General features: G+C 46.4%; 25 protein-coding genes across 25 annotated transcripts; 10 read left to right on the top strand and 15 right to left on the bottom strand.

The window, feature by feature from the left end:
- Positions 1-3,598: 3,598 nt before the first annotated feature.
- Positions 3,599-4,357, bottom strand: ColSpa_09845 (polysaccharide monooxygenase Cel61a; the record flags this gene model as incomplete). The annotated part of the gene is made up of 1 exon (XM_049276057.1): positions 3,599-4,357. One exon carries the CDS (start codon positions 4,355-4,357, stop codon positions 3,599-3,601), a length of 759 nt encoding a protein of 252 aa, XP_049132014.1.
- A 1,697-nt stretch (positions 4,358-6,054) lies between these two features.
- On the bottom strand, positions 6,055-7,538 carry ColSpa_09844 (alpha-ketoglutarate-dependent sulfonate dioxygenase; the record flags this gene model as incomplete). Its single annotated transcript, XM_049276056.1, has 7 exons — positions 6,055-6,205; positions 6,261-6,445; positions 6,525-6,729; positions 6,786-6,896; positions 6,956-7,116; positions 7,173-7,247; positions 7,305-7,538. 7 exons carry the CDS (start codon positions 7,536-7,538, stop codon positions 6,055-6,057), a joined length of 1,122 nt encoding a protein of 373 aa, XP_049132013.1.
- Positions 7,539-10,003: 2,465 nt separating this feature from the next.
- Positions 10,004-11,720, top strand: ColSpa_09843 (cytochrome P450 monooxygenase gloP; the record flags this gene model as incomplete). Its single annotated transcript, XM_049276055.1, has 3 exons — positions 10,004-10,225; positions 10,278-11,479; positions 11,546-11,720. The coding sequence occupies 3 exons, from the start codon at positions 10,004-10,006 to the stop codon at positions 11,718-11,720; spliced, it is 1,599 nt and encodes a 532-aa protein (XP_049132012.1).
- Positions 11,721-12,380: 660 nt separating this feature from the next.
- On the bottom strand, positions 12,381-12,623 carry ColSpa_09842 (highly reducing polyketide synthase Dhc3; the record flags this gene model as incomplete). The annotated part of the gene is made up of 1 exon (XM_049276054.1): positions 12,381-12,623. One exon carries the CDS (start codon positions 12,621-12,623, stop codon positions 12,381-12,383), a length of 243 nt encoding a protein of 80 aa, XP_049132011.1.
- A 200-nt stretch (positions 12,624-12,823) lies between these two features.
- On the bottom strand, positions 12,824-13,657 carry ColSpa_09841 (highly reducing polyketide synthase ZEA2; the record flags this gene model as incomplete). The annotated part of the gene is made up of 1 exon (XM_049276053.1): positions 12,824-13,657. The coding sequence occupies one exon, from the start codon at positions 13,655-13,657 to the stop codon at positions 12,824-12,826; it is 834 nt and encodes a 277-aa protein (XP_049132010.1).
- Positions 13,658-14,542: 885 nt separating this feature from the next.
- Positions 14,543-14,932, bottom strand: ColSpa_09840 (reducing polyketide synthase PKS2; the record flags this gene model as incomplete). Its single annotated transcript, XM_049276052.1, has 1 exon — positions 14,543-14,932. One exon carries the CDS (start codon positions 14,930-14,932, stop codon positions 14,543-14,545), a length of 390 nt encoding a protein of 129 aa, XP_049132009.1.
- A 60-nt stretch (positions 14,933-14,992) lies between these two features.
- Positions 14,993-15,214, top strand: ColSpa_09839 (orsellinic acid synthase; the record flags this gene model as incomplete). Its single annotated transcript, XM_049276051.1, has 1 exon — positions 14,993-15,214. One exon carries the CDS (start codon positions 14,993-14,995, stop codon positions 15,212-15,214), a length of 222 nt encoding a protein of 73 aa, XP_049132008.1.
- A 563-nt stretch (positions 15,215-15,777) lies between these two features.
- Positions 15,778-17,034, top strand: ColSpa_09838 (orsellinic acid synthase; the record flags this gene model as incomplete). The annotated part of the gene is made up of 1 exon (XM_049276050.1): positions 15,778-17,034. One exon carries the CDS (start codon positions 15,778-15,780, stop codon positions 17,032-17,034), a length of 1,257 nt encoding a protein of 418 aa, XP_049132007.1.
- A 350-nt stretch (positions 17,035-17,384) lies between these two features.
- ColSpa_09837 (orsellinic acid synthase) lies at positions 17,385-19,523 on the top strand (the record flags this gene model as incomplete). Its single annotated transcript, XM_049276049.1, is given in 2 exon segments — positions 17,385-17,858; positions 17,874-19,523. 2 exon segments carry the CDS (start codon positions 17,385-17,387, stop codon positions 19,521-19,523), a joined length of 2,124 nt encoding a protein of 707 aa, XP_049132006.1.
- Positions 19,524-22,886: 3,363 nt separating this feature from the next.
- On the bottom strand, positions 22,887-23,894 carry ColSpa_09836 (glucan endo-1,3-beta-glucosidase A1; the record flags this gene model as incomplete). The annotated part of the gene is made up of 2 exons (XM_049276048.1): positions 22,887-23,532; positions 23,590-23,894. The coding sequence occupies 2 exons, from the start codon at positions 23,892-23,894 to the stop codon at positions 22,887-22,889; spliced, it is 951 nt and encodes a 316-aa protein (XP_049132005.1).
- A 3,062-nt stretch (positions 23,895-26,956) lies between these two features.
- ColSpa_09835 (dehydrogenase/reductase SDR family protein 7-like) lies at positions 26,957-27,939 on the top strand (the record flags this gene model as incomplete). Its single annotated transcript, XM_049276047.1, has 3 exons — positions 26,957-27,428; positions 27,517-27,605; positions 27,646-27,939. 3 exons carry the CDS (start codon positions 26,957-26,959, stop codon positions 27,937-27,939), a joined length of 855 nt encoding a protein of 284 aa, XP_049132004.1.
- An 11,453-nt stretch (positions 27,940-39,392) lies between these two features.
- ColSpa_09834 (enoyl reductase LovC) lies at positions 39,393-40,569 on the top strand (the record flags this gene model as incomplete). Its single annotated transcript, XM_049276046.1, has 3 exons — positions 39,393-39,897; positions 39,956-40,326; positions 40,381-40,569. 3 exons carry the CDS (start codon positions 39,393-39,395, stop codon positions 40,567-40,569), a joined length of 1,065 nt encoding a protein of 354 aa, XP_049132003.1.
- A 143-nt stretch (positions 40,570-40,712) lies between these two features.
- Positions 40,713-42,485, bottom strand: ColSpa_09833 (reducing polyketide synthase FUB1; the record flags this gene model as incomplete). The annotated part of the gene is made up of 3 exons (XM_049276045.1): positions 40,713-41,576; positions 41,626-41,940; positions 42,009-42,485. 3 exons carry the CDS (start codon positions 42,483-42,485, stop codon positions 40,713-40,715), a joined length of 1,656 nt encoding a protein of 551 aa, XP_049132002.1.
- A 77-nt stretch (positions 42,486-42,562) lies between these two features.
- Positions 42,563-42,763, top strand: ColSpa_09832 (uncharacterized protein; the record flags this gene model as incomplete). The annotated part of the gene is made up of 1 exon (XM_049276044.1): positions 42,563-42,763. One exon carries the CDS (start codon positions 42,563-42,565, stop codon positions 42,761-42,763), a length of 201 nt encoding a protein of 66 aa, XP_049132001.1.
- A 4,422-nt stretch (positions 42,764-47,185) lies between these two features.
- On the top strand, positions 47,186-48,936 carry ColSpa_09831 (putative FAD-linked oxidoreductase; the record flags this gene model as incomplete). The annotated part of the gene is made up of 4 exons (XM_049276043.1): positions 47,186-47,581; positions 47,624-47,987; positions 48,246-48,560; positions 48,680-48,936. 4 exons carry the CDS (start codon positions 47,186-47,188, stop codon positions 48,934-48,936), a joined length of 1,332 nt encoding a protein of 443 aa, XP_049132000.1.
- A 439-nt stretch (positions 48,937-49,375) lies between these two features.
- On the bottom strand, positions 49,376-50,634 carry ColSpa_09830 (uncharacterized protein; the record flags this gene model as incomplete). The annotated part of the gene is made up of 4 exons (XM_049276042.1): positions 49,376-49,708; positions 49,778-50,073; positions 50,422-50,497; positions 50,533-50,634. 4 exons carry the CDS (start codon positions 50,632-50,634, stop codon positions 49,376-49,378), a joined length of 807 nt encoding a protein of 268 aa, XP_049131999.1.
- Positions 50,635-53,180: 2,546 nt separating this feature from the next.
- ColSpa_09829 (thiamine pathway transporter THI73) lies at positions 53,181-55,092 on the top strand (the record flags this gene model as incomplete). The annotated part of the gene is made up of 6 exons (XM_049276041.1): positions 53,181-53,469; positions 53,510-53,611; positions 53,680-54,227; positions 54,311-54,504; positions 54,593-54,704; positions 54,775-55,092. 6 exons carry the CDS (start codon positions 53,181-53,183, stop codon positions 55,090-55,092), a joined length of 1,563 nt encoding a protein of 520 aa, XP_049131998.1.
- Positions 55,093-56,319: 1,227 nt separating this feature from the next.
- ColSpa_09828 (chitotriosidase-1) lies at positions 56,320-61,363 on the bottom strand (the record flags this gene model as incomplete). The annotated part of the gene is given in 7 exon segments (XM_049276040.1): positions 56,320-56,369; positions 56,381-58,193; positions 58,282-60,739; positions 60,782-60,927; positions 60,945-60,986; positions 61,047-61,154; positions 61,193-61,363. 7 exon segments carry the CDS (start codon positions 61,361-61,363, stop codon positions 56,320-56,322), a joined length of 4,788 nt encoding a protein of 1,595 aa, XP_049131997.1.
- Positions 61,364-61,399: 36 nt separating this feature from the next.
- ColSpa_09827 (killer toxin subunits alpha/beta) lies at positions 61,400-62,259 on the bottom strand (the record flags this gene model as incomplete). Its single annotated transcript, XM_049276039.1, has 3 exons — positions 61,400-61,661; positions 61,772-62,040; positions 62,179-62,259. The coding sequence occupies 3 exons, from the start codon at positions 62,257-62,259 to the stop codon at positions 61,400-61,402; spliced, it is 612 nt and encodes a 203-aa protein (XP_049131996.1).
- A 21,753-nt stretch (positions 62,260-84,012) lies between these two features.
- On the top strand, positions 84,013-86,756 carry ColSpa_09826 (lysM domain-containing protein; the record flags this gene model as incomplete). Its single annotated transcript, XM_049276038.1, has 3 exons — positions 84,013-84,445; positions 84,541-84,915; positions 84,982-86,756. The coding sequence occupies 3 exons, from the start codon at positions 84,013-84,015 to the stop codon at positions 86,754-86,756; spliced, it is 2,583 nt and encodes an 860-aa protein (XP_049131995.1).
- Positions 86,757-87,532: 776 nt separating this feature from the next.
- Positions 87,533-89,092, bottom strand: ColSpa_09825 (uncharacterized protein; the record flags this gene model as incomplete). The annotated part of the gene is made up of 1 exon (XM_049276037.1): positions 87,533-89,092. The coding sequence occupies one exon, from the start codon at positions 89,090-89,092 to the stop codon at positions 87,533-87,535; it is 1,560 nt and encodes a 519-aa protein (XP_049131994.1).
- Positions 89,093-91,730: 2,638 nt separating this feature from the next.
- ColSpa_09824 (putative sterigmatocystin biosynthesis peroxidase stcC) lies at positions 91,731-92,900 on the bottom strand (the record flags this gene model as incomplete). Its single annotated transcript, XM_049276036.1, has 3 exons — positions 91,731-91,845; positions 91,904-92,800; positions 92,857-92,900. 3 exons carry the CDS (start codon positions 92,898-92,900, stop codon positions 91,731-91,733), a joined length of 1,056 nt encoding a protein of 351 aa, XP_049131993.1.
- A 1,319-nt stretch (positions 92,901-94,219) lies between these two features.
- ColSpa_09823 (acyltransferase easC) lies at positions 94,220-95,746 on the bottom strand (the record flags this gene model as incomplete). Its single annotated transcript, XM_049276035.1, has 1 exon — positions 94,220-95,746. The coding sequence occupies one exon, from the start codon at positions 95,744-95,746 to the stop codon at positions 94,220-94,222; it is 1,527 nt and encodes a 508-aa protein (XP_049131992.1).
- Positions 95,747-96,057: 311 nt separating this feature from the next.
- Positions 96,058-97,774, bottom strand: ColSpa_09822 (cytochrome P450; the record flags this gene model as incomplete). The annotated part of the gene is made up of 2 exons (XM_049276034.1): positions 96,058-97,567; positions 97,638-97,774. The coding sequence occupies 2 exons, from the start codon at positions 97,772-97,774 to the stop codon at positions 96,058-96,060; spliced, it is 1,647 nt and encodes a 548-aa protein (XP_049131991.1).
- Positions 97,775-100,404: 2,630 nt separating this feature from the next.
- ColSpa_09821 (highly reducing polyketide synthase curS1) lies at positions 100,405-108,023 on the bottom strand (the record flags this gene model as incomplete). The annotated part of the gene is made up of 8 exons (XM_049276033.1): positions 100,405-100,580; positions 100,650-101,337; positions 101,396-105,780; positions 105,833-106,826; positions 106,879-107,241; positions 107,303-107,571; positions 107,633-107,777; positions 107,835-108,023. 8 exons carry the CDS (start codon positions 108,021-108,023, stop codon positions 100,405-100,407), a joined length of 7,209 nt encoding a protein of 2,402 aa, XP_049131990.1.
- Between the last annotated feature and the right edge of the window lie 687 nt (positions 108,024-108,710).

Here is a 108,710-nt window from a genome sequence, read left to right as displayed (position 1 = left end):
GTCATGTCTCGCTCGAGGATGCACGAGGATATCTCCATGTGGCATCTTGTTGCTAGCACCCTTGTGGGCCTCTTGATCGTTCAAGTAACGACGGAGAAAGAAAGAGCTTACTTCTACTACATCCGAATCATCAACCACTAGTTGTTCCATTTCTATACAATGTTGTTGTGGAATAGATGACCTTGTTTAGCTCCAGAGAAAAGAGCAGCTATTTGTTCGTCTTACTCACCTGGGTGATCTCCAAGGGTTAAACCCATCTACTTGGACCAAACTTCATCACATGCTCCTGTTCTTTTGTTTTTTTGGATAGCCCCAGTTATGTGTTAGACATCGAAAGGTGTTGAGGAGTGCAATTTTTGATGGCGACACAAGTTTGTCGAGATTCATGGAGAACTTGGATGTCGTTAGTGTGATTCAGAAATGGGTGAGAAGACCAGAGATAGAGGTCATAATAGGAGCGAGTCAGCTCTCAGTTATTAAATGGGCTTAAATCAGCCTGATCGAGTCCTTAATGAGGGAGCTCTACTAACAGGCTTCCCCCTACAGATAGACTGTACCAAATGAGATTCACTAGCACCATGGGGAATGACCGTTCAGCGGAGCATCCAGCGCCAAGTTTCTTAGTGGTTGCCAATTCGGGGTAGTTATGGTGTGATATGGGTTTCACGGGGCTGCTGGAAGGGTTGATCTTGACGGTTGATGGAAATGCCCGCTGACATAGCAACTGCTGCTGTATATCAGTGGTGATACTGCAAGTAAACGTTGTGATCTTAGCCATAAGGCGACAAGATACTCTTGATAAGACGCATTTGCCAAGGTCGCCAAGCGCTGTCTAGAATGGAATAGGAAGGCGAAAATCTAAATTCAGGGAGGAGAATGCAACATTTCCCCTCAAATACTGAGGGGTCAAGACAACCAGGGCTATTGCATCTGATAAGATCAGTTTTCGTTTCTATGACGCAGTGCTATAGACAGCCAAAGACGATACTGATCACACTTGATGTTAATAAATACAACAGAATCACCGTCAACTCTGAAACGAATCCACTTCTAGACACCTCTATCGCTTCGTTAAGCTTTTTCGACCATGAGACTTTTTGCTCTTATCGCAGTAGTTGCCTCGCTGGTGGCCGCAAGTGCCCCTGTCTCTTAAGATGGTTATCAAGTTCTCCGAATCAAGACCGGTACAAAGATGGCTTCAATTCAGCAAAGATTGAGGTCAATCGAATTCGACGAATGGAACACAGTCGTGAACAAACACATTGATATCGCAATCCCCCCCGACCAGATTGTTTCATTCAAGCAACTCAACCTGGATTATCATGTCATGCACGAAAACCTAGGCAGCTCAATCTCCGCAGAATCTGCTGCGAACAAAGCGTGGAAGAGACAAGTCAACGACCTTTCCTGGTATGATAGCTATCACTCATATGACGATCACAAGGCATACTTTGAAGCTTTACATGGTGCTTTTTCCAACAACTCTGAGCTCGTATCTTCGGGGACCTCATACGAGGGGAGAGATATATTTGGCATTCACCTTTGGGGTGCTGACGGCCCCGGCAAACCAGCCGTGTTGTGGCATGGAACTGTTCATGCTAGGGAATGGATTGTTGCTCCTGTAGGTTACAAGAGAAGAGATATCGTTTTAGCCGTAGCTAATATATATGTGTAGGTCATTGAGTATCTTACCCTTCAGCTAATACAAGGCTATGGCGTCGACAATGCTGTAACCGGTTTTGTGGATAATTATGACTTTTGGGTCTTCCCATTCGTCAACCCTGATGGTGCGTGGATAAAGTTGAAGTTTCAAGAGGAGCCGACTAAAACATACATAGGATTTGTGTATACTCAAACCACTGAAAGATTATGGAGAAAAAATCGCCAACCACCTCCTCGGGCAACCAACTCAACTTGTTATGGAAGGGACATCAACCGAAATTGGCCGTACAAGTGGGACGCTAACCCACTTGGTGCGTCCACCAATCCTTGTTCGCAAACGTATAAAGGCGTTTCGCCAGCAGATACCCCGGAGATACAGGGACTTCACAAGCTGTTAGATCAGCTGCGAGATACCAGCGGCCTCAAGCTCTACATTGATTGGCACAGCTACAGCCAATACTTTCTCGCACCAGTTGGTTACAACTGCACTTACTATATAGACACTTTGGGCCAACACATTGCTTTAGCACAGTACGCTTCGGACGCAATTAGGGAAGTTGAGGGCGTTACATTCACGTATGGTCCAAGTTGCGCGACCTTGTATCCAACGACTGGCGGAAGCTTCGACTATGCCTACGCTATTGGCGAAGCAGATTGGTCCTATCTTATCGAGCTGCGAGACACTGGCGAGTATGGCTTCATTCTGCCACCACAACAGATCAGAGGTAGCGCGACGGAGCAATGGGAAGGCGTTAAAGTAATGCTTAGTCTTCTCGATGAAGTTTTCTTCGATGGAATAGGAGACGCAGCTATATAAAACATTAAAGTTAGCTACGGTTCCGGAGGCTTATTGCTCACGGAGACAAATGTGAACTTTTTGGACTTTTCAAATCCGACCTAATCTTCCTGCTCACAATTGATGCACTTTGAATAAACAAAATCAGAAAGCTAAACTTATAGAGCAATTTCATCTGCATTCCAATCAATAATGGTGTCAGAGGCTGGAGTCGTACAGAGTAATGAGGTCGGCGATGGGCACAGGTAGGGGTGGGTGTTGACTGTTATTCCAATCTGCCTTTTCCCCTAGGTCCGCCGCAGCTGCTCCTTATATGCCCCCCAGGTCCCCCCCCTTAACCAAGCCCAGTTCCCCTGGCTATAACACTAATTCAGCGGCGTTGTGCTATCGCCTTTCTCTAACGTTGGTCTCAGTGGCTAACCTTTGTTGTCGGAGTCTGTGTTGGCCGCGTAGCTAGAATCCCTTTATAATCCCTTGACTATGTGCCGGTGCGGCCCCCAGCTACCCCGCCGACGGCCCCACTAGTGCCGCGCCGGTGCCCCCCCACCCTCTGGGCGCCTGACAAATGGGCTCAGCAACACCTACTTGATGCGCGAAAATGGACAGAACGAAATATTCCAACATTAATGTAGTTCTCAATAACTCCTCTATACTCGTGATTACTTCTACACTCTGCATTATGCATATTCCAATCCTATAATAAATCTGAGCAAGGAAGCTAGGGATCGCCAAAGAGCACATCGCAAGGCTGAGCGCCGATAAAAGTAATATCCACTGTATCTAGTGCTATGAATATTTTGGACCTGTTGACGAAAATATAAATATTTTATCTAGAAAAAGGGCCTAGTAAGGTCTTATAGTATGTAATCGATTCACGTCTGGGGCAATAAGTAATTTTATTATCAATGTGAGAGATACTGAGGCTGTAGTTCACGAGCATATGGTTCTTGCATAGAATTTTCTTCCGGTCTTAGGTAATACTTTCAGGTAACACCTTCTGAGACACTAAATTATCGGATGTTTTCCTTCAGTTCTGCAAGGTCTATGTTCTCAATGAGCAACCGGAATCCGAATGTAAGGCCACCCGATCATTAACCTATGAATTATCTGTCTCAAAATTAACAGAGATCTTTAGGCGTTTCAAACTTCGAACTTACAGAGAGCTGGACCAGGCATCACATAGTTCGGATTGGATTCGTCGTTATAGATATTGAAATGCACACCAGGGTCAGTTGGCGAGTAAAGCTTCTGGCCCACCACACCAGGCGGAGAGGCGGTTCCAGACCCAGTGATCTGGATGCTGATGCATTGGGGGTAAAACTGGGCACCACCGACGTCGTATGCCGAGTGAAGGGCAAGTATCTCATGACGCAGTACGTAATTCCCAGGCTTGATAGACGATGGGATGCGGACAGTCCAATTGCCGTCGTTCGCGATCAGCTGGTCGGCGACCCAGAATCCAGGACTACCACCACCGGCGCCCAGCTGAATACGACCTTCCTCTGCGATCTTGACCCACTGGAGCTTGGTCTTGTCAACGTTGGTACAGACGCCGCCACAGTCGGCTAAATATGCGAAGATCGGACCATGGTGAGAGTCGGGCCACGTGGTCCAGTGCAGTGGGATGTCACTGCCTGCAGGAACGACAGCAGATATCTTTGCGTTTGTAGCGTTTATCTGGCATATGATGTCGGGATGTCCAACATTGTTGCCGTATACGGGTCCAGTATCTGTGTTCCAGCTTGGCCAGGAGATGGTCCCCTGGTCGGGAACCCAGGGGGCGGCAGTAGGGTTGAAACCGACATAAGACTTGCCGTTGATGATCAGTTGATCAATCAAGCCATGAGCTGAGACGGCAGTGGCACCGACAGTCAGGCCGAAAAGATGCTTGAATACCATACTTCTTAATGTTGACCGCAATAATATGTCAGCCAAAAATTGGGTAGGATAATGTTTGAGTTCTAACCGAGAAAGAGATGTATTTATACCCTCAATTCATATTGATCATGACCCAGTTGATCCGTTATAATAGAACCCAAGATAGCCGTGGTCGGAGGTAAGAGGTCCGATATGTCGCATCAGCGCAACATTGTCGGATAATTATACATGGACCTCGGTAGGCTGGTGCGACACTAGTTGTTGCTTGGCTGCGAAGGTCTAGCCTAATACGTCTCGGGGGTCAGTGTTACAATAAAGTGCGGCTAAACGGAATTGCTATGGGATTTCTGCCGTGTCACCACTAATAAGTTCTAATGGCGATGGCACCGTGCTCGGGCTTAGCAAAGGGGGTCATTTTTCCTACATAGCCCAGCATGTAACGTGGAACTGTTGAGGGTTTGAAATGTGAGGTTCGGATCTTTCAATACTGAAATATTGAAGCCAGCCGTCGGATCAAGAAATTGCAGGAATAAACTAAAGGTGGCAAGTTTGGAAATATCAAACAAGGGAAACCGCGAATTACAAGCCAGATAACACGCACTTAATTGCGGACTCCAATACAGAAGTATATCCTGCCATGTATGCGCTCCACACTGCACTCTCTCGGCATCTACTAAGGGTTCCGCTAAAAGATAGCGATAGTTTCATGCAAACTTCGTGAGCTAGCTTCCAAAACTCGTTACCACTCACGGTTTTAGCAAGTTCGATGCAGTCTGCGGTCCGATTGTCGTCTGCATTCAAAGTTGCTTCGCCGAACCATTTCAGCATTCAAGCCAAGGACACAACCGGATATTCTCCACCCGGCGCCTTACATTGGTTTAGACTGATAGGACAGCTCCACGGATTTGCCTTGGTAGATGTACATCAACCAGCAGACTTGAACTATGCTTGGCTTTGACATACTCGCTGTAACGAGCCGCTTGCAGGAACCGGTCGCTGGTGGCTTAACTAGCTTTAATTCAGTCGCAGTGGACGCTGGTATGCTCGTCTTCATGGATGTCACCAATGAACTTTGTCGCCGGTACCCCCGTAGTAGTAACGACGCCTTTGAACATTTGGATTATATTAATATCCATTGCTGAATAGTGCGTGAATCAGCTTGAGCGGTTCCTTCTGCCCAATGATCGCGTTCTTCGTTAATCCAGTAGTTGGCGCGGGTGCTAGCACTGAGGGAGCGTGTGCGACCTTCATCGATGTTGTCTTCAAACAGTTATGGCTCGATGGGCTCTGCAAAGTTGTTTATAAATTTCAGTACTCGGAGCTTCCCCGAGAGTCACACCTTATCACTTTCTTCAGAGATCCGAAATACATTGATAATTAATCAGGACGTCTATGGTCGAACGTTTGAATAGAGATAGAGTTCTAGCAACACTAGATACCCCTTTCGCTAAGTCTCATAGTGGATAGGAGACAATAAAGCAGATTTTCCTTAAGTCCTGAGAGAGAGCAGAGGGACCCTGTCTAACTCAATATACTTGGCAATCGGCTACAAGGCAGAAAAACAACAAGCCTGAAGGCCGACGATGTACCTAGACTGTTGCAAGTTGATTACACAATGGACATTCGGTATTTACGCATAAATAGATGCTTGAGATTTGATGCAATGCAAGAAGCACCGGATGAGGCTAGGCTACTACCTGGTTCAAATCCGAGGACATCTAGTACTCCTTGGGGCTGGCGATTCCCAGAGCACGGCGCCTGCTGGTGGCCTTGGGGTCAAAGAACGGCCTCTCTGCAAGACTGGAAACTCGGGTGCCGTGTCGCTTGCCCTTTCCTTCGTAATCCCATGCCGCGCTGTGCATGGTCACTCTGCTTTGGCGTCAGTTTACAACTCAACGCGCACGTTCTTCAATGCTACACTTACCGGTTGTCCCAAATGGCCGAAGTCCCCGGCGTCCACGTGAAGCGACACTGGATGTCGACGTTGCTTTCGTAAACACTGAACAGGTAGTTCAGGATAGCATCACTCTCGCCCTGGTCAACCCCGACAATGCGCAGCGTCATGGCGCGGTTAACGTACAGTGACTTCCAGCCTGTCACGGGGTGCACCTAATTGGCGAAGTCACTTGTGTCAGTAAAAGTCTGTTGCGCTGACATTGCTGGTGTCACTTCAGCCGGCCGAACTTACTCTGACCATGGGGCGTGTTCGCTCGACGAGCTTAGGTCCGCCTACGGGGTCTTCACGGTCAAGAAACTTGTATGCTGAGCGGTACACGCACTCGCGTCCGTCAATGATCTCGCGGAATGCGGGCGAGAGTTTGTCGTATGCTGCGTAGCCACTGGCCCAGGGCGTATCGCCTCCAACATCGGGAACAGCATCGTTGTGCAGGTGTCTGAGGACAGAGTTAATTGATCAACGCGCGTGAATGGAGACTTCAACTGGGCTTACGTGTAACCCGGCGGCTGGTGCTCGTAAGCCATGTCAGTGTGCCAGCGCTGGGTTCCAAACGGGTTCCGGAAGTAGTAGTCGAACATGGGCATAGTAGCAGTGAAAGCCGGCCTGAAAGTAAATTGAGAATCAGTGAATGCTGGCACCGTTTCGAGAATGAACTTGCGAACCAGACACCAGTCGTGCCGGGAAGGCCGGGGACGTATGCGTCTTGAAGGTTCGCCTCGACTTCTCCAAAGTAGGCACCCAGTTCCAGCTGCTTCTGCGGGCTCAGATCTTGGTCCCGGAAAAAGAAAACACCTCCCTCCGCAATCAAGAGGGCGAGTTCATCCTGTGGAAAGTTAGCTTTTATGCTTGAACTGTTGTGACAATGAGCAGTCGACGTACCCTCTGCTGGTCGGTAAGATCTTTCAACTGCAGGCCGGTGATTTCGGTGCCAATGTGGACGGTCACATCTTTCACCTTTGAACATGTTAGCGCCCTTGAAAAAATGGCAGATAGAATCCTTGTGATACTTACTTCTTTCGCCGCAGAGAAAAGGGCCTTCTTTTCCGGGTCGGCACGGGAAGCAGGGTCAATGTACTCACGATCCTCGCCACGGAGCTTGTAAACGTCCTGGAGGTAGAGAACCTTCTTGGGATGTTCAGGATAAGCTTGAGAAAGGTCAATGCCGGCCGCTTCAAGCCTTTGCCTGGAAAGCTCGGGCAATTCGGGGACGGCTGGTTTCTCAGGTACAATGGTAGCTGGAGACATGGTAATAGATGGGAGGAATATTGGACCAGGACCACGCAGTTCGTGCCAGTAGGTAGTAGGATACGGAACCTTTTATCACAGTACTTCAGTACCCGGTTCTGGCTCTGCAGAAGCTAGAAACTAGAGTATCATTGAGGATGGACCGAAGCTTATCTCTCTGCCGAAAACCCCACCAAAAGACCTGAAGGCCCCCCACCGGACCTCAGGCAACTGATTAGTTCTTTCAGAAACGTGGCTGCGGTAATCTGCTTTGATAGGCTCTGGTTTGGCGTGTTTTCAGCGTGTTTTACACTCGGGGGGTCAAGGTAATTACATCAACTTGAAATGCGCTGGCCAATTGTAGTTTACTTAGGAATGCTTAGACCAGGGCAGCCACAGCGTTTACACAAGACAAACGGGTGTACATACATAAAAGAGTCATTGAGCTAATAGTTTATATGTCGCGCCGTCAAGGCGAATACAAATAATCACTTGCTCGTTCTGATTTGACACTGCAAGTCGCGGAGGATCTTGAGGCAAAGGGATAATATTCAACCATGGCCACCATCAATACCTTAACAATCTTGCTGTCTCCATTTCCAAAAATGCAGCCATTGTGGCAGAATATCTGCGCGAAAACAACATCCCAACGCCTTCGCTTGCAGATGGTCAAGCTCTCGAAACCAATTCTTTCCCGCCAGAGATCCAGGACGCATGTCTTTCGCTGCAAGATGCCTCGCTGGAGCTTCATAAGCTAGTTCAAGGTCCTCGGGCCATTTTGATGAACTTCTCCAGTAACGCCAAGGCCGATGACGCCACCGTCTTCCAATTCGCGCTTCCGCAGAAGATCCCGCTGGACGACTCCAACGGCATCACGTATGCCGAACTTGCGCAGGAGACAGGTCTTGGACAATCCGCCCTGGAAACGATTCTGCGCGCTGCGATCTTGTATCGCGTCTTGCGCGAGCCGAGTCAAGGCCGCATCGCGCATTCGGCGGCGAGTCGTCTGTGGGCAATGGACCCGGTCCTAAACGACGTGCTGGATTTTAAGATCTTGGACAATGGTCTTCGCGTTGGCTTCATCGCGCAGGCCCTGGAGCGCCATCCTAAGGCTGACGAGCCAGCTGACTCGGCGGCAAGCGTCTTGCATGCTACGCTCGAGTGCAAGCAGCAAAGGTCGACGTGGTTTGAGATCCTGGAACGTGAGCCTGCTAGGTCAGGCCGCGCGCGAACTGCCATGAATATGATTGACAAGCGCGATGGCGTGTCATTGAGACACTTGGTGAATGGGTACAACTGGGCTTCGCTGCCCGAGGGCAGTCTGGTTGTTGATCTAGGCGGCGGTCACGGCAATGCTGTGGTGGCGATTGCGAGCAAGTTTCGGCATCTGAAATTCCTCGTGCAGGTAGGTGGCAGGCTGACAGCACATAGAAACTACAAGATGATGCTTCGATGGATAGCTAACATAATAACAGGACCTCCCACAGACAATTGGCACAGCGCCGAAAATCACTAATCTCCCAGTCGAGTTCCTCGCGCATTCCTTCCTCGATCTTCAGCCTACCAAAGGCGCGAAGGTGTATCTCTTCCGATGGGTCTTCCACAACTGGCCGGATAAGTACTGCATTTTAATCTTGCAGACGCTGATACCAGCGCTCGACAATGGTGCGCGGGTGTTAATGATGGATAGCGTGATGCCGCCAGTGGGAGGTGTGCCCCGGGCTCTGGAAAGAGAGAAGAGGTATATGGATCTCGTCATGCTCGCCAATTTTAATGCTAGGGATCGACCAGCTGAGGTTTACGAGAGTCTGTTTGCCAAGGCTGATGAGCGGTTCGAGTTTTTGGGTATCAAGAGCATAGAAGGCAGCGAGTTGTGCCTTATTGAAGCTTCATAGAGGGGTTGAGGGGAAGACGTATTAGCTATTCCAAGGTTCCGTGATGGTTCAGAACAAGTTTTGTTAATCAGATTTTTGAGAGACACATTGAATATGCTCTGAATAACATGTAGTTTAGTCATACTTCTATTCAAAACTAAGATTGAGCAAGTGTACGATTTAAGTACTGGGCGCTAATGCAGTACGCAAATAGACAACTTTTACAGGAATGAGACTAGGCAACTAACAAAAAGGTATCCTGTCTATCAAAAAGACAACTCCAAATCGTGGACAAAAGGGGCATTTTGTTGCCTCTTGTTAAAACAGTTTATTTGATCGAGCTTTTTGCATTATCAACAGATCTCTGGCATGTTATTGAACTGATTTCTTCATTCCCGCACCTACACAGGATAGCCGGCTGCGTGTGCACCGACATAAGATGCCACTACGATGATGCTCGACTTCGCAGTAGGTGAGCACGTGGTCATCGCAGTGGACATGGCTCCTTGAAAAGCTGTAGACTGGAGTTTAGCCCCAATTCCATATTTTGCCGCTAATAAGTAGAGGCTTATGCGCAAGTACGATGCATCCTTCTCTTTCTTTCATTGAGACATGGCCGCCATGGAATCGCCGCTCGTGCTCGAACGCACCCATGCTATCCTCATCACCCTCGCTATCGCAGTCGCTGCGTACCTCCTCGCTACTCCCAAGGCTCGTCCCTTGCCCGACATACCATGGGTCGGTAAATCGTCGAGACTGCCGGGCGCTGACACGTGGGCGACGCTGGCGAGCTTCGTCAACAGACGCAAGTGGTTCGCCGAAGGCTATGAAAAGGTCAGTCTGGCGGTGAAAAGTCAACGTGGGGCTCATTTCTGATCCTGAACAGTACTCACGGCACGGTAAAAGCTTCATCGTGCCCCACCCGCTAGGCGAGAAGCACATCACACTGCCGCCCGAGAAGCTGAGCTGGCTACTCGAGCAACCCGACCACGTGGTCAGCGCAGCCGACTTCCACTACGAGATCCTCGCCGGCCGCTATGCCTGGACCGACGGTAGCATAAACCAGATCCTGTTCCACGAGCATGTGATCCACAAGTACATCGTACGCAGGGATTCGAGACTCCTTGCCGGCATGTGGGACGAGATAGGCACGGCAGTCGACGAGCTGTGGGGGACTTCGCCGGGATGGCATGACATACGCGTACTGGACACCTCATCAGAGATGATACTGCGTGTTGTTAATCGCGCCCTGGTTGGCTTGCCGCTGTGCCGGAACCGCGACTATCTCTCCCATACCAACTCCTTCACCACCAACGTCCTGCTCTGCACTTTCGCCACCCAGCTCGTCCCCCGCTTTCTGCGCGACATTGTCGGTTATGCTGTTGGCGCCCCAAACCACTGGCACTACCGGCGCTGCGCACTCTGGACGCTCCCCGTGATCCGGGAGCGCCTGGGCATGTTTGCGCAAATCGATAACGGCTCCCTCACCGCCGATGGTCTCCCCGAGGACTACATCACCTGGCACATTGAGCTTGCTCGAGCCGAGGGCTGGACCCGCGAACTCGCCCCGGAGTTCATCGCGCGGAGCTTGATGGCACTCGAGTTCGCCGCAACCAAAACCCCCGCCGCGACACTAGCCCGTGTGCTTCTCGATGTGTGTGGTTCCGGGGGACAGAGCGGATACATTGACCGCCTACGAGATGAAGCCGAACAAGTTTTTACCACGCACAACCAGACCTGGTCCAAACAAACGCTGCGCCACATGGCGTTTACTGACTCGGCAATCCGGGAGAGCATGCGACTGACCTCTTTGCTCTTCGCACTGGGGCGCAAGGTGGTGCCAGCGGCTGGTGTGCCCGGGCCAGACAAGGCGTGGGTCGCGCCTCAGGGCTCCTATCTCACCATCAACGCCGCCGACCGCCATCTCGACCCCGCGCTGTATCCGGACCCAACGCGATATGATGCGTTTCGGTTCGCGCGTGTGCACGAGGGGCAGGAGACAACAGAGGATGGGCTGCAAGCTAGGAAGATGGGCATGACTAGCACAAGCAAGGACTTTCTAGCGTTTGGCCATGGGCGGCATGCCTGGTACGTCTCTCTCCATTATTCAGACCGTTGCCGGTGGAGCAGTTCGGTACTAATGGTGACCCACAGTCTCGGTCGCTTTCTTGTCGAGCAGATGCTCAAGATGCTGCTCGCCTACATGCTGATGCATTACGACATTGAGTACTTGCCTGCGCGGCCGCCGAATTTTGTGCTTGGCCCGATTAATGTGCCTCCCCCGAAGGCGACAATCAAGGTTTGTCGGAAGAAGACCGAGGTAGAGTGAGGGACGGGACCGAAGGTGAGTCGGAGGTGGACGAATACAGTACACCCTGCGTCATAGCCATGAATAGGGGTTTCTATGTGCTTAAATGGGTAAGTTGACGGCCTCTCATAGGATTGCGCATCCACGTGCATGCCCGATAGCTGCCATGAACCAAGGAACGATGAACATGTAATTTTTATTTTTATTTGTTGATTTAGCATGACCGAGAGTGTCCGGGTGGGAAAGTGTACTTGGTAGAGAGTATTTGATGTTCACCCGTATCCACATAGTGGACAAAAAAAGCCCGAGACAATTCGGTGCGGTGCCATCCATGGTAGAGGGATGTGTAATTAAGCTTTTTCCCAGCCGCTTACAGCGTACCTGTCAACTCTGCAATGTTACCGGTAAATCCTTCCATTTTAGCAACCTAGGGGTATCCCTGCAGGGTTGTCCTGTTCTTCCCCCACAAAAGCAAAACGTGCGCAAGCGGCTAGAGAGAAGGGGTCGTAGAACCCCTCTATTCTGCAAATTAATTGCCTGCTGCCCATCTCTATCTGATGTGCAAACACGTACATCTAGCGTACTCCATCGTCCATTTATTGCACCAATATCCCCCCCGTAAAATATGTACCCGAAGCCCTCGGGTACACCCGACACCAACAAGCCTCCGACAGACTCACCTCAAACCACTCTCTGCCCCACTCCGCCACTTTCCCAGACGCTATCCACAACCCGCGACAAGGGTACATCAGCCATCAGCTCATCGGCCGATAGCTGGACGCTCAAGGCGCGAAAGAGCCAGCTCTGTACCTCGATGACGGTGAGCGAGTCGGTACCCAGAGCGTGCAGCGCACGCGTCAGAACCACATCAGCGACCGGCATGTGCAAGGTGGTAGCGATGGCCGCGAGGAACGCCGTCGACATCCGGGCCTTTGAATCGGGATCGCAGCGGTCTAGACACGAGAGGGACGGAGCAGTGGGGGTGGGGTCTGCTGCTGCTGTCGAGGTCGGCTGTTTGGGGGCTGTGTCATTACTGAATGCAATGGCCGTGAATTTCGGGCCGTCGAGGAAGAATGGACGAGCGAGACCCGCGGCCGTGGCCGCCCCGGCGGTGGGGAGCCCTGTCATGGGTTGCGTGGTTGCGTGGGGGTTTGTTTGGCCATGGCGGCGTACAGGAGGGCGCACATCTCGTACTCGCGCAAGCCAAAGCCTTGTTCCCAGTCCTTCAGAGCGCCCACGGAGCCGTGCTTCGCGAGGTAACCGACATCGCGCATGATGCCGAGGCCGAGGGCTACTGCGTGGACGCCGCGATTTCGCAGGTCGTGTGCCAGCGGGTCCTGAAAGGCGCACGCGGCGACATAGTTGCCTTGCGTGCGATTGCCGAAGATGGCCGTGAAGGACGAGAGCATGATGAAGAAGGGCTGGTGGCGCGGTTCGATGGCGGCGACCGCGAGGTTGGCGCTGCCTTGGACCTTTGGCCAGAGCACTTCTTGCCATTGCTGGTGGGTCATTTTCTGGAACGATACGTCGCGCAAGACCATGGCGCATTGGATGATGCCCTTGATCGGAGGGTGCACCTGTCGGCATTGCTGGAGTGTGGCTCGAAGAGACCGCATGTCCGAGATGTCGCATTTGTATGCCGAGACGGAAACTTGCCGCTGGCGTAGTTCGGTCATAAGTGCCTCTGCGTCTTGGGATGCCGTGGAAGATCTCGACAAGAAACAAATATGTTGGGCGCCCAGGTCAACCAGGAATGTGGCGATGTTTCGACCCAACCCCCCGAGACCACCAGCTAGCACGTATGTTGCATCAGGCTGGAGTCCATAGTCAGGCTGCTGCGAAGCTGCTGTCCCGCCTATAGGTTGCTGTGGGGGTAAACGCCGCAGGATGTCGTCCAGAGGAGCATCCTCGTTCACGCGAGGCACCGACAGCCTGCCGTGTGATTCCCGAAACTCCATGTCTAGAGTGTTCGAGGCGGCAAGCTGTGCAACGATGTTCCCTAAGTCCGTAATGCGAGTCAAATATGGCGAGGAGACCTGTAGAGAGCGAAACTCAAGACCTGGGGTTTCGTTGCGAAGAGTCTGCGCTAAAGCTGGAACAATACTGCCCGCAGCCGTGTTCAGCGACAGCCATAGGATGGACTTCGAATCCGACACGATTCTCTGAAGAGCGCTGAAGTCTTCAGCAGAGGCGTTGTCGAAGACGGGAGCGTCAAGCTCGACCAACGAAATGCATTTCCGCCCATGCGTGGCATGGCCGACGGCGGGCTACCACGCGGCCAGTTTTACGTCGAAGCCCGATGATTGCAATCGCTGAGTAACCAACCCAGATAGCACTCGGAGAGTCTGAGTAGGTCTTTTGGGGAGAAAAAGAGTAACGTCTTTCGTCTCATCTTCCGATTCTGTTAAAAACTCAGGAGCGGGCTGCCAGTCCAAGGAAAAGCAAATGCGACGAGGCTGGCGGTCGGTCCTGGCCGTTACTTGGGTTCGTTCCGCCACTACTGATTCGATAGCATTGTAAGTATCCTCGTGGCGCCATGGATAAGGCGGTAGATCCACAATCAGCTTAGGCCGACAGCCAGTTTCGTTCAGTTTCGCAATGTTCACTGGCACACCGAGAGCATATAGCTGACCAGCAGCCGCATATGTGGTCGCGGTCGAGTCCTTGCCTCGACTGAGCACGGAGACATACTCCGATAGTCCCGATACGGAGCAGCTGGCAAAAATCCGCTTCAAAGGCGCCTGCATAGTTTGGTGCGGCCCAATCTCCACAAAAATCTTGTCGTCGTGCCTCCCGCTCTCAGTCAGAATTCCTGCTCTTCCTTGGGAAAGGACGTCAATAGGTTAGTGACTGCATCCGGAGAACTTGACCTGGGAGACGAGGTTCTTGATCCAGTACGTTGACCCGAGATCGGTTACGTGAATCTCCTCGCCCGTGACCGCAGAGAACATGGTACGTCCCTGGATACGTTCGCCCAGCACGACTTGCGATATGGCCTTCTGGTAGTTGGTAGCCATGGCTTCCATGTGGCTAGAGTGGTATGCGACGTCCACGCGAAGCCTCTGATTCAATATTCTACGGCTGTGGAGAAGCTCCTCGAGGCGGTCAAGGCTGGCAATGTCCCCGGCAAGGGTGATGTTGGTGGGCGAGTTGATGCACGCAATAACCACCCTGCTCGAGGCATGCTGGCTGGTGAAGGAGTTTGCTTCCGTCTCCGAGAAACTGACAGCCATCATAGATCCTTCTTGCTCCGACTCGAAAGCGCCGCATGAGTATGCAATCTTCCACGCATCATGTTGGGTCAGAGCGCCCAGGCAGTATGCGCCTGCAATCTCGCCGCTGGCACCGCGAGGAACACCAATGCTGGAGCTGCCGGCTCGATTACCTTCCCCTCGAGCGTCGCGCAGGCTGATTTGTACCGCACTCTCTTGCAGAGCAACGGCGTGGGACCAAACGAGATTTCATACGTGGAATGCCACGGCACCGGAACCCAAGGTTTTGTCAACTTGATCTGAACTAAGACAAACGCTAACTATCTACAGCCGGTGATGGGGCCGAAATGCGCGCGATTATCGAAACCTTCAGTCCAAGCCGACCAAGTGACTTCCCACTTCATGTCGGTGCCTTGAAAGCTGCCATAGGTCACGCTGAGGGAGCAGCAGGCGTATCTTCGCTGATCAAGGCCACACTAATGATGCAAAAACGAATCATACCTCCTCAGCCAGGCTGGCCGTTCAAGATAAACCATGAGTTCCCTGATCTGGACGCAGCCCATGTCAAAGTCGCTGACAGGACCGCTCCGCTGCATCCCTCGCGAGACGGCAATGGATTGGCAAAGATCATAGTCAACAGCTTCGACGCTACGGGCGGCAACGTGAGCATGTTGATTGAAGAAGCATGAGAAGTCTTTGACTGGGGGGATCACGACCAGCGTCTTCACCATGTCGTCGTATGCTCCGGCCGGACGCGCTCATCCCTCGAGGCAAATGAGGCGCGGCTGAAGGAGTGTTTGCTCTTGCACCCGAATACGGATCTGGCCAGCCTGGCATACACCACCACAGCGAGGAGAATGCACGAGATGCACCGATCCGCACATGTAGTGCAGTCCCTTCAAGAGCTGCTCAGCAAGCTTGGCACCGATCACAAAGCACCTTTGAAAGATGCTCGTTTGCTGTTTTCCTTCACTGGCCAAGGCTCCATTTACAGGGGAATGGGCGCAGAGCTGTACCACATGTTGCCCTTTCTCCGCTTCACGCTGGACTCGTTCCAGGATTTGTGCGATGCTCAAGGCCTCGACCGCTTCCTCGATTTGATTATCGGTGCGCAGGAAGTGGCTACCGCGACGGCGTGCCAGACGCAACTCTCGCTGGCCGCGCTGGAAGTCGCCATGGTTCATCTGCTCCGCTCGCTTAGGCTGCAACCGACTTTGGTCATGGGACAATCGCTAGGAGAATACGCTGCTCTTTATGCCGCGGGCGTACTCTCCGTCAGCGACATGCTCTATCTCGTACATACACGAGCCTCACTGATCCAGGCGCACTGCACGGCACACGCATACTCGATGCTGGCGGTGAGCATGTCTTATAACGATGCGGCAGACTTTCTACGCAAGTCCAACTGCCCGACGTGCCAGATCGCCTGCATCAACGCGCCAGCTATGACAGTCATCAGCGGCACCAACAACGAGCTCGCTGTTTTGCAGTCCACGGTGCAAATTCGCGACGTCCACGCGTCGCTGCTCAAGGTTCAGTACGGCTTCCACTCGAGTCAGCTCGAGCCTCTTCTTGAGCGCTTCGAGGAGGCGGCGCGTAAAGTGCACTTTAGCGCGCCTCGCGTGCCAGTAGCTTCGACGCTACTCGGTGAAGTTGTGCGCAACGACGGCGTTTTCAACGCCGCGTACCTCCGACGACAGATGCGCGAGCCGGTTGACTTTCTGGGTGCAGTGCGCGCTTGTGAGGCACAGAAATTGCTCCAGGCGAACTCACTAGCTCTTGAGCTTAGCCCCCATCCCATTTGCACAGCGCTTATGGCCAAGTCTTGCTCAAAGAAGGACTTGACTACCTTGAGTAGTCTCCAGCAGGGTCAGGACGGGTGGAAGAGTTTATCGAACTGCCTTGCCGCTCTCCATGTGGCGGGTCTTCCTGTCAATTGGCACCAGTTTCACCGCGACTCCGAGCCCTGCTTGCGGCTTCTGCATTTGCCTGCTTATGCGTTCGATCCCAAGACGTACTGGATGCCGTATAAGACTAGACGTGAGCCACAAGATCCCAGAGAGGCAAACGTAGCATGCAGCGATCGCTTCCGTACGCCTTCTTGCAACGCTTGGACAGCCTGAACTCAGATGATGAGAAAACGGACGCGATGTTCAGTTCGAGCACGACGCATCCCGAGCTGACGACTGCCATTCAAGGACATGTTGTGGGCGGCGAGGTGCTCTGCCCAGCAAGCGTGTTTATGGAAATGGCACACACGGCAGCCTCTTATCTTTTACATATCACAAATAGTGCTAGCGAGGGTTTTCATCTTGAGGTCGCCGATCTGCAGATGACGCACGCCCTTGTGGTCCGCACGAGAGATGAAGAGCACTTGATCCACGTAGAGTGTAGCATGGACAACTGAACGAAGACGGAAATCTCTGTGGCCTTCTCCTCCACAAACCCGACGGGTGCGGTGGCCAACCACGGCATGTGCAAGGTGCGCTTCAGCGCTGAATGTCCATCAAAGGTCCAGCAGTGGGGATTTATGGAGAATCTGATACGCCGACGCGTAGCTAGTCTGACTGGGACGTCCAAGAACGGCCCGACGCACCGTATCTCGCGCAAGCTGTTTTATAAGCTGTTCGAGGCCGAGATCGAGTACGCTGAGCCATACCAGTGCATCGAGGAAGCATATCTGCCGCCTGACTTTCAGGACGCCGTTGCTGCCTGCGTACTGGGCGACAGCGCGGGCAATCAAGGCCAATTCACGTGCAATCCCTTCACCATGGATGGCATCGTGCATCTATCCGGCTTCATTCTCAACGCTAACCCATCCAAGCGTAAGGACGTGATCCACATTTCCAACCGCATCGGCTCCTTTCAACTGTTGGCCCCCATTACCAAAGGCACGTCGTGTATGTGTTATGCCACGTTGCGCGAGCAGTCTGCCAAGGGCGTAACCGTGTGCGACGTATAGGTCTTTGACCAAGATGGGCTAATCGCCCTTTGCTCCGGCATCACGTTCCAGCGCATGACCAAGGACATCTTCTCACTGGTCATTGGGCACGCGGACGTCGGGCTTTCTGGCGGTGCGCCGGTACCAAAGGTCATTGAAGCGCCGCTCCCTAGTCGTGGGCGCAGGCTTCATGACTTTCCTGATCCGTCGCCGCAAAGCACGGTTACACGAACGACATTGCCCGAGGCAGATCACGCCGACACGTTGTTACGCATCGTCGCGACGCGGACGGGCGTTAGCTTGGACGAGCTGGAGCCCGCCACCTGTTTTACTGATGTCGGGGTGGATTCGCAGATGAGCATCGCCATCACGTCAGATCTGCAGAAACAGCCTGGTGTGCAGCTCCCGGCGGCTTTCTTCCTCATGTACACGACCGTGGCAGAGGCCAAGGAGCGGCTAGGAACTGCGGAACCTGCAAAGGTTATCACGCCGTCACCCAAAACAAGTGCTGAGTCGCTGGCTACGAAGCCTAGTTCGGTTTCCAAGGCAATCCGCTGCGAAGCATCGCCATCGACAGAACGACCGAGCAACATTCTGCTCCAAATAGTGGCCAGCGAACTCGGCATGGCTCCGGCTGACTTCGACGATGTGGGAGACTTCGAAGCAGCCGGCGTCGACTCTATGATGAGCATCAAAGTCATGTCGCAATACAAGCAAAGGACGGGTCAGGAGCTACCCGCCTCATTCTTCATGAACCACCCGACAGTAGCAGACGTCGAAGCTGAGTTGGATGGCGGCGTGCGCGGCGCCGATACTAATGACTCTTCCAGTTCCAGCAGCAGCCGCATCATTCTAACGCCCCCAGCGGAAATCACGTCCAACGCAGTCCTGATCCAAGGCAACCCAGACTCCACACAGCGACCCGTTTTCATGATTGCCGACGGCCACGGCTCGGCCGATGCCTTCGTGCACCTAGCGCCTCTCCAAAACAACCAATGCCTCTACGCGCTTGAATCGCCTTTCATCGATGACCCCAATGCCTTTGACATGCCAATCCCCGACCTCGCCAAAGTCTTCATCAAAACCATCCGTCGCCTGCAGCCGTGCGGCCCGTACTTGATCGGCGGGCGCTCCGCTGGGGCAGCATACGCCTACGAAGTCGCATACCAACTAGCCGTGCTCGAGCACGAAACACTTTCGGGCCTTCTGCTCATCGACATGCGGGTCCCGCGCGCCATCCCACAAGCTCACGCTATCAACATGGCATTCGTTACTCGCGCATGGCGCGTCATTGTTGAGCACACGAACGTCCTACTCGACCCGGGTGACCTTGCCCACGCTGCGGTCACCATTAAAGCTCTGCACTCATATACACCGCGTCCGTTCCCGGCGTCGGCGCGCCCTCTTCGCACTGCCATCGTCTGGGCCCGCTGGGATGTCAACGAGAATCCCGACCAGACCCTGCGCGACGCGGCTGTGCAGCGTCCGGCGGCCATGGGCCCGACACTCGGCGAGACGGCGGACCCGGCGTCTGTCAGTGTAGAAGATTTTGAGTCCGAGTTTAAATCCTGGTTTTGGGGTTATCGGACGTCATTTGGCCCGAATGGCTGGGACCGCTTGCTAGGTGGAGAGGTGCTGGTGCACACGGTAGATAGAGGTTCGTTTTTCTGACTCCCTTTTGCACCTGCGTGAATGAAGCGACTGAAATTTTCTCTGTAGACCACTTCTGTATGATGAAACCTCCATATGTGCGCTCGCTGAGCGCTGTTTTGGTCCGTGAGGTTGCTGAAATGGAGAGAATAAAGTAGATGGATTAATATAGTTGCTTTTCAGGGGGTTTTCTTTTTCTAGAGTTGACACGGTGGCAAAGAGCATAATCCATCCTTGCGTTAGTGCCAGTATTTCTTGTTTTGTGGTCAATGTCATTTGTATGCCTCACGTTCGAATGGCCACTTAGTGACGAAGTACGCCCATCATAAGTTTGAAACTCTGACCTATTTATCCCGGGAAACAAAGCTTAACTCGTCAAGTTACTCGGCTAACATATCCAAAGAGCTTGAGCCCAACAAACCCTCAGCAATCCAAGTATAGTATCCAATTTACCGCAACCGATGTAACTAGAATGATCTTTAGTAGTTTCCAAAAAAAAAAAGAGGCCTTCACGAAGAATTTTGGCAAGTTTGAAGCCATACCGTAAATTCTAGACCACTCAACTAAAGCCTTTTGACAATATCAAGGACACTGCCAGCATCTAGTGCTGCAAGGGTAGGAAATATTGATGAACCGTGAATACTGATACTTCTGATGAGGACTCTGGAGATTGTGGACTTTTTATCCGCTCTGGTTGAAGATATTGGAGAAAACCAGAAGATTCCAATTTCAATTTATGGGTTACTTGAGGTGATATTTCCCAGCCCGGGTTCAAAAAGTTGGCCGTACTATATTTCTTCTTCCTCTTGAGACGGGGGGTTGATCATCAACCACGTCATGACACCTAGTCCAACAGCAAAAGAAAGTCCAGCAGCAAGAACACCTCTGGCACTGGTAAATGAAGAATACCAGCTCTGAGATGAATCCGACTGCTCCAAAAGGGCCTCACAATCTTGGGCGATAGGATGCTGCTGCCCCTGCTCCTGGTTGAGACGCTGTTTCGGACTTGGCTGCGGTTCTGGCTCCGGGCCTGGAAAACATGCTCGGCTGGCAGCCATGCAAGCCCCGCGTTTGGCGCGATAGTCCTTGAAAGCTTCAATGAGTATGGGTCTTGAACAAGAACAGTCTTAGCTTTTTGGAAGAAGTGCCTTACCTCCAAGCATTCCATTATATCACCAACAACATGATGGGCCGTTTGTGGTGCAATCCCCTGGGAGATAAGGGAGCCAAATATGTGATTCGGGTGGAGCGAATGAAGGTCAGCGCCTTTCCACAACCAAACAAAGGTTTCGGGTCCATTCTTAAGCTCGACATTGCGGTTCTGAAGGTGCTCGAGAAGCCACTGCCGTACCCTACTAGAAGTGGCAAACTCGTTGGGGACATTTGTTTTGAGAATCTTAAGGTGGAGACTAGATTCGTTCGCCATACTTGTTGTTGTTACGGTGGTTTGATTCGTCTTGCCACATGCAGTACTCTACGTTGAAACGATGGTTACTGTGCACCTGCGATGTGTCTCTGTGGTTGTGTTGCAGGGTGATTGTTTCCTTTGGGCAGATATTGCCAGATGGCGATGTGCCCAAATGCTAGCTTCTAAAGTGGATATTTCAGATTGCTGACGGAATGCAATTTGGCCGAATGGGCGGGATGCCAGATGTATGCGGTGAATAGTTGTTATAATTGACACGTCAAAAGTGGAAGACACCTCACCGCCATGCTTGATTAGCCTCTCACAGCCATTTGCGCCGCGCTCAACTATCCACCCATCCACATTGAACCCTAAGAGAACCCCAGTTCCTTCGCATATGCATCACTACAGGCAGATGTGGCAACAGAACTAAGACAAAATTGTGCGTATTCGTCCATCACGAGGTGAAAGACAAATTCAGCTCATTTAGCGCGAACGATTCTCTTGAAAAATTGCTGCAATGACCATAATTCATAAAGCTCTTCAGCATTCAAATCAACAGGACCGACATATAAACCGACAGTTGCTTAATTGGGATCCAACTCGGTGATTACACTACAAGTCGGACAATGAAGTAGCTCTAAGATAAAAAGAAAATTTGAAAAAAGGGGTATTTCCCCAAACAACAAATAAAGCCTGGAGCATTTGTGTAAGGAGCTGAAGAGGACAATCGAGCAAGATTCCCTAAGATGTGAGACCTGCGGACTGTCAGGCTGATGTGATCCATTGACAAAAGCCTGGCGAGCTGAGGTGAGAGCAAATAATTAATTGCGGGCGAAGTTAAAGATGAGTGGGCTCATGCCGCACGCGAAGTCGTGCTCAGTGATGCCTCGATGCTTCTCAAAATCTGGTAACGCCATGAACGAGTGGTGGTCGATTCCTATTAAGGATCTGAGAAGCAGAGCCCCACTCACGTATGGAGGCGCTCGCAAATGAAACGTCATGTTGGTTTCTTACTCTCTTGCTTTCTCGTTTGTCTGTTGCAACTTCAGAAATAATAAAATCAGGACTTATACTATGCAATAAAACTACCTAAATCGAACCAACCAGCAAACGTTGATATTTTCTGATTTATGGGCTATGAGTAAACACTGAAATTTCCCTCTCCTAGTCCTAAAAAAGGAATGAATATTACTGTTTGTAAATAAGAAGAATCTTTCTCAAATCAGAGTGCTTTAATAAACTGAATAGCTTCACTTAATAACAGAAGATATCATTAGTTGGGCAACAGCTGCTGGAGACTTAATGTTCTTGCAAAAGCTACTGTTAAGACCATTCCCTTGATAAGACGGAATACCACGTTGCTAGAAAGCTACCATCGCTTGCTGTGACTAAAAGTCCCTTAGTGCTTAAGTCTACTGTAGCCCAAAATCTTAAGGCGTTAGCTCCGCTCTTGACAAGACCCAGAAACTGATGCTGCTCGTCGAGAACAGAGGCATCTCAGCCAAAGAGCCGACCACCCCTGTTGCCATTGATACCGTACCCTCTGTTTTGCTTCTTGGCACCCTGTTGTTCAAGCAATGCAATATTATATTTGCCGGTGTCTTGATGTACGTAACGACCGCCGAAATTTCCAATCACCCATGCCCTCTATATCCACGCATTCTTTTTGAACAAGCTCCTACCATCTGTAAGACGACTCCAACCCAAAAGCCACGGACAGGCTGTACTATGAGACTGCTTAGTGCAACTAGTTATATACATTGAGGCTACCCTGAGCCATAGCGAAGTGTTTCCTAAATTCGTATACAACGCAATGCCCCACGTGAGCAGACTAGTCGTTGACCAAGAAATGAATAAGTACAGAAGTAACGGCATGATGGCTGAGGCTTGCGGCCCGTGAGTCTTGAGTATTCTTGACAGAAACCTCATTACTACGCTCCTGCACCGTTGCATGAGTCTATTGCTAATGAAGAGACTTAGTACGTGTTGCCTGGTTGCGTGTGTACCCAGTCATTCTCAAACCTTTGCCAACCACCGTATTCGGGCTCACTCGCCATGAGAAGCTGGTGTACGACCATATCGTAGTATCCATCCTTCGGAGTCTTTCTGCCGCAAACATTGCCTCCCATCGCCACATTCAACAAGATCGTCATATCTCTTATAGGCCGAGTTCCAGGCGGAATATCCGCCTTCATCACTGGTCTTCCGTCAATATACCAGATCATCCTACCCTGGCCGGGTTGTCCACCTGGCTGCACCCATGCCAGGTCGTACCTCACAGGTCGATACTGCATATCAGATATCCTAGTCCCGAGAACACGATGTTTGTCTGCCTCATGATGCTGGCCCCAGTGAAGACACGAGTGATTCTCGCAGTCCCCGTTCCAGGTTTCAGCGATGTCGACTTCACCATCAGTCGGCCATGCAAACGGCTCCTGCGGAAGAAGCCAGAAAGCTGGCCAGATACCATCAGCACAGGGAGACAGAATCACGGCGGTCAAAACTCCCTGATCACGTGCCAGCGTCTGTTTGCTCACCAAACGGGCAGATGTATACTTCTGCTCGGGGTTAGGACAGCTATTGTTGGCAATGGCTCGAAGCACGAGCTTCCCATCCGGAGTGCTGTCCGAAAGCAATCAGCCAAAAGAACTCTGATTCTTGAAGACCTGAAAAACTCACTAGAAGACATTCTGCTGCTTGGCAGTATAATGCTGCAGCTCCTGGTTTCCCCAACCATCCGGCCCATTGCCAATCTTCCCGTCCCAGTCCTGAGTCACGGGCACATCAGGTCTGAACTGAGGTTGCCAGTAGATATGAGCAGGCTGTCCACCCATCAGTTGCTGCTGAGACGGTGGCGAAGCATATTGTTGATACTGCTGCTGGGAGGGCGGGGCTTGAGATTGTTGAGAGGTTTGAGACCCCGGCTCCGCAATCAGCTGCTCAACCTCATTCTTGAGACGTTTCAAGTGATCTTTCCAGCCCATGGTTTTGAGTCGAAAATCGCAACACAGATTGTTGAGATAATTGCGGAAAAAAGTTCTGGTGGTCACAGGAAAATCTCTGTGATCCTGCGTACATCAAGAGAGGGGCTGCTTAATTGATGAGACGATGCCGGCAACCGACTGGGTATGACGTCACCTGATCGGGTGGGTCGGTGGCTGAGCTGAGCTAAATCGCCAAGCGGAATGTTTGGTGTTTGAATTTCTTATCCACACCCAACAACACAACAAGACGTAGTCTGTATGTTAGTGTGCTGAAGTCTAGCTAGAAAAAGTATTCAAGTCTCTCTACAAGGCGATGAGACGGCTAGACACAACCACCTAACTTGTCTCGAGTCATATAATGCTGCGCCACATTCCGAATGTAAGGCTCCTTGACTGATGACATACCCCGCAAGGCGTTGAAGGTAGTGTTGCTAGAAGGCATTGTGTAATTGCCATCAACCATTTTTTATCTAACCTAAATGGGAATACGGTTTGTGGCAATTGTTTTCTTGAGGTTTTCACGGTTGCTATAAACGCCCAATGTAGTTGTCGTTGGCCATTTGCACTGCTCATATCCGCACGGTAACGAGGGCGCACGAGTAGCATTCCATCTAGGCGCAAGGATGGCTGCCTGCACCATGAAGTCGGCTTTCGCAGCGCCGTATAATTGCCCAAATCTATTTCACAGCGAGAGAGGATCATAAATCTGACTTGTTGAGATGCTTGATGTGACGCCTTCCACTTCGGTCGAAATGAACGGCATATGGAACAATGGTCCTGTGAAGGGATCAACAAGTAACGTGGCTAGAACCAGGAGCGAGGCACAGGAAGCCAGCAGTGTTATGCGATTCTGAGAAGGAGGTAGCCAAAAAGCCCCCCACTGGCCACGCGGGGCTTTTTCAAATAGCTAATCTTTTGTTTACCAACGCGGCTTTGTTAATTAAATCTAACGGGATATAGCCACAGATTGCACAGTTACGCCCCTTGAAGAACTCATACAGGGCTCAACAATTACAGATTAGCAGATGCAATATTATAGAAGTGCACCAATCGTTGCTGTAGGACATAGTAAGGCTCGAAAAGCTACTTCAAGATACGGATACTGCGTTTTGCTGACACCACCCACCCTGGTCAAGCAGCACGGCGATCCTACGCCAAATTGATTACCCATAAATCAAAATGTAAAATTTAAAGCTATGAATCAGTTAAACAAGGAGATCTTTGACTCGATGAGTCCTGCAGGTACACAATGCGAACATTACTGTACTAATCCCACCATTAACTGACCTATGTTTACGATGGTACCATTCTTAACAACGGTTCCTTGTAGAACCCGCAGGCTATTCTTAAGCTTTTTCATGTTTCTTTATGTTGGATTAGCTGGCATGATAAAGCCGCAAACAGTCATTAGATTGTTCTGATTAGATAGAAGTATCTTACGGTTTGACATTCAACAGTATTTCTCTATGCTGAGAGAGCGCTAATGCTAGGTGCTTGACACAGTAGTCGTGCGTACTGATGGTCTTTTCAATAGATCTGGGCTTCCAATTATTGAATAACTAAAAACAAGGCTGACACGCCAACCCATTTACTAAAATTGAACAAGTCTCAAGCATATCAGGCCTTTCTAGGAAAAGAAGCGGTCCAGAATGCCAATCAGAGTGGGACACAAAGACAACAGCGCAACTCCCTCGGAGTCACAGACGTTGAAGACTGGTACTTGGCAGAGCCTGATACCGTAAGCGGCGCCAGACCCCTAGCTGTGCTTCTACAGTTTCCGGCTAGTTCCAGCAGCGTGTATTGCCGGGCTCTTTGGTCGAACACGCCAGTGCATTCATTAGCGGCACCGCGTCTGTGACAAAGCCTCTATATTACCAAATTTACCTACCAGCGAGACTCGTTAACAAGGATTACCGATTCGTTACAGGAATCTCCGTAGCATCCTCTTTGGACCGGATGTTGCCGACCCTTCATTTCGGAGCTGACCATGACCAAATTTATGGCTCCAGCAGCTGTCTAACAGTCCGATGTACGCAGTGAAGACACTATTACCGCTGTTTTTCACGGCTAATATCGGCGCCTATGCCATTGAAATCTATCCGACGACAGTAAGCTGCTCTTCTAACGCAATGGCAAAGAAACCGCAATGGCGACGAAACCACAATACCGGTAATTGTGTAAGTTCTTAGGTCCATAAGGTTTGAGCTGCATAAAACGAGGCGGGACAGGCCTGGCTGTGAATGAGATATAGCTTGGGAAGGGGGTGATGGGGCGGGAGAAACAGTTCCTAACAACCCGAAGACGTTCTGAAAGATAGAACACATCGCAGCCAGCACAGAGATTTCATTATATGGTTCGCGCGGCGTAGGCGGAAGCAGGTTTTTGAGTTTTGCATGCTGACCCTCAGACATGGATTCATGTTGGACAGGCCGTACGGCAGAGCTCGGAGTGGGTGGGCACTGTGACTGGAATAAATTTTGAGCATCAGGCCTATTAGATGCGCTGTGAGGCATAAACGGAGAGACGTGGCGTAGTATAGTATTAGGGACGGTCAGGGCGAACATTCTACAAAGGGAGCTTCAATTTATTTTACAGGCCAAGAACTCATCGGAATCATCAAACGCTGTCTAAGTATATGCTAATGTCTATTGACAAGACAGGGCAGCAAGATATCACCAGTCTCATGCGACCATCTGACTTTGGTATACAAGGCGGAACACCCTGATTGCACCTAAATTGAATAAGAGCATTATCTGAAAAGTTTAACCGGGTAAGTTGTGAGAGCTTCGGGAAACCATCGGCCCGATTGGACGGCATATGCATAGCGCGCATATCCCTACAGCGACAGTCGCGAAAATTGCTAACGCTATGCATACCCCCCCACGTACTGATTAGTCATTCATAGTAGATAATGCCACAAGCGTGACGCAATGGGCTGAAGTGGGCCGCGGCTGAGAAATCAAATTGAAGCCTTGGTCTCCCTGGTCGTGACGCTGTGGTCACAATAATAAGTAGAGCGAAGCTCTGGAAACATATTCCGCTGGACGTCAGTTACTTTACCGATGGGGTACTCCGTTATTGGCCTTGCGCTTACGGCGCTGGCCATCTTCCTCGCCAAACGCAACCTTGCAGCTCAATCACGCAGGAGAGACAAGCGCCTCACACACACCAGTGAGCGCGTCCTCATTCTCGGAGCTTCCAGCGGCGTTGGTCGCGCTGTTGCCAAGCGGTATGCATCCCGTGGAGCGCGAGTTTGCGTCGTCGCACGACGAGCCGACGACATCGCCACTCTCTCTGAAGAGTGCGGGGAGAAGTGTATTTGGCACGCAGCTGATTTCAGCCATGTCGATGACCTGATCAGCCTAAGGGCCCGTCTCGAAGAGGAGTGGCAGGGCTTGGATACTCTACACATCTGCGCGGGTGTCTCTGCCCTACAGCCCATCATGGCTCTCACTGGGACCAACTCCTCCGAGGAGGATGCGGATGCAGCGGGGATTCAGAGGGCTGTCGATATTGCGGGACGTGCTGTGAAGGGTAACTTCAATGGACCACTCGCCTCAGCTATCACATTTGTCAGGATTGCTCCCGCTATACATCAGATACATTACTAATAGTGTTGTAGATTCCCATGCTGACGAGGACGTCCGAGTCACCATCAATTCTTCTCGTCTCTTCAGTTGCCGCGGTTATTCCGGCACCGACAAGGGCACTGTACGCAGCAACCAAAGCTTCATCCTTGTTGCTATTCCAGTCTTTGGCCATTGAACACCCTAAGATTGCTTTCGCCTTCATTCTCCCGGCGACTATCGAAGGGAACTTCCGAGCATCCGCGGTGGATTCTGGCACTGTCAGGGAAGATGACCCGAATAAGCACGGACTTAGGATCGACTATGTTGCAGAGAAATGTATTGATTCAGTTGATCGTGGTATTACTGGTAACGTCGTTCTGCCTAAATTTCCGTACGCTATTGCGCAGTATTTATATCTTCTCTGGCCTACTTTCATTGAGGCCCGGGCACGCAAGAAGTACAATTTCAAGGCATAGGGTGCCACCATACATTCGAGAAATCGATATCCTACCGGTCTATCTACTGAGACGGTGATGAGCTAGCGGTTTGGGCGTGCCGTAGAACATCTCCTATGTGTAGGAATACCACGGGATGTTATATCTGTTGTATGGTACCTGACTGCAGAATCATGGCTTTGGCTCAAGCCAGTGTCAACAGTAGGAAGTGAATTAGAAGAAGGGCATAGCATAATAGTATGATGAATGAAATGACTGCTATCATCATATGTTGTTTAAAGAATCAAGGAAAATGGAAAAAATAGCTATTTTGGTACAATTCCCCACGCCTGAAGCTGGCTTCTTAGAGAAGAGACCCGCGGCTGATGGTTGGGTTCCAGAAAATGACACGTCTGCAAATATGCCGAGATTGTTACATAGTGATAAGTCAACGCACCCACTTTTCGCCCACCCATCCTTTTCGCCCACCCTCACTACTGCGGCTTGCCAGATAACACAACTAGTTGAAGCATAACCTTTGAATGGACTGCACGCATAGCAAAGGAGGGATGTCAGATAAGAGTGACAAGTGGTTCTCCCCCCAGACTGCATCAGTGTATTGCTCTTTCAAATGACAGCGGAAGTAATGTAAGTTCTCATCCAGACAACGAGAAATAAATCGGTCTATCAGCGATAAACATGTAAATGCAGCGACAGTTATCCCTTCTTGTGAAAACAGGCCGGTCTATACTACTTTCATCTCAACAGCATTCTAGGCAGTTGAAATGATTGACAAGTCATCAAGTTCCAGAGCCGCCGTGGCTTGCATTAGCGGCTGCCCCTCCGATAAAGAAATTTCTCATCCACACATAGGTACTTAACCACACCAAGGGGCTGTTGGATTAGCGTTAAGGTGCAAGAGATCTCTGCACAACATGTAGAGAAAGCCACTAATAGCTCTATGTGGATCACCTGGCGATAAGATCACTCAAACAATTGGATTGGACTGGGGTCTGCTGCATTGGCCAAGCGAGCCTGCCTGCAGCCTGCCTGTAGCCTGCCTGTAGCCTGCCTATAGCCTGCCTATAGCCCTGCCGTCAGGCAAACAGTAGCAGTCTGCTTTGTACATCTTGTCCTCAAGATGTAGCGGCTTCGTTCAAATATGTACCCTATATGAAGGTCAGCATTGCTGAGCTCACATTGCCCCAATAATGGCGCCGTATCTACCACATTCATACCGCTACGAATCATGTAAATTGGAAGTTACACCACATCCGAGCTAGTTCCAAAAACCTATGCATTTCCACCTGCCATCTATCGCGAAGCGCATTCCTTGTTGCAATATCAGTGTTTCATTAAAGCCTGGCACCGTTTATAGGTCAGAGTATCGTCTAATTTACTGTTATCTAGGAAAGGTGGTGGAGGAAAGACTAGGCATGCTTTAGCCAGTCCATCGTCAGCTACGTCAGATAAATGTAACTGTGGTCTTCGGATAGGAAAAAAGGTGTAGAGCAGCAGGTAGGGATTTGAAGCTACGTACCAGGCCATGAATGCATCTGAGAAACCCGGTTCAGTAATCGAAACGTTCTACTTCTGGCCTCTCTCCTTCAGGCTTGGATAAATTATTCTTGAGTAGGCGTGAGTCATCATCATACAGGCAGCCGAAGCCACGCCACATGGGGTAAGGGTTCACCGCGAGTATTGGAACGGGGCATGGTTTCCTGCTCCCATTGAGGTGGTCTTTGCGATTAGTTTCTTTGGTTTCTAAACTAAGCAGAGTCTGGTCAGGGGTATAGAAACCTCTGCGACACAGAGGGACTTAGATTAGACATACACAATTAACACAGGAGCATCCTTTCTGCCTTTCGTGATGACCAACACCCTGATCACCTCTACACAAGAACGTTGAGAGCCTCTACTTTACCCATCGCATTTCGGCAAAGCCTGATCAAGACATATTTGACCTGATCAGGACAGCTGATTCGCGACAGGCTAAAGGCATCTTGTGTGGCTATAGGGGAGCTTGTGGTTGTTCACCGCACCGCACCGGTTTCTATAGCCCTGATCACCCTGCACGCCTCCGGTGTCAATAATCTAGGTAACTTACTGAGTGGCCAGTACTCACAGACTTGAGTTCTAACCACCTCGGAAAGGTCATCACAGTCGCTCGGGTGGTCATCGAATCCGTGCCCACTAACCACACTGAGCGAATGTGCCCTTGCCGATGCTGTTCCGCAGCCCTGTTGCCTACAATAATTATCACTGCATTGATGAGCAAATCTGACTCTCATACCCACTATACCCTGCCTCCCACTCAATACTTGACACGGGTCGTATTATAGCCAATAAATCTTGGGGGATTGCTTCCTTACTGCGCTCATTGGTTGGGGTTTCGGCGAAGTTGCCCCGGTTATTCCGGTGTTATGTCCTGCCTGAGAGCAAGTTGGTTAGAGCCAGGGGTTATGTTGACGTGGCGCTGCATGCTGCTTCAGAAGTTATCCTCCTAGCCCTGCGCCCTATTAACCTCGTGGATGTGATGTTCCATCACATAAGGCCATGAGTCCTCGAAATCAATCACGGGTATGAGTTGGCGTGCAATTAGGTCTCCTTACCACGATCTTAAAAATGCTAGAAGCTTACTCGCATGCAAGTGAACAGCTTAAAGAAACTGTTTATTGGAAGCGAAGAGAGTTTTCGGGCCCGTTGTTGCCACTCTGGTGCTGTGGGATTGTATGGCATTGCTCTCCTTATCGTTCACGTGCAGATCAGGGCAACACCGCCAACTATCCTTAGGTAAGATTTTGCTATACATAGACAGCATCAGAAGAACGAAGCTGTTTCATATCTCTGCATCTCTTTCTCAAATCAAAACCACACTTCCTCAGCCAATTGATATCCCTTCGCACTTAGCTCCGCTATAACGCGTTCAACAGTCTCTCAACCGTCCATTTTTGGCCTCTTAGTACATTCTCTAATATGCTTTACTGTTCAAGCACTTTCTGATGTACCATCGCTCGATTTATTCCTTAGACGATCAAGTGCGAGAAGTTTGATTTTGTGACTTGTGCAATGTAATAAGCTCAACACTAAAAGTCTCAACGGCGGTGATTGGGACATTTGTCTACGTCGATGGCGGCGAAGTCGCTCAGCTAGATACTGGTAGCAGAGCATCCCGATTTCGCTCATCAAATGGAGGTCAGTGTATCTGGTCGCTGCGAAACAAATTTCTAGGTAAAGATATTCACACGCGATTTCCATAGTCAATTCGACAATATCGATCGATCTCTCTAAATCTTGGTCAAGCGCCCATGTCTCGATGCGAACGATTCCCAAAGACTCCATCGCTTCTCCATCCAGCAGATGTAATAGTATCCGTCTATCTGGCTTTACTGGCTTATTGATCTTTTCACTAGCATCGCCGACCTTGGTCACTTGACTTGTGCAGTATGAAGATTTCTACTTCTAAGAAAACTTAGTGTGCAAATGCAGGTTCTTGGCTGCATGTTCACTTCACTATAAGTCTCCTCCTAGCCATCGGGATTCGAGGAAACAACCGTTTGATATGTCCGCGATGAATGACCATGTTGATTGTGTAATCCCCGTAGTCATCCGAATCAGTGTCTGAGGAGCTGGATTTGTCTGTTATCTGAGTTCTGAAACCCAAATCATTAGTCCTCTGATCCGGCTGTCTCTGGAATTCTCCTTCTGCGTCATTTGCCGCTTCATCTAATTTCAAGAAACCTAACGCACTTCCCATTTTCCCTACAAGAGAAGTAGCTTTTCTCGAACCTGAAGAAGATTTTCCTTCGCGGATGCCCTGGTCATCGAGATCACTAAACACTGCTTTGCTCTCAGAATTTTGAGATAAGAACAGATAAGCATCCACAACTGGAGCGGTGTGCCTGCGCAAGTTTGAGCACTCAGAAGCATTCAGAGTCTTGACCGACACGGCAGAAAGCTTTGGGAAATGATCAACCTGTCTCAACCCCTGTAAAGATCTCCTAAACGTTTCTTCCGACTCCCGAGGCTCGTTTGCTTGGTAATTTAAGGCTTCAGCAGCCCATACCACAGTTCTAACAGGGATCTCTGACTCTGCATGTGAGAGGTCGTCTCTGCCCAGGATAACATGCGCACAGCTTCGAACAGTCCGTTCCAACTTCTTGGGGATCTTTTCTAACCGTAGTCCCTTGATGTGACCAATTCGTTGAAAGACCTCATCAAATGGTTTTCTGGGGTCATCAACCCTCATTAGAGTTATAATGAAAGGCTGTAGTGAAGTGTTGTTGTCTTCAGGCGAGAAGAACACAACAATGGCCTCCCATCCTTCTTTCCCCATCAAGAGATTGCGAATGGGTCTTTGATCATACTCGTCCGGTAAGGTATCCATGCCGATGTTCGCCGTAAGGTGGTACTTGTCGTCGCCGACATTTATGGTCACCCGGCCTTCGTCAGGATGAAACGTCAAGCCACTGCGAACCGACCATGCTTCGACATGAAGATATTTCGAGAGTTGAAGTGCTGAGTTTTGCGGCATGTGATTGGCCAATGGCATAAGTTCGCCATTGTTATGTTCGAACCAAATGTTGACTTCCGGGTCTGGTATCACTACGCTGTCCGGAGTGCCAAAAGGTAGGCTCATAAACTCAATGCCTCCGCCACAAGATGTCCAAGACCAGGTTGGGAAGTCGGAACGCCTTCGAAGACTGTTCTGAGTCGAGTACCATGCTAAGCTGTATCCGAACATCGCTTGTTCTGAAGAGAACACGGCTTTTTTCAAAGGGCCAGGCGTTAAGCCATCTAAAGCGCTCAGACTGCCGGCAAATGGAATGCCCCATACCTGAGAATTGATTTCACAGCTGCCATCGTTGTATGCGCGAAGTGTGGCGGTTATGGCGTTTAGTGCATCGCTGTCGAAGGAAAGATCTCTCTGTGAGTACTGGGTGATATGCTCCCAAACTGAACTGCTGCGAGCGCCAACCTGACGGTTTGGGAACGCGCTCACTTTCAATGGGCTGGTGAGACTCTCACATGACTTGCTTTCTGCACACTTGAATGTAACTTGGTGGGTGCCAAAGATGAGTTGTCTAGCCGAGAACACCCCCTCCTGATACCTGCAGTTACAAAATGTCAGGTTTAGTGGTACAAAAATGAAGATTACATAACTCACGTCCATGCTCTGGTATTCCACTTAACATTCTTTGACTTCTCAGTGTACGGCTCCAGAGCGGAGACTAGAAGATGGTTTCTAACTGTTGCATGAGCCTGTGGTTGCCTTGTTCTCTTCGAGACGCCCGGCAGTCCGAAAGCGGAATCACTTCCGGCGGCTGCAACTATAGTGAACACAGCTTGTTGGTAGATGAGATGCATTTTTGATAAATGGTCGTTAAGAGTTTCATTCTCGTCTTGTTTTATGCAGTATCTTAAGTTGTCAGCATTTAATCCCTCAAATCGCTATTGGGGCCTTCACATACCTATCAGCCCAAAGATAAATCAAGCCCATTTCTTTGACAGCAGTCATTGCATCCAGGATTACTAATGGCGTGCGGGTCAAGCCATTATCACAGGATGGTTGGAAGTCATTTGATTTGTCGAATTCACCCCAAACATAGCTTAACGCCACGTAAGATGCGTCAGATTTAGCTGGCTCAAGACGTCCACTGATGCAGTTGATCAAGCAAAAACCGGCTATATCGATGCCCGCTTTGGTAGGAAGGCACGCATTATGAGCGTCTTGACAGGTTTGCAGGAAAGATCTTAGCAGCTGCCAGTCAGCGTCGGGTTGCACTTGGCGGGCTGGGGCTGGTTTCGATCCGGAGTTGAAGGCTGGATAGATACTCCCCAAATAACATGCAATACTCTTTCCCTCTCTAATTCTCCCGACCTTCAAAGCAATGAAGCCTTTTGCGGCTGTCTGCGTCATAGATGTTGTCGGTGAACGCACCCCTTTTTCTACGACGGCGATAGACTCAGCGCTCCTGGAGTCGGGTTTGAAGAACGTTGTCTCATCGTAAATTCGGGATGGCAAGAGAGTGTCGAGGTAAGGAATCACTGATGAGTGACCAATACCCTCCCACTGGGTACGGCAGACTCGATCTGCAAACAGGTAATATCTGTCGTTCAGTTTCGCTTCGGTGTCGACATTGTCGCTAAGATAACATGTTTCGTGGTACGTTGCAAGCGATCTGTCTGAGAAAGGCATGACAACCGCCCTGGCTAACAGGCGGCATAAAGAACACGTGCTCGATAGCATATCATGAGGAACATCGGCTAGTTTCATGACAACTTGTGGCGTCTCATAGTGCCCTGCAAACATCTTGTCCAGATCAAGACTGCGACACTTTTTGCAGAGAGTCTGGTCCACGGGGAGTTCCATTGTCAGGTCACTGACGATGTGCTGGATAAGAGGATTTGTCAAAGCTTGAGGCGTGTTGCGTTGTGCATTGATCTTCAAGAAAGAGTACTAGTAGTCGTTAAGAGAGGCGGGGTAAATGGACGATGGTGAATAATCTCACCCAGCCAATCAATGCATAGGTCCCACTTAACGGATACATGTTGATTCTATTACCAGCAGTTTACAGGTCTGAGTAGCTCAGCTGTTTTAAGCAAAAGAAAAAATCCTGTTGTTGTTAAACACAGATAATTTATACTTGACTTACAGTCGGTCGCATCAACCACCTTTTCTTGCTTAGCAAGTCTCCCTCTAGGTATCTGGGATTTGGCTAGATCATATATGGCAATAAGGTTGACTGAATCGCGAGTTAGGATCAGGCGTCACTATCAATACATAGGCTGGGACGGGAACCTACCAGCGTAATAGGACGCGTACAAGACAGCAGAGGCATGGCCTGAAAGGCGCACTACTGGGGCGAGGCGAGTAGAATAATCAACCCCCTATGCTATTAGTACGTGCCTCAGACGTCCAGACTGCCGAGAGGGCGGTGTGTGATGTCGGTACGATGCGTGTCCACCGAAGGCACAATTGGGTAAAGGGTCAGCATGAGATTTAGGGGGGCTATACATATCGTTGCGGCAGGTCTGCACCAGAGCGATGGACAAATGAGGATTCTCGGTCAACGGAATCTCGGCCGTAACCGTCTGCCGTGGCCTGCCGCACCATCAATCTCGCACCATCTTTTGCGACCGTCTGCTCGACTCTCGAAGCTGCCGTCTTGGGACCAGAAACGCGCTTTCTCTGCATCTGTTTCCTCGTCCGCTCCAACTTCACATCGGTTACCGTCCTCGGCTAACTCAACCGCCGTGTCCTCTGCGTCAGTTTTTTCGTCCGTTTCCCCTACAATGACTCGGGTACTACCCGCAGTACACGTGGACTCCGAGCATAGTTCAGAGTCTGAGTCATCCGGGATTGTTGTTCCAACTTCCCACCTCCAAACTGGAAGAAACCCTTGGCCACCTTCATGCATGCAGCCGTACATCCACTCCGGCCTGGTCCATGGTTTGATTTCGACGAGTCAAGTTTGCCAGATTGACGCACGCTGTCAGGTGATTAGTTGCAGTGGCGGCTCGCCCCAGTGTTCAAACCCGTCCAACGCAAATCACACTGGATGGTGACCAGGGGGACACAGAAATATTTCCAGCCGGCGAGAAGGCAGTAAAATAGCACAAGGGCCTTTGGTGCCTTCTCTTCCGAGGCTGTAGCAGGGGTACAGTTGCAGTCCTTGCAGCGTGAAAAAGGTGTGGTATCAAGAACTGAAAGTAGTTGGAGGCTGAACGATGCCATTTGCCTGACTCACGCAGCTAAACCGAGGACTCTGCAAACGATATAATAATAGCTAATAACTTTTTGTAGTAATAGTCGTTTTAATGCTAGTTATAATTTGCTCAAATAATATAATATTAGAATAACAGCACCAGCTGGTTATACGGCACGCACAACTCAGGGACACACACCATAGCAGAGGGCACAGACTAGATATTCGGCCCTTGGTCATTCATTGAGAGCATCAAAGTATATTTATGCCGAACTGACTTAGGGACGTATAAGATCACATATCTTATGTACGAAAGCTAAGTCTTGTAGTTAGGAAGATAATCATAGAAATACATCTTAAGTTCACCTTTACATTTAACCCAAGTATAATCGTACTCACAGGTTCTCTCAGGAAGAGAGAATCCATTCAAAAAATTGGTATATCGTGTAATAAGTTACTTTAGACTTTATTATAATATCCTACTATAATGCTGTAAGTATAATAGACACTAGTTATGCTAGAAGCTGTTCAATTTAATGTTTAGTGTAAGATATTGTTCTAGCTCCTTATAAGCGGTCTAGTATAGTTTACTCTGTACAGAAGATTATCACAGTATATATAAATTAATATAGTAGTACCTCTGGCCTATGTTAGATCTTGATATATTAATACGGTACAAATTACCCTATAGCGTGGGACGACTGCTGGTCCATATTGTCAGGCGCCCAGAGGGGGGGGGGGGCACCGGCGCGGCACTAGTGGGGCCGTCGGCGGGGTAGCTGGGGGCCGCACCGGCACATAGTCAAGGGATTATAAAGGGATTCTAGCTACGCGGCCAACACCGACTCCGACAACAAAGGTTAGCCACTGAGACCAACGTTAGAGAAAGGCGATAGCACAACGCCGCTGAATTAGTGTTATAGCCAGGGGAACTGGGCTTGGTTAAGGGGGGGGGCCTGGGGGGCATATAAGGAGCAGCTGCGGCGGACCTAGGGGAAAAGGCAGATTGGAATAACAGTCAACACCCACCCCTACCTGTGCCCATCGCCGACCTCATTATTCTGTACGACTCCAGTCTCTGACACATATCTTACTTCAACCGTGGTCTAAAACAGAAGCATTAGTTATAACCTTGACAGTAATAGCTTATTTGAACTAACACTAAAGTTATAAAAACCTTCCCGTTTAAGTTACGCTAGACTAGACGGCGATGGTTTTAAATTAACGAGCCTCTTGAACAAGGTCGTGAACACCTTGTAACTAGCTTAGGCTACGCTAGAAGCGTAACCCAACGTACCAGCAATGGCTTTATTTCATGGAACCTAATACTAAGGTTCTAAAACCTTGTAGCGTAAGTTACCCTAATCGTTAATAGCTTTAGTCCATGACTTTCAGAAACCTTACGCAAAAGCTTGATGCAACTAGTCTTTCTCCGGCAAAGTAACTACCGACAGAAGCTTGTCCCATTCATTACGTGAATTGGAATTCTTCTTAAGAGGTTTGTTAGTACGCGTTGCCCGGCTAAATGTCTGTTGTTCGATAAATGATCTTTGTTGTTATCCGGAACTCTCTCTTTGTCTTTTTTGTTCCACATCGTCCAGCATGGAAAGGTCCACAAATTTGTTTCAGAAACCTCCGCCCTATGTATTGGCCAGTTATGGATGCTCGCTTGGCGGCTTCCTGCTTGGATCGACACGGGCATCATCAGACCAGCCACTGTCATGGAGTCCTTCAACGAGCCTTTTGGCCATCCGAGCCCAACAGTTCACGGCGTAGTCGTATCATCCATCCTTGCATCGGCCGCCGTCGCTTCATTTTTAGCTGGCCACTTGGCCGGCCGGCTGGGATTGCCATCGGTTCTATGTTATTCGGGATCGGCTGCGCCATAGAGGCGGGTACTGTTCACCTGGGAATGTTTATGGCTGGCCGAGTGGTGGCGGGCATAGGCGAGGGCTTCACGAGCGGAATAATGAATGTGTAAGTGTACTGCTCCCAACGTGGTGTAGGTGCCCGCAATAAGCCTAACTACCACGACTAGATATATTTGCGAAATCTCACCCGCCAAACACCGTGGAGCCCTCACAACGGGTCCTCAACCCCTGATATGTGTTAGGCTCTTGGTAGGCTTTTTCACTTGCTACGGAACTAAGCGCATTGAGTCAGACCTCTCTTGGCAGCTTCTCTTCATCCTTCTCGCCTCTTATTCCGTCACTTTTTCCACAGCTGCCTACTTGCTGTTACCAGCGTCGCTGAGGTGGCTGGCCCATCATGAAAAGCCTACGCATGAAGTGTTAGCAGCTTGGAAGACTCTTGGTATCTATGGCGAGGACCACGAGGATATGGCGGAGCCGTTTGAGAACGCCGAGGCTAAGGCATCATCATCAAATGTTCGTAACTTGACCTTGCTTGGAACATATTTTCTTACTGAGATGTTCTAGCTTCATTCTGCCTAACAATCTCTCATAGTATGCTCCATTGCTCTTTCGTCAGGCCGGTATTGGTTTGAACAGGGACACTTTCCTCGTCTCGGGTATTCTGTCGATTGTCATCTGTGCCGTCAGCATTCCGGGCACCCTCTGGGCTGATAGTTGGGGCCGACGCGCCAACACTATCTTTGGTGGCTTGGGCATGGCCTGGGCCATGTTCATCATCGGTTCACTGTACGCCGCAGATGTCGTGCATGCCACGGGTCCGGCCAGATGGATCGTCATCGTGGTTATCTACATCTTTACCGTCATATACTGCGTCTCGTGGGGTATCGTCTTGAAGATCTACGCGGCCGAGATTCAACCTCAACAAACCCGGGCCAGCACCACGAGCATTGCCCACGGTCCTAACTGGCTGACCAGCTTCACCGTTGCCCTCATCACCCCGATCCTGCTAGCAAGCTCTCGATACGGCGCTTATTTGCTCTTCGGTGGATGTACGCTCCTTACAACGGCTATCTGCTGGTTCTGGATACCCGAGACTAGAGGACGAAAACTGTCGGAGATACAGCGTGAATTCCACGCGAACACATCAAGTGACCTGGAGAGCTCAGGCAAATCCATCAAAAAGACACAACAAACAGCATCTGGAGTTTTTGTACAGGAGGAGACCAAGCAAGAGAAGAACTAGACATAGATGTCATAGACTATTTATATCTCAGGTTAGTATAGATAGTAGCACGTGAGCAATAAATACCTAAACGCCTGTCTTTTCGGACTATGTCCTTCTACATTTGAGATTGTAACGGAAATAATGCTTAGCGGGCAGGGAAGTTGGCCAAGCCCACAAAACCCAGATCAGCTCCAAACGGAAAGGGCAAGGATCAGGATAGATGGTATAAACATTGCAATTTATGTTGCCCTCAGTAACTCTCGGATGCCCTGTCTTCTTGTACGGAAAGGGAAGTAGAGACAGTCAGCCGCCATAAATACTCTCACCCTTTGGCCAAATGATCTGGGAATAACCGCCTCAGGCACTCATTATTCAGTGCTGCTCTGCCACATAGTTCAGCCCAACAAAAAAAATAACCACCTCAGGCACTTATTCAACACACATGTGACATAAAAAGTCGCCCAGTTTCAACCTGTCAATTTTACCATTCTGATTTCAAATCAGTGAGGTCACTTGCCAGCGTGGTGTTGATTAGGGTTCACAACATTCCAACCTGTTTCCTGAGCCCATACCTCGACCCATCCGCCCATCATGCGGACCCTCAGGCTCGTATCCCCCCTCAATCAGCATCCTACAGCATTTATTCCCCGTCTTTTTCCAGTCACGCGACGCGCGTTTCACAACACCATGACTGTTACTGCTCCACAGACCTGCAGGGCTCTCGTCATCAGAGCAAAGGAGGATAAGGAGGCCTTCACTTTGGTCCAAGAGCAGATCCCCGTCCCCAAGCCTCTTCCCCATCAGGCCCTCGTAAAGGTTGCCGTCGCAGCTCAGAACCCCACAGATGTCCTATGCTACGATGGCGGCGTTTTTGGAGATGGGTCTGTGCTGGGGTGCGACTTTGTCGGCACCGTCGTTGCTGTTGGAGCTGAGGTGACCCTGATTCAGGTAGGCGACAAGATCGCCGGGCTGATCTGGGGAGGTGAGATCAAGGGTCAGGGAGCTTACAGCCAGTACACCATCGCCGACGAGAAAATATGCTACAAGATTCCCGACGGACTATCACTTGAGGAGGCTGCCACAGTGCCCTTGACAGCTACAACCGCGTGGCTAGCTCTCTTCAGGTCTGCCAGCCTGGCCATTGATCGAAACAAGGGCTCTGCGATTAACCTACTTGTCTGGGCTGGAAGCAGTAAGTACAACTGCAATGCACATCATCTATGCGAGAAACTAGCTTACATGACCTACAGCCAGTTGCGGCTTGTATGCAATCCAGATTGCAGCCCTCTTTGGCTTCAATGTTGGGACCGTGTGTAGTCCGTCACAGGCGTCACGCCTCCACTCGCTTGGTGCCAATCATGTCTTTAATTATAAGGACCCCGATGTAATCTCCAAGATTAAGCAGTCCATGCCTTCCGTGGATTACATATTCGATACTATTGGTACCGAGAGCTCATCCACCCTTGCCTCCCAGGCCATGAACCCAGCTGGCGGTACTCTCTGCACTGTTAGGCCGTTCAGGGAACACACTGAAGATGTAACTTCCCAAACCAAGGTCACATCACTCCTTGTCTTTACATCATTCTTCAAGGACCATACAATGGGGTCAAACCTTTTGCCTGTAGGCTGCTTTCTCACATTTCTTTACGTATTGCCAGTTACTAATCCGTTATAGGCCTCCGAGGAGGACCACAGACTTGCGTCGGAGTTCTATAGAAAGATCCCTCAGCTTCTACGTCAAGGCAAAATCAAGCCTAACTCCCCACAGCTTATCCAGGGAGGACTGGACGGGATCCAGGAGGGTTTCCAGATGTATAGAGATGGAAAGATTCGTGGGAACAAGGTTGTTTACCGTCTCGAATAACATGTCAAGAATCATACTGGGGCACCAAGCAAGACCTACCAGTGTAACAAGAGAAAAAGAGAATTCCCGAGTAAAGGAGAGAGAAAACCAATTTTCGTTCATTTGATGCAAAAATGACTTGTAAAAGAAAAGAAATACTGCATTTAAACTATCCCAAGGTGCTCCGAGATTATCTTAGTCAATCCTGCAAACGTTGTATTTGTGCCCAAGATGATCTGGATACTGACCTGAACGCCGGATTCCTTGAACAACCAAGACTGGAGCTCGACACCAACCATAGAGTCGAAGCCGTGGCTCGAGACGGAGTTGCTCTCATATTGGAAATCCTCTGCTTGGGCTCCAAGAATTCGCGCTGACCTCTCCATGCTGTGCGACCCGATGGCGAGAAGCGACTCGTCCGCGGAGAGTCCCACAAGCTTGGAAGTGAAGCTCTCAAGTCCTCCACCCCCTCCCGTCTTGCCCATGACTGCGGCAAGAGCTTCCAGCTCCTCCAAGATAGGCCGCATGCGCTCGTCCTTGTACCAGAACGCATCAGACAGATCCAGCCCCTCCTTAACTACGAGCATGGCTGGAGGCTCGAGACTGAGGATCAGCTGAACGTCGCCCAGCTGGACCTCCTTGCCCGACGATGCACCCTGGATGATGGCGGCTTCGAAGCTGCTGAGCATCTCACGCTCGTCTATACCGAAGGGCATCTTGCGCGCCAACGAGTCGGCAATGCTGGTGTTCTCGGCTACCACTCCTACATCCTCGACCGTGGGCAGTGCCAGAGAGCATGCAACACGTCCCTGTCGTCGGCATTGCAGTGCCAGGAAGTCGAGGAAGCTGTTGGCTGCCGCGTAGTTGGCCTGGCCTTGGTTGCTTAGCACAACCGACATACTACTCGTCATGATGAAGAAGTCGAGTGGCATGTCGCCAAGCACTTTATCGAGAACCAGGGCAGCTTTGACCTTGGGTCGCATGACAGTCTGGTAGGCGGAAAAGGTCATCGTCTGGTATAGACCATCCTGCTTTTTGTCAGCTATGCTGCTCATGAATACGGATGGGTTAGCATACCTTAAGGACCATGGCAGCGTGGACGACGCCCTTGATGCTGCCCTGGGCCGATACAGTAGAGACAACATTGGCAACGGCCGTTTCATCGCTTGCGTCGACGCAAAATACATCGACGTTGGCTCCAGATTCTTGGAGATGCTGAACGACATCAGCAGCCTCTAGTTTGGCGGTTCCGGACCTGGATAGGGAGACAAAGTTTCTGCAACCCCTCTCCAGCATCCAGGTAGTCAAGCTATGCCCGAGACCGGCGAGACACCCGATGAGGAGATAGATGCTGTCTCCGGAGAAACGGACAGGCTCAGGAGTAGTAAGTGACTATAAGCATGGTTAGTCGGTCATCTTAGCCATGAAGGTGAAGGTAGATTTATATGGTGGAGACTGACCTTGATCTTGTCCTCTCCGTATTTGAAGCTCAGGACATCGGCACCGGTTTCTGCAATGACACGGCGAGCATTGTCTAGGTCTGACAACTCTTCAACATTCAGAGAATGACTAGCAGGCAACGTAACTCTTTTTACCAGGTCAATGCTGGTCTGAAGGGTGACTTGCAGCAAAGCCTGGTCGACTTTGAAGGCCTCGGACAAATCGCAGACATGAAGGCCCACGCCGCGGGCAAACGGGCGCATGTACAAAGCATAGTCCTTGACAGATAGGTCGTTCAAAACCAACCGGGCGCCCTGAGGCATGGGAAGCCAGAAATCAGTGATGAGGGGGCTCGGAGCGGCGGCGATGACCGTGATGCGGCCTTTGGAAGCTTCGAGCAGCGATTGTGCCCTGAAAGTGTCCTTGTGAACCTGAGCTAACATGAGCAGCGCCGTTATCTGCTGCTGCCTACCGACTCTGAGGCCGCTGCTCCACATGTATCGCTGTGGAAGCAGCTTCAAGGACAGACAGCGAGCGCAACTCTGCAGATATGAGCCACCCCGTGCATCTGAAGATGCCGCCCAAGATAGCCTCCCGCTCATCTGAAGAGGCTCTCGAGGGGTACGATTTCGTCAAGATGAGGCTGGCCGATCTTCAACAGTACAGCAGACGGCTGACCCTTGGAGCTATCCCTGCCCTACCTACCCTCCCTACCCTCCCTACAATCTCTGCAATCTCTACCATCCCTACCACCGTGGTCGATAGTCAGGAGTAAAGCTAGTCTTGTCCATTTCATTAGAGATACCGATATGACTAGTTGTTGAATGGATTCTCTCTTCCTGAGAGAACCCGTGAGTACGATCGTACTCGGGTAAAAGTTAGGGGTGAACCAAAGATGTATTTTCCGTGATTGTCTTCCTAACTACAAGACTTGGTTTTTGTACACAAGATATATGATCTCGTACGTCCCTGAGTCAGTTCGGCATGAATATGCTTTGATCCCCTCAATGGATAACCGAGGGCCGAATATCCAGTCTGTGCCCTCTGCTATGGTGTGTGTCCTTGAGTTGTGCGTGTCGTATAACCAGCTGGTGCTGTCATTCTAACACTAGTATTTAATATAGACTATAAAAGGTTGAAATTCCAAAACAGATTACTATAGAAACTGCAGGATATGTTGTTTCTTAGGATGGTAGATTATATGCAATGGCAAGTCTATACTTTTCCGTAAGTATTCTGATATTCGACATAATAGTGTTAAAGAGTTTGATTTACATGATTGAATTCATTCAGCTATGTTGTTCTCTCAATATCGCCCTCTTGTTGTGTTAATCTAGTTACTTCTGAGTCAACTTGTTCTATATTTCAGACCAGCTTAAAACAGACTCTGTTAATGGCAGGGGCCGTGATGAGTTGAGAAAGCACTATGAGATTCTAGCAACATGTAATGTATGCCCGAACGACATTATCAGGGACGAATTGATTGAGGACAGGACATTGGAGTTGTGCAGTGAAACACACAGAGAGTTTATTTGCTGACTCCTCGAGGCAAGAAAATGCCTGTAGCTCTTTTAAGAAAGCAGATTTACTTTCTCTGGCAATTTGACGCGCCATAGCGCTTGCCCAGTCACGCAGGTTCTTGTAGACAATCAATGACTGCTCAGTCAGACTGCATTTGAGCAGACAACCCGTGGGAGGGGCAGTATGTCGCAATGAAGCAGGTTCTTGACACGAGAGAAGCTTACCCATCCAGAAGCAGACTACGAGTATGGATTGCCTTGGGGATCACCATCCTCCACTCACCGTGAGGTCGAAACCGAAGAGCCCCTCAGATGCTAGCTAGACAACAATAGTCTTTACTTCCGGGTAAGCGGAATAAGAGGGCGAGGAATGAACAGGGACAAGTGAAGTCAAACATGGTAACTTATGACTAACAGAATTCCTGCTCGCGGTCTCCGGCAAGTGGCAATTTGGCAGCTATAACTGCCAGAGAACAGCCTGAGTCTTTTGCCAGAAAAGGTAAACCACGTATCAAGCTAGTTGCAAAGCAATATCGCGTATCCTGGAAACTCCTTTTCGCTTAGAAGCCGGAGTCAGTCCTTGGCCACCAAAACAGGGAACACAAGGAGCTCATCTGTCTGAGAAACTGCCCGCAAACCCGTCGACCTTTGAATCAGGCAATTTGCCTACACGCTTGCATCCAACGGTCCCGTTTGGTATTCTGTGTTCACAACAAGGAAAGCCCAGCGATTGGGACACAAGACTGAGCACCAGTTTCTATTAGAATATCACATGCGGATTGAAGACTAGGACACCATACGATTTAGCAGTCGAAGTGGTTCATGTAGGATGCTACGCAGTTTGGACGCTGACTGGGTTACGTTTTACGACATCTCGTCCCACATCGGTCAACGTACGCAATCCGCCAATCACCAAATCAAGGCCAGGGCTTTGCTGGCTGCGTGAATGCCTCGGGCTATTCTCCCCACAGGCTGTTGTTTTGTTGCTCTGAGCTCATATTCAACAGCCCCGTTGCCCATGGCTCATGGCTCCAGTATCGGCAAGGCTAGACTGTTGACACCCATGCTGTCACTTCTCACTCATCGAGGACCTGATGGATCCATTCCCGAGGGTCGGTCATCAAAGATCTTCGGCAGACACACCCCCTCCCCCCCCCCCCCCCCGGCTTCGGTTTCGGAACTCTACCAGCGCCAATCGAAGAATATTGGCTTGAGCCGTTGGCTGGTTCAAACTTTCTAGCATTTCTTGGGTCAGCAGGCAGTCAAAGCGCAAATTTGGGACCCTTTTCCCCTGGCAATATGCTTGATGAGCGGAGTTTGGCGGAGGCAGGACAACTGTAGCATCGACGCCTGCTGATCTCAGGGCAGCTGCGTTACGTACAAAGGCACAAGGGAAGGGATTCGTGTGTCTGTGATGCCAGTAAGTCGCTCACTTAGCTGCAAGGGACACAGGATGCAGGCGAAGATAACAACTGGCAAAATGTGTTTTATGCATTATGGCTGCGGCCAAATCAAAGAATGGCAGGGGAATTCGCTGGGAGGCGCCGATGCGCAGATTGTCCGCATCTAACCAGCGCCGCACCATCTACTAGATGGCCCGGCCACTCGGTGTTGAGAAAACGGGAGAAGGAGGGCAGACGACAGATACGCCGGGAAGGTGGGGGAGGGGTCGGAGCAATTCAAGCGCGGGTTCGGTCGGATGTTTGCCTGCCAATGCCACCAGTCAGAACCTTGAATGACGAGGCGGTGGTGAGGTTGGTTCAACTTGATAGGGAGGCTGCCGTGACAACCTGCCATCCCGCCATCCCGGGCCAGACCTTCAAACGAGATGCGGCGCACCTCATCCTCTGGTGGAAAGCGCATTGCAGTATCCGCCCGAGGTGCTGCTCTGTTGCTGGACAGTGCTACGCTGGCCGACGACGGTTTCAATCAACGCGTGAAGCGTTACCGGATCGATGGCCCTTTAGGGAAGGGAAGGGGGCGAATTCAAGTCACCGAGTGATACCCTTGTGCGGACTTGCAGCTGGCGAGGTTGTATTCGGCGTGCTGTGCCGCGGTCTTGCATGAGGTAGCCAAGGGTTGTTACTGGGCGAGAAAAAGTCTGATCGACAGGCGATATGACCAACCTGGAGGTGCATGGTCTCTGCCGACAGGTTGATGAGGGAAAATCGGCAGATGGCGGGTTTGTATTGGGCGATAGTGGAAAGTGATGACAGTCTCGTTGGCCAGGCAGTTTCTCTTGAGCCAGCCAGTGAGTGCTCTGGAAAATCTAGACACGTCTGGTGGGACGATCAACGACTACGTAGACTGGCAGAATGGCGAGTCTCTCTAAGAAAGAAAAAGCAACCGTCGCGAGCAAACCAGGGATGTGCCAGACCTATCGAATCTTGACGGCCTGCCGTCAAGTGGCGGCGGTTCTGAGAGACGCGATTGGTGCGCCATACGACTTTTTATAAAGTACACACTTGTAGGGGCCCTAGGTGGATTTACGGCATAATTTCCCTTCGCCTCCACTGCACAGAATGCTTAGCCAGACGAGTCGAGATGGAGGAAGGTCGCTTCTTGGCGGTGTTTCCGGTGGCGTCCGTGGGGGAGTTGTGCTCCGTAAGCAGGGAAGAACGCCGCCATGAAGAAGGTCGTCAAGAACACGACCAACATACCCACTGTGGATCATCGGTTGAATTACACTACGTACGGGGGGGAGGGTATGTACTGCCATTCAGCCTTTTGTACAGAGTACAGAGAACCCCTACATCCCTGGCCGGTTAGAGATTGGGCCGTTCTGGCGAAGGCTAGAATCCCCCTGTCCTTGACCGAGGCTGACGAGGGACTTTGTCCTCGCCCAGCGTTGCTTTCTGTCTAGACAACCCGACGGAAAACGAAATGGAAGCATCCCGGTTAAAGAGTCGAGAACAAGTGCTTTGATGCAGAAAAGAGGCGACATCAAGAGTCTGGCCCAGCCTTGTCCGGACCGAGATGTGGCTGCGGGCGACCACAACCGCAACGCTGAGGCACAGACACTGGAGGCCTCGCTCCCTCCCGCTTCCTCCCGCTTCTCCCTGGGGCCGCTGAGAAAAAAACGCCCGTCGATGGTTCTCTAGGCTCTTTTGTGTGTGTGTGTGTGTGTGTGTGGACGACTTTTAGGCCACAGCGGCCGTGCCCGGCGAGGTCTCTTAGGCGATCCTCCCGCCCCTTGGGTGTAACTGGTTAGGCGACCCTTGCCGGTAGCCCCCGACATCCGCCGATTCTGTCCCCACCCTTCCCTGGATTCCTCCATGGGTCAAGAGAAGTGGGGTTAGTGTTTTTGTCGTTTGAACAAGCACTGGGGGTGGTTCGGTGAGGTCGGGAGCTTGAAGCCCTTGGCCCAGGCGGGGTTCCTTGTGAAGCAATGATACTGTGCATTTCATTGTATTACTACTGTTTCTCATTGGCCTGAAGGGCTTCATTTGCCTGCTTATAGCTCAAGGTTTACTGTTGTCTACGCTGCTGCTCGTCTCATCCAAGAGAAAGGTTCTGTCAAGCAGCAGACACCCCTTCCCCCCCAGCCGGTCCCTCTACACTCATGATCAGATCAACAAGCTGGTCAACGACGGACAAACACATCAGCGGGCAAGTCAGACCAAAGCAACGCCACGGCAGAACAAACCACACCACACCAGATACACCCGGGCCCAGCCATGTCAGACCGAGAAGGGATCCCTCTCCCCGTCATCATTGTCGGCGCCGGCGTGAGCGGCCTGCTGCTGGCCCAGCACCTGCGCAAGACCAACGTGCCCTTCCGCCTGTACGAGCGCGACTTGGACCTCACCACGCGCGGCGTCGGCTGGGGCCTGACGCTGCACTGGTCGCTGCCGGCGCTGCGGTCCCTGCTACCGGAGGACCTCGTCGTGCGGCTGCCGGACGCGTACGTCGACCGCGCCGCCGTCGCGCGGGGTGAGGCCTCGGCGTTCCCCTTCTTCGACCTCAGCACGGGCGAGCTAAGGGGTGCGAGCCCGCGGGAGCCCGAGAACCTGCGGATCAGGGTGACGCGAGAGAGGCTGCGGCGGTTGCTCGCGACGGACGTGGATATTCAGGTATGTCGTCTTTCGTGATTCCTCGTAGTCGTTGTTCCATAGTCCATGGATGTGACGCCCTTATTTTTTGAGACGCTGCACCTCACATCGACCACCGTGCTAAACAGCTCGTACACGCAGTGGGGGAAGAGCTTCGTTAAGTTCGAGGAGAAGCAGGACTCGGTCGTCGTCTCGTTCGATGACGGCTCGTCAGTGACTGGCCGTATGGTCGTGGCATGCGACGGTGGCCCGTCTCGAGTTCGGCGGCAGTTGTTCCCGGACCAGCACGAGAGATACCGGATTCCGGTTCGGGTGCTCGGCCTCAAGGTGCCCCTGTCGCCGGATCAGATGGCGCCGATTCGGAAGCTCGACCCTTTCTTCCTGCAAGGAGCGTCATCTCGCAATGACACGTTTCTCTATCTCAGCAGTGAGTTTTCTTATCCAGTGGTGCATTCATTTCACTTCCTGCTGGGCCTGAAGGGGCCAAAGTTTCTCCCACAGCCAGCCAGGACCGGGGGTGTCGATCATTGTGTGTCCGAACCGGGAGAGTCCTGGACTCAACAACACAATCCCTGTGCCCGGAAAAGTATCGATGCTCGCTGGGGTGTCTCCCCTTGCAAGCAAGTTTGCAGATAGAGCGGAAAAGAAGCAAAACACAACTAATCAAAGCCTCTGCGCGTTGCAGTGCTCGACTCCCCCGGCAACAACGAGGAGAGCACGGGGGACTTCAGCTGCCAGATGTGTATCTCGTGGCCGGACCGCCCGGGGTTCTTGGGTAAGGCAGCGCCGACGGGCTACCCGCAGACGAGCGGCAGCAAAATCGAGTTCATCAGGTCGTTGGCTGAGAGCTGGTCGGAGCCGTTTCGAGGGCTCACGCTCGGCATTCCTGCCGATACGGATGTGAAGCACCTCGACCTATACGACTACGCACCGCCCAAGGGACTGAGGTCCAAGGGCAGGGCGGTGTTGATGGGCGACGCCTTTCATGCCATGGCGATGTGTCAGTGGTTTTCTTTACTGTTGAGAAAGGCTCCAATGTGTCACACCCCTTGGCTGTTCTTCTCTCATACTCACAGAGGGTCGGATGCGTTGACTGGACTGGCTGACGGCTTACGACAGACCGAGGCGAGGGCGCCAACCACGCCATTATCGACGTGCTAGACTTCGCCGAGACGGTGGCGCCCGCGTTGAACGCCGACTTCGCTGAGTTGCGGGCCGCTATAGACGTCTACGAAGACCGCGTCGTCGCCCGCGCCCGGCCCGGCGTGCTGGCCTCGCGGCGAGCCTGCCTAGACGCGCACGACTGGCCCAGGATTAGCCCCGCGAGCCCCCTGCTGAGCAAGCGGGAGATGATGCTTCAATTCGACGAGGAGTAAGGCGATATGAGATAGATTTTTTGTTAATGAAGGCTGAGAGACCTAGCCTGAGACGACCCTTTTTGAGAATGGAGATCGGCACCCTGTTATGGGATCTAGGATATATGGGGTGATTTCCATGACATTGACACATAATTGTACACCCTTGCGCGGTGGAGAGCGATCCACACGAGTCCGTGCTTGTGATGACCGGGTTCCTCTCAGGTTCCTCCACCTTGATCGATGGTATCGCCGTCGTATCTTTGGGCGATCGAAGATTCTGCAACGGGAAGTGATCGCTGTGAAATCTGATCGTTACTTTCAAGACCCTCCGACGCCTTGTCGTCTATCCATCACGTCTAAAAACACTCCCCTTCTAGTATCTTACAACTTTTATCATGTAAAATCTCCAAAGACTCTGCCACTCATGTGATAATATGATGCAGATAAATGTACGCCCTCAAAGGTCAGAGTCCCTTGAATCCCTCTTCTGCGGCCTTGTTATGTCGGACTTGCCCGACTTGGCCTCAGCCCTGTCGTCGACCTGGACGCTGTACGTGACGGACTTTATGATGTTCCCCAGCAGGATGTTCTCCTCGCTGCCGTTGCTGGCCTTGCTGTGGTTGGCCGAGGCGAAGACGCTCTTGTTGTGGTTTATTTCGCTGAGCTTGTAGTGCTCGGGGCCATTGAGGTGGCTGCGGCCGTGCGAGGAACCGCCCGAGTACTTATAGCGGTAGTTCTTGACCTTCTTCATGAAAACGGGCGCCAAGAACGGCAGAGACGAGACGATGTTCTGGCATGGGTCTTATTAGCATGAAGCTTCCCCTTCTTCTTAGAAGAGGGGGGCTGCTGTTGAATTTACCCCAACGTTAAACTTGATGGTCCCCCACATCACCAGTATTGTTGAGTTCTTCTCGCTGTACTGGATGCGGTTGATCTCGAGGTAGCGCAGGATAAAGCATAGCGTCGTAAAGAGGCCAAGCAGGAAGATAGCGATAAGGCTGGCCTTCTTCTGAACGCGGATATTAAGCCGCAGGAGGACCAGGATCAGCAACACTGCTATAACGACGTCAAAAACAATGACGACGACGACGTACGCCGTCAAGGACAGGCTAAGAGGTAGGTACGTGCCGTCCTTAAGCGGGTTCCATCCACGACCTGTCAACAGGCGTGCAGGCAAAGATAAGGGAGAAGCAGCAGGCCAGGTGTGCAAGGAAGATGAGGATAATGGTAACCTAGACGACGCAGCGGTACGTCTTCTGGTCGGTCCCCTTAAGCAGGCGTAGTAAACTAATAAGGAGGGCGATCTTAACGAAGCTAATACCAAGCTGATAGAATGGCCAGCCAGCAAAGTTGATACGGGTTTACGTGACGAGGTTCGCCCTTGGCTGCAGATTGACCGGCAGGCCGAGACCGTATCTCGTTTCTGACAGGGTCAGGGAATCAGAGGCTGCGTTGATGTTGGGAAGGGAGAGAGGGATGGGGGACAACGCGGGTGTAACGCACGGGCGATGGTGAGGCCGGAGTAGATGAGGGCAAAGGCCGTGGACAGCGGGACATCCAGTCGTCGGCGGCTAGGCCTCTGGCCGAGTGGCGGATCCAAAAACGGGAACAGACGACGGCGACGGACAGGAAGGAGAGGACGCAGGCGATGGCGATGATGGTCTGCCACTGCGAGATGGCCTCGACCTCGGGCGTGGCATTGAGGACCCAGCCCATGACGGCGACGGCTGTCTCGTCGGACCAACCCCGCCAATAGTGAAGATCAGGAGGTTGGTACCCGGGTTTTTTTTTCTCCTCTTTATTCTGGCGATGCCGCGTTGTAAGACTGTGGCTTACAGAGAGGAAGAGTGTTACAACCAACACACCCTTTTCCAAGACAGCCGAGCGCGGGGATAACCGAGTTCGTAAGAGCTGGTGTGCTGAAGAATCGAGGAGAGCTACTGGAGAAGGTTGCCGGCTGAGAGAAAATGGAGAGAAAAAGGAGCCTGCAGGAGGAAAGTAATGGGAGTTAGGACTCTAGAAGCGGCAGGGATGGCTGCTTCACGAATGTTGGCAGACCAGGGTGCGGCGTCGAACCGGGAACGCCTCCAAACTTTATCACGTATTGGGGTCTGTCGAACAAGATTATATTATCCAGAGGGTATCGAAGAGTTGATGAGCCCAGGACCGGTTAGACTTGCGACTCCAGGTTGTCTGGGAAGAGAGCTGGCTGGCCGCACGCCGCGTAGTCTCGTTAACCCCCGAGACAGTAGATGAGCAGGCGGGTAACAGAGTTGGGATGCCCTGCCAGTTGGGCCGTCGACCATCTCAAACGCCGCAACGATGGGCCACGTCTGGAGCCCAATTTGAGAGGGCTTGGGGGCTTTGGGAGCCCGGTGCTGGCATGGCCTGGGTAATGTCTTTATGACCCAATAGGAGGGCTCTGGCAAGGGCCCTCGAGGTTCATGATGAAGCCACTCCGAAAGTGTGAATCTTGCCTCTGGGGTCTTTAATCGAAAGAGAGGAGGAGAGAGAAGAGAGAAAGAAGACTCGGCGGAATAAAGGCTCCTGACATGTTGCGTGTTTGGGGATCATCAAGGGCCGTTGCATTGTTCCCCTTTCGTCTCGGCCTGGTTTCTGGACATCTGCGGTCTGCCTGGCCTTCCACAGCCGGGCTTCCATCCTGGCCTTCCACAGTCAGGCTTCCATCCTGCCGTCCGGAGACACATCCGAAAGAGAGGGGGGGGGGGGGGGGGGGGGGGGGGGGGGGTCGCGGTTTGACTATGAGATGACGTCTGACCCATGGCGAAGACGGATACCTGGCGCAAAATTCAACCTTGGGGCAACGGTCTCATGGCAGTTCTTGGCTGGGTATCACTCTTTTTCCCACACTAGACATGCGGGCAGTAAGACGCGGACGAACATAAGCGGCATTACGTTTTTTGGGTTTTTTCCCTCTCTCTGCAGCTTACAAGGGGGAGGGCGGGCCCCACGGCGGATATCTGTCAAAAGGCTCAAAAGTGATAATGTAATTTGTACATGCTCGTGCTGCTGTGCCGCCGTTCTGCCTGTAGGCGTGGAGGCGAGGCAAAACCTTTTCTCCAAAGTGTGTGCATTGCCGTTTGTGTGCGTGTGTGTGTGTGTATGTTATCTTTTAGGTGTGTGCGTATAGAAAAGATATGCGTAAACCATCTGACCTGGGCAAATGAGATTATACTGCTTCCAGGGTAGAGAATAATCAACATCTTGGCACTTTGACGTCGGCTAGACCATCCGTTTCGTCGCCTATCCATTAATAAACGGCCCCCGTTAAACCTCGTTTCTTTGCTCGCATGAATCACACCGCGACAGACAGAGAGAGAAATAGAGAGAGAGAGGGATGGAGGGAGCGGCGAGATGAAAGACTTCATTTGCGTAACTTTGATGTGTCCTCTGGGTTGATGACTCGGACGCTTGAAAATGGGCAGATCTTTGTGAAACTCTGCTTGCCCGCCACCCACTACTCCGAAAGAGCAGGTTGGGCTGGTGAGAAAGACGTACTGCACACCAAAGACGTGCTGGCATTGGCTCTCGATCACGGCGGATATGAATGGGGTATCCGGATTCGATACACTACTGAGATGCAGGCAGGGATCGGGGGACTCCGCCGTACGGCACTAGGGCTGCTTGGTTGCAACTTCGCGGTGTTGGACCCCCCCTCCTCCCGATGGTTATCTTGTACGGCCACGATGGGTTGCATATCGTCGCGTCGAATATGCTGATGCTGACATGACATGGGTACGGTTGTACAAGGACGCCACCAGCAGCACCGGCACCACCAGGGAATCTTGCCCTTTCTCTGCCCCCTTCAAATTGGTCTCATTCTGGCGTTCTGATTCTTCCTGGTGTGTTGCTCCTCCTGGCGGGGTCAATCATCTTTCTCGTTGCATTTTTCCTTCCTTTCAATACTGCCACCAATCCCTTCCATCCCTCTCTCCCACCCTCAAGACCTTCCTCTTTTATTCCTTTTTTTCCATTCGACATCTGCGCAGATCGTAACGAGATCACCATCCCCCTCCTCCCCTCTCCCTCCCCTCTCAACCTTCTTTAGACTTTAGGAGTCCCGCAGCGGAAGCCTGTGCGTGCCTCGTCGATCACAAGGCAGAAAGGACGGAATAGCATTCATTGCTTTTGAGTCTCTCTCCATATCACTGTGTAATACTGGGCCTGGTAATCTCTCCAGACGGCCGTTCTCCGTCCCCAACGTTCAAACCCCGGTGTTCAAGAGAGAAACACCCGCGACCATGTCCACGGACGAAAAGCACCCCAAGGGCGTCGTGAGCTCGGCCTCGTCCGACTCGCACGCGCCGTCCGACACCAACGTCGACGCCGCATGGAAGTTCCTCAACACCCACCGCGATGTCGGCAACGACACGTACTCGGTCGACATTGACGCGCTCCGCCGGAAGATTGACTGGCGCATCGTGCCGCTTATGTTTCTCTGCTACACCATGCAGTTCCTGGACAAGGTCATCCTCAACGTGCGTCTCTGCTCCGTCGTCCTGTTAGACATCTGTCGAGAAGAGGAAAAGAGTTTGCCTATACTGATATGGTGTCCGACAACAGTACGCAGCCGTCATGGGCCTGACAAAGGACCTGAAGCTCGTCGGCAACGAGTTCTCTAATATTGCCACCTTTCTCTTTGTCGGTCTCCTCTGCTTCGAGATCCCTAACAGTGCGTTGTCTTTCCGTCATCCCCTCTTCCGTATCACTGGAACAACCGAACTGACTCCCCACCCCGAGTCTACTTCCTCCAGATGGTCCCCGCGGCCAAGTGGCTCGGCCTTAACGTCGTCCTCTGGGGCATCGCGACGGCGTGCGGCGCCGCGGCCCACAACTACCAGACGCTCCTCGTGTCGCGTGTCTTCCTCGGCATCTTCGAAGCCACCATCGGCCCCTCGCTGATGCTCATCAGCGCGCAGTGGTACACCAAGTCCGAGCAGGCCCCGCGCTTCTCCTTCTGGTACCTTGGCCTCGGCATCGGCCAGATCCTTGGCGGCGCCATCTCGTACGGCTTCCAGCATATCCCGCCTTACGCCGCCCTCGACGGCTGGCGCATTATGTTTGTTGCCCTAGGCTGCGTGACAGTTGCCGTCGGGATTGCCACCCTGCTCTTTGTGCCCGACACGCCCATGGAGGCCACCTGGCTGTCCGACACAGAGAAGGTTGCCCTGCTGCGGCACGTCAGCGTTAACCAAACGGGCATCAAGAGCCGCAAGTTCTGTCCGAGGCAGATCCTTGAGGCTCTGATGGACCCCCAGATGTACCTGATAACCCTGGCCGTCGTTCTCGTGCGTACCGTCCCTCTTTGATGTGTTCCTATGATTGCTATTGTTCCTGTTGCCCCCTCCACCCGGCTGACACCCCCCCAAAGTTTTCCGTGTCCAGCGGCGTCATCACGACGTACTCATCCACCCTTATCCGTAACCTCGGCTATGACCCGAAGCGCGCCGCCCTCATGAACATGCCCTCGGGCGTCGTCAGCATTTTCTTCACCCTCCTCGCCGGCTACGGCATCCGCCGCACATCCAACCGGTGGGCGTGGATTGTCGTCTGCATCATCCCGGCGTGAGTTCCAAGTCACCCGCGATATAAACGGATTTATCCGGCATGGAGGACGAGCTGGAAGCAGCTCACTGACCGATCTCACGTGCAGCATCATCGGCGGCGCTCTCATGTCTTTCCTCCCCGTCAGCAACCGCTCCGGCTGCCTGGCGGGCATCTACCTCGTCAACGCTATCGTCGCGCCCCTGCCCGTCTTTTACGCTGTGAGTGTGAAGGAACCCCTTGAGTTGAAATGCATTGTCTCGAGCATACCATTGACACGTCATCCCCCAGTGGACCGCCGCCAATTTCGGCGGCGCGACGAAGCGCGCCTTCGCCGCGGCCATCGTCTCGGGCTCCTTCTCTCTGGGCAACATCATCGGCCCGCAGACCTTCCAGGCCCAGGACGCGCCCGAGTACCGCCCGGCCAAGATCGCCGTCATGGGCACCCAAGGCGGCTGCGCCCTCGTCACCCTCGCTCTGTACGCCTACTACCGCTTCGAGAACAAGCGGCGCGGCGCCGTACCCCAGTCCGAGGACGCGTACCTGGCGCCCGAGGTCTGGCAGTCCATGACGGACCGGGAGAATAAGTCGTTCCGTTACACGTACTGATGGGGGAACGTGTTTAGGGTTAAAAATTCCCAACCCATGGGGACCCATGGGTACCCAGATGAATGGGTTGGGTGAATGGGTCAACCCATGAAATGGGGTTTTTGGGTTTTGGGTATTTGGGAATTGTTTTTTTGGGTATAGGTATAAAAAATCCCCATACCTAAATGATAAGATAAGAATAGGTTTAGTTATAGGTTGAGAATATTTGCTGTGTTTTCTGCTTATTACGTAATGGATACCTATAATACCTATGTCCAGAAAACAGAAATCCCCATTTAGGTATAGCCCAAAAACCTATACCCATAATCTTGAAAAAAACCCATAACCCATTTCAACCCATAACCCATATGGGCCCCAAAAGAATCCCCATGGGTCGAATGGGTTAGAACCCAAATTGGTACCCATGGAGAATTATAACCCTAAACGTGTTAGTGATGGGTGTGATGCGACGGAACAACCCGACGAACCTATGACCACGGGCTGTTTACTACAGTCTAGACCTCGACCCGTGGTAGGACAAGTTTGCTGTACACTATTTACAACCTGGTGCCGGCCAATGAGACTGGGGCTTTACCAATAATGATGTCCCATGTCCGTAAGCCTCCTTTTTCTGTATCCTTCCTTGTTTTGTGTTTCCGAGTGCAAGCAACGCTTCCGCGTTGCAGCCATTTACTCACCAAGCCGTCCCTCCGCTTTTGTTCAGGCACCAATGCCCATGATCTCTCCTCATCAAGCAAGGCTGGGGAGAGGCTAAACGCTGTTGTCTTCCCAGGTGGCTGACTGCAGACCCTAGCTTGGGTATCGATGGTAGAAAACTTGGCCACGTGATCGGTGCTGTCACCGAACCAATTAGAGTGTAGTCTTGAGCAGAATGATGCAGTGGAAACGCGTAACAAAACGCCCCCGTGTGACCGGGCCTTGTGCTGAGCCTCACAAGCTGTCAAATGCGTGCGGATCTAACATGAAAACGCCAGATAATCACTTGACTCCTGATGAAGTGGACAGTCCTAATCCTTAGCAAATAACGCTTAGGTTTTATAGGGCCTTTTAGCTAGCTATACTATAGCTAGTTATTTTTATAAAAATAAGGCTTAGTTAAATCTTAGAGTAATAATGATGATAATAATAATAACAATGATAATGATGATGATAATGCTGCTGCAAATTCATTCTTATCAGAGCGGGTTCGTCCACGCGGGTAGCCCATTCCATTCCGTTTCAAGGTCTTCAATGGCCTTTATAAAATTCCGATGGTCCTTTTTCTCGTCCGCCACCGCCTGCGTATCACCCGGGGCGTCCTTCCACTTGTCCTTCTCCGCCTGCGTGACCCACGCAGCTTTCATCTTGGGAAGGTAATTGTTAACGAGGCCGTTGGTCTTGGACTGCATGGTGGTGTACTGGCCCTTCATGTAACTGAGCCACTCGGCCTGGAGGTTCTGCTTCGACCATTGCTGGTATCCACCAGCCCGCCGGTTGGCGGGCAGCAGAGTCGTGTCGAGGGCGTCGAGCACCTCGCCGATCCGGTCCGTCTGGGTCTTCATGGTTGTCCTGATGGTCGAGTGGCTCTGATAGATGCGGGAGCCCATTGTGCTGCGCAACTTCTGGAGAATCACACGGGACTTTGTATAGTCGGAAAGGTCCTTGGCCCAGGCGGCCGGGTTCCAAGGGTTTTGGGATCGCCAGGGGTTCGTCTTGGAAGGCGTGTTGATGGCGGACTCGAGTGCGACAAACTCGGACGTCTTGAACGTCCTTGTTGGGAACTGCGCCGCAATGTGCATAACGGGGTTCCAAGCCGTGCCGACGCCGCCAGTCGTATCTTTGCCGGGCCACACGAAAGCGGGGACATCCCACAGCAAGTCGACATATGCACAGAAGGAGACGGTGTCTCCCTGGGCTGCATTCGGCTTCGGGTCGGGCAGCTTGGACTTCTTCTTGTCGAGGTACTGGAAGAACAGGTCGATCATCTGGGCCTCGAGGACGTGCTCGGTGTGATACTCGATGTTGGCGACTCGTGCCGTCAGGGGGTTGCCAAAGTCAAAGTCGCCGCAGTCCGTGGGATTGACCCAGCCCCAATATGGGCCTTTCAGCTGGCCGCCCGAGGGGAAGTCGCCCGAGATGTCGCAATCCCGGCCACAGGCCTTGACCAGCTTCTCACTGGCTCTCTTGTCAAACGTATGCAATGCCTCCTCGCCTCCTGCGTAGTAGCCATGGCTATGACTTCGCTTCTGGTGAGCATGGAAATGTGCGGCGATGGCGTTTTCATCAATGGTGGATGTCGGCGTCAGCTTTTCCTCCCTCTTGTGCTTGGTCGCTACACTCGAGCTGTCGCCCTCGTTGCTCGCTCCCAGGGCAGCGTATGCTCGCTCGCACGTGATGCCTTCTTCGCCGTCTTTAGAAGGGCAGAAGAACTCGCCAACGGGGAGGCTGAACGCTGGGCCATATACACCACCTCTCTTGACGAGAGACGACGTGTGCCCGCCGTAAATGTACCTCGTGCCCAGGCCGGCGCCGTGGCTGTACATGGACTCTACATCGAGGGCCCCCTTGTAAGCACTGGGCTCGGCGGCTTCCGACCTTGACGTGTTCCTGGTCACGTCCTCGCCTTCAGCGCGACCCTCGATGAGGAGGTGGTCGAGACCTCGTCGGAGACTTCTCCTCCTAGAAGGTATCGGGCCCAGGTCGGGACAAGTGCCGCCCTTGATGATAGTCTTCTCCCACTTGTCTGTCAGGTCGACTTCACCACCAGACCAGCCAAACACCTGTGGCGCCGTTGCTCTCGCAAACAAACGAGCGCCGACATCGAGACCGTAGGTAAAGGGGCACGTTCCCGTGGTCGATATGCCCGCTGCGAACTTGGTCGTTAGGCTGACCTCACCCACGACTGAGGCGGCCGCCGGGTCAATCTCCCACTTGTCGACGAAGCGAACGCCAAATTCGGCAGCAGCCGACAGCTTAAAGGTGACATCTCCGGAGGTTGTGACGCCTGCGTAAAATTCGGGCTTTTGGATCCCCGAGAAGTCGCCCGTCCGATCGAGGCTCGGCTTGCTGCTGTCGATGAGCTCGGGCCTATAGGATTCGGTGTCGGGCATGACTTGGCGAACCTAGAAAGAAGCAATGAGTGTGGTTAGCAAGTGTTTTGTTGGTGGGTATCAATAGAAAGAAGAGTTAAACACGGGCTTTGCTACTCACTTCCCACTTGGCAATCTCAAGCTTGGTCTCAATCAAGCCAGCCATGCCGAGGGAGGCGTCGATGCTGCCCTCGACGGTGAGCTGGGGGCCTAGGGTGGCGATTCCGGGAATCTTGAACGAGGCACCGGGGAATGGCAGGTTGAGAATGACCTTCTTTTTCTCGTACGTCACGCGGGCGAGGGCCTCGAGGGTGACTACACCGGTGACCTTACCCTTGTTGTAGAAGGTCAAGTAGCTCTGGTCGAGGTTGAGGGGCAGGGTGAGACTCTCGACAATGAGGGTGAAGCCGAAGCTGGACTCGACCTCGATGTCGAGGACGGCCTGACCGAGCAGGTGGCCGTCGTAATTAACGCCCTCAGCCGATCCGGGGCAGTCCCAGGACTCGTCAAACAACTTTGCCGTGACGCTGTCGTCGTACTTGTGCGTGAACTCGCGCTTGATCTCGGGTTTCACGAGGGCCGCCAGCCATTCGAGGATGCTCTTGCCGAACCACCGCTCGTGCAGGTCTCGCGAGGCAATCTTGTTAAAGTGGAAGTCGCCGCGGAATTCCTCCTCGAGCCAGCGCACCGGGTTGCTGCCGACGTCTTCAAGCGTGCGCTTGGCGTGTCTCTTGCGACCATTGACGTCTCGCTTCCGGCTGACGGACCCGGCGACAATGTTGTTCCAGTAGTCGTCCTGGTTGCTGTAGTCGATGCGCATCTGGGTGTTGCCGAGGTCACGCGGCACACGGTGGAAATCATAGTCGAACGTCAAGTCGTAGACGATAGGCTCGAGGGCGGCGAGGTGGGACAGGTGACGGGGCAGAAGCTTGGCGTGGCCACTGCCAGGGGCCGGTGCCATGCTCTTGGCAACGGCATACTTGCCTGGGCCGCAGCCCTTGGGCATCTGGAGAATGGTTCCCGGGACACCGTGGCCGAGGCCGATCTTGTGGCAGTTGCTGTCCGGGGTGTGGTCGTTGCAGACCATACGGACCGTGTGCTCGCCCTCGGATACCGAGTCGTTGCAGTCAAAGACGTCCCAGTGGGAGCCGTCGCGCTTGTCAAGCGAGACCTGGAGCGCCTCGGGCGAGACAAGGACCACGAACTGGAACGCAGCCTCCTTAGGGTCATCGTCGCCGCCGGCCGACGTGTTGTCCGTCACGAGGGTGAAGTCCGTGTCAGAGCCGCCCTCGGGCGGGTGCTCAAACAGGTTCTTGAGGTCCACGGGCAGGAAAAGGGGCTCGCCGTCCGACTCACAGCAAAAGGTACGGACGCGGTCGTGGAGACCACAGGTCTCGCCTCCGCCAAAGTACGAGTCGGTGATCTGCACCGTCTTCATGTCCGGGCAGTGGCCGTCAAAACAGTTGCCGGGCTTACCGTACCAGGCGCAGTTCTTCCACTTGGGAACCTCCTTTTCAGGGCAGCAGTATAGCTTCTTGGTGTCAAGATCCAGCTCGTCGAGAACCTCAAGTAGGACTATACCCGTAAGGGCCGCGAGCGGGTACACGCGACCGACAACCCTAAGGATGACCTTGGCGACGTCGTCGAGGATGTCGAGGACGGTCCCGGAGAAGGTCAGGGGTAGCTCGCCACTGTGGCACTTTTCGCCGACGCCGCGCCACTTGCAGATGTTCTTCTCGCCCAGGGAGCTCTCACAGCAGTGCGCCATCTGGCCGTCCCAGCAGTCGTGGCCGCCGCCGTACTTGCTCATGTGCGTCATGACCTCGTCGTCCTTGCAGTAGCCGTTGCACCACCTGGTCGCGCCTCCGCGCCAGGTGCACGACTTGGGGTCAGGGGCTCCCGATAAGGGACAGCAGAGAGTGCTCTCCTTGTCCTTGCCGCACTTCTGGTCCGTGATCTTGATCTCGCCCGTCTTGCAGTCTTCAACGCCGCAGCTCGTGACGTAGCACATCTCGTTAGTGCCCGTCCAGTTTTCGTCACCCTTGTCGATCGACTTGAAGTCGCCCAAGGGCTTGGGGTCCAGGACGGCAGCCAGGGCAGACATCTCGGCGTCGTCCTGATCGATGGCCCAGATCAGATAGCCTCCGAGGCCGAGCTTGGCCGCGAGATCTTTCTTCTGCTTGAACGTCTCCTTGTCGTCAAACGACACCCACTGGTCGTTGTTCCAGGTAATGTACTTGACACCGGCCTCCTTGTCGTGGACGGGCTTGATCTTGTTAACTTTGATAACCTCCTGAATCTCGCGGTAACTGAGGATGCCTGATTCGCCACTGCAGGCACCTTTGGTGGCGCCGCCCTTGAAGAGACAGCCGGGCTTGTTGCATGACGGGTCGGCCAGCTGAAAGGCGCGCCCATAGAAGCCGAGACCCATGTTGAGCTTATTGGCCGGCACGTCGTTTCTCCAGAAAAGGTCAAATGCCAGGCTCATCTCTGTTAGGTTGGTGTGACCGTAGATGTAAGATCCAATTGGGTTCTCGCGACCCCAAACTCCGTGGAGACTGTTGGAAAAATCAGCACGGCTTGACAAAAAATTGAGAAGACTCTAGGAAGCAACAACGTACTCGTACGACATGACGTTGACAAAGTCGACATGGTCAATAGCCTTGAGGTCAAAGTGGCGAAGATACCAAAAGCTGGTAGGGGCCGTGAATGAGACAATGTACTTGGTGGGCTGTTTATTGTTCTCGTCGTCGAGTTCCTTCAGAAACTGAGTAAAGTTCTCACCGTCCTCGGGATACCACCGCGGTCATCGGCTCCGGGATATTCCTGTTTGAAGAGAAATGATAAGCAAGCGCGCCAATGGCTAGTTTGATCCCATCAACGTACCCAGTCAAAGTCAACACCATCAAATGCATGTTGCCGAAGGAAGGACATCAGGTGCTTGATGAACTGCGTCCGAGTCTCCTTTGAGCCAACCATGTTGCTGAAGACCTTCTGTAGGGGCCGGGGTCGTTGTGCGTCCACCCACCGACAGCAATGATGGTCTTGAGACCGGGGTTCTTCTTCTTGAGACTGGAGAAGTCCGTGAACAGTTTATCTGGCAGACCGTCCATGCCAATGATGTTGTACTCGTTCGGGGTGATGAAGGCGAAAGAGAAGTACAGATGAGTGAGGGAATTGACGGGAATATCGTCCAGGCCCATATCCTGACACGACGAGTTGTGCCGCCAAGCCTCGTATTATCCAATGACACGGCTGAGCTGGTCAGAAGCCTTGTTCTTGGGGCCTGGCTGGTCGCAGTTGGACTGGCATCCGCCTGTAGCTCCATGGTCTTCCTTTTCGCAGAAGTCGTCTGTCATTCCACAGAAACCCCATTTGCCACAACAGACGTTGAGGGGACACTTCTGACCCGGGACCTTGGCATTTTTACCGCACTCTGCTTTGGCATCGCAGTTGGACCAGCACACCTCATTCGGAGAAATGCCTGAAGTGCCGCAGGCCCTGAAAGAGACAAAGAAAGCTTCATTAGCATTGAGAAAAAAAGCCGAGAAAGCCACTGCTGATGATGACAGAGCATCGGCAAAAGCCTGGGTGTATAAGAGAAGACTTACTCTTCGCCATAGTTGCACTGGCCCGTCTTTTTTGGACAGCAAGCCTTGTTCTTGCAGGGCCGATCAGGACCACAGGTATAGTCTTCGCCACCAACAACCTGTCTACCAAACAAAGAAGATAATTCGGTCTGTCCAATCAACGACACGCCGTTTTTGGTTGAAGCAGGGACGATTTCGGCGCCGTCGCGGGCGTGAAGGTAGCTGTCAGCACTGCAGACTGGCAGATCGTAATCACGGCGGGCCTTGGCGGAGTAATCGAATGGTCTGATCTAGGTCAGTCATGGACTTGGTCAAGGTCAAGAGTTGACAATGGTCAATATCTTTTCACTTTTTACGGATTACCTACGACACAACGGCGCGGCACGCGTTTGGGAGCTCAGGCTGCACCTCGGCACTGCTGGGCCTACTGTGATGACAGCTGAGAGACAGGGAGTAATGAGTGTAGATAGAATCATGTAGCTCCACGAGAGCTGGGACCACGGTCCCATTTTGACTGAAGGGGAGCGTTGGGAGCTCTACCCGACAAAAATATTCAAAAGAATGTGTATCCCAAAAAGGGAAAGGGAGAGAGAGAAAGAGAGGAAAGTGAGTGAAGGGGGGAGAAGGAAAGGAGCAAGTGCAAAGGCAACAAGCAAAGTTTGCTGGCCTTAGTAGTTTAAAGGAAGGGAAAAGCGGCGGAAGAGAGTGTAGATTGAAGAAAGCATGTGGCTCAATCTCCTTCGCTGCATGCTCTAATGGGCCAGCCTGGGCTAGCCTCGTGCGCGACTTTGGTACATTTTGCCTCATGTCGGGCTGTTACCCCTTTTAGACAACATGCTATTGTTAGGCAAGTAGACAAGGCCTTGCCGTCAACCCGCCATCGTGCCTTTTTCTTCTCTCTTTGGCCTCCATCCATATTCCTGAAGGTGATCATGTGGTTGTGGTGCCTTGGCAACTACTGAGAAATACAACCTAGTAGCTCGGCTTGGCATGCTTATTCTTGCCTTTTCCACTCTAAGGCTTGTGAATCGGGGGTCCTTCGGTGTGTAATGTGGTATATCTTCTCAAGGGATTAAAGATTCACCTGCATGTAAGCGGGCAAGAGTCTTGTGATTGGGCGGACTCAATACTCGAACAATGGACCTGCAGACACAGCTGACCCGGTTCGCAGGCAGCAGCTTAAAATCAATATTGTTAGCGGGGCCCTGCACCGGTGAGGGGCAAAAGGAATCGAATCCTGGCAAGCCCTCCGCTGCAGGAACGGGCAAGGCGTACATAAGCTTATCGAAAGGCGCCTCAGTGGGGTAATAGGTAAATTAACAGTGTTAAAATGGTATTTTGTTAGTGTCTCTAATAGCTTAACAGACGTACTCCAAGACTTTGATAGGACTAGAGCTGCCTTAAACTGTAACTCTAGCCCTAAAGTATCCCTAGCTACCATAAAATATGAGCCCTGCTTAACGTTGTATTTTAAAACGTCAAGTTGAATCAATATGCATTTTCGAACTGCCAGAGATATCTTAGACGTGTTACTGGCGCAGGCTGTAGGACTTTCTCTTTTGAGTGTGTTGGTTTTCTGAATGGGTGAGACGCCAGCAGAATACTAAATTGACACCGTTAATTTACCAGCTGTCCTGGACGGGACTGCCCGCGGGCTATTTGTCGGCTACATGGTATAGCCAATAGGAACAGTGGTTATGTCGGCGACATTGTGGAGACCGCCCCTCGTTCCGTGGATAAGCTTCCTGCAACGTGCGTGCCTGGGAGGCTTGGCCCGCATTCCCCCTGCATAGGCTGCAGTTTCCGGTGTACCTAGTAATTACTGGAAAGGGTTCTTGGACGTGGTTTGGTGGTGTAATTAGTCTCTGGTCATGTCAACCCTAGTAGGGGTCACTCCCAGCTGTTGGGGTTGATGCTTCTTTAGGAAGCTCGAGGTTTATTAATTAGCCCTACCTACACCCTCAGAGGCTGATGGTGAACATTTACATGCGGATGTACTCTTTGGTATGAATTTATTCGGGCACTTGTGTCACGTAGACTGTGAACGACAAGTGGTGTTCAATGCCCCTTCACTCTGAGCAATTTCCCTGTTGACTTGGGTAGCAATTCTGACCTTTCAGCCCGTTTGACACTCTTTAGGGCGTGATCGATGACTGCGGTAAGAACTGAAATATGCAATAAGAATTTCAAATATGCAATAACACTAGCTACAAGTACCCTCTGAACTCAAATTATGTCACACTAGGCCTAAAACAGGAGGGTACATCATGATTACAGTTCTAGATTACAGAACCTTACGTTATTACATATTTACCACATACCTCAGCAAAAAGAGACTTTATATAATATAAATTATCAGTTATTCCCCATTTTCTTATACAAATTCTTACCATATTTAAAACTTATATTAACATTACCACAATTATTACTACACTTTAAAAATTACCTCTTTACTACCTATTACTACAATTAATTACTATAAATAATTTATTATAAAATTCAATTATCTTATTATAATAACTATATCTAATACTATTATAATAAAACATTAAGCTAATAAAAATAAAAATAAAAAAAAAGTTATTAATAATAATAATATTATAACTATATACTAAATATATTAAAAGCTTCTTTCTAGTTTAAACCACTATTTCCTACACCTCTTTTACCTTAATAAACAGCAATTTCAAGTATTATTAAAATAGCTTATAAACAATACACCTCTACAACTATCTTAAAACCTCCTTATAAAACAAAAAGTACTTATTTATCTATTTATTTTATTTTATAATAATAATCTTAACTAATAAACTATTACTTACTTTTTTTATATTAATTAATTAACTATATCTCTAATCTAAAATAAAGTTTTATTACACCTTATAAAGCTTTATAAAACATATATTATTTCCTATAAAAAAACTAAAGTCTTAAAAAAAATTAAAAGTAATAAAAAACTAAGTAAATACTTTATTAGTTATATTAAAGTAGTTAATAATACACTTATTAGTACATATATTTCTACTACTACTTAAAAAAAGTAGTATAGTTAAAAGAAAATAGTTTCTTAAAATATCTTTACTACTATTTATTTTAATAATAGCTTTTTATTTATATTTACTAAAGCTAAAAGGTTAATTTATAATACTAATTTAATTAATTTTATAAATATTAAAGGGTTTAAAGTCTTTAAAGGCTAGTATTTCTTAAAAAATACAAAGTTTAATACCTAAAATAATATTATTATTCCTTATTTAAAAACCTATTACTATTTACAAGATTTTAAAAATATAAATAAACTACTAGAAATAGCTTAAAAGTTATATAATCTTTAGTATAATCGTCTTTAAATAATTATTAAGTAAATATTTAGCTACTTAAAACAAAAATAAAAAATAATTACCTCTTTAGCCCTAAAGTATAGCTTAAACATATAAATACAAATTATTTATATAATAATAAGCTTATATAACTTTTTACTTTACTATATTAAAAATAAAAAATATAATAGTAATATAAAAACTTAGCTTAATATAAATAAAGTTAATAAAAAGGCTAATAAGTAATATTTAAGTTAAAGTATAAAATAAATTTATAAAAAGACAACTAAAGTAATATAAAAACAGTAATAAACGCAAAAAAAAATAAGAATTACTATAACTAATTACTATAATTCATACCTTTCCCCTTTAAATATCCTCTACTATCTCTCTAATAAAATCAAAATTATAAGCTTATATAGCCTTACAAGCTATACTAAAAACCTTCTTCTAAAAGGTTAAATATACCTTAATAAGTAACTAAAGCTAAAAATAAAGCAGTAAAACCTCCTATAAAAGCTTAAAAGCCTTTATTATTAAGTAACTAAATCCTATAGTTACCTTTAAGTTAAAAGTAACTTCATTCTACATCTTTACAGAACCAAAAAGAATCTCCTCTTAAAAAAATAAAGTAAAAAAGCCTTAAACCTATATTTATATTAGTAATTTATAGTAATTAGTTATAGTAATTAACCTACCTCTTTAACTAACTACTTAATAGTTAGCTTAAAGTCCTAAGTTAAGTAGTAACATTAAATAATATAAAGAAAACCTTTACTTTATTAACCTATAATAAAACAATATTAAAAAATAAATTACTTAAAAAATAATTAATTAATAAAGTCTATTAGTTATAAAATTTTAATTTTATTTACTTTTTTTTCTAATAAAAACAAAAAACAATTTTTAAAAGCTTATAGTCTCTAAAAATAAAGACTTTCTAATACTTAGTTAAGACTAACCAGAGAAAAGATTCCTTTTTTATAAAGATATCTATAGTAACTAGTAGACTTTAACCAGACTAAAGAAAACCTGTTTTAAAAGCAACTTTAAGGTAAATAGAAGGTTAAACCTTTAGGTAATAGACCTTAGCAAAAAGCTAGTTAAGAGCTATATACTAATAGTTAATTATATAGTAATACTCTTAGTAAATAAAATCCTAGTTTTATTAGTAATTTATAATAATCTTTTATAATAATTACTTACCTCTTCACGTTTAACAATAAGTACTTATATCTCCTACTAAGTATTAATACTTTTAATAAAAAAAGAACTAACCTTAAAGTTATAGTAATCTTTAAGATTAACTAACTTTTCTTCCATTTACTTTTCCAAGCCAAAAAAAAAAATCTCTTCCTAGTCATTATCATTATCATTATTCTAGATAACTTAATTATTATTATTAACCTAGACAAAAGCTTAGCTCCCAAAAAAAGCCCAATAAAGACCAAGTCATACAGTAATAATTCCTAAATAATTACCCTTTACTTACCTATTTTTAAGGTTAAAAATAAATATAAAATAGATAAAAAGAAAGTTATTTACGCTATAATAATAACATTATTAATTACCTTAGCCTCTATATTAGCTTTAACTAAAGCTATACTATTAATATATAGCTAGGACTTCTTAAAAGTAGCTAGCTTATAATTTTTCTAAGTAATAAAGGACTTTTTAGCCCTCTTAAGCTCTTTTATTTCCTCTATCATTTCCTTAACACGCTCATAAGCTTTTTTAGTATACATATTCTCAAAGTAGCTATTATTAGCCTTTTACTTTATACTAGCACTAGAGCCTAATAGGTAGCCTAAAGAAATATTAGTTAAGTTACTATAATTAATTACTATAAACAAATAAATATAAATAAACCTTATAAAAGCTAAAAGAAAAATATCCTTAATAATAAATAAGAAACTAAATAAAAATTAAAATACTTTTAAAATAAATAAAATAATTAGTTTTTTACCTTTAAATTAATTTTTTTTAAAATTATTATTATTATTATTAAAAAAAAAAAATAAAAAAAAAATAAAAAAAAATAAATTAAAAATAATAAATAAAATAACTATAAATCACTTCATTTTTTATACCTTCTTTAACTATTAATTACACTTACTTTACTTATATTCTTTTACCTATTTTCCCTTTTTCTTTTTTTTTAATTTTACTTTTTTTTTTAATAATAATAATAATAATAATAATAACTTCTATAAGTTATTTCTTTCTTTATTCTATTCTTTTTAAAAATTACTAACTATCTAGACTTATTATAATACTAATAGCCTAAGCTTTTTACAAATACCCTTTAAAAAAGGGTATTAAAAAGCCCCTTATAAAAAAGAATAGTACTAAAAAGTCCTTTACTACTAAAGCCTTAGTAAAGAAACCCTTAGCTAAAAAGACTACTAAAAAAACGCCTAAGAAGGTTATAATTATTCCTTTAAAGAAAAGACACTAGAAGGCTAGTAGTAAATACTTACTTAATTACTATAAGTAATTACTATAATTGTTGGAATAACAGCACCAGCTGGTTATATGACACGCACAACTCAGGGACACACATCATGGTAGAGGGCATAGACTGGATATTCGGCTCTTAGTTAACCATTAAGGGGATTAAAAGTATATTTATGCTGAACTAACTTAAGGACATATAAGATCATATATCTCGTATATAAAAGCTAAGTCTTGTAGTTAGGAAGATAATCACAGAAAATACATCTTTAGTTCACCTTAACTTTAACCTAAGTATAATCATATAAATAGGTTCTCTTAAAAAAAGAGAATCTATTTAATACTAATTAGTAGTTACTTAGTAATCTATATAATTACTTTATGTAATTATAGATTAATAAGAGTAAAGAGACAAGACTTAAGCTTTATAGCTAGGCTACTAAGTAGTCTTATACTTTATATAAGGTAAGAAATCCTTAAGAATATCTAAGGGGTTACGCTAGAAAGTCTTTTGTACTAAGAAGCCTTAATCCTACTTATTATTACTTACTAAGCTAAACTAAGTAGATAAGATAAAGATAACTTTTATTTTATTATTATATAAGACAGATTTCTATTATTGTTTACTAAGCTAAACTAAATAAGAATCTTTATTATACTATATATAGAATATAAAATATATACTATAGTACTAAATAAACTAATTTTAATGTTATATAATATAAAATAACTACTAAATATAATATAGCTTTTTAAGAAGATCTAAAAGATAATTATTAAAGCTAATATAATAATATTAATAAATATTTACTAATATATAAAGAAATAAGTATAAAAAGCAAAATCCTACTATATATATAAAAGAAGATTATAAATCCTAGACGCTAAAGAAATCTAGTTAATATTATATAAGCACTATCTAAAGAAGAGATAACTATATATATTATATATATTAACATAGAAATACTTTATTTTAAGTAATTAAAAGAAAACCTAATAATATTACTATATAAAGATTTTAATAAATAGTCTACTTTCTAATAAAAAAAAGTCTATTATATATTTAAAGCAAAGTTTATATAACTTATTAAGCTAAAAGGATTCTAATTACTATTAATAAGAAATGTAAATTAATAGCTAGTTAAATTTATTAAGGAGATTAAGAGAAAGTTTAATAAGTAAGAAGAATAGCTTTCTACTTATATAGCACTTATACTAAGTTATATAATTATAATAACTTAAACACTTATTTAAAACCTTGAATTAACTTTACCTTAGAACACAGCTAAACTAATAATAGAGCTAATTAAGCCTTTATATAATACATAGATAACTTAAACATTAATTATACAAGAATAGTTATAATTAGCTTTAGGAAATATACCTCCTAGAATAAGATTCACATAAAAGGTTAAGAGTTTTCTATAAATCTAAGGTTATATAACACTTTTATATTAAGAAAACAACATCTATAACCTATTACTAAGATAAATAGTCTAAAATAGATTATATAAGCCAACTATAATCTTAATCTTCTAAAAGGAATAGAGAAAAGACAGGAATTATATAAGCAAGCTATATAATATCTTATACAACAAGGCAAAAGTCTTTATTAGTTTTTATTAACGCCTTAGGATCACTAAAGACCAATACTATATAGTATTTCTTAATATCTTAGCTAATTATATAGAAGAGTTTTATTTTTATTATATTAGACTAATAAAGAAATAAAACAAGATATATAATATATTAGAAATACACTTTAATACTAATATTAACCACACTCTCTATTAAACAAATTAGACAAGTCTATCCTTTACATAAATTAAACAAGATAATCTAGATAAGAATCTAATAGACATATTAGAGATACTCTTAGACAAGATACCCCTTATACAGCAAGCACTTAGCCTAGGTTTTCAAAAAGAGATTATGCTTTGTACACAAGTCACCTAAGCGTATAGAGGTGTACTAGAGCTAGAAACTGCTCTAAGTAATCTTAAAGTATATTATATATATAAGTAATTCTTTTCTAGCCTAAGAGTATTACTATAAGTTACTTTAGATAAGAAGTCTATATCGCATAATATTAACTTTATAAATAAAAGATATTTTAATAACAAGAGTTACCTATAACTATTATATAATAGACTATTAAATAACAAAGGATCTTTTTAATAACCTTAGAAAGGTTAACCTTTATTATAACCTAGGTTTAATTATATAATATCTAAAAAAAGATATTTTATATATAAAAAAGAGGGTTATTAGTCTATAAATTATTCAAATAAAGAATATAATTATATAAAAGACTAATACCTTTAAGTATATAGTATACTTAAATAAGAACTATAAAGAGATTTTACCTTATATCTTCTTAACTTTAAAAAAGAAAACCTAGTAGATAAATCATATAATAAGGAGAAAGAATTTATAAGAAATAAAGAAATATTAGCTTTCCTAATATCTTCTTTATTTTTCTATTATATAACAAAAAAGAATATCTTTTTATTACTAAAAACATTAGAAGCTTATTAATTCTTATTATATAATCCTTATATCTTATTATACTAAGAGGAACTATAAGATATAAGAACAATAAAGTTCTCTACTATAAGAAAACCTTAAGTCCTTATATACCTATAAGAAAACCCTTATATAGTAATATCCTAGGAACTAGGATTAGTAAATATATAATTCAAGACAAATAACTTAATTACATTAGTTAATACTATAGAAATAGAGAATTAGCTTAGAAAGGTTATATATTATATCTTTAATACTCCTACTCTATTCCTGTTTTCATTATATAATATAAACAAGTTAAGTACATATTTTAATAACATTAATAACATGATTATATAGCAAAATAGAAAACTTATTCTAGTTATATAAAAATAAGGTTACTTATTCTTTAACCTTAGTTACATAAAGGCCAGCATGTTCTTTACAGAAGAACAACTCCAAAGGCTTCACAAACAATTTAGACATCCTTATACAAACCATCTTTACTACCTCCTAAAAAAGGCTAGGCATTATAATATTAATATTAATATTCTAGAAAAAATCTAGAAGTTTTACTATTATTATTAATTACATAACTTAGCACTAAAAAAGTTTAAGTTTACCCTTAAAGACAAAAGCTACTTTAACTATAAGATAATTATAAATATTATACAACTAAAAAACAAGAATACCTTATACATTATTAACATAAAGACAAGCTTCTAAAGAGCCATCTTCTTAAAGTCCTTATCTACACAAGATACATAAAATACACTTTATAAGTACTAGATTAGTATATATATTAGTCCACTAAATTATATTATATATAACCTAAGTATAAACTTTACATTAATAGAATTTAAGAACTATATTAACATTATAGGTATATTATATAAAGAAATACTAGTAGAAGCCTACTAAGTAATAAGCAAAATAAAAAGAGCTTATGTTCCTCTAAGGTATATATATAATATTTTATATACTAAGCTTAAGTATAACATAGACAAAAAAACCATCCTCTAGATAGCTATAAAGGCATTAAACGACACAGCTAGTCCATATAACATTATACCTACACTACTTATCTTTAGAATATATCTAAGGATTAATAAGAACTTACTTCTGTAACAGCACAACTCCTTTAGCCCGATGGTTGTACGTCACGAGGGCATATAAGCAGTGTTGACAGCAGGGCTTGCACGCGTGCAAGCACTGACGGATCTTTTGGGTCAATTGGGTCAATTGGTTAGGCCGTAGAGTCAAAGGGTCCTTGCGACCGACGTCACTGTCAGCGTCTGTTACAATTGTGCTTGCACGCGTACGGTCAGACTAACAGCTGCTGGACTTGGCATGTGGCAAAGAAAGGCTTGATTGCCGTCACAAGTTCGATTCCCGTAGTTGTCCCTGGCTGTCAAGGCGAGCGCTGGCGAAAGGCGGGGTAGGACTTGTCTCATCGCTAACTCTAACCTTGGGGGTCTGCATTGCCTATGTGTGCCTTGGGGACAAGGCAGCCTAGGAGGGGGTATAGTTGTAACAGCACAACTCCCCTAGCCCGATGGTTGTACGTCACGAGGGCATATAAGCAGTGTTGACAGCAGGGCTTGCACGCGTGCAAGCACTGACGGATCTTTTGGGTCAATTGGGTCAATTGGTTAGGCCGTAGAGTCAAAGGGTCCTTGCGACCGACGTCACTGTCAGCGTCTGTTACAACTTCTATTACCTAAAATTACTTAAAGGGTAAAAATAATCCAAAAAGTAATAAAAATGCTTTAAAGCGTTTATACAAAAGTAGAAATTAATTATATAATTAACACCAGAAATAGCCCTAACCTTTAAAATATACTATTACTACTAATCTAAAGTAAGGTTCTAATATAGAGAAAAAACAAGGGATAGACTAGACTATATAAAGTCTAGGCTATAAAAGGCTATATAGTAATAGTCAAGATAGTTAATAGTCTTATATAGTTTTATATAACACATATCAAACTATACCATTAAGACATAGCATAGTTAGATTTAGATATTATATAACCTATTCCTTAAAAACAGCTAAATAAGAGAAGAAGACTAAAGAAAGGCTAGAGAAGAGCTATATAATAATTACTATATACTAATTAGGTATTTTTATCTTAAAAAAAAAAAGACTATAAAGAGTTAATAAAAAAGTTATAGCTTAATAATATAATTATAATACTAGGTACTTTATACAAAAAGTTAAACTAAATAAAGATAAACAACCTTATTAACTAAAAAGTCTTTACCTTTATACTATATAATCTAAAAGAGTATAACTACCTCTATATCTACAAAACATAAATAGTACAAGAGATTAAGAACTTATTATCTAAGCTATATAAGAAGTTAAGACTTATTATATAAAAGTATAAGGACTAAGAGAAAAAAGAACTCTTAACCTAAGTACCTACTATCTAATAAATAAGCTAAAAGCTTATACTTACAATTAGACCTACCCTTATACAAAACTACAAATACAAAAAGGAAATCAAAGACATAACCCAGGCATATACACAATCAGACAATCATCTAACCAGAACAATTATCATATAACTACCTAAGGAATTAAAAGATAAATACCCTAAGAACACACTTCTCTATATCTTAAAACCACTATATAGCCTAGTAAAGTTAAGCCTATACTAGTATAAAACCTATTCTAAGCATTATAAGAAAGATCTAAAGATAACAAAGTTAATATATAATCTATACTTACTATATACAATAAAAAGACTAGATACCTTTAGGATTACAGCTATATAGACAAACAATACACTTAGCTTTACTACACTTACCTTCTCTTAGAAAGAAGAAGAAGAGCTAAGAAGAAAAGGACTTTATATAAAACCAAAGACTACCTTATTACTTAATAGTAAAATTAACTTTAATAAGGAAAAAATTCAATTACATAATAACTATATTACCTTTACTCAAAAAAGCTAAATAAAGTACCTAAAACTTATTAATCCTAATATATATAATATATATTAGTAGTATATTTCTTAAAAAGCAAAAAGAGTATACCTTATATCTATTTATTAACCAAAGGTATTATATAACCTATTAACTATAGCCTAAACTAAGAAGCCTAATAAAAAAAATATTAAAGCTTTAAATATATAACTTTAGTAATAAATTAATAACCTTACACAAAGTCTTACATATATTCCCCTTGATCTTTATTATACAAAGATATACATCTTTATAGATAGATCATTTACAAACAACTTAGATCTATTATTATAACTAGGATTTATTATTATACTAGCTAAAAAAACAGCTCACATAACAATAAACTTCCAGATCAAAAGAAACATTATACACTAAAGTTTAACAAAGTACAAAAGAGTCACACAAAGCATACTTACAAGCAAGTTATACAGAATAACCACAGGATTTAATAGTAAGATATCCCTTAGTACAACACTTACCAAAATCCTTTATACATTACAACTCCCAAGGATTCCAGTTATCATCTATTTAGACTTACAATCTCTATATAAGTACCTTATATAACTAAGTATAACAAATAAAAAGAGGCTTATAATTAATATTATAAGTCTATATAAGTTATATAAAAAGAAAAAGATCTTAGAAATAAGATAAATTAATAAGAAAAATAACCTTATTAACGCCTTTACTAAGAAATCACTAAACTTAGTACTTAGATAATTAATTATAATAAACATATTAAAGATTTAAATTAAGGTATATATTAAAAGATTAAGAGAAAACACTTAATAATTAATTTATATAACTTTACTACTATATATTATTAACTATCTAAAAACAAAATATAACCTTAAGAAAATATCTAATATACCTAACTACTACTAATTCTAATCTTAATATTAAATTATACCTCTACTATATCTATAACCTTTCTGAATTACTATATTATATAATTTGTCTAATTATTATATAAGATTTTAGAGAAAAAAAGTTATATAATTACTCCTTATTAATAACTATAAGGCTAATAAAAGTACTAAGAAAGCAACTACCCTTACTAATGTTTTTACTAAGCTTGTTGCTAAGTATATAAGGCTTATAAGTATTAATAACGTTAAGAGCCTTATAGTTACTAAGGCCACTATTATCATTATTATCATTATTATTACCTAGGTTATTAGACAAATCAACATCTTAACCACAGTAGGTACAGTAAACGCTATACAACTATTAGATATACTTAGTATAAGCGCTACCCTAAAAGGTAAGAATATAAGTGTACTAGTAGAAACGTAAAGAGTTAGTAGTTATGCATTTATTACCATAAGCAATAGCTACATAACCATAAGACTAAACCAAGACCACAAGAAAATAGCCTTAGCAGTAGATAATACTAGTAATAAACTACTAAACAAAAGTGTTACTAGTAATACAGATCTTAATATTACATGACGGCATATTAATAATAAGACACTCCTTATCCTACAGTTAAGGTTAATATACAAAGACAAAGTAAAAACAAAAGTAATATATATTAATAGCTAGAGCTAATAAAAGAGTATAATTATTAGTGTTACTAGTCAGAAGACAAAGCTAATAACTACTAGACGCATTAGTATATATACTAATATTACTAAAAATCAAACTACTAATAGTAATAAGAGATATAATAGATTAATTGTGTAAGGTGCTACTAATGAATTAGTAAAAGGAAATATATAAGAGGAAATCCTATATATAAGTAGTTATTATTAGAGTTAATTAAAGAAAAAAAAAGATTATTATTAATTAATTATATAAAAAAATAATATATATAAAGAGTAAAAAAGAAAAAAAAAAAGGAAAAAAAAAACAAATAAAAAAGGTTTTAAATACCTAAGGTTACTATATAAAGGAAAAAAGATATATTAATAGTAAAAGCAAAAGTGAAGTTAACAAGAAAAGAAGAAACTTTACTAATATGTAACTTACCTGCTTAACTAGGTAAAAAAAGAATAAATAGTTACTTAGAGTTTTAATATTAGTGATTTATTATATAACATAAGTAGCTTAACCTATAGGGTTATATAATAAGGTTATTAATGTTATAATTAGTATAACCTAATTAAATACTATAAAGAGTTATATAGTTATAAAAAAAAAAGTTGTAAGTATTAGAATAATAGTACTAGCTGGTTATATAACACGCATAACTCAGGGACATATATTATAGTAGAGGGCATAGACTAGATATTTAGCTCTTAGTTAACCATTAAGGAGATCAAAAGTATATTCATGCTAAACTAACTTAGGGATATATAAGATCATATATCTCATATATGAAAGCCAAGTCTTGTAGTTAGGAAGATAATCACAGAAAATACATCTTTGGTTCACCTCAACTTTAACCTAAGTACAATTATACAAACAGGTTCTCTTAGGAAGAGAGAATCCATTCAACAATAATACTAATTTACTTTTAGCTATTACTCTTCATAAAATCTATAAATATTAGAAGTTAACTAACCTTCTAATAACAAAAGTACCCTTTTAACGTCTTTACAAAAATTACACATAATATTTCTTAACAAAATAGTAAGAATAACAGGGGGTTATTTATAATAGTTACAAGAAAAAGTAAAGAAGAATAAAAGTAAACAGAAAAGGTATATATATATTAACTGTTAAGGTTTTATTATATCTTTTTTATACTTATAAAACTGTCTAAGTAGAGAGAATATCTCTTAGTTATATAGAAAGTCCCTTAGATACGTATAGTATCTAAGTGTATATCTAAGCGTATATCTAAGCGCCGAGAGGTACTTATAGTTTCTCGTATATATATATATATACCTATATATACCCATAGATAAGCATAAGCGCCAGCATATATAATGCTTAGAAGTATATGCGTTTATATACAGTAGACTGTATTAGTTTGTAGTAGTTTGCATTAGTATAGTTATATATAGTAATATATACTTTTATAGGTTATTTTTCAAGAAGAATCTAGAAAAAATAACTATATATTTATAGGACTTTTAGTTATAGAGTTATAAAGAGATTTATATATAAGAATTATAAGAATTTTACTTCTTAATTCTTAGTTTTCTCCTTAAGTTATATCTAAGTTATAAATATAACTTACTTTATATTAAAACTTATGAAAACCTTATATAAGAAAAATTATAAGAAAAATAGTTATAGTTATAGTTATAATTAAAAACCTTTAAAGGAAAAAAAAAAAAAAAAAATTTATAAAGGGGAAACCTTAGTATTTAAGCTATATTACTTTCTTTTTAGAAAGTATTTCTTTATTATCTATAGTTTCTTTAAGTAAAAACCCCTTTTTATTAAGATTTATAGTCTTTATAAAGTATTTAAATACTTCTTTATTAACAGATTTAGTAAATATATCTGCTATATTATTCTTTATATAGATATGATATAAAGAGACTTGATTATTATAGACAGCTTATCTAGAAAAGTAATATTTTATATCTATATGTTTAGATTTCTTATGAAGCTCTAGGTTTTCTGTTATACGTTATGCTACCTCATTATCTATTAAAATAATAGGCTTATTTAACGTTATATTTAACCCTAAGTTATTATATATATAGAAAAAAGAGTTATATAGGTATATAAATTCCTTTATAGCTTCACATAAAGCCATATATTTAGCTTCACAAGTAGATAAAGCAATAGTCTTCTATTTTATACTATTCCAGCTTATTATATTATAGTACCCTAAGGTACTTATATATCCAGTAGTAAACATTCTATCGTCTAAGTCTCTAGCCTAATTAGAGTCTAAAAATATAACTAACTATAAATTAATATTATAGTTATATATTAATCCTAGATTAGGACATTTATTTATATATCCCTATATCCTATTAAGCGTAATAAAATGCTCTTTAAATAGGTTACTCATATAATAAGCACATATATTTACTGGATATATTATATCTGGCCTAGTCTTAAGACTTAAGAAAAGTAGAGATCCTATCTCTTGTTAATATTAAGTTATTTCTTCTTTTATTACTTACCCTGTATTTTTCCTAAGCTTAATAGCAAGATTTATAGGCGTATTATAAGGATAAGTATCCTTTTTATTATACTTTTCTAGTATTTTATTTGTATATTTAGTTTAATAAATATATAAAATCTTATTTGTTTTATCTATACATATTTTATTCCCTAAAAACATATATAGAATTCCTAAGTCTTGTATCTATAAATCTTTATTTACATTATTATAGAAATATTCTATATCTTTATTTATAAAAGCTACTATTATTATATCATCTATATAACAAGCTATTATAGCTCTTATATTATTATTATTAGCTATAAAGATACTTTTATTATAAAAAGATTCTTTAAAGCCTAGTTTTATAATTATAGATCTTAACTACTTATACTAAAGTCTAGGGCTCTATTTTAGACCATATAAGGCCTTTTTAAGCTTATAATATAAAGCCTTTTCTGTTATATTATCTATATATTCTAAGGTATTTATTTTATAGTTATAAGAGAAACCTATAAGTAATTTTACTTATATTTCTTTATCTATATTAATATAGCAGAAGGTATTAGAGATATTAAATTACCTAAAAAACCAGCCTAGCTTTATTCCTATTATAAATATAGCTTTATAATTCTTAGGTTTATAGGTAATACTAAAGGTTTCTAAATAATTAATACCTATATATTAATTAAAACCCTGTACTACTCACCTAGCTTTATACCTTAATAAGTTATTATTTATATCCGTTTTTAATTTATATACTTATCTTCCTCCTAAAAGCTTAATTCCTTTAGGTAAAGGAAGTATTATCTAAGTATATATATTATATAAGTTATTAACCTCTAAAACCATTACTTAAATCTATTTATCTCTAGAAGTAGAGATTATAGCCTTTTTATAGGTAGTAGAGTCTTTATCTGTTATTATAGTAAGAATATATATAGCTTTATTAAACCTATTTATCTTATTATTCTAATTATTTATAATAGAAAGTATTGGTTTAATTATAGGGTAGTCTTTTATAGTATATAAAGCGCTTTCTTAGTCTGCTACCTATTTATAGTCTTTAAGCTTATTATTATCCTACTTAGAAATTTCTACTATTATCTTAGATTTATTATTATTATTATAATTATTACAATTATAATTATTACAATTATTACAATTGTAATTATTACAATTGTAATTATTACAATTATTATTATTTGTTATATTATTATTATTTATTGGCTTTATATTTATACCTCTAGGATTCAAGTCTTCCCTTCTACTTTTATAGTTATATAAGGATATCTTATTATTACTACTATTTTCTTTATTATTTATATTTATATTATTATTATTAATAGTAGAAGGTATAAACTGATTTTCTAGAATAACTATATCTCTAGTCTAAAAGGAAGTTTTCTTTTAAAAATCATATACTTTATATATATTATTTTTATAGTTAAGTACTATAGCTTTTATAGCTTTATTATCTAGCTTTTTTATCTTAAGATCCTTATTCTTATAGTAACATATAGATCTAAAAGTTACTATATTATTAATATTAGGCTTTATATTATTACCTATTTTATAAAAGGTCTTATAATTAAGAGCTTTATAAGAGGTTATATTATATAGATCTACTACTATTAAAGCAGCTTCTCCCTATAGATATAAAGGCAAATTTGCCTGTAAAAGCATAGCTCTTATTTTATTAGTTATAGTCTTTATTACTTTTTCTATTATACCGTTAGGCTCATAAGTATAAGGTACTTTTATATTATGATTTATCCCTTTAATTATATAGGTATAATTTATAATATTATTATTAAATTCTAGACCGCTATCTATATTAAAGTCTTTTATCTTATTCTTATTTATATTATTTTTATTTATATATTCTAGAACAGCAGTATTAACTTCTTTTACTTCTTTAGTTCTAAGTAGTTTTATAAATATAAGTCTAGATTTTCTTTCTAAGAAGATAATAAACTATTAATATTTATTATAGGTAGAAGGTAATATAGGTCCATAGAGATCAAAAGAGACTTTTTCCATATATTTATAATCCTTATTATAGTTATCAGAATACTTATTAACTTTAATAGTAAAGTTTACTTTTATATAGGTATTATAAGTATAGTCTTCTTCTATTATATTATTAGTTATATTTGTATTATCTTTAAGTTACATTAAGACTTTTCTATTTATATGTCCTGGTCTATTATACTACTTTTTATAGTTATTAATCTCTTTATTATATATAACCTTCTTATATTTATAAGGTTTTCTTCTTATATTTATAATATTTATATATTCTTTATAGTTATTAAGATCCTTTTTATTTAAAACCTTTATATTTAGGTAATATAAACTGTCTTTTATTTCCCCTTTATAAAAGGTTCTTTTATTATTTATATTTATTAAAGATACCTTTATATCCCAGAAAAGGGAAGCTATCTTAAGTCTTCTTAGTCTATTTTAACTTAAAAGATTAATACCTATTTTAGGCATATAATAACAGTCTTTAAGGATATATATATTATTATTATTAAAAAAAGAAATTACTATATCTCCTTATAAGGAGATTTTCTTTCTTCCTACATCTCCCTAGTTAACATACCTGTTTATATAGGTAATCTTTATAAATAGAGATTTATCACTTATAATATTAACAGTAACAGCAGTATCTAGACAGAACATAATATATTTATTATTCCTAGTTATATATATAGGTTTATTTATATTACCTATTTTATTATTAGTTATAGTTATTATAAAGGAGGTTATATAACTTACATTTTCAAAATCTAAGTCTATCTCACTCTCTTCCTCTTATTAAGGGTTATCTATAACCATATTATCTACAACTATAATATACGCATTTTTTATATCTAATTTATCTGATTCTTCTGAATCTTCTTCCTCTATTATAGCTTTTTTAGCTATTAAGGCCTTTTAGGCCCTATAGAGCTTATTTCTTTTTATATTAGTCCTTTGTTACCTTAAGACTTCTTCCTTAGTATTATCCTTATTTTTCTAGCCTTTAGAGGCCTTAATAGGATATAGAAAGTTATAGTCTTTAACTATATGATTTTTTAACTTACAGTATGTATAGTAAACACTCTTCGTCTTTTTCTAAGGCTTTTTAATTCCTTTTCTAAAAGTAAAAGTATATAATACTATAGAAAAACCTTTTCTTTTTGCTTTATCTATAAGATTTATAAAAAGGGATTTTATAGTATAGGAATTTGTATTCTTTCTAAAGGCTTAAGTTATGTTAATTATAAAACCTTTATAACTATTATCTAAACTATTTAATACTTAAGCTATAATAACTTATTTTAGTAAAGCTATATCTTTAGAAGATAGGTTATCTATAAGCTCTTTTACCTTATTAAGGTATTCTTCTATAGATCTAAAGGATTCTAAAGAGGTATTAAAGAACTTTTTATAATTAAGATATTTGTTAATAAAACCAGTAGGTTTATATAAATCCTTTAGTTTCTTCTAAACCTCATATCCTATTATAAAGTCTTTTATAACCCTTAAAAAGGAATCCTTATAAAATAGCTTTATAAAAGCTAATACTTTTATATTACTCTTTTATTAAGAAGATATAATTAAAGAGGTTATAAGACTAAAGTTAATATCTTTATTAATAAGTAAAGCCTTAAATCTAGTTACCTACACATTATAGTTAAGGCTACTAGAAAGGCGTGGTATATAGATTTTTTCTATAGTATTAATTTAGTTTAAATTTAATTAGAATATAAGGATTTTAGTTGATTTTGGCTGATTAGAGAGAGATATCAGTATTCTGATAGTACCGTTGAATTCGTCTTGAAAAATGGGCCTTAAAAGTAGTTGGGTTGTTATAGTGTTGTTATTAATAGTATAGTGTTGCGTGGTTGCCTTAGGTTGAAGATATATATGGGCCTTCAATTGAAGAAGCTTTCACCAGACGGCAAAGCAGTTAGTCTAGTAGTTTAGCCATCCTCTAGATTAACTAATTAAATTAGCAACTCAATTAGAGCTCTTAGGTTCAATTCCAGCTTAAGGTATACAGTCTTTATTAGATATAGACTAGAAATAACCTTTAACCGGTAAAGTAGGATTATAATTTACCCAGAGCTATAGTAGCATAAAATATAGCGATAGGTGTAGTGCTTACTTAGTAAGCCGGTCCCTCTATTCTGCTGAATATAGACTGCTAGGTATAAAGTGTAGCTACCTTAGAGCTATATTCCTTAAAATTCCCTTAGCTAATATAATACATCCCTTAGTAAAATTAAATTTTTATTATATAAAATAAGGGTATAAGTATAAAGGAAGTTAAAAGTATAAAAAAAAGTAAAGGTATAAAGGTTACCTTCTCTACTAAGCTAGGCTTATAACTAGTAAGAATAACAGGAAGTTATTTATAATAGTTATAAAAAAAAATAAAAAAAAATAAAGGTAAACAGAAAAGGTATATATATATTAACTGTTAAGGTTTTATTATATCTTTTTTATACTTATAAAACTGTCTAAGTAGAAAAAATATCTCTTAGTTATATAGAAAGTCCCTTAAATACATATAGTATCTAAGTGTATATCTAAGCGTATATCTAAGCGCTAAGAGGTACTTATAGTTTCTTATATATATATATATATATACCTATATATGCCTATAGATAAGTATAAGCGCTGATATATGTAATGCTTAGAAGTATATGCGTTTATATGCAGTAGACTACATTAGTTTGTAGTAGTTTGTATTAGTATAGTTATATATAGTAATATATACTTTTATAAGTTATTTTTTAAGAAGAATCTAGAAAAAATAACTATATATTTATAGGACTTTTAGTTATAGAGTTATAAAGAGATTTATATATAAGAATTATAAGAATTTTACTTCTTAATTCTTAGTAAAATAACCTTCACTTTCAAAAAACAACTATTCTCACACTCTAAAAGGCTACTAAGACTTATCTTATAGCTATATTTAAAGGTATATAATTACTATAATTAATTACTATAATAACTAACTTATATCTTTCTAGCTATCTAATTAACTACTATTTATATTAAAAGAGTTACTATTATAAAGAAGAATATAGACTATATTAAGTCTATTCTTTTTACTATAAAACTAATAAACAAAGACTAGTACTATTATCAACCTCCTCCAAAGTCCTTTTAATCTCTTAGACAAGAGCCATCTAGTTCTAGTTCTAGTTTAAATAAAAAAAAAAAAAAAAACTAGCCTAACTACTACACAAAAGCTTACACTTAAGCAGTACCACAAAAGGCTTCAAAAAAAGAACCATAGTCTAATAAGGCTTTAGGAAAAAAACCACAGTTTAATAATTAAAATAGATACTACAGAAAGAAACAAGAATACTACTTAAAAGACATTTCTATAAGTAGACTAATACTAAGGATTACTATAAAAAATTATTACAAATAAAAAGATCTTACTACTAGTACCTAACTTCTTACCTATAAACCTCTATATAATACGCCTTCTTTAACTTATTACTTAGTAATAAATTCTAATACTTTACTCTTAAAACTACTAGTTTCTTTTCCTTTATTATTAATTAATTTAAAACAACTAAATAAACATCATAATTAAAATCTTTTTTAAACCTTATAAGGTCTTCTATTACCTTATTAACCTTAGCTTCTTCTTATAATAGTTACCTTTTTTCTCTTTCCTTTTCTTATAGCTTTAACTCTAATACCTCTTTTTTACTACTAAAATATTTATTCTTAAGCTCTTATATTAATTTACTAATATAAATATTAACTTTAGTAATAATAAGTCTTTTTTTTAGTAATTTACTATTACTAATAAAAATATACTATTACTAGAATTATTTATTAGATTACTAGTTTTATAAAAATATAAAAGTATTAAGAAATAATATAAATAACTATAATAATATATAAAGAGACTAACTTTCTTATATATCCCTTAAGTTATTATTATTATTTTTATTATCTTCCTTATTCTTATTTGCCTTAAAGTTAATCTCCTAGCTATATATAACCTTATTAACTAATAATATAACACTACCCTTCCTAGTGTTTATACCTTATATCTCTTCATATAGATCTAGTAGTCCTAACCCTTTTTTAAAAACCTACTTATACTTTAAGTAAGTAATTAAAAAGTTCTCTCTTACCTTATTACTACAAGAAACCTTTCCACTATCTTTATTAAACATATTACTTAACTTATAAATAATAAATATCTAAATAAAAAACCTCTTTTTCTTACTATTATACTTATTTTTTATCTATTTACTAGTTATAAAACTAATAAACTAGCCCTTAATATTAATTTATACTATAAGATCTTTAAAGACTAGTTTTCTTATAATAACCTTATTAATATTAAGGTTTTTATTACAATATAAATCAAAAAGCTTCTCTATAAAGCAATAAATAAGCTCTAAAGTCTAAATAATATAAGAATATATTAGTATTTATTAACTAAATAAATCTTTAAAAAAAAGATAATATACTACTTAAAAATTCATTATTAACTTTATTATATTCTTTATTATTATCTTTATTATAGACTTTAGTAACGTCTTAAGTAACCTCTTCATTAAGCTATCGCTTCTTTACTAGCTTTCTTCCTAACTAACATAATAGGTCTTTTCGTTTATTAGCAGTAAAAGCTAAGGTAATTAGTTAAATAATAATAGAGCCCTCTATATCAATAAAAAGCCCTTCTTTACTTTACTAATCACTTATTATAAAGGTATAAGTAATTATAGTAATTATTTATAATAATCTAATAAGAAATGATAATATAGATGGAAGTGAGGGGAAATAAAGCTTATTTAGCCTAGAGAAAGGGGAAAGCGGTGAGGATAATATCTCTCTGTAGCCGCCTGTTCCTCCCTGTGTCTGAATAGACACTTACTCTCCCTTCCTCTCCCCCCATCGGATGTCTTAGCCCCATCCACTGTTCACTCTTTTGTCCCCGGTGAGAAAGGTCAAGACCGTTCATCACAATGGTAGTCCTGCGGCGTTGTGTCGCCGGGCTTGGGGCCCTTCTGAGCCTTCTTAGCCCAGTGCTCGCCATCAAGATGCTCTACGACGACAGTCTTCCTGAGGATCTCAATGCGGCATGTTCTGCGGCCCTCATGTCTGACATCGCTTGCGATCCTCTCGTGCCGGCCCTCCGCCATGACTTCTACTACCCTCCTGCAACGCTGACCCGCATGTGTACTGATGGCTGCGCTTCTGCGCGCCAGTCGTGGGAGAGCTCGGTCCGGTCTGGCTGTGGCAACGATATTGTCATTCCTGGCGAATATGACCTTGACGTATCGCCCATTGTGCTCCCGGCCACCCGCCGGTACATCTATAGCTTCACGTGTCTCAAGGAGAACGATGTCTTTTGCGGCCCCGTTGCGGCATTGGCAGCTTTCTTCACCGATCCTGGAGGTGAGTCTCCTGCTCCGCGAATGAACGAGCTTTGACACGATGTGATGGCCAATTTTGGACTTGCTAGCACATTTTTTACTAACAGCTTGCCGCAGTTTCCGTCTTCAACTACATCAACGAACTTCCCGAGGGCGCCGTTAAGCCAGCGGATTGTGACCCGTGTCTCGCAGCCAGAGTGCGCCTGCGATCCGGGTCGCCTTACTTTGACGGCCCCGTCGTGGCCAGCGAGTCCATATACCAGAGCATGACGTCCAGGTGCGGCATCTCTGGCCAGCCCGCCACCACATCCACGATCGACTACTTTACCAGCCAACCAAAGCCCACCGAGTCAGTCTGCGACGGCAACATGTACCAAATCCAGGACGGTGATGATTGCTACAGCATCTCTAAGGCTCAGAGTGTCGGTACAGCCTGGATGCTGTCTGACAACCACCTCGGTGCTTATTGTTCCGAGTTCCCAACTTCGGGTAGTCTGTGCATAACCAATACGTGCAAAACTGTCACGGTGGCAGTTAACACGACCTGTTAAGCAATAGCCGCGTCTGCCAACATCAGCGAGATGCAGCTTCTGGCTTGGAATTCTGTCATCAACCCGGTCTGTTCCAACCTCGACATGATGAATGGCACCACCCTCTGCATCGAACCTCCCGGACCCAAGCTGCCCCCGGCAGTGACAACGGGCATCCCTCCCTCGACGCCTACCACCGCTGCTCCGATCCCCTCCAATACTGCCATTGGATCTGACAAGCCCTGCGGCCGCTGGTACGAGGTCGAGGCTGGCGACTACTGCAACATGCTAACCCTCAAGTTTGCCATTTCGCTTCCAGACTTTTTGTTCTTGAACACTGGCATCAACTCAAACTGCACAAACCTCTTCGCCGCCGAAAGTTACTGTGTGCAGGCTGTCGGGGATATCAACACTTACCCCGGCCGGCCTGGACATGTCTCCTTCACCATTGACCCCAGCGCCACCTTCACCGGCGTCCCCTTCACCATGCTGCCCAACGCCACCATGACTCTGGATCCGAGACCGACCCAGCTCCCGTTGGCCACCGGCGTTCGCGACGACTGCTACTTTTACTTCAAGGGCGACGAGTACCAGTACTCGTCTGACGTGTTCGGCTTCTGGAACAGCAACTGCGAGATTGCAGCGTCCAACTACAACGTCGACTTTGACAGCTTCGTCGCCTGGAACTCGCTTGCGACAAACGTCACGGACTCGGCATGCGTTTTCCAGGTCGGCCTGCAGTACTGCGGCTCCTGGGGTCTGCCACCCACACCGACCACCACCGAGGAGCCTGAGCCCACCGGAACCGGGAACGGGCCCCAGCCGCCAGTAGCCACGCACGACGGCCAGCCGGAAGACTGTAACGGCTGGCACGTCGTGTCCGACAGTGACTCGTGTCGATCCGTCGCCGACAACGTCGGAATTTCTCTCGCGACGTTCCTCGAGTGGAACCCTGCTGTCAGCGTTGACTGTACCGTGAACTTCTGGGTCGGACAGGCGTACTGTACTCACAGGCAAGGCCAAGGGATTAGTATCTCGTCTTCTTCCGCCACGGCCACCAGTAGCGCGGCAACAATGAAGCCGACCCCGCCTGCTCCCACGCACACCGGCCAACCTGCCGACTGTAACAAGTGGGACATCGTGGTAGACGGCGACAGCTGCGGGTCCATGGCCGCGGACAACGGTATTACTGTGGACCAGTTCTACGCTTGGAACCCGGCGGTATCCAAGGACTGCGTGAAAAACCTTTGGCTGGGGCAGGCATACTGTGTCGGCGTATCAGGGGCTGGCTCCGGCGTCACGACAACGAGACCCTCTACCTCCTCCACAACCGCAGCAGCCCCGACCCCTCCCGCGCCGACACACACAGGCCAGCCGTCAGACTGCAACAAGTGGGACGTTGTGGTAGACGGTGACAGCTGCGGGTCCATGGCCGCGGACAACGGTATTACCGTGGACCAGTTCTACGCTTGGAACCCGGCGGTATCTAAGGACTGCGTGACAAACTTTTGGCTGGGTCAGGCATACTGCGTCGGACGATCTAGCGTCGGGGGTAATACCCCTACCACGACGTCGTCGCTGTCAACGACAGCGAAGCTAACTCCTCCCGCGCCGACGCATACCGGCCAGCCGGCCAACTGTAACAAGTGGGATGTCGTCCAAGATGGAGATAGCTGCGGCTCTATGGCGAGTGACAACGGGATATCAGTCGACCACTTTTACAACTGGAACCCGGCTGTGAGCAGGGACTGTGTAACAAACTTCTGGCTTGACCAGGCGTACTGTGTTGGCGTTTCCAGCTAGAAACAACCATCAGGACCTGTCATATGATTTGATTGCTCCGCCGAGATAGGGAATCTATAGTTTCGCGGGGGTTTGGGAGGGGGGAGAAGATACCCTAACATATGTGAGGATGTTGTCTTTAAGGATGTATTTTCCAGGATAGACGTTCTTCAGGCTAAGAAAAGAAAGTAGTGTAAAGTATATTATTTTGTTTTGTAACTGAGGTTGTAAATTCCTCGTCAATTCTCATGGCGCGTGAGGAGACTTGGGGGTGGTTAGCAGTATCAAAAGTGACCAATGCACTAATAACTAGCCTCTTTCTGCTAATTAAATGTACAAACAACAAATTCCTCAGACCCGGACTGGGGAGATGACAATCCCTTTATTAGCAATATCCTCTACCCCCCAATCCTCCGAGAATTTTGACTTGTTGCCCCGCAGACAGCGTGATTATATACCCAGCCATCATACTTCGGTTCCTTCCCTTTCTTCTTGTTGGACTTCCACTAGCAGCAGCAGTTGGAGAGCGTATGGATTGGCCGCTTGGTTGGATAACATGCAATTGTCTGACTTGTATTCTTTTCGCTGCCATCTCCCAACTGATACAATTCATCTTGAGAATCTGCTGAAATGACCCATATGCAAAATTCTTCGGGATGCCTCCTCGATGATGATGAGCATACGTCCCCCCCCCGCTGCTGCGATCGCATATTCAACCGGGCATTTCTAAAAAAGAAAGGTATCAGACCACGTCTTCTCGAATCCCCAACAAAGGATTGGTCTGGTAGCCCGCCCGACTATATGGCCAAAGACTCGCCATTTCCCAGCAAGTCGTGCCCCGAAGTAGGTCTATACTTCTCCCACTCAAGATCGAGCCACTCCTGGCGTCCCAGGCTTTCGAACAGACTCATGACCTCCGCGCTGGGTCTCCAGTCGCCAACCTGCCACTGCACCACCGGCGGTGTTGGTGCCACACCAGCAGCAGCAGCAGCATCGCCGTCTTTCTTCCTCTTCTTCTCATCACCACGCCCGGCAATGAACTTGATACCCCATCTGTGGCCCTTCCTCATCGGCAAACCGTATTCCTCCACTTCTCTGTCGTCTGAAGGGTCCCACCACAGGTACGTGAACATCTCGGCGTCCTCGAGACTCGGCATATTGTCGCGAGTCAGAGATTTGGCAAACGCCGCAAGCAGGGGCTCGATCCGCTCCCTGCAGGGCTCGGTGCGGAACATGTCCAGATCGTAATCGTACTGGTCGTCCGGGTTGTCGCCGTACTCGACGTCGAGATCTATATCCTCGTCCGTGTCGGTTTCGCGGGGGTAGTGTTCTGTGTCTGAGATCTTGTACCCTCCTTGTTCCGAGTCGTGCGGATCCTCACCACCGGGGCCGACAAAGTACCACCGCCCGTCTGGACGGAGGGAATGGAACTCGAGCCGGAATCGCCGCATCTGTGACCACTGCTGGTCGGTTTGTGCCTCGTGACTGGGAAACAAGTCCGGAGTGACGACAGCACGCACGTCGAACAGTCTTAGCTGCGCACCGAGCTTGCACAGGCCGACAGACACGGGGTCCTTATCCGCCGGATGGATCAGGTTCGGCCGGGCTACAGTCTGGTCGTGCTTAGGTCGCGAGAAAAATGGCCAGAAGTGCAGTGCGGCCCTGGTCAGACTCGCGGGAATCCTTTTCCCGCAGAGGTGCTTCTCCTGGTCCATGATGGCGGCGCCGAACTCGTGGCGGGCGTCTCGTAGGGGGCCCTCCCACGGCCAGGTGTAGTGCTCGCGCATCACCCTGCTCGGCATGGAAGAGGGCATGGGCCGCTCCCACAACCAGCGGGCATTCCACTCTTGGACAGCCGGCAGGTGGACAAGGCACTGCAGCGGCACGAGAGGAGACAGAGGGCGTATGTCTGTTGCGTTTTCGGCGCCCGAGCCGTACGCCCTTGACCTGATGGCCAGGCTGCTCACAAAGGGAAGATCGGGCAGTGTCTCGGGGTCGTGCAGTTGCAGGCGACGCGAGTGGTACCTGCGATGGTGGCATGCTGGCTCCTCTGGCTCAAAGTTCTGTGGCTGGATTTCGATCTTGATGCCGATGCTGGCTGGCGGTTCCTCGACCTCGTTATAGGCGGCGGCAATCTGCTTGTAAAAGGCACGGATGCGCACCGACATGTGGGCGCTGATGGCCATGGTCTCCTCGGCCGGTTCATGGCACGGCAGTGGCTTTTCCGCGTATTCGTCGACGAGAAGGAGCGGCAGCGGGAGATCATATTCGGAATTCCCAAACTTTGCCTCGATTGCTGCCTTGACCGTTTCGAAGATCTCACTCTCGAAATCCGGGTCGGTCTCGCGAAGCGGCATGTTAATTGATATAATGTGACGGATCAGTTGGTAGGATCTTTGTTTGGTGAGAGTGCGGGAAGTGGGGGGGGGGAAGTGGAGGGAAGTACCATGCAGGTTTGCTGCGGAAGCGGGAACGGCCATTATATATGCAGAATAACCTACCTACTTGCGGCTTGGCATCATGCAAGACTCACTCGGGGAAGGAAGAGCTATGATACAGATTACGTGACGATAAGGAATGAGCACTGATAAGGAATATGGAATAAGCGGTCGCAGCGGATACTGAGATTGAGCACTCATTCCACTTTGGATGAGCGCTCAGTGGGGGTTAGCAAAACTCGGCAGGAGGCTGGCCTTTGGCGTGCTTTCGAAGAGTTCGGAGAATGTCGTTGTTCCACACCAAGTTGTGGGGTGTCGGATCACCGGCGGCTCTCAACCTATCCACGGTTTTGAATAGGCCTTGCGGTCCCATTCTATGGTGAGCTCACTCCGCTGATCCCGGATAGCGTTGATCTGTCCTGCGATTCGTTCGGCTTGTGAGTCGTTTGCCCCAACGCTCTCTCTTGCAGTTCGATACTCGAAACTCAGCCCCTGGGTATCGGTGCGCCGTTTCCAATCCTCATGATCTTCTTTTCGAGGGTAGATAGGAGCGTCCTCATTCCTCTACAGACCCGAGCGGGCTAAAAGACTGCACAGCCGCTTCTGTTCGTTAAATTAGAGCACCGCAGCAAAAGCAAGCCTTGGGAGATTTTCGCGATGTGAACTGGCTGATAGCTCTCTTGAAATACGGGCGTGGTGTGGAAGACTGTCAGAGGCTAGAGTCGTACAGAGTAACGAGGTCGACGATGGGCACAGGTAGGGGTAGGTTTTGACTGTTATTCCAATCTGCCTTTTCCCCAAGGTCCGCTACAGCTATTCCTTATATGCACCCTGGGTCCCCCCCTCCCCCCTTAACCAAGCCTAGTTCCCTTAGCTATAACGTATATGCATAGTGAGTCGCCCATCAGAGTGAGTCGCCCACGTTCTTATCGTATATAAAAACCCTATTTTACAACTATTTATTAAAAATCCATTTTAAGCTAAAAATACAATAGGATTTCTGTTTTAGTATTTGATAAGCGTTAAATTATAGGAAATAATACTTTAAGAATTTTACTTTTAACCTTATACCTAGATCTCTTATCATGAGAGCTAGATAAGCTAGTTTATGTAAGACTGTAACAGCACAACTCCCTTAGCCAGATGGTTGTACGTCACAAGGGCATATAAGCAGTGTTGACAGCAGGGCTTGTACGCGTGCAAGCACTGACGGATCTTTTGGGTCTTTTGGGTCAATTGGTCATGGTCGCGGAGTCTAAAGGTCCTTGCCACAGAGCATCACTGTCAGCGTTCTGTTACAAAGACACTATTATAAGTAGAGTAAGAATTTCTAAAATATTATTCCTTATAATCTAACTCTTATCGGACACTAGAGCAGAAATTCTGTTGTATATTCAGGTTAAAATGGATTTTTAATAAATAGTTGTAAAATAGGGTTTTTATCTACGATAAGAACGTGGGCGACTCACTCTGATGGGCGACTCACTATGCATGTACGTTAACACTAATCTAATAGCATTATACTATTGCTTTTCTTTAACGGTAATATTAATAGCTAACTTTTATTATTAAAGTCTATGTTAGCTGCTTAGCTAAAATCCCTTAATAATCCCTTGACTATGTGCCAATGCGGCCCCAGCTACCCTGCCGACGACCCCACTAGTGCTGCGCCGGTGCCCCCCCCCCTTCTGGGCGCCTGACAAGATGGAGGATGGACAATCTTGCGGTGCTTATGCATGTGGCCGGCCTACTTGAGAAAACTCGAGAGGACTTGGAACTTGAGGCCGGAGATGCAGCTGGGCGGGCTAGTGGGTTCCCGAGACAGCTTCTCCGTAGACTGGAGGAGTGGAGATAAGGGGAAAGCACAGTTATGCTTTATGTCTTCAAGGGGGTTGCGTGTAGTAGTTCTTGTCACAGGAGAGTAAACACGGGCAGAGGGAGAAGTACCTTTAGTTGGAATATAACAGCTAAAACAACCAACACGTGAAGTACCACAGGCCCAGAGCTCCCGGGTGATCTCCCCGAGAAGAGCCCGGAGGCGGTCGCTAGCCTCTCGAACGGCGTTCGGCCGGATGGCAGACCCTGGCGGGCTCCGCTGTTGCACCGCGATACCATTTCCGTTGCTGAGATTACTAGGGTGTGAGATCAAACACTTTGGTTCAAAAGATCTCTGAGAATATTCCGCCGACATTGGGGGTGAGGGCACCCAGGCGGGTGGACGAGACCCCCTTTTCACTGCCTCTTATTGTATAGAATAAATGCAGGCTATTTTCCTATTTCACAACGGATAAGAACACATTCATTTGGTGCTTGATCGTAGATCAACCCGCTATGGTCTGTTTTGATCACAATTTAAATTACTGGTCATAGACCTGTAATTTTACTCCGGGTCGCCAATGCATCGTACATGCCAGGAAGAAGCTGCTTACAGTTCTTCCATGAGATAAACGTTAGAAACTCCTCGAATTCAGAAGCTCTCTGCCGAATTTTCCCCCTCTAACAGCCATGTCCATGTCTCTGCGCTCTTGGAACAAGCCTTGCGATCGTGAAAGTCTTGTCACTTCTGTCTGAGGCGTACGTGGACTGGCATGCCATCTTTGGGGTGGCCGATCCCGTCTCCAGCGACGTACAAGCGCTGGCCTTTTACCATATCCTTAGGGCCTTTCAACCCCCTGAGAAATGGAAAGCTGTTAGCAGTCTGCACTATACCGGGGTGAAGTACTAACTCACTTATAATCGTCCCATTCGTCCCAGGCTTCCTCGATATCGAACTCACGCAATATAAGAGCTGCAACTAGTTTGATCTCTACCAATGCGACCTCTTGACCGATGCAGTCTCGAGGGCCTCTTGCAAAAGCACGCCAGGTATCTTTGACAGGGTGTAGTCGATCCTCCGCAGATACCAGCCACCTGTCCGGCAAAAACTTGTCCACATCAGGCCACAACGATGGGTCGTGCTGCATACCGGGACCTCCATCCCAGACCAGAAAGCCCTCAGTTGAATTTTGTCTCCCGGAGTCGGGGTCGGTTAAATAGAACCCTGGCTCTCCGCCCCGCATCGTGGAGGCAAGCTGGTATAGCCGTAGCGTCTCCTTAATTACCGCCTGGGTATATCTCAACGAGTTAAGTAACTGTGGAGAGTTGCTCAGAATATCGGCAGCCTTCTCCGCGTCCGGGCCGAGTATCTCGTCATGCTCAGCGCGGACCTTGGCCAAGCTACCCGGGTTGTCCTGGAGAACCTTGAACATAAAGCACAAGGCACTCGCCGTCGTCTCATGGCCGGCAACGAGGAAGGTCTTGAGGTTACTTATGATAGTCTCTATCATGTCTGGGTCTGTGGCTGGGTTTACCGCGCGCGCATCCGCTTCGTCTGAGAGGTGCATTAGAGCAAGGTTTAGAACCGTCTTTTTCTTGGAAGGCTTTAAACCAGACTCGAGGGAGCGCATAATGCTGGGGTAGAGTTGATTGTGGATGATCTCGTTGTTATGGTCGACGGCCTTCTGTTGCCAGGGAAACAGGTAACCAAAGCTGAAAGCTTGTCTAATGCCCATTAAACGTAATTGGTCTGCGAGGGCGATTCTTAGGGGGCCGCCGATAGGGTTTGTTTGCTCATGCAGACGTTCGTCCCTTGAAAGTGTCAGTAATGAAGTCCGCAGCTGAGTTGCGCGATGGTGCCGGCTTACAACACTGCTCGGACGATGATGTCAAAGGTAAGAGCTGTCGTCATGTTACGGAACTGAAACATCGGCCCCCAAGACCCGTTCGGCCCAACCCTTTGACGCAGGTTCCCCGCGAAGACCTTAATCTCTTCTATGAGTTCCGGGACTATCGTAGAGACGTTCCTAGAGCTAAACCCTGGGTTAAAACAGGACCGCCACTTCTTCCACTCATCACCTTGCAGGGTGGCAATATCTTTCCCCTTAGTTAGGGGATTCATGAAGTCTAGTGAAGTCTGATGCTTGTCGAGGTTTTTAGTTTGAGTAAACTGCGCCGCTACTGTATTCTTATAAGCAGCTACGATAGGCGACCTCATGATAGGCCAAAGATCGAGGTAGATCACCGGTGGGCAGTGATCCAAATCTGGAAAGTATCTCTTGTAGTTGTTAATGATCCATGGATGGAAATTGCCAATGTTGATGTCTTTCGGGTACTCTTTGCGGAATTCGAACATGACACCCAAGTGTCCCGTTATCCAGGAGTGCGGTAGCATGGGCTGAGGCTAATTGTTAACCCCTTTGCAGATGAATGTTGGTCGTTCGGTACTCACAATGCCTTGCGCACGCACCTGTCTGAACTTCCTCCTGGTCGTGTATGCTCTCCATATTAATTTAAGAAGAAGCGTGCATGTAACAGCTGCTGTGAGAGTCAATATCAATGGCAACATTGCCGCCGATGTTGATGAGATCATGTAACCCAAGGCTTTTCAATCCTTCGGGGGGAGTTGATTGAGCCAAAGTAGTCGTTGGTGTTCATGAATACAAGGCATGGAGATGCGAGGGCTGTCTAACAGTCCCACGTAAATGTGGCAAAATAGGCGGGCTGCTGTAAATACATGCGTAGACTAAAGAGAACCTAGGCTTAACGGAGAGTCCAAGAAAGGAAGTTTGTTGAAATTTCCCTCCTTGGTCGCGCCGGTGAGCTTAAGCTGAGCTCCGACGGAAATTGGGGCATGGTTCGAGAGTGTTAGTCTACGAGTCAGCAGTTGCGTGCGCTAGGTCAATCAAAGTTGACCCGATAGGCGTTACATGGCAAACCAGTGATTAAGGCGTGAACTGGCGAGGCGGTGTGAGGATGCGACCGTTTTACTGCTTCGAGGTTAAACATTCGCTGTACTGATGAGACCACGTTTGGCTTTGCACAGTTGCTCAATGGGATCCTAGCCCATCCCGTTGTATATGCGGCCGACTTCGACTTTTGGCTCACAAGGAATTTATATTGTGGTCTACCCTAGTAACCTGCAGACAAGAAAGTTAAACAGGACGATGAGGTAGACAGGGGTTGCGCATTACACTGAGAATTATCCATGTGAAACCCCAACAAAAAAAGTCAATGACAACAAAAAGCCGCATATCTCGTAAACTCCTCATCCCCCAAGAGCTGCTCCATTTCATCAGCAAACAAACTAACAAGCAGCTCAATACCGCCGTAGGTCTTCATTGGCAGCACCATGCATAGTCTGAAGTTCGCATTAAACGCATCCATCAACGGCCGTAATGACTCGGGCTTTCCATCATTCTCAAAAATGTCCGCCCCGAAATTGATCTTATCTAGCGGTAACAACAGTACCGACGTAATCATAACATCGAATCCGTCAAGCCGCGTAAAAGCGTGTTTCAACTTTGTATAATCTGGAACTTCGCGCATAAGTGTGAATGCGTCTTTGACCAAATCTGGGTTCACTTTAGCCGCTTGAGCTCTGATGCGAAGAGCGACGTCGCGGAGACTCGTCGCCTCAGCAGCCAGCTCTACCACTGGCATAGGGACTTTGTTCACAATGACCAGGTTCCCCGCGTAAGACGGAGGGAGTAAAGGGTCAAAGTCCGGACGACCATCGACTGGAGACTCGAGATGCGAAACCTCGTCTGGTGGTGTGGCCTGCCCTGCGGCGATGGCGGCCTTGTAACGGGCTTTCATCAGAGCTCTCCAGAAGAGAGAGAGCAAGGCGTCGTTAGCCGACAAGCCTGTTCCGTGTTGTGTCTCCCCAAGAACATCTCTTTTGAGCTTGTTGAAGTTTTCAGGCGAAATGTAAAAGATGCTAGACTCCATCTTCCGATTCTGTGCTAGGGGTTGGGCAGGATCCTCTGTCCCTGCGTCCTCCGCATCCGGGGCTTGAAAGCCGAGGAAGCTCCACGTGTCGCGCAGGATCTCGGAGACGGGCTTAGCAGGCGTTCTGCTCCACAGCCGCTCAAGGAGAGTACGATCGAAACTTTCTAGCGCCAGCCAGCTGCAGACGTCTCCGGCAGGCTGGCTCAAGTTGCGACAGTGCTCCGCCCATGCCCTCATTGTCGTGACCATGCCGGTGGCATCGTTGGCTGAGTGATGGAACCCCGTTGCAAGAAGGCAACCGCCATTGACAAAATTTGCCTGGGCAAGAAAAATATCCACTCCGCCAGATAGATCTGGGACAAATGGTGCAGCCAGAACTAACTCATCGTCGAACGCAGAGAACTCGAATCCGGCGTCCCGGAGATCTTCGAAGTCCGGGAGGACCTGCGAGAGATCTTTGAACACTAGCTGCCGGGGAGAATCGTGCGAACTGCTTGCAGCTGTTCGGTCGTATGAGACAATGATATGCCCCGGCCGCCAGTCGGGCTCGCGTTTATCCCTGAGAAAGATGCGGCCATCCAAAAATGGAAATTGTCGAAGCGTGCCCCGGAGTCCAGCTTCTAGATGAGAAAATGCTCTCTGAAAACTGACACCGGGTTGCAGTGGCAGGTAGATGATGAATTTGATGTATACTCTAGGTGGAATCAGGTCGAAAACGCTCAGCTGAGTTGTAATTGTGTCGGGTGACTTGCAAGCTGGGCCGGTGCTGACCTGGTCTGCGGCTGTGGTGTAGGCGTGAGTTGCCATGGCGAATAATCAGGGCTAGTTTTACACTTCAATCGGTGCATCTACCCGACAAACAGTTGGAAACAGTTTTTGAAAAACTGTGTTTGGGGGCACGACTTAATATGTCACCTGCTCGACGCGAGCAAGCTTCATACATAGAATTGCGCCCGGAACATCCAAAAAGGGAATCTGCAGGCCCCAAACTTAAAATGAGGAGGGAGCATGATGCTTTTGTGAGACTTGTTCAGATAGTGGTTGTGTTGACATCACATTTAAGGCTACGGGTTGCAAAGTAAATCGAAGTCATGGGTAGTTGCGGCGCAATGCCACATCTATTTTGTCGATTTGGAATGTGTCTCCGGCCACCAAGTCCTCTTCATAGCCCGAGCGTAGAAGTTCAATGGCCTGATAACTATAAACTCCGGATCATACACAACAGCCTCAGTAGAAGCGTCTTCAAAATGATATCGGTATACCAGCTTCGCCATGACGCTCTTGACTTCCAGCAACGCTAGGTTGTATCCCACGCAGCCACGCGTTCCTGCAGCGAATGGCGTGTACGACATTTTGTGTCGACTCTTGACGGCATCTGTATCCCATCTATCTGGTTCAAAACGTGAGGGATTTTCCCAATGTGCCGCGTTCTTGTGCAGTGATGGAAAGGTAGGAATGATAACTGAGCCTTTGGGAAGGAAATAACCCCCCGGTAGGACGACATCTTCCCGCGCATTTCTTGCAGTTTGGAAAGACGGATTGTGCATTCTCTGGGTTTCTTTCACAAATTTGTCCAAGAATGGCATCTCGGTCAGTTCGTCATAAGACCACTCTTTCTGCGGCACTGCACCATTGTCCACGAGTTCCTGTAACAGACGTTGCTGGTTGCCAGGGTACTTGACAAGGGCGTAGATCAGCCACGCTAGTAGCGATGATGTGGTGACGAAGCCAGCACCAATCATAATGACGCAGTTGCTGAGCATCAAATCCTCAGGCAATTTGTCTCCATTCTCATTAGTGGCGCGCCGCAGATAATCTGCCACACATGTTGCGCGAAGTGCTGCGTCTTTCATCGGCAAGTCTCCAGAGGTCTTCACAGATTGTTCGATGCCTCTTGCGACACCGCTCCACAGCAGCTCCCTGACGAGGCGAAGTCGCTTTGGCGTGCCGAATGGGAGATAACCGTACCAGCTACCTCTCAACGAAGTTTTCTTCATAAGAGAAAGATATTCGCCCAGCAATCGTATGGTTTCGTGAGGTTTTGAGTCTATCGACTCAAAATGGCCTAGGTCCATACCCAATATCACTTTCCAGATAATTTCACCCGCCATTTTAAAGGTGTAATGATATACGTTGAAAGCCATTTCCTTGTCGTCTAGCTCATCAAACACCTTGTATGATCTGTCGACGCATGCCTGCAAGATCGGTGTATAGTGTCGCACTCCTTTAGGCGTTAAGCTGGGAGGGATAAACTTATGTGCTAGCTTGAACGCTGGAGCATCGCTGTCGCAGGTAAATAGTGCCTCGTTGTTTCGCATATAGTACAGCGGATGGCTAGGGTCTGATGTGGTCTTAGTGAAGAATTGCCCTTCACGCAAGACTTCTCGAGACACGTCTGGGTCATTGGTGAGGTAGATCGTTGTGCCCATGTTCACCGTCTTGATGACTGAGCCGTAGCGCTCCAAAAGGCGGTCATAGTTTCCCAGAGGATCGGGATACAGCTCGTACCGGTTACCGACGTACGGGAGAGGCTCCGGCCCGGCTGGTTCGCGGACGATCTCACCATTGACTCTGATCTGAACAGGGACATCGCATTTTTCAATCTCACCAAGACATGTAAGAACGCTCCTACGATTGTAGAAAGAAATTGCTGGAGTCGATATGAGCCACATTCACACATGACAGAAGCTTCGCTCACTGACAATTAGAATCGGAAACGGAAAAGACTTTGGCAATTCCGGCTTTGAGCTCTTGCATGCTCTTGATGCTTGGGAGAGTGAGTGTCTGGCATCGCTCGAGAGAGCCATGGCCGATGGTGAACTGTTGTTGGAACATATCGCTGCTCGACAGAGAGTTGAGCCTTGGTTGGTGATGCAGGTTGAACGATGACGATGGGTTTGTTGATGGACCCAATTTGCCTTTGTTCAACATAACTTAGCCGACTGATCGTGTATATCATGATGATTCTTGTTTCCCCGACCAAAGCAGGGCCGAAGTACGACTCGCTCACTCCCTACCCAACTTTGGACATGCCCCAGTTGCGCTTTTCTCGGAGAAGTCCAAAAGCGCATAGCTGGGAGACCGAATCGGGATGTCCCGCTTGGACCGGTCCGTGCAATTGCCGTGTTGGGCCGGTCCGTACTCCACTTTTCGGCTGCGTTCTCACAACCGATGATGTCTGGGCTATCCTGGGTTAAATGACGACGAGTACCAAAGCCGAGAGAAAGATTGTTTCGTCAAAAACAAATGGAAGCGCCGTACAGGACACGGAAACAAGTTTTCATGCAGAGTAGTACATTCATGCTATCATAGTTGCGGCCACTATGAAGATCTATACCCCAGCACAACTAGAAAAACATCATGACGTGAGTGATCTATGGGTTTCAATTCGTGGAAAAGGTAGGTGTCGACATCGGTCATATAAATCAACATTAACTTTACATAGTCTATGACGTGACTAGCTATGTGGATGATCATCCAGGCGGCATAGAAGTGTTGAAAGACGTCGCGGGTTCTGATGGCACCGAGAGCTTCGAGTATGTAGGGCATTCTGAGGATGCCTGGAATACATTGCATAGGTTTCAAGTCGGTATTTTAGAGGGATATGTAAGTAAACAAGACCTATCATACATCATGTTCAATCTTTTTACTAACCCGGAGCAAAGAGGGATGATGAGGGCCAGGACAAATTGACCCAAGCCTGGGATACTTACCGCTCTCAGGTCAAAAGAACAGGATCTCATCGTCTTGGTTCAAGCGCCCTTGTTTTGGGCATATCTTTGCTTGGGATTGGTTTTCTGTTCAAAAAGCTCCTTCAAACCAATGCTGCTTCCGAAGAGACGGTCGTCGGACAAAGGTTTTTTGATTCGGATTGGTCGGGTATGTTACCTTTTTGGATGGGAGTTTTGATCGCTTCTGTTCTAAGCATGAGCGGGTATCTTTATTTGTATGCGCAGTTCACGAAGACGTTGGAGTACTACGGTGAAGTTTGGGATTATCCTTCATACTTCAGCTGTAAAATGAATAGGCCGAACGTCTGATATTGGAACTGTCTTGATTTTGAAGAAGAGAGCTCACATCAGTGAGTTATCCATTAGTCTGACTCGTTCACATAGAAGGACCTACATGATAGTTTGCCCATGAACTTAAAGCCTGCCATCTCTCCTCGTATATAAGTACGAAAGCCTCCCCGTTCAAGATTGCCAGATCAGAAGGTTAACCGAATACTCGTCATCAAAATGCACACTTACTTCCTTGGGCTTAGTCTGGTAGGCTACGACTCCCTTTGGGGACGCATGATCCGCAGCGGCGTAGCGGGAGCAGTAGGAATTGTCAAGCGGACAGGCACATTCCCAAATGGAGACCTCCTTCGAACCAACTTCACCGGCATGTACGTTTTCGATCAATTTCTCATTCCGGCCGTTATATTTTACAACAATATTCTCAGCAATGGTTCATCAGCAGACCGCATGCTGCTCGTGAGTCTTTTCACTACTATGCAGACCATGTCCCATTGCATGTTGGTGCTCGGATGGAGACGGGGTAAAAGACCATGGTGGGCTTCGTGGTAAAAATACATGTCCTATCTCTAACAGAGATCAACGCTGATGAATGGTAGGGAGTATTTATTTTGGGGCACATTCAATCAGGCCTGGGGCGCGGCGGCTGTGTATCCTCTTTGGTGTTTCACTCATGCCCAGCGACTTCTAAACGTTGGCCAGAAGACAGATGAGGAGGAAGATGTTGGTTCGACTGAGGGTAGGGAGGCTCTCTCAATACTCGCGACGTCGTTCCTGGGTGCAATCACTCCCGCAATCATACTCTATCCGGCATTCAATCCAAGTTGTACCACCCATCAGAGACAGGGGCTGATCGCATTCTACCGCTTCGCTCCACTCATACAAGCCTTGGCGCATCCCCTTTTTATTTGGATTTACGGAAAGATTCCTCAATCCAGGATTCGAAACCGCGGGTCAGCCAAGCCAAAAGCGTACGTTGCGGCGTCACTAGTTTTCTCGGGTATGACGGCAGCCATAGGACACGGTTGGGCTCTGTTTTGTTCAGGGAAGGGTGGTGTCCGTCGAATATTTTTGCCGGCTGAAGGTCTCGACGTGCGTAGTCCGATGGCCATTGCTGATGGGGCGCGTGACTTTCTGCAGATGGATATTTTCGTCATCACGGCAGCCTTGGTTCCTTTTGCCGACCTCGTTTTCAGGTCGTCTCGCCTTTTCAAACGACTACGCAAGCGTAGCACTTGGCTTGCAACGGGATTGGACTCATTCATCTTAAGGATAGGTGCCCTCACGCTTGCCAGTAGCATCATCTCACCTGGCGCGGTGATGGCGTTTTCTCTTGCAGGAAGAGTATATTATTGAAAGTCCCTCTAGTATGAATAGCTTCGCACAAAGTAGTGTCAGACACAATCAGAAGAGCTGTCGCAAACCGGTTCCTGCTCGGCTCCTTGATCATTGGCCCTCACCCCCGCCCCTGTCGACAACATGCCTAGTAAGCTTGCTTTTCTTGGCGATTTCTGACGCAAGTTTTGACAAAGGTGATGGACTCAGTAATTCAAACACAGACATGTCGCTCTGCAAGTCCCGGAAAATATGATTGCGAAGTTCGACAGCTTTGAGCGAGTCGACTGATCAGAGTCAGTAAGAAGTGACGCACAAACATGAGCCAAGTGAGAACAGTATAGAGAGAGACGTACCTCCAAAATCGTAAAACGATTTCTCAGCATCGACATCGTCAGGCGCAACATCCATCGCTTGGGCAGCGTAGGTCTTGAGGACTTGTTCGAAGACGAGCACTGCATCAGCGAAAGTCTGTGCCTGTGCAATTCTCTCTGCAGCTGGTGGCTGATGCGCAGTAATGCCTGACACCGAAGACGAATCGTGATTTACTCGATGGTTAAATTTGCCGTCTCTAGTCCAGGACACCGCTGAAGGTCCACATGGCATGGAGCTGCCTAGTCCAAGTACGATTTGTGGTTCGATGGGTTGACCATCGGCGGTGCGGCCTCGCATGGCTGCCCTTATCACAACGTCCAATTCTTTTTGAGTTGTCTGTAAGCCATCCCATCGATGCTCGTACATCTGAAGATACGCCTCCATGTCGAAATCTCCGGTGAAGTGGGCCGAGTCAGTGACTAGTCCAACGTCGATTGCAGTAGCTGCGAGATCTTGACTTTGACGGTAGTGTGCGAAGGCGTCCTCAAAAGTGTTTCCGGCGCTGTAGTTCGACTGCGCTGCATTACCAATGACACAGGTTATGGATGAAAGCAGAATAAAAAAGTCGACATTCGTAGGCATGAAGTTATGTAGATTCATTGTTCCCTGAATCTTGGGCTTAGTTGTCTTTTGCCATTGATCGTAAGTCATGTTTTCGAAGATAGCATCCTGCAAGCCGCAATGTTAGTATACTCAACTGAAAGCTGCAGAAACCCGGTGGCCCTACCTCCAGCACCATTGCACATTGAACAACGCCTTTGATGTTTCTTCCTTGGTCTACCAATCCTTGAACTGCACACTCGACTTGTGATGCGTTTGAAATATCGCACTTGAACGCATCCACTTCCAGCCCACGTTCACGAAAGGAGTCCAAGTCTCTCAGATTCTTCTCGCCCCCCGATCGAGACAGAAAAACGACGTGACCGGCACCATGCCGGAACATCATTTCCGCAATTCGCAATCCCAAGGCACCAAGGCCACCAGCGAGTACATACGTTGCTTCTGAGTCTAGTTGAAGTTCAGCTGGCCGAGAAGGACGAATCAGAACACTCGAATCGTAGTCAAACCGAAGAATGAGTTCACGAGCGCTATTTTTCGACCTTGGATTGCTCAGTTCCGAGACGGCGGCGACCTCACATGGTGTAATTGGCATAATTCTCCCATTCTCAACCATATCGAATGCTTCATGGAATAGGCGCTTTGCCAGGGCAGGCTTGGCTTGGAACAATCGGGATGGGTCCGCCCTGAGGACGGTGACGTTCCGATTGATGTCGGTTCTTGTGAGCCCTGGATTGAAATATCCGCGAAAATCGACGAAGACACCAAACTCTGACAAGCACTCAAAAGCTGCCGAGGAGGAGGTTTTGCCGCAACAAAGAACCACATCCGCTCCTAGCCCATTCGTATGCTGCATAATAGCTGTGCGGCAATCGCTCGAGATGTATTCAAAGACTCTGTCCTCACAAAGCCGTAGTTTCTGGCAGATTTCCTGTTTACTTGAAGAGCCACTGGGGACGGCGTAAACCTCTGCGCCAACCAGAGTCGCGAGTTGGACAGCTACCTGGCCGATAGGTGAATCCACTCCATGAATGATAACCATCTGGCCGCATTCTACCCTTGCCACCTCGAGCAACGCATATTGGGCTGCGACCAGTGCAGGAATTGTTGACAATGCTTCCTGGTAACCGAGTTCTTGAGGAAGCTGTCGAACAAAAGACTCGTGAACTTGAACTCTGGTTCGGCAAGGGCCGGACTGTAACGTCATCACACGCTGGCCAGCCTGAAAGTTCACGACTTCACGTGAAGTTGCTGCAACAACTCCAACAGCAGAAGTAGATATCATGCCTTTAGGCTGTCCACCTGAATCTTCCGCTGCATCAATTTTCAAGGCCGCATATTCCACTTCGACTTGGATTTCTTGCTTGCGCAGCGGTGCACATCCTTCATGGTTCTCAATCCAGACGAAGCAGCCGTTGTCTTGCACCAGTGCGTGGGGATCCGCCCTGCGCAAGGCTCCCTTGATCGGTTTGAGGTTTTCACCGCTGGGGGCAAGGTCTGTATCGATGCCCTTGTCTTCGACAAACCTGGGCACATAGATAGTTCCATTCATCTCAGCGTATTCTAGCTCCATTAACTGTGAGGCGCTCTGCGTGGAAGAAAGCCAAATGTCCATGATCACATTGACAGTTGACTCTGACCCCAAGTCAATTTCCCTGCTCAGATCAAGGTGGGGCAGTGTAATCTGCGAATACTCAGTGCGCATAACGCGCAAAAGCCCTTGAGATGGTGCGAACTGCAGGCCACCGTCCCAGTTCCGCATGAGACCGCCTCTCGTGATCCAAAGTAGATGCTTGACCCTGGATACGAGATGTTTGAATCGAGTAAACTCTTCTTCAGTCCATCCAGAGACAAATGGCGACTCAGCCTCGAGTAGTGATATGACATAGCCGCCTTGGAGCTGATCGACGTCATCCAGAGTTGTTAGATGAGGCTGACACCCAAGCATTCGTAAGTTGTCAAGTAGCTTCTTTACTAATGCCAATGACTGCTTAGACGGCTGAATTGGTTGAATGATGTAAACGTCTTCAGGCATTTTCAAGTTGTCGGTTGCCGTTCGCTTGTGAGCCAGAAGGAGTGTTTCTCGGGTTCCCTGCTGTCTCTCGTTTGCCCATGTGATCAATCCAGACGATGCAAGGACTTCTTGGACTTTACGCTCTTCCTCTGGAGAGACTAGAGACAGCCCAAGTACCCCCAAGTGACCATTTGAGCGAGTAAGTTCACACAGATGAGAAAGAGCTGAAAAGTCTCTCATTGTGTGGCCAGAGGCGTCCAAAATCAGGACCAAATCAAAAGTCTGCCCGGAAAATGGCAATTTCTTGTCATGTATGTGCCACATCTTGATGCCCACAGAAAGCCGAGAGTTCAATAGTAATGACTCAGTCAATTCCCTGACTTCTTCCGTCGCCGCAACGAGTGAAACTTGGAAGGGACTTTTATCTTCGCTGTCCTTGGTAGATTCGAAAAGGAGCAGCAAGTTTTGCAACATTTGTTGTGAGATTTTTGTTGCATCGGTGACTACAATGAGAGCTTCGTAATTCCGCAGCTTGTGATATAATATTTCCAAAAACGGAAACAATACGCTCAAGATAGCCGTCTCTCGGAAAGCCTCCTGAACCCAACGCTCTGTGTTCGATCTCAGTAGAGTCTCAGTTGCGCGGATGAACTCAAAATCTTCCTTCCACTGAATTTTGGCGGAGACTTTGCTTGCCGTTCCCTCGTTGGTGGACGGCGAGTCTTGCAAGGAGGTCACTTGCCTCAATGCGAAGTTTCGAACTACCAATTTAGGACTGTTCCAGGCTTCGTCTGAAACGACCAAGTCTCCAGCAGTCTCGCGGCCATTGATGCGCAAGCGCTTGGCAAACCCGGTGTAGACACTACCCTCACCCTGCGGCAAGTCTGTAGAGATGTACATTTGTTCAAGTGTGTAAGGCACCGCCGCCTCTTTTAGCGGCTTACCGTCAGAGAATGCGATGAAAAGGAGATGGAAAATGGCGTCCATGGTAGCTGGGTGAATGAGATGAGGGTACTCAAAGTTGGAAGGCATTGATGATTTGGTGTCTGGGATGCGGACTGAGCCATAGGCGCAGTACTCGCCGGGGTTAGCGGCCGCTTGAAAAACATTTCGAAATGTTGGCCCATATTCAATGCCTACAGCTTCGAGGTCGTTGTATAAAGAGTCAATATCAATATCCTTCGAGGTTTTCGTCGTGACTTCCTTCCAAGTAGAGATCAAGCTATCCCACTCTTTCTCGGAATCCATGCGATATTTTTCATCGTACGCTAGAGTAAGCGATCCGTGACAGTTCCTCGTCCAAGACCCTGTTGTGGAGGTAGAGTACACGGCGAAATCCCAAGTGTCGGGCGATGTTTCGCCGGGCCGAAGGCTGATTTCTGTTTGCACGGCTTGGTCTCTTGACGGTATTACTAGACCGCGTTCGAATTTGAGGTTCTGCAGAATAATCCCCTTGGGCGTGTACTTTGAATCTATCAGTTGGCGAGCAGCCTCAATGGCCATCACAATCATGCCCGCAGCCGGATACAGCATGGTTGCCGTGATCTTGTGATCTTCAATCCATGGATTCTCGGAGATTCTCAAAAAGTTTCGCCACCTGGGCTCCATGGGGTTTTGCAGGTCGACTGGAACCCCCAAAAGATCTGTTCGTGGACTACTCGGAAACCTATTTGACCGGGTGGCCGCCGACTCGTGCCAATACCCCTTGTTGTGATTCCAAGGATATGATGGAATGTCTGGGAGTGCCACTGGCGGTGGTTCAGACGAAAGACCGTTGACTTTGGAAAGTTGGACCCCATGCCCCGAAGCCCAGAGCTGGCCGGCAAGTTGCATGGTGGTCATTTCAGCGTCCTTTTGGCGAGTGATGGCCGAAAGGTAAGGCGCCTCCTTGGCAGCTTTGCTCTGACTGGATTTGACAATTTCCGCAACAGGACTTTGCAGGGCTCCATGAGGACCAATTTCGATAAAGGCGCTCCAAGCAGTCCGACCATGACCGCGTCCTCGCGATGCATCCGTTGCAAGCTCTAGAAGATTACTCATGGCCTGAGAAAACCGGACTTGTTCGCACATGTTCCTCATCCAGTAGTTTCCATCCAGATCTCCCGATGATACGGGTTTTCCGGTAACAGAAGAGAACATCGGCGCGACTTGGTCCTGTTGACAGAGTGGAATAATTACTCCCATCCGATCGAAATACTCCTGAGCCACATTCTCCATATGGGGAGAATGGTATGCGGTCTGGACGCGAAGCATTCTTGTGAACTTTCCATCCGCTGAGATGAGCTCGCACAGCTTAGAAATCGAAGAATAATCTCCCGACAACGTTACGCTGGAGGGACTGTTGACACACGCAACCACAGCTGATCGATGGGGAATCTGAGCGAGGTAGATTTCTGCGTCCTTCTCGGACAAACCAGCTGCGAGCATAGCACCTACTTGTGGGCTGACGATCCCCGCGACTTTAGCTGAGCACACACCTCGAAGATAGGCAATCTTGACGGCGTTGCAGCGTGATAGCAAGCCTGCCGCATATGCTGCTCCTAAGAAACAGTTAAGAATCCACAGAAATATCATGCATGAGCAAAGTCTTACCAATTTCACCACTCGAGTGGCCGACAACAGCTTTTGGTGTAACTCCCCAATACCGGAGCAAATCAACCAAGGCGATCTGCAAAACAGTGCATAGCACCTGACTGTACTGTGGCAGATCGACATTCGAGTCTGAGGTCTTAGAGAGCTCGTCAACTAGATCCCAAGGGCATCCGTAATGTTCCAGAAGAGCCTGAGACTTGTGGATGCTGTCTCGGAAGACATTGTTGTTAAGAAGCTCTCTGCCCATGGCCGGCCATTGAGCCCCTTGGCCAGTAAAGATGAAAATTGGATTGTCGTGCTTAGCTGCTCTCTTAAATTTCAGAAGCCCCTTTGACATTTGCTGTTGAAGATCCGACACCGACTCGGCGATGGCAAAACTGCGGTACTCGAAATGGGATCTTCGCGCCGAGAGGGTGTAAGCAATATCGCTGATGAATCTGGGACTCGAAGTGGCCTCTTTGTTTGAAAAGAGGTCGACATAAAGTGGTACAAATCTTTCAATGCCGTTCTGGTCCTTCGCACTGAAAACAAAGAGCCTTTTGCTAGCGTCTTCTCTGGGGGAGTCGGATCCAATGCTAATGCCAGACTCTGAAGAATCGTCTTCATAGGTGCTTGTTTTGTGATTCCCCGACAGATTGTGACTGCGAAGGTAGTTGTACGCGTCGTCCAGGATGACGTGGGCGTTAGCGCCTCCAAAACCGAACGAGTTGACGCTGATGCGACGTTGACCCTTGGTTGGCCATGCCATGTTCTCCGTAGGTAGGGCAAGATTCCAATCAGAAAGCTTCAGCTTTGGATTTGGTTTCTCGATACCCGCTGTAGGAACAAGTATGCCCTTTTCCAAGCACAATATTGACTTGAGAACACCAGCTAGACCTGAGCATCCCTCGGTGTGTCCAACATTTGCTTTGATACTGCCAACATATAGCGGGCCAGATTCAGCCGTACGCCCGGCTCCAATGGTTGCTCCTATGGCTGAAAGCTCAATGGGGTCCTTACACAAGTTAGCGGAAGCTTTTTGCATCGAGATAATGTCTAATACGCACACCAAGAGGAGTCCCTGTGCCATGCGCCTCAAAGTATTGAGTGTCGGCAAATGACAAGCCTGCAGAACTGTATGTGCTCCTTATAAGCTCGGCTTGTGCATCGGAGCTTGGTTGTGTGATTCCAGGCGTCTTGCCATCTGCGTTGACCCCTGTGCCACGAATTATTGCTCGAATCGTGTCGCCATCTCTCAGCGCATCTCTTAACCTCTTGACAATCAAGCAACCGACGCCTTCTCCACGCCCATAGCCATTAGCTCTGTGGTCAAAAGAGTGAGAAAGTCCCTCGGGGCTAAGCATGTGCATTGAAGAAAGTTGATGCATGAAGTTTGGGTGCAAGATCAGGTTGACACCTGCAACAAGCCCCTGCCATAGAGTTAGTTGATTCCCACCCGAAGTCTTATCATGCAGTCCTTTTCGTACGCACCATATTGATTTCGCCAAGTTTTAAGGATTGGCATGCCAAGTGAAGGGCATAAAGACTGGACGAGCATGCTGTGTCAAGTGTCAAGCTGGGTCCCCGGAGACCAAAAAACCACGAGACTCTATTAGCGATCATGGCCTCGCTCAACCCCGAAGCTGCAACATCTCCGACATCGTAGATCTCATGGGTCGATAGCTGCTCGTAGTCGTTGGTCATACATCCCACATAAACACCCGTCTGGGAGTTCATGAGAGTATCCACTGGAATACCAGCTTTGATCGGCACACATTAGTAAAGGAACATGAAGCAAAGAATATTTGAATCTTATCGTACCATTTTCAAACCCTTCAAAACTGACTTCTAATAGTAGTCTTTTCATAGGGTCCATTCCAGCAGCTTCTTTGGCTGTCATAGAGAAGAATGGGGCGTCAAAAAGAGAAATATCCTCATCAAGAAAGTAGCCGTGCTTCACACTGATCTACGGAATCAAATTTGTTAGTGTAAGCCACGAAAACAACGTCGAGTATTTACGTACAGATCCTTTACGATCAGGGTCAGGATGGTACCATGTATCAGCGTCCCATCGCGAGGGTGGAACTTTATCATGGCCACTTTTTCCATGACTGATCATGTCCCATAGCCTGCCCAACGACGTTGTCTTGCCAGGTAGACGACACCCGGTGCCAATAATGGCAATTGGTTCTTGTTCTTTGGAAGGTCTCATGGTGGTTCTTGTTAGTTGTTGCTGATTGGTTGAAAACAAGTGGTTGGTGCGGTCTGCTGCACCAGGTAAGAAGAGCTGAGAGCCCTGGTAACATTCAGATCTGATGAGATTACCATCACTGTCAACCAAGTCATCAGCACAGTACATTGACGTACCTGTATCATCAAGCTACAGAGCCGCATATTATTGCCCGGACATCACTTATTGCTGGTAGAGACAAAGTTCCGGCGTCTTGAGACGAAAATGCCACCGTCGGCCATCGCCGAAAACGTCGAAATGTATATAAACTACCCGATTTGGACGCCCGAACTCGCTTGAGATGCCAACCGAACCTCGCCACACCAACTTGAGCAACAAGTTTGCCACGTGTTCGGAATAAAACTTCCCCAATAAGAAGGTTTGTATTTGCCTCTCATGCAGGCGGATTGCGAATGCGACCTGCATGTTTTTTTGCTTCGAATCACTGCTGTCAAATATGAGAATTCTTGCATTGCATGGCGTTGGCAGCTCTGCCAAAATCCTTGAGACGCAACTTGTCGGTTTGATGAGGTCAGTCGATGCGAGCTACGAGTTTGTGTTGGTCGACGGTTCGTTTCCCTCACACCGAGGACCTGGTAAGCTTGACAGCAGGACACCACTTCCAGCAAAATGCCACGAGCTCCTCATGCTAATGTCATGGTGCAAGGT

This window comes from Colletotrichum spaethianum, assembly GCF_022836535.1.
Source record: "Colletotrichum spaethianum MAFF 239500 DNA, contig31, whole genome shotgun sequence".
In the NCBI taxonomy this organism is placed as follows: Eukaryota; Fungi; Ascomycota; class Sordariomycetes; order Glomerellales; family Glomerellaceae; genus Colletotrichum; species Colletotrichum spaethianum.
This window is presented reverse-complemented; position numbering and strand designations above follow the sequence as displayed.